This window comes from Panthera pardus, unplaced genomic scaffold (genome assembly GCF_024362965.1).
Source record: "Panthera pardus isolate Hobbes unplaced genomic scaffold, ASM2436296v1 HiC_scaffold_20, whole genome shotgun sequence".
NCBI lineage: Eukaryota > Metazoa > Chordata > Mammalia > Carnivora > Felidae > Panthera > Panthera pardus.
The window spans coordinates 45928253-46069710 of record NW_026526766.1 but is presented as its reverse complement, the minus strand read 5'-3'; the positions used below and the strand labels follow the sequence as shown (position 1 = coordinate 46069710).

The window sequence follows — 141458 nt, the reverse complement described above, 5'->3', positions numbered from 1 at the left end:
TACTCAAGTGCATGCCCATAAGCAGAACCATTTAGTTTAATAGTTTTCATGAGATTTCCCAATCCATTTAAACAATCCTGTACCAAGCAGTTAGTGTGATGAAAATGAACGCGATCTGCGTATGCTAAGAAAACCAAAGCCACGGTGATCAAATGAATTTCCTCTGTAGGGTCACTTCACATACCTATTAGATTGATCACACACAGCATTTGAGATGGAATTACTCTGAGAATTTTTGGTATGGCTGGAGCTAACTTATGGTGAGTGTACTTAAGGGATTACATTTGATTCTTACCATGACTTTTAGTCAAAGTATCTGACAATGAGATGAATAGCTGTTAGAAAGGAAAGGTAAAGAGAAAACTGTCAGCCCACAGAACAACTTGTCACTGATTTGTTTCAGAGGCTTGAATTCATAACTCTTCTTCCTCTTTTTAACTCCACAAAGGTCCTTCTCCTTCCAGACAGTTCCTCTTCCCAAAGCCAAGGACTGATAAGGAATGAGGACAGAATATCAGGTGCCTTGTTGTCTCAAGTGGCTTATTGACATCGCTAAGATTTTTCAGACTGGGTGACACCCATTTAGCTTACTATGCCCCTCATGGCAATAATCTTTAGTACTTTCTCCCTGAGGAGGAGTGAAGTACAGTGGAGTGGGATGATCCCATTATAAGAGCTAATTGTATGTGGCCACAAAATACAACTGAAAGGCAAAGGGGGGCAATGGCTTGTAACAAGGAAGCTAGGAGACCCCACCTGGGGCAATGCTCCCTATGTTATACCGTCAAGGAGGCATGACAAATGGAAGATGGCACAGCCCTAGGGGTTGGAAGGTCCAGATCCGAGTACCACTCACCCTATGATCTTGGGCAAGCTCCTTTTCTGTTGAGGCTCCAGTTGGATCACTGTTGTAAGGGATAAAAGCTCACCCAGAGGGTCGGGAGACACTGATGAGATTTCATTCTGGCAGATATCGGTCACTCTAGGGGTCTATGTCAATGTTAGTTGTGAGTTGATTCTTCAGAGTTCTGGCCTTGCCTCTCACTCTATCCAAAAGCTTGCCCTTGATCTTTGCACCTCTTCCAAAGCCCAGAAGAGGTAAAGATTCGACATTGCCTTGGGTGTGATCCCAGGCAGTCTTATTAATCAACATGACTTCCTGTTTCCCTACAGTGAGAAGAGAGGAGGGAAGCAAGGTCTGAGGAGAGTGGCAGGGGCCACACCAAGCGAGGACCTCAGCAGGGACAACAAGAGCCTGCTCAAGCTGAGTCAGTCCAGTGTTTTTTCCTGTTAAATGATTCACATGCTGAGGCAAATCGGTCTGAGATGTGCACACTCTTCTTTGCCTTTCATGACCTTCCAAATGTGTTGGTGATTTTTGTTTTTATTTTTCCTATTTCACTTCTCTTTCCTTGGAAAAATGACTGTACTGTTTTCATTCTAGGTTGAGGTCCCCCCCAACCCCCACCCCCTGTCATTTCAATGTTTGGGGTGGAGCGGCGGTCATATCAAAAAAACACTGTGCTAATACATGACATTAAAGCCACTTAAATGTCCATTTTAATTGTTATTCATATTCCCTAAGCTTCTTGTGTTTTTTTAACTCAAGTAGGTTAAATTAGAAATAAAATCTCATTGCATATTATATACAATAAAGTCTGAGTCTTTAAAAATCAAGCTCTAAATAGATGAATTTTCCATATGTGTCTTAAAAGGCTTATTGTTGTACACAACCAAGACTTTTTTCAGTTATTTTGAATGGGAATTCCTTCTGGAATACATAACAGAAAAAACATTTTTCTTCTTAACAAAATTAAAACTTTGATTCATTATTTTTTTTTAATTTTTTTTAACCTTTATTTATTTTTGAGACAGAGACAGAGCATGAATGGGGGAGGGGCAGAGAGAGAGGGAGACAGAATCGGAAGCAGGCTCCAGGCTCTGAGCCATCAGCCCAGAGCCCGACATGGGGCTCGAACTCACGTCGTGACCTGAGCTGAAGTCGGACGCTTAACCGACTGAGCCACCCAGGCGCCCCAGAACTTTGATTCATTATTAAAAGCCATAATCCCTAAATCCTTTTAACACTCCTGGCCACCATTTTGTCCTCTCATGTTTAAGTGAGGTCAGTTGTCACCGAGGCCCTTCTTGCATGCTTGGTTCATCTCCATGCATATCTATAGCTGTAATATCCTTTTTAGACAAGTTATCCAGGAAGAGATGGTTTTACTATTTGGTTAAATCTGGACAATGCTGACATTTCCCAGCTTAAGACCCTCTGGTAACTTCTCACTATAGTTAGAATAGTAGCCAAACTCCTTTTCATGACTTATAGAACCCCATATGGCCTATTCTCTGACCTTCTCTCCAACCGATTTCCTCCTCATTCCCACACTGGCTTTCTCTCTGTTCCTCAAAAGGGCCAGTTTGTTTCAGGTGCTTTGCACTTGCCATTGCTACTTCCCTCATCTTCCTCCGACTGCTTCCTCTCCTTTTTAGGTCTAAGGTCAAATGTCACTTCCTCACAGAAGTCATCAATGTCTCCCACACCAAGCATGTCGTAACCACTTTCCTGCATTATTTTCTTCCCAGCAGGTAAAGCACTTTTGGAATGCTTCAGGTCTGTTATACTCCAGGAGAAGGAGGCCTTTATCTGTCTTGTTCACTGCTTTATTACTGTTTCCAGAACAGCTCTCAATACATAGGAGGCACTCAATAAAGACTGTTAAAGGGAAAAATCCTGGCTCATCTCCACACCTCCTTAAAGCTCTTCCGTTATCATAGGGAGCTCTGGTTGCCTTGAGTCTTATTACACATTGGGTAACCCAGTCTAAATGATCAATTACAATGACATCATCAGATGACTCTCACAACATTAAAAAGCTGGTAACGTCCAATTTCATCCCAATTTTGGAAAGAGAGGAAGAGAATGTTGATGACACACCCTAATTTCTTGGGTAGTTCTTTTCAAACTTTTCCAACAAGATATAACTAATAGTTTAGGGGGATTAGAACAGGAGTATAAAATGGCCCCCAAAGACAATATATCTTTCACATGTTGTGGATTTTTTTAATTTTCAAAAAATGTTTACTTATTTATTTTGAGAGAGAGAGAGAGAGAGCACAAGAGCACACACGTGGGGGAGGGGCAGAGAGAGAGGGAGAGAGAGTCCCAGACTAACAGCATGGGACCAAGACCTGGGGCTCTAATCCACAAACCGTCAGATCATGACCTGAGCCGAAATCAAGAGTCAGATGCTTAACCGACTGAGCCACAGAGGTGCCCTTTACATGTTTTTAAAATCCAGATGGGGGCGCCTGGGTGGCTCAGTCGGTTAAGCATCCGACTTCAGCTCAGGTCATGATCTCGCGGTCCGTGAGTTCGAGCCCCGCGTCGGGCTCTGTGCTGACAGCTCAGAGCCTGGAGCCTGTTTCGGATTCTGTGTCTCCCTCTCTCTCTGACCTTCCCCCATTCATGCTCTGTCTCTCTCTGTCTCAAAAATAAATAAACGTTAAGAAAATTTAAAAATGAATAAAAATAAAAAATAAAAAATAAAATCCAGATGAACTTTGCATTCTAATAATCACATATCTGAGTTTGATTTAGCATAAAAGAAATTTCCCCTCAAATTGTTGGAAGAAATATGCCCTCCAAGAAGATGTGTCCTGTTCACCCTGGAAAACCACCAAGGATCCCCAAGTACATATGATCCAAGCTGGTAATCATCTAGAAATAATTCTAGTGGAGCCTTGAAGGGAGAACAGCCCCTACCCATCCTTTGCTACCCTCACCCCATCTTCACCCCAGTGAGGAAGAGCTCTGGAATAAAGACACCTAAGTGAGCCTTAAGTCATAAGGGGTGTGAAGTTTTGAAAAGGAAAAACAAGGCTAAAAGTTATATCTTTCTGCATCACTCTTTTTTCAGACATTTCTTTTAAATCATTTCACTGCTCTCTTTCTTTCCATGCGCTTGGCAAGGTGAGAGGTATAAACTCTCCTTGCTCCCTAGAGGAGAGAACCTACAATGAGCATATAACTCAATTTTCCCAGGACCATCTTGGTTATGACTATGTTGTCCTGGCAGTATTATTCATGCTCCCTCTCCATTTGTATAGTATATGGTCACTCCAACGGATGCCTTCCCCACTCTCCCTCCCACTTAAAAGGACAAGCAGGAACCACTCTGAACAAGTCATAAACAACATGATGTAAATCTTCTTCCAGTCCAATTTCAACCCACCAAGAAAAAGGAGTCCTTATGACTCAGATGAGTTGTCCATTTGATCCATTGAGAAAAATCATAAAAGCATTTGGGGTCCAAACCTTGGTTTTAGCAATGACATTTCCTTTGTCTAATACATTTCTGCAATTAGGAAATCGATAATTACTATGGGTTGCTCATTGAGGATTGGAGGTTCAGGATCCAAGCCATCATGGCACAAATTACAATAATAATATTTATAGGAACAAGACAAAAGAAGCGACCAGGATGGTGAGGGTGAATTGAGTTAATTAGTAAAAGCATTTAAAAATAAAATGTAATAGGGGCGCCTGGGTGGCTAAGTCGGTTGAGCGTCCGACTTCGGCTCAGGTCATGATCTCACGGTCTGTGAGTTCGAGCCCCGCATCGGGCTCTGTGCTGACAGCTCAGAGACTGGAGCCTGTTTCAGATTCTGTGTCTCCCTCTCTCTCTGCCCCTTCCCCCACTCATGCTCTGTCTCTCTCTCTCTCTCTCAAAAGTAAAAAAACATTTAAAAAATTTGAAAAAATAAAATGTAATAAATGTAATATATTCAGTCAGAGATGCCACATGAATTTGAATAATCAGCCCTTTCAATGGCCTGGCATTTGAAGGCATGAAAAAGAAAACCGTTATCCCATGAATGTACCAAAAAAGATTGCTGGGGTAGTAATTATGGTGGCCACTGTGGGAAGCATAATAGACCAATGGTCCCAGCTGCTGCCCTCTGAGATCCATCACCACATTTGTTCTGAGGCCGTGCTTTCTGTGGCTGCTCCCAGCCATGACTAAGCACAGCAGGGCTACTAAGGGCAGGCCCGTTCCTGAAAGACCTCTGATGCGACTCCCAGTTAGCCTTGCCAGAACTTCCTCAGAATTGAAATCTTAAGGTCTTTCTTCCTCATCTTCTCTCCCTCTCTTCTTCACAGGGATCAGTCCTGCCTGGGGGTCGACAGCTCTCCCAGCGACCTCCAGCTCCCTCCCATTTTCTCTCACAAGGTTTTCCTCAACAGATCTTTTCAGGTCTAATCTCATTTTAGCATCTGCCTCTCAGACGACCTGAACTAACAAAGTGATCCAGGCAGGAACTAGTTGAGGGATAGCGAGAATTAAGCCTTTTAATGCATTTAAGATCATTTGATCTAATACCAAGAAGCAGGGTAATGAGAGATCATAAAAGAAGAAGTTGGAGGAGTTTAATACTTAAAAGGGAACTTTCCCAGAATAACTAAGTCATGATAGAAGTGGCTACGACAGTGGGGGTGGAGGTGAGAATACGCAGGGTCAGAAGTTATTCATTTGCATATCTGACGCTACATTAGGTCCAAAGGCCTGTAGGAGATCTTTTTGATGTAGAACTAGGGAAATGTTGACAACATTGTTTCTTGCCATCTAGAAGAAGCCAATCTATGGTGAAAGAGAAGAAAGGCAACAGAGAGGGAAGCAAGAGCTTGAGGGGGATCCTTGAGGGAGATTTTGACCTCTTATTTCAATTTTTGAGGAAGTCCGTCTGCATCCTGATAGCTCTCATGGGGGGTTGATTGTTCAACGTTTCTCATTTCACTTAAACTAGTTCAAGATGGGTTTAGTCACTTGTCACCAACAGAGATGTGACTCACACAACAGAGAAATTTTATTTTGTTTTCTCTGAAAAACACTTGTTGTATAGTATAAAAATATCCAAGGCCACATTACTCATAACAGCAAAAATAAATAAAATGATAACAACTCAGACATCTACCAATGGTAGAAGAAATTGTAGCAAAATCATCCAATGGCATATTATTCAGCAATAACCATGAATAAAACTACAGCTACACGTCAATAATAAGTCTCAAAATAAAATATTGAGAAACTAGTAAGTTCTAGAAGAATTCACACTATAAGATTCCAGTTACATCAAGTTCAAAAACAAGTCAACTAAACCATGTATATTACGTAGGAATACAAACACAAATGGCAAAACTAAAGAAAAGCAGGTAATGGTTTATGCAAAATTTAGGATAGTGGTTACTTCCAGAGGTAAGAGGGGGATGTGACTGGAGAGGACACACAGGGACATCTAAGGACTGAAAAAGCTGTATTTCTTAAACTGAGACATGCATATAGGATGTTTGTTTTCTAATTCTATGCATATATATTTAATTCACTTACATACAATTTTATACATATATTTATATTTTTAAAGTAGGCTTCATGCCCAGCATGGGGCCCAACATGGGGATTGAACTCAGGACCCTGAGACCAAGACCTGAGCTGAGATCAAGAGTCAGACACAACAAACTGAGCCACCCAGGTACCCCTACATATGATAATTTTAAAACAAAAATAATTATTACAATAGCTACTATTATTTTATATAATTAAATAAGACTACAGATGTTTAGCAATAGTGTCTAGCACAGAGTAAGCTCTCAATAAATGATAAGAGCCATAATGAGATGCAGATATTTGTACCACTTAGAAGAAAATACCAAAAAGTATGTCTTCATCTGTGTACACACCGCTGTGTTCCAAGATGCCTGAAAAATCTGTTAGAACCACAGCCCCATCAGAGATTGAAACTTGATGGTTTTCAACTTTTACTCATCTAAGTGATAGTACCAGAAGAGATTCTCAGATTCACAGCCACAGACAAGAACGTACTTGGTTAATATCAGACACTCGGTGGATATCCAAAGTAATGAATATAAAGTGTTTAGTTACCTGATATCACATAATTAGCCCAACAATGAAAGAAAAAATAATATCTGCATCTTAGTAGAGAAAATAAGAAACAATGGATCAAGTGTCGGCTTCAATCTATTCTAACCGGGGTCTCTTCGCAAAATAAGAGAATTGTGGAATTAGTCACGTACCCTGACCATCATTTTATCTAGCCGCTTATTTTACGACTGAAGAAGGAAAAGCTGAGAGAGGTTATTTGAATTCTTCAAGGTCAACAGTGACTTTGTGGTAGAGTCAGGACTAGAACAGAAGTTGGGATGGAAGCTGCAGAAAATGTCCTGCTATCAGTGTTCACAGACCAAAAAGAACAGAAGAGGAGACTAGAAGGAAAAGTGAGCGAGATCAGGTATGGACAGTCCAGCACCCCATCCCTTTCAAAGGAGCATAAGAGCTGGAATCCACTGAAGCTTGCAGAGGATATAGGCTCACCACTTTACTTTTTGAGTAGCACCTCTGAATGAACTCTACCGGAGACAAGTTCCTGGGAAGAAGCCACACTCAGCTAATTCTCATAGCAGAAAATATTTCATAGGCAATTTCAGAGAAATTTCCTTTTTTTAATGTTTATTTATTGGGGGGGGGGCAGGGCAGAGAGAGAGGGAGACAGAATCCCAACCAGGCTCTGCAGCTATCAGTGCAAAGCCTGACGCGGGGCTCGAACTCCCAAACTGTGAGATCACGACGTGAGCCAAAATCAAGAGTCCAACACTGACTTAACCGACTGAGTCACCTAGGCGCCCCTCAGAGAAATTGCTATCGCAACCTCACCCTTATCTCTATCATCTGCATCTAATGCACTTGATGAGCATACGGTACAATACTTGTTATTAACTATTTTATTTTTCTCTTAAATCATGTTTATCCCTAGCCAGTTACCAATCTAAGGCTAAGTTCACAATTATTTCTTCAATAAGTACTCACAGGGATAAAGGATAAAGGCTCTGTACTAGGCACTAGAAATCTAATGCAAAGTGTTTAATCAAACTCCATTTACTGTGTCCAATCACGGGAGACAGTGATTTATTCAGAAGAACATACCAAGCGGAAGTAACTCGATGCGGACAATTCCTCTCAACCTTTTTGTCACAAGACAATTAAATAAGAGCTCATAAAGAAACTTTGCTTGCTTCAAAATCTTATCATCTTCAGCCCAGCTGATAGGGAAAGTAGGTCTTATGGCTGAACTCTTGAACCAGGAAAGGATCAGTCCAAAGTTTCTGTCAGGTGACGTGACCTGCAAAACTATTTCCATTCCTTGGCTTATCTTTACGACCGAAAAATGATTGCCTCTTATTTGCTTTATATGCTGGAAAATGTAGTTGAATTGCTGAAGCTGTCCCAAGCTAGAAGTTTCCTTCTGGGAAAAAAGAAAAGTCATCCCCTAAATGCAAGGTTTAATTAATGAAAAAGTAGCCTAGATCATCAAACTATGCCTTTTTCTTTTTTTTTTTTTTTTTGGTCTGATGTTTAGTGGTTTGGGAGTTTGTTTTTTTAACAAGCAAAAGACCTGTAAAAAGGAACCAGACCCTTCTCTAATTTTTATACTCTAATCTGTTGCCACTTCACAGTGTTTGTAGTAGCTCATAACAAGAAAGTATGACCTCATCAGTTATTCACTCACTGCCATTCAGCAATTTAATGAGTTTCATTGGAAATTCCCATTTTAGAGGAAATTTCTCAATTGTAAAATAACTCTTTTTTGTTATTTACAAATGAAAAAGTTGAATTATAATCAAAGCATAGTGGATGATTTCTCTAAAGGAGTAATTCAGGGCGCAAAGCCAAGTTTAAGCCTCTCTGTTCATTAAAGAAAGCTAGATCTAAGATCCTAAACCAGGACTGTGACCAAACTGTGTGAGCATCTAGTTGGCTCTACGCACTGGTATAGTTTAACCAGCTTATAACTTCAGAGACTGACAGCAAAAGGAGAAGTTAACAACTAGCTATTGAATGACCAAGCAATGTGCATAGACAGTGTTCAAACAATTAGCGTAATACTCTCTTCCCAAGTGATATATTGCCTGAAACACTGGGTTAAATGGGGCACCCTCTGTATCTAACGGCAGTCAGTGGACAAAAGCTGTTGATCAAATGTCAACCTCCATAGTCCACTGGGGGAGGCAATAATTTATTCAAAATGTAGCATCAGAATAAAGTTACCTTTCAAAAACTAATCCTTTTATAAGGAAAATAGAGAGAGAAACAGACAGAAGGCACAAACAAGTAGATAACCATGAATAAGTCTATCAGACAAGGTCACAGCATTTTTTTTTTTTAGAGAGAGAAAGAAAGAGAAGAAGAGGGGAAGGAGCAGAGAGGGAGGGAGAGAGAGAATGCCAAGCAGGCTCTGCACTGTCAGCACAGAGCCAGACACAGGGCTTGAACCCACAAACTGAGATCATGCCCTGAGCTGAAACCGAGAGTTGGACACAACAAACTGAGCCACCAAGGTGCCCCAATTGTTTTCATCTCAGAAATTATTCCAGTTTAAATAAAATAATTTGAAAAAATATTTTCATCGTCAGAAAAACTAGGTTTGGGGGTTGTGTGTTGGTTTATTGCTTGTTTTAGGTAACTTTCCTATCAAGGGCCAGTTTGTGCCTCAGATTTTGACCCAGCAATAGATTAAAGTCCCTTATCAGAGATATGGAATGCTGTATCCAATGACACATATCCTTTCTCTGTCCTTTAAAGCACATATCGTCCCTCCAAAGGAACTTCACCATGAAACTACATGACACAATCAATAAGGACCTCCGACAGAGACCAACCCCTCGCCCGTCCTACCCCCCGCTGCCTGAAGACCGTATCATTGCCCCAGTCAGTCATCCTACGAGAACAAGTAAATTGCATGTGTAGCTCCAGCACTGGATGAAGGAAGCAAGGACAGCAGAAAGCAGCCTTTGGTCATCCTCCCAAGGCCCCTGATGTGGAAGGAACAATCGCCTGGTACACAAAAACGATCATTGTAATCCCCAGTACGAGGGCTTGGGGTGTGGGAAAGGAAGGGCGGCCCGGAATTTGAAAGCTAGAATAGCAAGGTAAGAGATCTGAGAGCTTCAAGAGGAGTCTGTGTTGTTTGTTTTTAGTCTAGACTGAGAGCGCAAGGACTTAGGAAATATGCGTTAAGTTAGAAGACACCCTGGGGTTGTTTTCTTTCTCCACTTGGAGCCCTGAGTAATTGTGCACAGGCCAGTGCCTGCGCCCAAGCTGACTAACAGCTACAGCAATTCCCTCCCTTTCTCTCCACATCCAATCAGGAATCAAGAATGACTGCCACTCACTTCTTAGGACCTCCTCCACCTTTCCCACACTACGTGTGTCTGCAATATATCAGAAATCTCCATATTTCTCACCTGATTGGAGACCCTGATCCATAAACCAGCCTGCTTTTTAAAGAGCAGGTTTAACCAGAGGACTGCCCAGTTTAAAAATTCTTCAGTGGCTCCAAGTAGCCAAAATCCGAACTGTCCTCCTATACAGGCCCTGTCAAAACAATTACCTTGGTTCATATCCTGTCTTTGCTATTTGCCAATCTGGGAAATTTTCTTAAACTCTTTGATCCTCAGTTTCATCATCTATAAAATAGGGTAACAATAGTCATTCTTCATAGGTTTGTTGTGAAGATCAATGAGACACTCCTTTTAAAAACCTTTGCGCTGCTGAACTTGGGGCGCCTGAGTGGCTCAGTCCGTTAAGCCTCTGACCTCGGCTCAGGTCATGATCTCACAGTTGGTGAGTTCAAGCCCCACGTAGGGCTCTGTGCTGACAGCTCAGAGCCTGGAGCCTGCTTTGGATTCTGTGTCTCTCTCGCTCTCTGCCCCTCTCCCACTCACTCTGTCTCTCAAAAATAAATGTTAAAATAAATTTTTTTAAAGACCTTAGCACTGCCTAGTGTTCAGTCACTTGACTATCATTGCTATTATTATTTTACCAACTTACTATTCACTACAAAAGCCCTCCCCACGTTGGCCCTTCCTCCTCTCCAGCTATCTATCTTGTTACTGGCCGATCTGTAATCCCAGGTTTTGTATCTGAAGGACCCACTTTGTGCCAGCCCCCAAAGCCAAGGGATTTACATATGTTCTTTAATCATTCACAACTCCACGAGATAAGTACTGGCATCCTCATTTTACAGAGAAGGAAACTGAGACTCAAAAAAGTTAAGCAGGGCCCCTGGGCAGCTTAGTCAGTTAAGGGTCCAACTCAGTTTCGGCTCAGGTCATGATCTCATAGTTCGTGAGTTCCAGCCCCCCACCCCCACACCCCCCCACCCCCCCACCCCCGCTGTCAGCACAGAGCCTGCTTGGGATTCTCTGTCTCCCTCGCTCTCTGCCCCTCCCCTGCTTACTCTCAAAATAAATAAATAAACTTTAAAAACAAGTTAAGCAACTTGGCCAAAGTAACCCAGCTACTAAGTGGTGGAGTCCATAGATGAAATCAAAGTCCATCACACTCCAAATCTGTTTTTTTAATGACTACTTTCTGCTGCATTTATCCCACCTTATTTCCCCTAAAGTTGCTGAAACAATTTTCTGGCCCTGCATGCTTTTCCAGAACCTCACCACTTCTCCATCAAAAGGTGGAATCTATGTCATCTCTCCTTGAACCGGGGCAGCACCCTTTGGTTGCCTCTGCTGAGTCTGGCACAAGTTAAGCTATGTGATTTTCAAGTCTAGGTCATAAAAGGAAATGAAGCCAGGGCACCGGGCGGTTCAGTCTGCTAAGCCTCCGACTTCAGTTGAGGTTGTGATCTTATGGTTCATGGGTTTGAGCCTCATGTTGGGCTCTGTGCTGACAGATCAGAGCCTGGAGCCTGCTTCAGATTCTGTGTCTCCCTCTCTCTCTGTCCCTCCCGACTCATACTCTATCTCTCTCTCTTTCTCAAAAATAAATAAAAAACATTAAAAAAAAAAAAAAGGAAATGAAGTTTCTGTCTGGCAATCTCTTTTAGAGCATGCACCTTTGGAGGCCTAAGCTGCCATTCAGAAGTTCAACTACCTGAAGCTGCCATGCTTGAGAGACCATGAGAAGAGATCACATAAAGATAGAAATGCTTGGGGAGCCCCAGCCATCAGCCATCTTTCGAGCACCTCCAGCAGTCACTGCACAGAATGGAAAGGAGTCGTCTTCCCCAAGCCCTGCCCCAATTGCAGATTTGTGAATTAAATCAGTGATCATGATGATTGAAGCCACTAAGTTTTGGAGTGTTTTGTCACACACTAATAGAAAACCAGATCACCCACGCAAACCTCCGACACTATTTAATCACTTTCATTTCCCCTGACAAACACACCTCTCATGGCCCTCTTCACGGGAGCAATTGCTTCTGCCTACAAATCACTACCAGCCCAGGATGCCTCAGCCAGCGCACACACACCCTCATTTAAAGAGTTACTTGGCTTTCAAGAGTCATTGTAGGTATTGTCATTTTAGTCATCTTTCCCAAATTTGGAAGTGAGTGGTTAAGGACCCCAACTGCTAGTCAAAATGTCTAGACTTAAACTTTTTTTGTTCACCGCTTCCAACCTGCAGGACTTAATGTCTCCAAAACCCCTGTGCCTACAAAAGGGAATAATAACAAAACCCTATTTTGGTATTATAGCGATTCATTTGTAGCTCCCAGCAAAGTTCCTGCTATTTAATAAGAGTTCAATATACAGGGCGCCTGGGTGGCTCAGTCAGTTAAGCGTCTGACTTCAGCTCAGGTCATGATCTCACGGTTCATGGGTTCAAGCCCCCCGTCAGGCTCCACACTGTGGAGCTTGGGATTCTCCTTCTCCCTCTCTCTCTGTCCCTTCCCCACTCGTGTTTTCTCTCTCTCTCAAAACTAAATAAACTTAAACAAAAAAGTTCAATACATGTTGCTGTAATTAGAGCACTAATTATATTGCATTGCAATTATCTATGTTTTTGTTTGTTTCCTCTTCTGAACAAGAACAGTGTGCCCTCAATGCCTGGCACCTAAGATATGCAAAAAACATTTTTGTTAAATATATAAACAAATGAATGAACAAAGAAACAAACAAAGGAAGGTGAACAGGTATGTGTGCTCTAGCCTCCTTTCAACTCCTCAGATCTAGTGTGTAAGAGGGTAAAATGACAGAGATCTCCACTCCTGTGGGAAGCAGTTCCAGCCATTACTTCTGAGACTTCCACACACCCAAAGCCAAGGGAGCATCCTCACTTGGCCAGGACAACCTTTTTGCTTCTGACACTCCAAACCAGATGCCAGGACTATAAGGAAAACCAGTGCCAAAATGTGAGATGGCCTCCAAATGCAGATTCTCTTTCCTCGTCTAACTATTTTATAGCCTGCCATCAAGACGCCTGACCTTGCCAAGTAAAACCCAGTTAATCTTTTACAATGTCAGTCTCCTTTACGGACTCCACGATATGGCAACGCCATATGGTGGCGATGCTGTAAAAGGGACTCTGCTCTTTCCTGAAAGCAGGTTTATGCTGCACTTAGCAAATAATGCGCCTCTTGCCTCATGCGTGATATTTCCCCACTGATTTCTGCTCAATCTAAAGAAATTGAGAGAAATTATTAAACAGCAGCATAACTTTCATTAATAAGGTGAGAAACCTACACTTAATTTTCACTTAATTTTCATTTTCACCGTAGAATTTACATATATGTATATACATGAAATTCTCATTATAACAGCTAACAAGCTACGGATACGTTGGCTGAGCTCCAATAACTGCCGTTGCAAGTCTATGCCTTCCCCAAGTACCAATGTCATTCTAGTACGCCTTAATTTCAAGATCCAGAAAACCCCAATGCACCAGTGGGACACCTCCAGCCTCGGCATAAAAGTAAAAGTTTAAATATTTATTAAATGAGTAAAATTCCGGGTGTTGGCTGTCTATAGTCATAAATTGCTTTAAAAGCAAATATGGACTTTGTCTTACTGTTGTTATTATTGTAGATTCTATGCTTTTTGTAAGTTAAATCATTTCTGCATTCTTCTCTGAAAGGAGTTGTCTGAAGGCTGCAGAATGCTGAGAGTTAGAAAGATTTCTGAGGCGTGGCACCACATTCTCTGATTGGGCAGCTGCTCTCGAACGATGTGGGCCTTTTGCTGTTGACTCACCAGAGGGCAGCAGCTTTGCAGCTTGATGTCAGCACACAAGAATGTCAGACACTTCTCTTTGCCAGCCACCCCCCCACCCAGCCCCCAGGAGTAGCCCAGAATTAAGCAAAGCTGTTTGGGTTAGCTTCTGACTAGCCTCCTGGTTGGGTTTCTCGCTGCCCTGGTTACTATGCTCGAGCAAAGAAAATCCCCACCAGATCTCTGCGGGGGAACAAGAAACGTTTCCAGCTATGTGTCTCTGGGGATACCAATATAATTGCCCGAGGAAGGTTTGGATATTTGGGGGAATGGGTATATTTGGGGGCCTGGGTATGGTTTTCTGGGTGCCCCTTTCCAACACACACACACACACACACACACACACACACACACACACACACACATCTTCCCTAGAAAGAAAACAATACAGAAAGAATCTTGCAAACAAGCACTAGCAAAATTTCTAGATTCTAAATGGATTATGCGTTGCTTGTACTCCTGGTATTTGATCTGTTTCAATCTCCCCCACATTTCTGACTTTCCCAACTGAAGCCTCAGATCTAGTTCTAGCCTAGCTGGGATATCCCCGAGGTCCTTTCTACCCTACCAGTCTATGTTCGCATGAAATTAGACAACAAAGAGCTTTCGGAAAGGATCAGTTTCTTGATGATGCCCATGGGACCCAGCAGAGCTGTCTGCCCCACAGTAACTAGTCCCAGCTCCTGAGTACCTAGTTTTATATGTGACCTAGTTTTACATCTCCTGTCCCACCATCTCCCCACTTAACAGAGAAAAGAGTCTTGGTTCTAAGTTAATTAACATGTTCATATTTGGTGTTTTTAGATGGCTCTTGTGGTTTTAGGCAACTGAAAGCAGTAAGCAGACAGTACATTGCATACTTAAAGTAATTGTGGCCAAGGTCAATTAAACCAGTATAGTTAAGCCAAGGTGAAATTGATGGGTCACAGCAACTAAGTCTGTCCTAATTCAACTTGAAAAAGCGTGGGGATCCCAGAGCTTAAGGCTATTTGATACCGGGGATCCCAGGGCTTAAGGCTGTTTGATTCCCTTGATGCACTGATATTTGAGGCAAAATCATTCTCTGTGATCTCACCCTCATTCCACTTCTTTAACCTGAAGGATGGCACCAGCCTCAACTCCCCATTCCATTTAAATGTCCTCCAGGATTCTCCAGTTTGCTTATTGCAGTGAACTAAATTGTGGCCCCTAAAAAGACATGTCCATGCCTAATGCCTAGAACCTGGGAATATGACCTTATTTGGAAAAAGTTAAAGATCTGGAGATGAGATCATTCTGGATGATACAAGTGGGCCCTGAATCCAATGGAAAATATCCTTATAAGAAACACCCAGAGGAGAGACATGGAGGGGGCCTGGGGAAGAGGACAAAGCCATATAAAGATGGAGGGAGAAGTGGAGTGATACAGTCACAAGCTAAGAAACTCCTGAAGCCACCAAAAGCCAGAAGAGGTGAGGAATGGGTCCTCCTCTAGAGCCTCTGTGGGAAGCACAGCTCTTGCCAATGTTTTGATTTTGGATTTCCTACCTCCAGAATTGTGAAGACCTTTCTGTTGGGTACTTAGTTATAGCAGCCATAGAAAACAAATACAGTTATAAACTCAAATACCTTATAGGAATCATACAAGCAATGAAATGAGCAAGCAGTCCAGATACAGAAATCGTGGTTTTAGCATCTCATATAATTTTTCATTAACTAAAATTGATCATCTCAAGGCAGGGAAACAACAGGAAGTACAAGTGGTCTTTAGCAAAAGTGAGAACAAATGTCCTAGCCAAAAGTAGTATCTATAACCCAGACCCACCTAATTGTTACCATATGAAAACATGAGCCCAGCATGGCCACATCTTCCCATTTTTATTGGATTTTTATTTTAAATCTTTTGTATTTTTTTTTTTTTTTTGAGAGAGAGAGTGATCCAGAGCATGAGCAGGGAAAGGGAAGAGGAAGAGGGAGAGAGAGATTTTTTTTTAAGTTCATTTACTTATTTTGAGAGAGAGAGAGAGAGAGAGCATGAGCAGAGGAGGGGCAGAGAGAGAGGGAGAGAGAGTCCCAAGCAGGCTCTGAGCTGTTAGCGCAGAGTCCGATATAGGCCTCAATCTCACAAACTGTGAGATTTTTATGACCTGAGCTGAGACCAAGAGTTGGGTATTCAACTGATTGAGCTACTCAGGCACCCATAAATCTCCTACATTTTAAGTGTTGGTTCACAAACCAAATAGGCAAACTGCACTCTGCAGGCCCAACCAAGTATGTTTGAGGACTGAAGTATGACCACAAGTGGCCAGTTGCAGGGAGCACTTTGACTCTTACAACAGTATTTAAAGTATGTGCTACCAATAGTTCATGATAAAACTAAGACCAGGGCCTTGTTTTTCTCCTACTCAACCTGGTCTGCCAACCCACACCACTTACATTCAAAATCTTTCCCATCGTTGGTGTAGGCAGAGAGAAATATTCTGTTGAACCCTAAGATAGTATATCTCCTTCCTCCTTTTAGGCCTTCTAGGCCTTGTGTCTTAGTTTCTGTATGGTAACTTAATTTGGACTCTGACCACTTAGAATCTAGAAGTCGTGTGTGCGTGTGCATGTGTGTGTGTGTGCATGTGTGTTTGCATGTGTGTCTTGAAGAGGATTACAGATAGGTATCCTGCAGTAGGAGTGATTACTTTAGAAGGAAAAATAAAATAAAATTATTCACTAGGGACAAGTAAAATTCAAAGGCCATTTTTCTCTGCTTATTTTATCCCATAATATTAAAATATATTTTTACTAAAAGGATTGGTATTTAGGTCAGATAAAACTGAAGATATAAAACTCAGACATAACTTGATATTGACACAGCCTCTGTATTTACTTTATTAAATGTTGCTATTTCTTTGATCATTTGTTGAATCTCTAGAGCTACCCATTTCCCAATTCAGACAGTAGGTGTCCTACAGAGCACTATAAAGTAAGCCATGGTTCAACTAGATTGAATTTTTCAGTCTGTCCATAAAGGTGATTAGGAAGATAGTCATGAGCTTTGAAAGTACCACAAAAATGAATGCGAGACAAAGATTGATATTGTAGGGGCACTTGGGTGACTTAGTAGGTGAAGCATCAACTCTTGATATCGACTCAGGTAGTGATCTCACTGTCGTGAGATCGTGGGTTCGTGCCCCGTTGGGCTCTGTGCTAAGTGAAGCCTGTTTGAGAGTATCTCTCTCTGCCCCTCCCCCATTCATGTTTTCTCTCTCTCAAAATAAATAAATAAACTTAAGAAAATATTTATATTATAACTCTTGGTTGAGTCTGTAATTAGGAAAGAAAGTTGTATATAATCAATATTCATAATTGATCCCTATGTTCTTATGGAAATATTCTAAAAATAAATAGGACAGACTTTTGAAGGGTCCCTTTAAAAAATTTAAAAGATTTTCAGAAATAGAAAGAGAAATGAGTTTCCCTACTGGTGGAGAATTTTCCTTAGTCAAATTAAAGTGAAGGATGCAAAGAATTCTAACAACTCAATAAGAAGACAACCCAATTTTAAAATGGGAAGAAGATTTAAATAGGCATTTCACCAAAGAAGATGTATAAACGGTTTATAAGCACATTAAAATGTGTTGAGCATCACGAGTCATTAGTGAAAGGCACATCAAACCCATAATAAGGTACCACCTCGACCCACTAGGATCAAATCTGTCACCAAGACAATGAAAAGTGTTGGTAAGGATAAGGAGAGGCAGGAACCCTTCTTAATTCCTTGTTGATAAGGATATACAGAGATGTAGCTACTTTGGGAAACAGTTTGACAGTTTCATGTAGAGTTAAATATTAATTTCCATACAACATAGCAATTCTCGTCCTAGATGTGTCCTAAGGAGAAATGAAAAAATGCTTCTACATGAAGACTTGAACATGATGCTCCTAACAGCATTATTAATAATAGTCAAAAAGTGGAAACAGCTGAAATGTCCATTAACTGGTGAATGTATACACAAAATGTTGTATGTCCATGCAATAGCATGTTATTCAACCATAAAAAAGAATGAAATGCTGAAATATATATATATGAATACATATATATGAAACACTATACTAAGTAAAAAAAACAGACACAAAACACCAAGTATTATATGATTTTATTTATATGAATTGTCCAAAAAAGATAGTCATAAAAATAGACAGTTGACTAGTGGTTGCCTGTGCCTGGGGTGAGGACAGGAATAACGGGAATGGGGTATCTTATTGGGATGATGAAAATGTTCTAAAAATATTGTAGTTATGATTACACAGCTCAGTAAGTTTATTAGAAGTTTATTAGAAGTCACCAGATTGTGCACTTAAAATGGGTGAATTTATGGTATGTGAGTTAAATTTCAATAAATCTGTTTTAAAAAGTTAGAGAATCATTAAAAGACTAAAACCTGACATCTAAAAATTTTCTCTTTTATCCTACAACGAATCTGTCAACAAATTTGTCAATAATTCCTACCAAACACCTCTTCTTTTTTTATCATTTTTGTATTAGTTTATTTATTTATTTTGAGAGAGAGAGAGAAAGTGCAAGCCAGGGAGGGGGCAGAGAGAGAGGGAGAGGGAGAATCCCAAGCAAGCTCCACACTGTCAGGACAGAGCCCAATGCGGGGCTCAAACCCACCAGTCATGAGATCAGGACCTGAGGCGAAATCAAAAGTCAGACGCTTAACTGACTGAGCCACCCAGAGCCCCATTTTTATCATTTTACGTATTTCTTTTTTTAAGTTTATTTATTTATTTTGAAAGAGAGAGAGCGTGCGTGTGAGCAGGGGAAGGGCAGGGGGGGGGGGTGGGGAGAGAGAGAGAGAGAGAGAGAGAGAGAGAGAGAGAGAGAATCCCAAGTAGGCTCCACACAGTCAGCACAGAGCCCAACTCAGGGCTTGAGCCCATGAACATAATCACGACCTGAGCTGAAATCAAGAGTCCGACACTTAACCGACTGAGCCACCCAGGCATCCCTCATTCTACATAGTTCAAAATATAACATGTACAAAATAGAACACAAAGAAAAAATTTTCTCCCACTATTTTCCCTCAGCCCCCAAATGCCCTTTCTTGGAAGCAATCATTGTTATTTGTTTCTTGTGTGTCTTTCTAGAAATATTTTACGCATCTCTAGAAATATATATGTATGTGTATTCTACCCCCAACACAGACACATACACACACACAGACCGACACACACACAGACCCACACACACACAGACACACACACACACACAGACACACACACACACACACACACACACACACACACACTCTTTCCCACAGCTTGCAGCATATTATACATAGTGTTCTACACATTTCTTTTTTTTTTACTTAATAATCAATAATCTAAATTTCAGAATCTAAACATATGAATCTAAATATTACTCAAATCTTTTCCGTCTTTACTGTCCCACTTTGCTTGGACCCACTGTATTTTACTTATTTTGAGATGCCATCAGTTATAAAACACACTGGTATTTGGGGACCATTAAGAGAGAAAAAAATGCTGCCAATTAAATTATGACATAAAATTGATTGTAAGATACATCTCAGTTTCGGGGAAAAAAACCCATAATGTTAACAAGTGCATATATATATACACAAACATGTAAATAATAAAATATATTACAACATTGTTTAGCATCAGACATTGACCCTGGCCCCTTCTCAATTCATACTCTCCTGTCAGAATAATTTTTCTAAGCTCTAAGTTTAATCTTTTCATTTATTTCTCTGCTAAAAATCATTTATGGCTTCCCATTGCTACAGGATGAAGTCCAAATAACTCAGTGTTACAAATGTCAGTGTTACAAGACCCTTCCCTTTCCTGGCTTCATTTCTTTGCACGCTCTAGACAGGCCCAACTATTGACTCTTCCTCAAAAATGTAGCATTCTTTCAAAACTTTGTGCTCTTGTACATGTTGTCCTCTCTCGCCTGGAATACACTTGACCCTAACTGGGAGGACCTAGCTAAATACCATTTGTCCTCCAAGACTCATCTCCGGGAAAATCGCCATGAACTTCCCCAGTTCAATTAAATGTCCTTTTTGTACTGCCACCCTCGCTGTGCTTAATTCCATCCAGAGCACTCCCTGCCCAGTATCAGGATTTTTTGCTCCCTTGTCTGTCTTCACCACTCTTATTTTTCTCGCATCACCAGGGATTGCCACAGTGCCTAGTCCATGGTGAGCATTCAATAAATATTTATTGAATGAATGTGTACTTTAGCCCCTGGAAGTAATCAACACATCTGCAATAAGGGAGGTGTGGTCAGCTTATTATAGGGGAAAGTGCACACTGTATCTGAAGTCAGAGGATGCCGGTTACAGGCTCTGAACACTTCCTTTTTTTAATGTGTATTTATTTTTTTAAATGTTTTAGTTATTTATTTTGAGAGAGACAGCATGCAAGCAGGGAAGGAGCAGAAGAGAAGAAGAGAGAGAGGGAATCCCAAGCAGGCTCCACATTGCCAGTGCGGAGCCCGACATGGGGCTCAATCCCACAAACTGTGAGAATCTGAGCTGAAGTCAAGAGTCAGATGCTTCACCAACTGCAGGCTCTGACACTTCTTTTTTTTTTTATTTTTTTTTTAATGTTTATTTATTTTTGAGAGAGAGAGAGACAGCGTAAGCAGGAGAGGGACAGAGAGAGAGGGAGACACAGAATCCGAAGCAGGCTCCAGGCTCTGGGCTGTCAGCACAGAGCCTGATGCGGGGCTCGAACTCATGAACTGTGAGATCATGATCTGAGCCGAAGTCGGACACTTAACCAACTGAGCCACTCAGGCACGCCTCTGACACTACTAACTCTCTGATCTTAGTTTGATGAGACTTGGTCTCATCATCTAAAAATATGAACAGTAACTACCAGCCTAGAAGGGAAGTGACTGGCATGGAGTGGGTGCTCTAAAGACAGCAGCTTTTATTAGAGTGACGGGAACATCCTATGCCGCTGAACAGATTTTGTTTACCCTGAAAGCAGACACACCACGGACATGTGTTGTACTACCAAACGGACTTTGTTTTCCCGCTTTTATTTTGTATCAGTTGAAAAAGAAAGTAACGCCTTTTGACAGACTTGAAAAGAGGACATATAACCATGTTTCAGAAATCAAGAGGACAAAAAGACACACAGCCAATTCTTGCTCCCAACTTTACCCCAGCTCCAGTAGGTAATCACCTGTAACCGGTTTTTGTTTGTTTTTATTGTGAGAGAGATCGCATGAGCAGGAGGAGATAGGCAGAGAGAGAGAGAGAGGATCTTTAAAAAAAAAAAAAAAAGTTTATTTATTTATTTTGAGAGAGAGAGAGAGAGAGAGAGAGAGAGAGAGCAGGGGAGGGGCACAGAGGGAATCCCAAACAGGCTCTGCACTGTGCAGAGCCAGATGTGGGGCTTGATTTCATGAACAGTGAGATTAGGACCCAAGCTAAAATCAAGAGTCAGAGGCTTAACCAAGCCACCCAGGTGCCTCAAGAGAGAAAGAGAGAGAGAGAGAAATCTAGACAGAGAATCTTAAGCAGGCTCCAAGCTCATCCCAGAGCCTGATTCAGGACTTGATCCCACAATCCTGGGATCATGACCTGAGCTGAAATCTCAACCGACTGAGCCACCCAGGCATTCCCACCTTTAACAGTTTTTTTTTTAAATCCTTCTCATGTTTATTCATGAGACAAATACAAGCACATATAAATAAATACATATTATTCCCCCCTTTTTCTTACACAACGTGTGCCATGTTATATATATACGCTATTCTATATGTTGCTCTTTCCACTTAATATCTAAAGGAATTCTGTGACCTTCTAAGTTTGCCCTGCAAAATTCCAATCAAGTAGACAGGTCATGGAAAGGGGTATCTTATTTATCGCTTTTGCATCCTGGCTCTAAACTATAAGCAAAAGTTAAAGGCTTGACTCACAGCTTCAACCACAAAGTAACTATATGACTAAAACAAGGAGCCATCTGCCTGCCTGTCGCGCCAAGCCACAGGAAAGAAACCCCAGCCCGGCTGAAAAGGTACAAAGAACGCTGCAAACAGCCCTGGCAGGCAGGCTAGTCGGTCTTTAGCACCTACTATTGCCTACCTGGTTTTCATCACATAAATGATAAGAGCCTTCACCCTTAAAGGAAATGATTATTTTCAGAATTGTAAATAGCTTCCATTTGGGGGCTGTGACTCAGAACAAGATCTGCATTTTTTTTTTCCGAGAGCTGGTAGCCTCTAGCCTACCAGCCTAGCTGGTAGGACAAGGGGATGTTTCAGGCACAAATACCTCTTATTCTTTCAGTTCTGTTGATCACATAAATGATAAAGGTACACGTACAAGAAAATTAAAACATTTGGCAAAATGAGGGTATTAGAATAATAGACCTTTCTTTCACTGGCAAGTTTAGTTATGGCTCAGATTGCCCACGTCCCCTCTGCCTTCTGATTTCTTTCTCAGGCATCCATCACCTGAGTTGGTGACCCAAAGTCCCAAACTCTCCTCCAAATGGCCCCAGTTTAATCACTATGCCCCCCACTCCAAGTCTCTGACTGCCCACTGCCCTTCCAGAAGTGCTCCACATGAGCAAACAGACTAGTTAGAAGTCAGCACACACACCAGATTCTCTGTCTCATACACAGCAAACCACGTCACTCTGACCCCATTTGTCATGTATACGAACTGCAGGGAATTTAGCAGGAAGATTAAAGATGAGCTTGGAAGAGGACAGAAACTTCCTGATGTCTCAAAGGGATTGTGTCTGACCCATAAGCCCAGCAAGTGGGAACCCAGGTCACCTGTCTACACCGTTCAGACCGCAAACACTGCAAATCCAGCAGGCAAAGAAAAATAAGTGCAGGAAGCTATGGGAGTCAGCAGCAAAGGCATCGAATCCAACACAGTGACACGGAAGGATGGAGGGTTATTAGGGCAATAAGGTGAAGCCTCTTAGCAGCTGATTTCTCCAGAAACCGTAAGATACTGGCACAATATACTTACTATTAGTGTTTGAGCCAGAACAGTAGGAAAGTCTGAAGAATGAGCTGGGAATGGCCAGGTGGAGAAGGGCAGAGGGAACAAAACACACAAAAGCACTAAGGCTCTAAGTCTGGAAATAACAAGGCATTTGAATACCTCCAGATAGTTCCACGTGAATGCAGACAGAATACCCGGAAGCCAAGGCCAGCATCATGGTGAGAGACGAATTGAGGCTAGAGAAACGGCCAGCTGGTGAAGGATTCTGTGAGGCCATGCTCAGGATCTTGGATTTTAACTTGAAGGCACTACTGGGAGCCACTATAGGATTTTAATCAGAGAATAACAAGATCAGATTTAAGTTGTGGGAAGGTCAATCATAGCATATAGATCACGGATTTGAGTGCTGTGTCCACAGCACCTACTATTCGACTGTCCAAGCTAAGCTGTAACCTCAATGAAAGCAGGGAGTATACGTGCTGTCTCGTTATATCTCTGGTACCTGATACAATGCCTAGCACACTGCTGGTCATGAATGAATGAATGGACGGTGGGATCCAGTCTCATTCGTCTTTGTGTCCCTAATGCTTATGTAGTGATTAGCACCATGGAGGTATTTGATAAAGATCTGTTGAATAAATAAATAAATACTAACTTCTGCCTCATTCTCTCCCAACGCTCCCCTAAAACAAAAAAAAATTGTATAATTTACCCAAATTCCCTATATTGTTTGCCTCTTGTATGCTGTTCCCTCTGGAATTCCCTATGCCTCTTTCCTTTCTGTCCTCTGAGTTGCACTTATGCCTCAATACTCGGCTCACATTTTACCCACTTGGGGGTCAGCCCCTAACCACTATGCTGACCCACACAGGATTCCTTCTGACCTACTTACTCCTTGGTTCTGGTTATATACTTTCTCATTTGTATAGTTTTTGTTGCATTCATCACATTTGTAGTATAATTTACTTATGTGTGGCTTTAGATTTTGAGTGTCTAGAGGACTGTTTCATTTTGCTTCCTTAACACCCTTCCCAGCTTAGGTCTTGACCACAAGAGACATTCAAGCAATGTCTTTCTGAAATGTAATTGTATATTATTTGAAGCTCTTCATTTTTCATCACTTCTGAAATTGATTCGCTTCAGGGTTTACCGTCCAGTGTGTTAAGCAACTCTTCCTTTTCATATCCTAAAGTCACCTCAGGCTACCTTTAGCAAGGGCTTTGGGAGTTGGTGAATAATTCTGTGTCCACAGAACCTATCACCCTTGTGATTTCCTCTCTGTCCTCTCTCCTTTCATGTCTGAAGATTGAAGAGTCCAAAGTCAGATGAGGTAGCCCCTTAATTATCGTTTTTTAAAAAACATTTGCCCTTCGGACACCATCTTTATCCAAACTATCCTGTAGGAAACTTACAGAAGCCAAAACCACAGTATTCTAGGAGCAAACACATTGCACAAATGAAAGGTAATGCATTTTGTCTCATTTGCCACATTTTTTCCCAGTGCATGATCATGATTGTAGGTTTTTGAAGGAAAAGCTATAGATCAAATCAGAGTCGTGGCAATAATCTCTGTCTCCTTTTCGTAAACAAGAGCTCAACTCCCAGTGCAGCCCCACCTCACCCCCACCACACGTCTCTTTCCCTGATTACCATTATGGCCACCAACCACTATATACAAGGATTTCTTCCAACCCTGGTTACCAAGCATTGTGTTCAGCAAGATGGAGTGTGCAACTTACTCCTTCCAACTAGAATAGATGAAAAAGGGTGCCTGGGTGACTCAGTAGGTTAAACGTCTGACTCTTGATTTCTTCTCAGGTCACGATCTCACGGTTTGTGGGTTTGGGCCCCGCATCAGGTCCCACACTGAGAACACGGAACCTGCTTGGGATTCTCTCTCCTCCCCTCTCTCTCTCTGCCCCTCCCCAATTGCTCTGTCTTTCAAAATAAATAAATAAACTTAATTTTTAAAAAATTAGAATAGATGAAAAAAACTAGAAACAACTGTCAGTTTTCTCTAAAATTAATCATTTTCCATTTTGCCATTTCCATTTCTAGTTCCTGCTCTCAAGGTTTAATAATCATTATTATTATATTATTTAATAATCATAATACTTGTAGAATGCCAGATTTATGTCAGGCACTATTCTAAGTGATTGGTATTGTATACATATAGTTATTTAATCCTCATGAAATCCAGATGAAATTCATACCATTATTATCTCTATTTTACAAATGAAGAAACCAAGGCACAGAGAAATTGGGTAATTTGTCGATAACACATATTCCAAATCTAGTATGTGGCAGAGTGGAGATTTTAACCTATGCACTCTGACTCTTGGCCTAGAGCTGGGGTTTGGTGGAGAGAAAGGGGTAGGGAAAGCAGACAGTTTTATCTGAGCCTTTGCACTATTAGCAGTGACTTTGGGTGAATATGCAAACTTGCTGAGCCTCAGTTTTGATACCTGTAATGTGAAGATAGAAATAGACATTTCAGGGGCACCTGGGTGGCTCAGTCAGTTAAGCGTCTGACTTCAGCTCAGGTCACGATCTCACACTCTGTGAGCTCAAGCCCCACGTCAGGCCCTGTGCTGACAGCTCAGAGCCTGGAGCCTGCTTTGGATTCTGTGTCTCCCTCTCTCTCTGCCCTCTGCTCATGCTCTGTCTCTCTCACTCTCAAAAATGAATAAATGTTTAAAAAAAATTAAAAAAAAAAAGAAATAGACATTTCAACAGTTTGTTGAGAGTAGTAAATATAAACACGCATGTAAAATACCTGGTTGACCGAAAGTACTTCACAAATGTCACGTCTCTTTCTCCTTCACCCAATTAGTTCTCTATTTTTACATTGTCACAACCATTTGAGAGCAACCACCAGAAACCACATGGTTTACTACCCAGTCCTGTCCTATACCAGCTGTGTGAACTGAAGCCCCCATTTCCTCTACTGTAAACTGGCAATCATAAAACCCATTGTAAGATTAAGTGAGATCATGTTTGAAAGGCTATTAGCACAAGGCCTGGCATATGGTAAGTGCTCAATAAATGACAGAAGCTATAATGATGGTGATGATAAAGAAGAGGAGGGGATTATGAAGGACTAAGGCAATGATGTTTTCAGCTCCATTCTCCCTTCCCCCCTAAAAAAAGCCTGCCATCTGCCCTCCAGGGCTATAAGAAAAAGAAAAGCGTGCCACCGTTACTTCCTGGAAGGGGGAAAATTACTTGAAGCCCCAGTGACTACACTCAAACACAGTAGTCTCAACCTTCTAGTGCATAAAATCATCTGGGACATTTATTAAAATTGCAGAAAGCACAAGTGCTGGTCAACAGAAAAATGATGTGGGCCAGAGAACCGGAGATCTACACTTTGAACCAGCTCTCAGGTGATTGCTTTGGTAGCCCTGGGATCACACTAAAATCACTGCCTTGGGATTAAATCAGCACATTTACTGCCTTGAACCAAGATTATTTCTAAGAATCTAAACGGGACTTTCTTTTTTTTTTTTTTTTAATTTTTTTTAACGTTTGTTCATTTTTGAGAGACAGAGAGAACAGAGCGTGAGCCGGGGAGGGGCAGAGAGAGAGGGAGACAGAATCTAAAGCAGGCTCTGGGCTCTGAGCTGTCAGCACAGAGCCCAATGCGGGGCTCGAACTCACTGAGCATGAGATCATGACCTGAGCCGATGTCGGACACACAACCGACTGAGCCACCCAGGCGCCTAAACGGGACTTTCAGTGAGATTTAAGATTGATTGTTGTTTGAAGGGGATTATTTATTAGGAAATATTCATTACTACTGACCAATTCAAAGTATTGTTCAACTATCAGACAGTTTAATTCTTGAGAATAAAATAAATAAATAGACACTCCTTTGACAAATATATGTGTACTCAAGTACATGTGAGTATTGATCTCAGGACTTTGAAGTATCCATAAAAGAACTGCCAGTCTATTTTCATTATCTCATACAACCTAGTCTTAAATTTCAGCCTGCTAGCCTATAGATGGTTTCACCCAAATTTACCTACTGTTACAGAAAGGATAATGAATTTGTGCATTGCGTAATCCTAAAAGGGCTTTATTGTTTTATTCAAACTTTATTCCTCATACACTCATCAAGAATGTTTCCATGCGGGGACACCTGGGTGGCTCGGTTGGTTAAGTGTCCAACTGCAGCTCAGGTCATGATCTCATGATTCGTGGCTTCCAGCCCTGCGTCAGGCTCTGCACTGACAGCTTGGAGCCTTCTTTGGATTCTCTGTCTCTCTTTCTCTCTCTGCCCCTCCCCCGAGCATGCATGCATGCACACTCTCTCTCTCAAATAAACATTTTTTTTAAATTTTTTTTTAAACGTTTATTTATTTTTGAGACAGAGAGAGACACAGCATGAGCAGGGGAGGGGCAGAGAGAGAGGGAGACACAGAATCGGAAGCAGGCTCCAGGCTCTGAGCCATCAGCCCAGAGCCCGATGCGGGGCTTGAACTCACGGACCGCGAGATCGTGACCTGAGCCGAAGTCGGCCACTTAACCGACTGAGCCACCCAGGCGCCCCTCTCAAATAAACATTTAAAAAAGTATATAAAAAAAGAATATTTCAATGCACTTCATTAAGTTCACACAATGAACAGCTTCATTATTGGTAAAGAAAATGTATGCATGGATAGTGCCACTTGTTAGATTAAGAAGTTGAGGGGGAAAAGTTTCCATTTCCACAGGCCAAAAAAAGTCAACATAATGAATTCATTGTCATCAAATGATTCTGTGCCTGAATCACTAGACTTTGTCTGCCATCAATTAAATTTAGTCAATCTCTGTTGGTTTAGAAAAAAGAACTCTTAAAGATAAAAAAATAAAATTTTCATATTTCACTTATGGCCATGAAATATTATTATTATGGCTTCCACAGTATTATTAAGAAGTTAAATCTAAAGTCCTTCCAGGGACAAATTTAAGCTCACAACCCAGTAAGGCAGATAAATTCATCTTTACTGATCTTAAAAAAATTTGACACATTTGATACTTTTCATTATTTCTGGCCAAGCCTTAAGTAAACCAAAAAATACAGGAAATCTGAGAGGTGGTTCTTAATATAAACCAAGGAACTTCACTCAGAGATAATGAACGCCTCACCTTTTATAAGGTTTTTCTAGTATTTTTCAAACATTTGTTACACAAAGAATTAAATCAGGTGTATATCACCAATTCCAGATCTCCTTTTCAACATCACTTTGATCAACTATTTTTAATCCAAACACTTCTTGTAATGTTTGGGAGTAAAATGTTTTAATTTAGCTGTTTACAAATGTTTGAAATTAATCATTGGCTCAATTTCATACCAATTTAAAGAAAAAAATTTTAAGAAGCTTAGTTTATGATTTTAAAAATTTTAGGGGCACCTGGGTGGCTCAGTCAGTTAAGCGTCCCACTTTGGCTCAGGTCATGATCTCACGGTTGGTGGGTTTGAGCCCTGCATCTGGCTCTGTGCTGACAGCTCAGAGCCTGGAACCTGCTTCTGATTCTGTGTCTCCTTCTCTCTCTGCCCTCCCCACTCGTGCTGTCTCTCTCTCTCTCTCTCTCTCTCTCTCTCTCTCTCATAAATAAGTAAACTTAAAAATTTTTTTTTTAATTTCATAGCCCATTAACATTTGTTTCAAAAACTAGTTGGGGTCTTATTACATCTGTAATGTCTTAGCCCTACAGTTGAATGTTTTTAATATTATATTTTAAAATTAGAGGTTAAAAGCATCTATTTCAACTTGCTATTTATCCTATCCCTTTTAAGGGAAAAGTTATTTGTCTAAAAAAAAGTTGGAGGGTGTTTTTAAAGACTAATGGACCATCACAAATTAGAATCATGTGATATCTTTGCTCGGTTGACAATGTAAGAAGCAGGTGTCTATCGGGTTTCTCTTTGGTTTGACAAGCAGGTGTGCGGTATGCTGCTGTTGCTGATCCAGTCAGACACCCAAGTTCAGACAATGGCAATCCAAAGTTCCTAGTCATTTTTGTTTATCCTAGCTAAGGAACGCCTGTGAACTCCATCCAGTCTGGGGAGTCTGCTTGCTCAGGGACAATTTTACTGGGTACATTCAGTGGTGTTTCAAAGTTTACAAGGATGAATATATATATATATATATATATATATATATATATATATATATGGTTGACTGATTTTCTTTTTATAGAGCCTGACCTCATCTCTTGAAGCCTCCTGGAAGGCAGTATCAGTGTAATCTATGTCTATTCAAAGTAGATGTTGAGGGGAAAGTAATTCTCCAGTTTAGTGTATTTAAATTAACCTACTACTCTTACTCATGTATAGACATTCTAAAACCATGTTTTGCACTCAACCACAGTTTGCACTGAACTTAATCCCACGGTAAGCTATAAAAGAACACACATAAAATATAAAGAATGCTGCTTCTTGGCCTAGGGTCCTTGGGCCCTCTGATCCTACGTGAAAATTCTGTGTGTGTGTAATTGTGCATTTTCCTGAGTAGAAGAACCACAGTTTTCCAGAAATTCTCAATAGGGCACATGATTCCAAAAACTCTCTGACATGGAGAGAATAATAAATGATTGCTTGTCCTTGCTTTACTACCAAGTATAATAAAACATAGCAACATTGGATTCTTATGCCCCTTCATAATCGCATCAATAAAAGGCTGATTCTTAGGCCTTTCTCCTCTCCTCAGGGTTACCCTGAGCCTCACTCCAGTAAGAATTTCTCAGGAGGCCAGGCCCTTTTGAGGGCTCTCTGGAGGGTCAGTTCCAGGGACAGAGCACTGGTGGAACACCGGATGACTTTAGATGGCACAGGCATGGCAATTAGATACATTCAGATGGCTACCAAATGTCTCCCTTGACGTTCTCTTTTAGTTCTTCCTGTGATGGCAAAGAAATAGTCCAGTTGGTGTTAGGATTATTTTTACCACCTCTAGAACACTCCCTAGTCTCTCTTTTCAACAGAGAGAGCAAGCCTCAGGCTCAGTCTTCAAAGGCATATATATCTGGCAAGAATTTAATAACATCTCTTTACTCATGGCATTTCTTTTTATAATTACCTTCTCTTTAAGGCAAATAATATTGGTTTTCAATTTATAGCTAGTGAGAAAATTTATTTTTTAAAGGAATGTATCTAATTTGAAAAAGGGGAGACAAAATCATAAAAATAAATGATAGAAATTTGGAAAACACTAGACCCAACAGCTGCTAATCAAGTCATGCTTTTAATTTTTGACATTGTCTTTTTGTTTTTTAATGTTTGTATTTTTTTACTGTTTCTATTTTATTTTTGAGAGATGGAGGGACATAGTGCAAGCAGGCAGGGGCAGAGAGGGAGACACAGAATCCAAAGCAGGCTCCAGGCTCTGAGCTGTCAGCACAGAGCCTGACACCGGGCTTGAACGCATGAACCGTGAGATAATGATCTGAGCTAAAGGCGACACTTAACCGACTGAGCCACCCGGGCACCCCAAGACCGACTGTCTTTTGGAAAACTCAAACTAGTTAGGACAAATGTTATAGCCAACCATAGAAATTTCTATTAACCATCTCTGAAAAATAAGTGCAAATGGTGAGGGATGTCTTTAATATTAATCAGTTAGGATGTTTTCCAATGCTTGTAATAGAAAACACAACTAAGGTGCACCTGTGTGGCTCAGCTGGTTAGGCATCTGACTTCAGTTCAGGTCATGATCTCGTGGTCCATGAGGTCAAGCCCTGCATCCGGCTCAGCGCTGACCGTCAGAGCCTGGAGCCTGGTTCGGATTCTGTGTCTCCTTCTCGTTCTGCCCTTCCCCCACTCATGCTCTGTCTCTCTCTCTCAAAAATAAATAAACATTTAGAAAGAAAGAAAGAAAGAAAGAAAGAAAGAAAGAAAGAAAGAAAGAAAGAAAGAAAGAAAGAAAGAGAGGAAGGAAGGAAGGAAGGAAGGAAGGAAGGAAGGAAGGAAGGAAGGAAACACAACTAAAAGTTACCTTAACCAGTAAGGACTGTCTCCTAATAGTTTCAGAGCAGATTCAGTCAGTGACTCAGAGACATCATCAAAACCCAGGTTCTCTGCCATTCTTAGCACGTGGTTTTGTCTTCAGATTTATTCCCTCATGATCTCAAGACAGCTTCCAAGACACCAACTCCTCATCTACCAATGACCAGATTCAGGAAAGTGTGAACCACTGTCTTCTGGCCCTTTCAAGAGCAAAGGAAACTTACTCAAAAGTTTCCCAAGTTTTCCTTCACATTTCATTAGCAAGGTTGTACCTCATGCCTATATCTAAATAACATCGCCAAAAAAAAGAAACTACCAATTGGGCCTTAGCCCAACCCCCATTTGCCCACCAGAGGGACTACTGAAGATACCAGGCCTAATAACAACAATATTGGGGTTCTCTTGCCAAGGAAGTATGAAGGGAATGGCTGTTGGGTAGGCAATCTACATTGTTTGCCATGAGCTTGCATTATTAATACAAGATTTTAACAAGTCTGAGGGGTGCAAAAAGGTTAAAAATACAAGGTTAAAAGTAGAAGATGGTAGTTTTTTTCAGGATCCATATGGAGTAAACTCTCAAAAAAATAATAATCTTAGGGGGGGTTAAAAAACATTGATTAACCGATAATCCTTTTCCCCTATCCCAACCCCTCAGATATTGTGAGCAGGAAAATGATACGCAAGGGCAATCCCACCGCAGTAAAAAAGTGGTTATTGTTGTTCTTTTTAAGAATTTGATCTATTTTTTAAGGCTGCACAATAGTTATCACGGGGAAAAGATAAGATCATTATTGGACTTTGTTAGACCCTTTCATTTTTAAAAGAAATTCACTTACACGTGGAATCTGTCAACGGGCATCTTTATGTCACCCATGCATAGAACGTATAAATATTTAATCTGCCCTGACAGGTAATTTTAGTGATAGTAAATGAAGTAGGATATAAACCTCCAATTCACCGCTCTCAGGTTATTTGTGTTATAAATGCTTTCTAAGCATAATTCTTGGCTTTATTTCCCACCCTAGAATGAATGGAATTAAAGAAATGGCTGAATTAGGATCTGGACGGAGCCATGAGAAGACAGGAAACGCCATTCGACAAATATTGAGATATTGCTTGAGCATGTAAGGGATATCAGGTTCTTTGCACTTATTCTGACTCAATAATAACTCTTCAAGACAGACAATTTTGTCCAATTTTAAAGATGTAAAATTGAGGACCAAAGAAAGGGAGTCATTTGCTAGAGTTTACAGAGCTAGTAAAGAGTGGAACAAAGATTTGAACGCAAGGTCTTTCTGAATTCAAATCCCATATTATTTCCATTGAAATATTCTGCATTTGTACAGCCCAATACCAAAGGACAAATTCAAGAGGTTATAAAGTGGGTTCAAAACAACAAGTTAAAAGATGTAGAGAAATAGAAAACCAAAAGTCAAGAACAAATCTAGACAACAAATAGACATTTAACACCTACGGTATGCCAACTGGACTAGAAAAGAGACTGGAAAACTTCTCTAGACATGGTGGGGGAAGGGAGGGAGTCAAGAATCAATAATGACTCTAAGATACTCTGAGATCTAAAGGGAGGGGCTTTTTATATGTTCCTTGGTGTGGGGCCAGAACAGGGAGTAGGTGTGGCTGGGACTTGGGGATAAACAGGCAAACAGGCACACCTGGGGAATAAGGAATGTACTTTGCAGGGTGGGGTTGGGGGAAACCTACTTTATGGTAAGGTTGCCTTTTCACCGCTAGGTAAAATTTCCCTTACTTTACACTTCTATGGATCTGGGGGCAAAGTCTAGCTACCTAACTCTAAATTAACTGACAGACTTTTTCTCCTTGATCACGGACGGCCCCAATATTTCCATGGTTTATACATTGGTAGAAGTTATTTTTATCATAAATTTTAGTAATTACAGTTTATCAGGAATTATTAAAGCTATGATAGTATTACCATATTTGAGATCCCTCCGGGAAAATGATTTTAGCATTTCTTTTGCTCACATAACAAAAAGTGGGGCATTGTTGCCTGAGTTGTCATTTGAGTGTCAGTATTATCCAGATATCTGTCACTTAGATTAAATATCATTATCACAGTTGTCGGTCAAAATAATACCACATAGTTTCAGCCATATGACTCATTTGTAGAAAAGAATGCAATTTCTTTTAGTGTATCAATTTTAACCTGCCAATCTTCATAATGGCCTGCATATTTTTCATTAGCCTCTTTCATACTTATCAGTGCTACCAAGAAGACTTGGCAGATATCTGTATTTATCCAAACCTAAGGAAAAACAATGCTAGTGCTAGGACATATTTTCAACTTGGGCTTACCAAAAGCCGATCTAGTTTCAACCCAAAGCGGGATATACCCCGTGCCCTGAAAAGCAAGTTGGGAAAATCCCAGGGGGCCAGACCATGCAACAGAATTTCCCAGCAGCAAACCAATGCCACACTCCTACTCGCCCCCTTTCACTCTCTGAAAGTGCAGAAAATGTAGACTACTCCACATGCTCTTGGTCAAAGGTCAGAAGGTACTTTGAACAGTCTAATCCTGCCGATCTGTGGGAAGTGTACATAAATTCATCTTACTAAATATAATTTAGAAAGCATCTCATTTCTCGAACACCATTAAACTCATTTTTCTAAATGAATTTTTCAGTATTTAAACATACTTTGGAATTAGCATGCAAAAGTTACTGGTGGTAGATTGTATTGCTTCTTTTACAAAGATAATATGAAGACTGTCTGCCTGATCAAAAGCTCTGAGCCTGGAGTCAGAAAGTCTTGGGTTCAAGTCCTGGCTCAACCATCTGGTCAAGTTACAAAACCTCCCTTGATCTTTGCATCTAACACATAAAGATAATACATTTTATTTCAACAAGTTGTTGGTTTGACCCCAGTGAGATGGTACAAATAAGTGGTTATAATAGTGGATGGCCCTTAAGGACTATAAAGAAATGGTAACAAATTTAAAAAGCAGTAGACTCAGTCAAGAGTCAGAAAGGAAATGTAGGGGCGCCTGGGTGGCTTGGGTCGGTAAGCATCCAACTCTTGGCTGCGGCTCAGGTCATGATCTCATGGTTCATGGGTTTGAGCCCCATGTCTGGCTCTGTACTGGCAGTGCAAAGCCTGCTTGGGATTCTCTCTTCCCCTTCTCTCTCTCTGCCCCTACACCACTCATGCCCTTTCTCTCTTTCTCTCAAAATAAGTAAACTTAGAAAAAAATTTTTGTTAAAGAAAGGAAATACATTTAAGATATAGAGTGATTATTTGACTATTGAGAGAAAATTGAAGGTTTGGGTATTTTAAAAATTCCATGTAAAATATAGAGCACCCACTCTCCAAATACCAAATGATCGCCACATCTTAATCTGCAGCTTTGACCTCTACTCCAAGCTTTAGACTCTGATATCCAACTTCCCACAGGTCCTTCAAGACTACTGTTATTTCCTAACTTAGCAGAGGGTACCCATAATTCACTCAGTCACATAATTCAGAAACCTGGCTGTTATCCTAAAATCCTCCCTCTCATGTTCCACCCCAAACATCTAGATCAAGGTCAATAGAGCTGTGGTTCTTGAACCTGGCAGAGTTTCAGAACTAGGGTGTTTTGTAAAAATACCAAGTCTACCCCAGAGATTCTGGTTCAGAAGGCCCGAGGTATGTCGTGGGAATCTGCATTCAAAAATAAATAAACAGGGGCGCCTAGGTGGCTCAGTCAATAGAGCATATGGCTCTTGATCTCAAGGTTGTGAGTTCAAGCCCCACATCAGGGGTAGAGTTTACTTGAATGAATGAATGAATGAATGAATGAATGAATGAACAGACAAACAAAGAGACAAGACTTCACAGAGAATCTGATGTTCATGGAGATTTAGGAGCCACTGCTATAGTGTACCTACTAACCAGGTCTCATTTCTGTACCTTCCTCACATCCTTACTATAGCTGTTTTACTACAGACCCTCATGTCTCTCCTGAATACTGAAATTACTCTATTAGTGGTCATCTTGCATCCAGTACCCCTGGCCCTTGCCACATTCAATCTATCCTTCTCAGTGCTGCAAGATTTATTTATCTGCACCTAAGCTTTAGAGAAGAACAAACCCTTGCATTACTAATTAACAGGCCTGTAATCTTGAGCAAGTAATGCATCTCTCTAAGACTCCATTTTCTCATCAGAAAAATGAGGATGATACTAATACCTATTAAAGGAGATTAGGGGCTCCTGGGTGGCTCAGTCAGTTAAGTGTCCAACTCTTGCTTTCAGCTCAGGTCATGATCTCACAGTTTGTGGGTTTGAGCCCTATATCAGGCTCTGCGCTGACAGCACGGAGCCTGCTTGGGATTCTCTCCGTCCCTCTTTCTCTGCCCCTCCCTGGCTTATTCTCTCCCTCTCTCTCTCTCTCTCTCTCTCTCAAAAAATACATAAACATAATTTAAATTTTTTTTTAAATGAAGAAGATTAAATAAATTAAATATGTAAAGTTCTTAGTACAGGGACTGGCATATAGCAAGCTGTTGCAATTATTATCATCATCGTTGTTCTGACATAAATCTAATTATGTAATTTCTGTTTCATGTCCCTCTCCTGCTTACAAGCCTCTTCTTCAGTGAACAAATCCCACACTTAGAACTTCTGGATTCCAATTCCCTTTCTCCAACCTGGACTTTTAATTATAAGCAGTCAGGAAGCATCCTATGATATTGCACGTCTTTCCAGATTTCCTCCCGTGGCTCACTCCCATGCCCGGATTATGTGGTTCAGCCAAATGGGAAGATCTAGTCTGTGATTTGGATCTTCCCCTGCTCAGGTCTGACTCCTCCAACTACCAGCTAACCAGAGTGAAGTATCCTGATTCTAAATGAAGTTAATGAGCACAATACTCTATATGTTTTGTACAGCACCATATTTACCACAGATACATGGTATACATAATTATGCACTCTTCTCCAAACATGAAGTCTTGAGTGATTCCTGCCTTAGCCAATAGCTAAAGTTTAAGCTCAGGTAGAAGTAAAGATGGATGTAAAAAAGGTAGAAGCTCAGGTAAAGGGGACCAGGGGAGAGATGTCATTTTCTGGGGGTGGGTGGGTCTTGTGGTCAGATCAGCAAGAGTGCCGTTATTCTTTATTGAAGGTGAAACATCTCAATTTCAGAAAGGTACATTGTGGTTGAAGCTGTACCCCCAGCCTGTGACTGGGGGGTATCTAAAGGGCAAAGGGAAGAGAGTGAAGCCCTCGGGAAGAGAGATTAGTACAACACACACAAAAGGTAATGACAATGGTAATGATAGCTGACTTTTATGGAGTATCCATTATGGATTTGATGCTATGTTAATTCTTTCACACACATTTTCTCCAACTGTCACAATAACCGTACAAGAGGTTGAGTGCCAGATGGAAAAACTGAGTGTCAGAGGAGGTGAGAGACTTGTCCAAGATTACACAACTAGGAAAAAAAAAAGCCCACCCCCAACCCCACCCCACCTCCCACAGGAGCCCAGTCATAAAAACACTTGAAGGAGACATTTTAGTTCACTGAGCACAGGCATGTGCCAGGGGCCCTTGTGAATCAATTTGCATGCTGTGCTCAGAAGGGCAATTAGTGCCTGTTTCTTTCATCCCTAGGATTCCCCCCGCTTTTCTTTATTTCAAGTTTTTATTTAAACTCTAGTTAGTTAACATATATGGTAAACTTGGTTTCAGGTGTAGAATTTAGTGACTCATCGCTCACATATAACACCCAGTGCTCGTCACAAGTGCCCCTCTTAATGCCCATCACCCTTTTAGCCCATCCTTTGCCCATCTCCTTCCATCAACCCTCAGTTTGTTCTCTGCAGTTAAAAGTCTTTTATGGTTTGCTTCCCTCTCTTTCTCTTTTTTTTCTTCTTCCCCTATGTTCATGTGTTTCGTTTTATTTTTTTCCTTAAGCTCAACATAGGAGTTTGGTTCAAGCCAGACGGGGCCAAGCCTGGTGGTGGCAGGTGAGGCTGGAGCAGAGAATGACTTCACTATTTCAAGCCCCAACTCTTGGTTGGCAAGACAGTCTCAGATACTGGCTTCCACAACACTGTCCTTTTAAATCACCCAAGAGGTCACTCATAAATCCACTAGATTCTGCCCATTATGTACAAGTAAATAATCTCCCTGAGAATCAGTTCTGGAGAATTAATCCAGGACATTCAAACATGGCCTTAGTTATAACCTCCCCCCCCCCCGCCCCCGCAAAAGAAAGAAAAAAAGAAAACAAAAGAAAAAAACCCAACAATACAAGGACGAATAAGTAATTTTCGGCATAAATCTACAAAGCGGCCATTAAAACCTACATGAAAAAATGTTCATGACAACTTTGAAACAGACTTAGGGTACAAGCTAACGTTTAAAAAGGAGTCAAATCGTATCTACCATATGGACATAATTACGTCTTTGTTCAAAGCATAGGAAACAAAACAACAACAAAAAGAATGAACCACAGTCAAAAGGGAGGGGTTGATCCTAGGCAGTGGGAGCATTTTTATTTTTCTGCTTGTTGACATTTTATATTTTTAATGAGCATAGGTTAACTCTCAACTAAATTAAATTCTCAATTAAAAAAACCACTGTATTTAAAAGTATATATATATATATATATATATATATATATATATATATATATATAAAGAACTAACCTCCTGGAAGGTCCTAGTGCATTTTGGAATTGTTTCTGAGTCTGGCTTGGCCCACCCTCCTATTTTTGTCGTCATGTAGCCATGATCCCATGACCCAATAGCCCGGTGGCCTGTGGTAATCAAAGCTATTAAGTAACTTCCCTGAAGTTTTGAGGGTTTTGCCATTTTCTCCTGTACCTTATAAAGAGCCGTCAACAGGGTTTTGGCTTCATGAACTATCAGAAATTCAGTCTTCCTCTCAGCAGTCCATTTTCACAGAGTGATGTGGTGAAAACACAGGACCACACAAGCAAGGACTGGTTTCAATTGTCAAACATTCCCTGTTGTGTTTGGTTTCTTTCTTCTCCCTGATGGGCTCCACTAGAACTCATCTGTAAACTGCTGCTCGTGAAAGATTCCACAATCCAAATAGGGCCACCCCCCACCACAGTGTATTCAGAACAGAAGTAGCCAGGTCACAAGCTTGCATCAACCAGTGATACCTAAGAATCCTTACCTAAGAGGAAACAGATGCCAGCTCAGTCACAGTGAACACAAAAATATCAAAGGACTCTTGTTACAATGTTCCAGTGGTCGGTACATACTTTTCAAGTTCTGTTCTAAAATATCTTGGCAGCCATTTTACTCCAGGGATCCAGACAGGGGAAAGTCTGTTCTTGCATCATTACCAACAGCTTGGGGAAAGCCCAGCCCCTTCACACACAAACAGGGCTGGCTGCATTTGGCTGCACAAAGCCAGCCAAACTGGGACTCCTTAATATCTCATACCTTCTGTGATTATTCACTCAACACTACCTCTGAGATTTAGTGAAGAGCACAAAATACTACCACACTTTCAGACTGTAAGTGTGAAGTGCACCTAGTTTTGTTTTTTTTTTTTTTTTCTACCTCCTGTCAGCCCTGCTTTGGTGAACAGGCAGATTCAGTCAAATTCATTTCTGTAAAACAGTGCTGCTCCATATGACTGTACTGAAACCACATTAAAGGTCTCAACTGAGGGCTATCTGGATTACTAGAAAGACACTTCAAGAAACATAAAATCTCAAAACAGTGTGATGAGTGCAATATGAAGCCAGATGAACCCAAGAAGATGAAGAAGGAAAAAGCTGTAACGGTAGAGGAGGGACAGGGACATCTAAGGGGAATATAGATCGATGGATGATAAAGAAGTCAAGAGAAGAGAAAAAATAACAAACCTGGAACAAATTTCTATTCTCAAAAAAAAAAGAAGCACCTCAATTTAAAAAAAAATGTTTTTTAATATTTATTTATTATTGAGAGACAGAGAGAGACAGAGCAGGAGCAGGGGAGGGGCACAGAGAGGAGGAGACACAGAATCCGAAGCAGGCTCCAGGCTCTGAGCTGTCAGCACAGAGCCCCACGCGGGGCTCAAACCCACCAATCGCCAGATCACGACCTGAGCTGAAGTCGGACGCTTAACCGACTCAGCCACCCAGGCGCCCCAGAAGCACCTCAATTTTACCTCACTTTGGGTCTGCATCTGGGAGTATAAGTGGCACTGAGGGGCCCCAAACCTTCCAACAGGACTAAATTCACTTCTCCACAAATCGTTTCCTCACCCTCTCTCAGCCTTCCTCTCTCTTCCACCTTCCAGTGAAATTAAATGATCTCGCACATTTTACGTTTCACATTGACTTCTTTTTAATTTTGACAAAATGAATCAGAACTGAGGAAAATAAAGTTAAAATACGAAACAAGACCAATCAGAAAAATATTTTCCAGAGATTGACAACTGCCTTGATGGACACCGCCTTCCCTAAGGTTTCCCTAGCTCTTGTTGGGAGCCAAACAAACTCAATAAAAATGGACACCGTGATCAACAGTCTTCATCCTATCAGACTATGAGGAAACCCAAAAGAAGGGTATTCACGGCTCCTCTTCCCTTAAGGAAATGAGAATCTCAAAATTCTACATACATAAGCCCCAGCTAAGATTTTAAAGGCTCTCAGAGAGCTGTTTTACAGTGAGAAAATGTATATTCTTGTGATAATGAAGAAAATGTGGAAGGAGGATCGGTGGTTTAAAAAAAAAAACAACAAAAAACCTTCAGATACCCTAAGAATTTTTTACTCAAAATGTAGTCCATGGGAGCTTGCTCATGTAAAATCTTGGACATTACCCCAGATCTACTGAATCAGAATTTGCATTTTAATAAGAGCTACAGCGTAGACATGTGTTCATTAAAGTTTGAGAGGTACTTACCTAAAACCCTTCACCCCCTGACACCCTCTGTTCAAACTGAATACAATATGGTTTAAAATGTTGCATGGGGTAAAAAGAAATCTAACTGCCTCAAATGGTATAGAGGCAAGATCAGCTTTCTTTTTGTATCAAAAAAAAAAAAAAAAAGGTGAAGCATTTCAAAAAGTAAAACAAAATTAAACAAGTACAGGAAGAAGGAAAATGGGGGTTTCAGTTACTGATAAGCTTGATGTGAAGCAAGAGACTGTGGTTTCAAAAAAATTGAAAAGCAAGCAAATAACAAAAGCAAGAGGCTGCATTAATAGAAGCGTGGTATCTAGATCAGGAAGATGACCACCCTACTGTGCCTCACACTTATCAAATCTTATCTTAAGTACATTCATCTCAAGCCATCATAATGAAGGATAATACAAACAAGAACATGTTCAGGAGAGAGGGTCCAGAGTAATGAAATTGAAGTCATGACACGGGATGGTGGTGGGGATTTTTTCGGAGGAACTGGAGTTGTTAAACCCAGTTACAAAAAGGTTTGGTAAGGGGCACCTGGGTGGCTCAGTCAGTTGGGCGTCCCACTTCGGCTCAGGGCATGATCTCACAGCTTGTGAGTTCAAACCCTGCGTCGGGCTCTGTGCTGACAGCTCAGAGCCTGGAATACATAAAACATTTAAAACATTAAAAAAAAAAAAAGATTTGGGGAAAAGGGTTATAAGAGAATGCCATGAGGAAAGCACATGCTTGGTCTGTGGACAAGCAATCAAGAACCATTGGTTAAGATATTTGAGGACCATTCAAACCCCATGAATCCATTATTTATGGCCCTCAATGAAACTTTCAAAGTATCTTCTGCAAAAACCAACAAGGTAGAGGAACAGGTGCCATTCTCCTTGAATTACAGGAGAGGAAAACCTGATGAACGACGGATCTTGATCTAGAATGAGGTTTTCTGAGCTTTGTCCAATATGTTTTCATACATATGGTTTCTTATGAAATTCCTACCTTGGTCATCATTACAGAAGAAAAGGGGCTAAAAGTGACCCCAAAAAATCATTTTTATTTTTTTTCTCCTATCCTATGGTCCACTCTGGTTGTCACTCAGCCTCATGGAGTACTGACTGCCTGAAACATAGTTAAGTGGAACTGCAGAAGTAAAATTTTATTTTCATTTAACTTAAGTTAATTGAAATAATAAATATAATGATCTATATTAAACTAAGATTCAATTCAGTTATTGGAAAACCTTAAGTATATTTGAAACATTTTAGATATATGTCTACTTTTTCAACCGCATATGTTATAAAATTTAAACATTATTTCCAGTGACAATTTAACATCTTAATTAACATATGCTCTAAGTGGAAAATACGCTGCCAATATCAAATTATTTCACGAAAAAAATGAAAACTATTTCAGCATTTTGTATATTAATTACACATTAAAATATTTTAGATATATTGAGTTAAATAATATATATTATTAATTTCCTATTTCTTTTTATTTTTGTAATATGTTTATTAAAAATGACAAATGTAGGGGCGCCTGGGTGGCTCAATCGGTTAAGTGTCCAACTTTGGCTCAGGTCATGATCTCACAGTTCGTGGGTTCAAGCCCCACATCGGGCTCTGGGCTGACAACTCAGAGCCTAGAGCCTGCTAAGGATTCTGTGTCTCTCTCTCTCTCTCTCTGCCCCTCCCCCATTCATGCTCTGTCTCTCTCTGTCTCAAAAAAATAAACGTTTAAAATAGTTTTTTTAAAGGATAAATGTGGCTCAGTTTATATTTCTATTAGACATCCCTGTTCTACATTACTCTGAAAGAGCATATTATTTGTATTTCTTTGTTCATGTTCAAAAAAGAACTCAAACCCCTCCAAGCTGAGGTTGCCAGTAGTTGACTTTTCTATCAAGCATACCTTAAGAAGGAAATATAGGGGCACCCGGGCGGCTCAGTCAGTTAAGTGTCTGACTTTGGCTCAGGTCATGATCTCACGGCCCATGGGTTCTAGCCCCACATCTGGCTCTGTGCTGACAGCTCAGAGCCTCGAGCCTGTTTTGGATTCTGTGTCTTCCTCTCTCTCTGCCCCTCCCCTGCTCACACTTGCCTCTCTCTCTCAAAAATAAATAAGCATTAAACAAAAATAATTTTTAAAAAAGGAGGAAAGATAAAGAAGGAAATATAGGGGCACCTGGGTGGCTCAGTCGGTTAAGTGTCTGACTCTTAATCTTGGCTCAGGTCATAATCTTGAGGTCCACACGTGTCCAGCTCTGCACTGATGGTGTGGAGTTTGTTTGGTCTTCTCTCTCTCCCTCTTGCTCGGCCCTTATCCCACTCATGCGCGCTCTCTCTCTCTCTCTCTCTCTCTCAAAATAAATACATAGATTTTTTAAAAAGAAGAAAAGATAAAAACTGCCAAGAAGAGCAAGATCCCCGGCACTGCTCTCTCCTCGTGTCCCCTCCAGATTTAAGCAGAGCCTCATTCTTAGAAACAGTTTCCCTGCTGGAAGACACTCCCAAACAAGGAAATGGGACATTTCTGGAACATGTTAAATACAGGAAGAAATTCCTTCTCTTTTCTGCTTTTGTTTCAGACGAGTGGCCATCCGTCAGGTGGTTGCCCTATTTTGCTATTGCCCTAGTTGCCTGTGGTGGGACTGGTCACAGGGAAGACCGTTACCCTGTTCCTTCCGTCCTTCACAGGAAAAGAGGTACATACCAAACTGCATACACTCGAAAGCCTGTGTCAGAAATGAAATTACAGATAGCCTGGCCCTTCCCATCTCTCTCAAATTAACGAAGAGCTCAAAATTTGCATTCATGGTTTAAGAAATGAGAGTAGAATACATCATTTCTTCCCTCTTCTTCGCCTGGCTAGCTCCTGCTAGTCAATTGAGGCTTCTCTCTTTCAGGAAACCTTCACAAATCCAACTGTTAAGTCAAAATGTCCTTTTCTCTATTTCAGTCATTTCCTGTGCCTCCTCCTTTCATATTCTTCACCACTCTCTAGGTTAAAGGTCCCCTAGAACCTGCTGAGGTATGTTTCCCCATCATTGCCTGACATTCTCAAGGTAAAGGCCAACCTGCAAAGGACATCTTGACTCTGGAGTCTAATAGTTTGCGGGCCTGGAAAGAAGCAAGGAGCTAGCCTAGGGTCTACTACAGTGCTTAGCTAACCTCACCCATTCACATGCCACCTTCATGTCTTCTGCCACACCTGAGATCCTCCAGAACTCTTTTAATGTTTGTCTTTAAATCAACACACACTTGTAATGTGAATAAATGCATTTAAAGAAGAATTAGGAGTGCCTGGGTGGCTCAGTCCATGAAGCATCCAACTCTTGATTTTGGCTCAGGTCATGATCCCAGGGTCATGGGATTGAACCCCACGTCAGGCTCCATGCTAATTGTGGAGCCTGCTTGGGGTTCTCTCTCTCTCTTTCTCTCTTTCTCTCTCTCTCTCTGCCCCTCTCCTCTGCTTGTGCTCTCTCTCTCTCTCTAAAATAAAAACTAAAAATTTTAAAATGAAGAAGAATTAAAGACATTACAGAAACTTAATATCGTTGCATCAATGGAAATGAATGTTCTTCCTATGCATTAAAAATACGTAACAATCAAGGAGCACCTGAGTGGCTCAGTCAGTTCACCTTCTGGCTTCGGCTCAGATCATGGTCTCGTGTTCGTGGGTTCAAGCCCCACATCGGGCTCTGTGCTGCCAGCTTGGAGCCCGGAGCCTCCTTTGAATTCTGTGTCTCCCTCTCTCTCTGCCCCTCCCCTGCTCACGCTCTGTCTCTGTCTCTAATAAAATAAAACGTTAAAAAAATATTTTTAAATATATAACAATCAAAATAAAAGATTTACCCATGTAGCATCTAAAATCCTCTCTTTTACCACCAACAGTGTGCCCATGAAATGGAGGAACAATGGTCTAGAATGTCAGTGGCAGACCAGATGAAAGTCTAATGTGCGGACTGGAGCCTATGAAAGTTCATGGCGAACTGATCCATATGGTTTAGGAGACCAGATAACGCTTTCTCTGAGCCACGGCCCACAGAGAGTGCAGATCCTCTCTCTGAACTCAGAGCTGAGGATGGTGGGGGAGGTGGGGGGTGGGAAATAGGGAAGCACAGATATCCAGTAAAGCCCAAGAAAAGCAAAAACGATCCCCCAAACTCATTCCCCACCCCACTCCACTGCCAGCTTCCAGCTTCCGGCTTCCAGCAGTGGTATCTGCCTGAGCAACATATTAAGAGTCTTGGGATGGATGAAGACTTTACTGGGGAGGCAAAAGGAAACAAGTATATGAAGTCTGAGGTTTAGACTTCGAGTGTGCTGTGTATCCCAAAGTGACCAGGTAGGTTTCTCAAGTGCTTTACACAAACCTCCCTCCCCAACCTCTTTCATCAAAGATCACATCTGGTGATAATTTCAAAATCCCCTTTAAACCAGGTTCTGCAGACAAAATCAATTCGGCTTGACTTTTTCTTCTAAGTCTTCTTTCTTCTTTGGGACTACTGTTTTTATCAGTATCATATAGTTGCTCTTTGGCCAAGCATATGAGATGAAACAAAACTCCTCCTTTTGGAAATAGGATCTTAAAATTCCAAAACCTCAAATTTTATTAAAATTCCCTAGTTGTGTGTAATGACTTTAGATCTAGACCACAGTTTAGTTTTACATACATTGTCTTATTTCAGTCAACTCTCAAGTTGAAACAGAAAGAATGTGTTTTTTAAAAAGCTAAATTAAATAAAAAAATTTAAAAAATTTTTTTAATGCTTATTTATTTTTGAGGGGCAGGGGGCAAAGAGAGAGAGGGAGACAAAGAATCCAAAGCAGGCTCCAGGCTCTGAGCTATCAACACAGATCTCACGATCTGTGAGATCATGACCAGAGCTGAAGGTGGACAGTTTAACTGACTGAGCCACCCAGGTGCCCCAAACATAAATTTTATATAATATATCTATAGGCAGTTAAGATGGTAAAGAGAGCTTCTGGTAGCTGAATGGGTAAGCGACAGTTTCCTTTATACCAAACAAAACTAAGGGGCTGCAAACAGGTTATTTTAGAGGCAGATTTCCAAGAAATGCCAATCACTCTCAGTTAACAGAAAGTTACACCCATATATTCTTAGAAATCTCTCGGTTCTCTCCTCACTACAGAGTGCTATGGTTATTTTCCTCTTTGAGGTGGTGTATATTAAATACACGTGGCTTGATCTGAAAATGTTAGGGGATTTTTGCAGTTTCCCAGCTTAGATGCACAGATACTATTAGAAATATTAAAAAAAAAAAAATAAGAAATATTTAGCAGAAAAAAGTAAAGGCTTGACACATGTCCCAGATAATCTTTTGAATAGTTAAAATATTGTCCTAAAAATTAATAGTTCCTTAGAAGGAAACAATTATTTTCTTGGTAGAAAAAAATAAGTTAATAATAGTTATCTATTTTCAACGGTATAGTGGTTCTAACTCTTTTGCTGGAAACATTTGACAAATACTGCTTTTCTGGAACCCTTTTATAAAGTACAAAGGCAGTGTTAGCCTCACAGAAATTAATAAACAGAGAAAAGATGGGGCGCCTGGGTGGCTCAGTTGGTTAAGCGTCCGACTTCAGCTCAGGTCATGATCTCACAGTTTGTGAGTTCCAGCCCCACGTCGGGCTCTGTGCTGACAGCTCAGAGCCTGGAGCCTGCTTCGGATTCTGTGTCTCCCTCTCTCTCTGCCCCTCCCCCACTTGTGCCCTGTCTGTCTCTGTCTCTCAAATATGAATAAATGTAAAAAATTGTTTTTTAAATAATAAATAAAATAAAATAAACAGAGAAAAGAATTATTTTAATAAGTGGCAGAGGCCAATGGATATAAAATAACGTGTATTGTGTAAAAAAAAAAAAAAAGGAAAGGGGGGCGCCTGGGTGGCTCAGTCGGTTAAGCGGCTGACTTCGGCTCAGGTCATGATCTCGTGGTCCGTGAGTTCGAGCCCCGCGTTGGGCTCTGTGCTGACAGCTCAGAGCCTGGATCCTGTTTCGGATTCTGTGACTCCCTCTCTCTGACCCTCCCCCATTCATGCTCTCTCTCTGTCTCAAAAATAAATAAACGTTAAAAAAAATTTTTTTTTTAAAAAAAAAAAAGGAAAGGTATATAACCATATTAATTTTTAAGGTTAATTGTACCATATTAACATGAACTTTCACATTCATGTTTTCTATCACAAAGATTTTAATATTCACTATCTCCTTTTAGTTTCTATAAAATAGGATTGCAATATTATGTTCAATTTAGCTATGAAAATATAGAAATCTAGAGAGGTTAAATAACATTCGTAGAGTTACAAAGCACAGTAGTAAGTTAAGCTGGGACAACCTGGGACTTTTATCCTCTGGCCAAGTGAAATTATCAAACTGTGGTTTGTCTTCATTCTGTATATTGACCTTACAAGTTAGGCTGTCTTGTGCGCCTGTCATTTTCCTTCTTTGGAACCTAATAATTCACTTGACCACAGTTCAAACGAAACCCCACTCATACACTATTATCTAATAACATTTATTTAGGCTCTGTGCTGGGCAATCCCTTGAGAGAGATACCATTATTCCCATTTTACTGATGACAAAACTAAGTCTTAAAGAACTTACATCACGTGTGCAGGGTCACACAGGCCAACGTGGTTAGAGAGGAGACAGCACCTGGCTCCAGCAAGCTGCCCAGCCGGCGTCTTTGCCCCTTCCCCAGACTCAGGTGGGGCTGCAGAATTCCGGGTCACTGTGCAGCTGACAGAACTGTTTGTGGACAGGCTAAGAAACGGACTACAAGCTAAAAAATTACTTGGGTGGATCACATTAATTGCTATATGACAAAAAAAAATTATCCAAAAGAGTTCATCAGCCAATTAAGTGCTTATAATATCATACAAAGAAAATTGTTAGTAAATTGTTCCCAAACTTGGAGACAACCACTCTTAAAGGACCCAGAGGTGGGTTTCCTGGGTGGCTCAGTCGCTTAAGCGTCTGACTTCGGCTCAGGTCATGATCTCACGGTTTGTGAGTTTGAGCCCCACGTCCGGCTTTGGGCTGACAGCTCAGAGCCTGGAGCCTGCTTTGGATTCTGTGTCTCCCTCTCTCTCTGCCCCTCCCCTGCTCATGCTCTGTCTGTCTCTCTCTCTCTCAATAACAAATAAACGTTAAAAAAAATTTTTTTAGAGGACCCAAAGGTATCCACAGTGATAGGTATGGTGCTGATCTTCTAAAGACTTATGATTCAACCCCAATTCTGTTTCAGACGGAAATGTATTTCCAACCTGCCTGTGTTCCTCAGGACTCTGCTCTATGCCTCCCTCTGAGTGCCGACAACAGCCTCACTTCTCCTACTGATGCACAGAGTCAAGCCGAGCCCTCTCTCTAACCCTGCTCTTGTTTGGGATCACACGTTCCCTGGACTGTTTGGGGCTACAAACAATATCAAATTGCATCTGAGAATACAAAAGTATGTAAGTAATACTGACTAGAAATAACTACTCTCTTTTGCAACCCCTAGCCCATGATCAGTGTTCAGTAAATATTTGTGGCATTGAACCCAATAATATCAAAAATAATCCAGAAGGAAGATTAGCCCAGAGTATGTAGGAATATGTAAGATTCACCATGGGTAATTGAACATTGAGTGTACTTCTTCTTCAAATCATAGAAATGGAAGAGGAATTAAAGATAATTACATCCCATGAGCAACACAGGCCCAGAGATACACCCAAGGTCACAATGATGATTAGTGGCAAGTAGACCATGAAGTGATGCACTTTCTGCAACGTTGTCACTTGGAAATGTCATTTTAAAACTAAACTCAGTCACACTCTCAAATATGTGGTTCTCTCAAAACAGATCTCTAGATACATGTTTATTTAGGCCTTCACAAGCATATGCTTTTTAAATGCTGGATATTCCTAAATCTGGCCTCTGAGTCAAGAGACCTGAGTTTTAGTCTCAGTTTTTGACTAACCACTTGATAGTGAGTCACTTTAGCATACTGAAAATTAGTCTCCTGAACTGTAAATTAAGAGGCCAAATATATCTATTAGGTTGCAAATGACCAAAAATATATACATGCATATAATTTATATGTACATATATATGTACATTTATACATATATATTATATATATATGTATCAAACTGACTTCAGCAAAAAATGCAAACTGACTTATCTCTTGTAACTGAAGAATTTAGAAATGCACCTGTTTCAGGTGTGGCTTAATCCAGCGGCTTGAATAATGTCACCAGGATCTAATTTTCTCCCATCTCTCTCTTATGTTCCTATAAACTGGCTCTGCTTTCAGGCCCCGTGTGTCACAAGATGGCTGTCAGCTACTCTAGGCCTATGTGCTCCCAACTCAAGTCCTTTGGGTCAGGCAAAGTCAACAACTACACTGGACAAAATACCTTTTAGGTCACTTACACGTGCATTGATTTCTGGTTCTGTGAGCTTCTGTTAATGTCTATCTTAGGGTATAAGAATAAGTTAACTGTTTGGAGGAAACTCAGGCTCCTACTGCCATTTGCCATGACAAATAACAGGCACTTTATCATGTGCCCCACGCTTTAGTTCTGCCCGACTGTAGCTTCTTCCCTGTACTCTATCGTCACAGGTCCCTCTGCCCTTGTACACAGTCTTCCCTCTGTCTTAGATGCCTTGATTCTTCCTTATCTCTCCGAAAAATGTTTATACCCACTGCACCAAACTTTTCCCTGGGAAATCTTCCCTGATTACAGCCCTCCCCTCAAGTGAAACTGACCACTCGATTGTACTTAAACCTTCTCACTTACCTTGAAGGGCATGCATATCATATTGTATAGTGTTCACATGTTTGCATATCTTCTCCAAGGATTATTGGCATTTGAAAGGCAGGAACATCCTTATTCAACTTTACATCCTCAGGGCCACATGCAATGCCTGAAACATAGCAATCATTTGATAAACATTAATGATTCAATCAATGAATCAATGAACTTTAGTTCCTCCAAACTAGAACATTACTGACTCCCATTTTGTACCTAAAACATACAATTATGCTCTAAAACTCCACCTTTCAGATTCTTTGAATGAACCATACTTTCTCAAATCCAAGTTTGTGCATACTGTCGTATCTGCCTAGAATATCCTTCTCCCACTCCCTGCCTGATTCCTCAGTGTCACCTAATCAAATTTTCTTTTCCTTCAGCTCACAGTTCCTCAGGAATACCTCCCATGATCTCTTGAATTCAATTACGCCCCCGTGCATCCTGAACTTTTCCTTCCCTGACCCTTTTCACACCTACAGTTATTTCTTCAATGTTTGCCTTCCTTGAATGACTATAAGGTCCATGAGGGCCGGGACCCTACTGTCTTCACAGCTGTGAACAGGAAAACAGGACTGTGGAGTAGTCTGATTCAGTTTGGGAAGAATGAAGAAAAGGAGAATAGAAACAGATTCTGGACACTTGCCCATCTCCACTGACTCCTTTTACCTTCTTCATCTGGACCCCAACATACAGCCGGCTTTTGGACTTGTGTTTTATAGCTGAATATGGAACATTAAAGCCTGTTTCTTCTTATTTAAGATTTGTAAGACATTTTAGGCTCCTTTCTCGGTAGATCATTGTAGTCTTTCAAAAAACAATCCAATCAATAAGTATTATGGAACTCCTGTGGCCAGCACAGAGAACTCTGTGGCCAGAGATGCTTTAGCCTGCCTTCGTATCTCACGTCTCTACATCCTTCCTAGACACATGGCTGCTTGTGTGTGTGTTCATCCTTTTCAGTTTCTTTTTATTTTTGTTTTAAAATTTTTGAACTTTATTTTTGAGAGAGAGAGAGACAGAGAGAGTGAGTGGGGAAGGGGCAGAGAGCGCGGGAGAGAGAGAATCTCAAGCAGGTTCCACACTGTCAGCACAGAGCCCGGTGTGGGCCCAAACTCACAAACGGTGAGATTGTGACCTGGAGCCGAAACCAAGCATCAGACACATAACCAACTGAGCTACCCAGGCGCCCCTTTTTCAGTTTCTTTTTAAATCGGCACTCTGTGGTCGCAGGAACACACTTCGGTGCTGCGTTAGGTGAGAAAGTTGAGATACTTGCTTACATGACTCAACCCAGCTCATGTTTTCTCTGAAGCTTCACTTATTCCCTCCCTCATTCTGACCACACCATTTTGGCAACACCACTAAGTACTGAAGATGGCAATGATTAAGTCCAGTCTCCTAAATAAAAGATGCACTATACATCTGTCTGTTTATAGTAAGAAAAATCCATGCTACGATCTGTCTGAACATAACAGCCTGTACCATTCCACAAGGAACACTCATGCTAAATTTTCCCTGACTTACAAAAAAAAATGAGGATTCAAAAATTCTGTGCATCCTTGGAAACTGGGGTTTTTCTTCCAAAGCTGATTCTAGAGAAGGAGACTCTAACAAAAATCCTCACCTCCCAAATCCCTGTGCTCTGAGGGGAATGCCCCACGCAGTTTGGAGTGACGTGATAAAGGATAAGCATAGAGTTTGGCAAATTCTCAAGAAGCCAGAAGAGCAGCATTACCAAGGCAGAAAATGTAAGTTGAATGAGAATTTTAAACACATTAATGTTTACCTAGTAAATGTCAACTCTTTGTCACCCAGATGGTGCTGTAAAGGAAGTCAGGGGAGATTCAAATGGATAAAATCAGAATTGCTGGAGAGAAGTCAACATGAGCGATCTGAGAAAGAAGGCACTGGGAGGTCACCAGCCTTCCAGGGGAGGATTCAAAGCCTCAGACAAAATCAGTGACAGTTCAAAGAACTTCTGTCTCTAGGCGATTCTTCAAGGCAGTTTCTACCTGAAGGCCAAAAATGGCCCTTATTCCGGAATGAAGAGGCAGGGGTATGAGCCCACCCAGCATAGAATACATACATCACATAATGTTGTAAGCTAAGAGAGAAAAGGGAACATATAACCGAGTTTTCTTCTCTCGAGACGAAATCACATTTTACTAAAAATAATCTGGGCACTTCTTCCTCGTTTACCAAGCGTGTCGTATCGCGCTGCACGATAGAGATAGGTGCACCCCATTACTCTAAGGCATGTGGTTTCTGCAGAAGAACAGTCTCCATGTCCCAGGCCGTGAAAGGAAAACAAAATCACCATCTGTAGGAAAGTGATGATAGAACAAAGCTAATGAACCTGCTTGGAAATTACCCTTTAAAAAGTCTATTCCACCACAGAAGCTGCCTTTCCCCTTCCAAGAATGTCCAACATCTAAAAACTCGAGTACAGTCTCAGTTCAATTTCAAAGGGAGGTAGGAAATACTCAGAAAGGAATGCCTTTCTCTTGGTTAGAATCAAAGCTGCCTGTCTCCGTGAAAGATTTTAGACAGTTTCAAACTGCAATTCTCAGAGTCTAGCACCACTTTCCGGTGGATGTCTTCTGTCAACTCATCCAGGGGAACCTGGCAATCTTGGCTTAAGGCATGCCAGTCAGCTCAGCTCTGCAAATGAGCCAGGAGCTGGAGGCGTTCTTAAGCCTGGAGCAAGGAACTTGGTGGGTGGTCTAGAAGGGAATCCAGGCTTTGTAACAGAAAGATACAGAGATGGAGCTTCTGGCCATGAGAAGTTGCTGAGGGAGACCAACTCCAGGGAAAGATGCCAGTCCACATCAAGACTACATAATCACCGAAGAGAATCAGCCCAGGTGCCAGCCCAACGCTATAAATAAAGAATCTTGGCTTTATCAACGGGAAGCTCTTATTATCCTAGGGAATATGTTACACATACACAGATGAGCACACAGAGAAATACATCAAAGGTGTGGGTAACAATAAAACTTAACACACATCTAGCAATTACAGTTTTTAAAGTGCTTTTCCACAAATGACTTCACTGAATCTTCTCAGCTCCAGGGATGGAAGAAAGGCAGATATTTTATTATCCTGATCGCTGTGGCCACCTTTCGGCTTTATCATGAGGCTAGAGATGAGATGTTAAGTGAAACTATCTTGCATGTGGCCATTCATCACATCATGAGACCACCCCAGGGATAAGAGGCCTGATCCCTCCACCCTGCACACAGGAGACAGACCATGCTCACATCCTTCATGACCCCAGTTCCCACACAGCGAGCCCACCCACACATGACCGGGCCAGATCCCACCTCAGACCTTCAGACATCTTTGTCACCAAATGACTCACTCCGTCTTTGGAATATCTGTGGTCAATTAATTTCAATCAAGGTTTCCACTCCTATAATCCTCCTATGCCAGAAGAAGGCCAGTTTACCTCCCCTGTTCTTAACCCCTTAATTTCTGTACTTCCTCTCTCTGGCTTCTCTCTTCAAACCACTATGCCTTCGGGAATCTCCTTACTTTATGTAAAAGGAAAAAAAAAAAACTTAAAAGCAAAGCATCTCCCCACATTATGCTATGTGTTTCACCTCCCATAGAACTAAGGGTAGGAGTGACAAGCTATGAGCTCTTTGATCTACTTTAGAACCACCAGAGTTCCACTCTGGTATCCATGCCATCTGATTATACTACCATGTACAATTCTACGTTTCTATCATCTGCTGACCTTCTGGTTACATTCTTTAGGGCAGGACACTCCTCTTTCCTCCTCAACCCCACTCCTGGCCACATCTAGAAAACTTCAGTATCTCTGCGGGCAATCCACCCAACACCTTCAATCAACTGTTCCTTGACCTCAAATACACAATAACACATCTCGCTTTCACTCAGCTTAGACTCCCCCACGCTGCCAGGGAAACATCCTGAACTTTGTCATCACCAAGAATGGCTCCACACCCAAAATCTTAACTGCAAACATTGCATTCTCTGACCCAGATGCCTTTCAGGATCCTCCCTTGCACACACCTAGTCCTCAAACTCACTGAGTCCTTCAGTTCCTGAGTCTTAATTTCCCCCACAGTCTCTCAGCCTTCCTCTAAAGAAACTACAAACAGTTGGGCATATGAACTACTCACCACCATTGTCCTCAAATCTATGCATGTATCTCCCTGTATTGAATTTATCAGGCCAACTCCCAACATAGGGTCAATGTCATCCTGGTACCTCAAAGCAGAACACTCCTGAAGAATATGAAGAATATGTTATAACTACTCAGATTATTGTCATGACAAACATATGGCATCTGATTTTAGAACTTCAGTACATCTCCTCAATCCTTTCACTTGATCAACTGTCCTTCCTACTTTCCTTGGCCATTATTTTAAACCTAAGTATCCCTATTGAGGACCCCATCAGAGCCTGCCTCCCTACTCTAAGCAAACAACATAATCGTTTTCTTCACCGATAGAAAAAGGATGTACAGAAATGTAAGAGGAAAATTGTGGTATCGTGAGAGCAAACTCGCTTTGAAGAATCTTCTACCCTATGAGGCTATTAAAGAGAAAATTTCTCAACCCTCACCCTAGGCTCTCTTGTCTCCTCATTTTCAGAAGTATATATCATCTACTACTATGGCTCCAATTATCTCTCTTATGCAAAGGACTCTGAAGTCTCTATTAATCAGTCCAGACCTCTGTCCTAGATATCATTAAAACTTCATGGGGTGCCTGGGTGGTTCAGTCGGTTAAGCGTCTGACTTTGGCTCAGGTCACGATCCCGCAGTTCATGGGTTCGAGCCCCACATTGGGCTCTGTGCTGGCAGCTCAGAGCCTGGAGCCTGCTTCGGATTCTGTGTCTCCCTCTCTCTCTGCCCCTCCCCCACTCATGGGTCTCTCTGTCTCAGAAATAAACATAAAAAAAATTAAAAATAAATAAACATTTTTTAATTTTTTTAATTAAATAATAAAATAAAACTTCAACTCAAAATTTCCACTTATATACCTATCAACAAAGCACCTCAGATCCTCATGTCCAAAATTGACATTTGACATCTTTCTCTGTATGTCCATCTCTCTGTGTGGTTCTCTCTCTCTCTCTCTCTGTCACACACACACACACACACACACACACACACACACACACACATCATTTCTCTTATCTCCTCCTGAATAAAAGGCATCACCACCCAGTTGCCTGAGATAGAAACCTGGTAGTCATCCTGCCTCCTCCCTCTGCCTCACCCAATTCATCAACAATTTCTACTAATATTATCTCCTGCCTTCCCTCAAATCCAATTACTTCCCCCTGTTCAAATAATGAATGACAACCTAGTTCAAATAAGGAAACTAGAGCTGGAAGAGAGGTTAAGACATTGCACTATGTCACACAATTAGTATGACAAAGCCACCTCAGACTCCCATCTGCTTCCAAAACCCTTGCTTGAAACTAGAGAATACTGTCTCACTTGGGGGAACTCTCAGAGCCAAAGATATCTCCAAGAAATACATATTAGACTATTTCAACCACAAGATGGTCCAGATCCCAAGTGAAGAAGGCACTGGGGGGTAATCAGCTTTGCAGGGAAGCACTTAGAGCCTCAAACAAAACCAACAGTTCAGAGAACTTCTGTGTTCAGATTTTCCTTGGGGTAGTTTCTACAGGAAGACCAAAAAATGGGCCTATGACCAGAAGGAAGAGATAGGGGTACAAACTGATGCTGAATAAAAAAAGCCGTTGATGTGACCATGGATGAGCATGTGTCATGAATGAGAATAATCCTTTGTTTTTTAAGTGTTACTGAGATTTTGAGGTTCTTGTTACCACAGCATAACCTGGCTTATCTTGACTGATTCAATATCTTTCTGTTTTCATTCATGCTTGTGTGGTACTCTCACTATCAAATCCAAAAAGAAACAAATTATTTGAAAGGGCTGCAAAGAATGGTTCTCTCCGGGAATTTTTTTCTAATAATTCTTTTTGCTTTCCTGTTAAGTTCATGTTTCTCCCTGGTTTCTCTCTTTATATTTCTGATGTCAGTGAAGGTGACCATCGGAGAGACTGAGAAGGGGAGAAAATGAAATGAACGGCAATTTTTGGGCAGCCCTCCCAGATAAAATTACATAAGAATACACCTTGAGTCCTATGGAAGGTAGGTAAATAGGATTGATTCATTAAACTACACCACCTTTCTAGGGCTCTATTCTTTATGTCTTCTTGAGTGTGGTCAGCCAAAATATTCTATGAACTAGAAGCTGCCACGACTTTTGTTCAGTGGTGCAGTGTTCTAAATTACTTTCGGTTAAAAACATGGGCTTTGGAGTCCAGCAGAAATAAGTTCACATCTTGGTTCTCTGCCACTTCCCATCTGTGTGACCTTAAGCGGGTCAAAAATGAAGGCAATGACAGTATCCACCCCAGAGGGCCACTGTGAGGTTTAAACCAGCAGTGAATATACAGTGTTTATTACAGTGCATGGCAAGGTTGAATAGATGCTGTTGAGTCCTACTAGCAGTAGGAATACTATTATTTTTATCGTTACTGTCATTTTCACTATTATGACAGATATATGAGGACATGTATTTGTGTACCTAATCCACAGCAGCTTGGTCTGAAAGGCGAGGGAATGTGAAAACTCTTTTGGAAGATGTGAAAAACAGATTGCAACGTGCGTGCAAACTGAAGAAAACAAGGCTCTTCTGGACAACTTGGGAGTTAATTTCTGGAAAGGAATCAAGAGACGATCTCCAGAAAATCAATTTTTTAAATTTAATATTTATTTTTGTCTCAACAATTCATGTGCATTTGGAGGCAAATCTTACCACCATGAGGCTTATAACAAAAACCAACAGCCACTTGTGTGGGGTGGGGTAGAAGTGAACTCACAATATGTGTTATTAAATGGTAAGGCCATATGTCGAGTGACTCCAAGTTCAGGGGACCCTAAGCAACTAGGTGGATGGCGAGCCCATTAACTAAGATGGGAAAGACTGGTGGAAGAGGAGGATTTCCAGCAGCAAAGCAGAGGAGTTTGGGTGGAAGCTAAGAATCAAGAGTTCTAATCTGGGCCTACAAATTATCACAGTGGAGATGTCCAGCAGACAATTTGATATATAGCCTAGAGGTCAGGGCATGGGTCAAGGGAGAGTTATGGATCTAGAGGCCACTGTCATGTAGATGTTAAATATTTAGTATTTAAATGATAGCAAGTTAGGAGAAGAGAGCTAAAAATGGGATGCTGAAGCTGTTCAATATGTAGAGCTCAGGCTGAGGAAGAACAGCCAGGAAAGGTGACTGAGAAGCAGTGGTAAGACTAGTGAAGAGCCAGGGGGGAGCCATGGTTCTGCAGTAAACAGTGGTTCAAGGAGGGTGGCACGCTCAACTGTGTGCATGAGACTCAGTACTCATTATATAAACCCAGCCACCCTCATTTCCCTGCCCCTACCCTGCTTGGCAATAGTCATAGTTCCCTTCAACTTTCTCACAGCTGCACTTTGGCTCTTATTATTCTCTTGCATTGGAATGCCTCCTCATCTGCCAAGATTCTATCCTCATGACCCAGCAAGAATGCCATGACCTTGGTAATGCATATCTTGACTCCACTAATAAAATAGGACCTCTTCCCCCAGTATATCCCATAGCGTGTTGTATACCATATTTTATTTTGCCTTGTGCTATATTTACATGTAGTCTCTCTTCATCCTTCCTGTACCCCAGTTGGACTATAGTGGAGGCCCCCAAACCCTCATAACATAGCAGAATGTTTGGTATGCACAAGGTGCTCAATGAAGATTTTCCTTTTTTTAAGTTTATTTATTTACTTTAAGAGAGAGATTCGGGGGGTGGGAGGGCCAGAGAAAGAGGGAGAGAGAGAATCCCAAGCAGCCTCATCATGGGCCTCACAGGGCTCCATCCCATGAATTGTGAGATCATGACCTGAGTCTAAACCAAGAGTTGGATGCTTAACCAACTGAGCCATCCAGGTGACTCATTGCAGTGAAGATTTGCAATGAGTCAAATCCAAAAATACCTAACTCACGTCTGGAGAAGTATCTGCAAAGGACAAAATCTTTTATGACTTTAGATTTCTGTTTTCCAGCACATGCATCATTTGCACTCAAGCCCAGGAATTATTTACACATTTTCCTGTTCCTCTATAGGAAAATGGTGGGAGTGATCATTCTTGGGAAACAAACTTTTTTTTTAATATCTTTCTTTTTTTTCAGACTATATGACTGAAAAACAGGGTAATGAAAGCAAAGCTCTTGCCACAGGCCTTGGTTATGTATCTCCTGAGCTAATGGCTATTTTAAAACCCATTTCGGTTTCTTCCAGATCTCAGGTCTGAAAATAGAATAACAAATCACAAAAGTCTCATGGATGAAGCAACCTTTGTGATCCCTGAGCCTCACACTAAAAACTAGAAAGATTATACTAATCCAAGCCTTGGGTTAAAAGTCAGGCAGAAGTTCTTGAATGTTCTTGCTTCAAACATCAACATGTACTTGTATTCTCTCACACTGGGGAGGAAGAGTGTGGTAGAAAGAAATCCTCTGGAAGGTAGCTCTGGTCAAGAGTTGAAGGAAGAAGAGAGAGAGAAAAAAAACAGGTTATCAATGGTAAACACAGAATCAAAGCTTTATGAACCAAACAGAATTTCCACAGGCCTAACTATTAATGAGAATTATCTGCTCAGCTGCTATGTACAACATGCTGTAAAAATGGCTGGGGTTTACGGCAAGAATGTTAAATATTATGATTTCCTTTATCCCCTCTTCTCTTGTGTACTAGGTTGTACCTCAACTGTCTTCCAAACTAACCGCTCTTTCGTGGTCAATGACAATTCAGAAACACAGATCCTTAAACTTTAGCTGAAAATTCCAGGTCTTTACAGATCTTTGAAGATACACAAATAGCCTAGTGATTAAGGATATACATCCTTTTTAAATTCTATTCCAGACCCACGACATATGAACTATGTGGTCATCCAAATTGGTTGTCTGTGTTAAGATTCCTACCTCTTGTGCTTTCAGACTCACGTGTTCAGAATTGGAAAAATTTCTGAGAGTACAAGGTGACACTTATTGCCAATGCCCAGTAGTAGACTGCGTAAGCATAAATAATCAAACTCAACTCCCTTTGCTTGCTAACATTTTCTCACAAGACTAAAAAGTTCAGTAACCTCCTTTTCTTAATGGTGGCGCCACTTCAACCACACTCTGGAAGGTATTGGTTTCCTTAAGTACAATGTGGAACCATCAGAATAAAAGGGCAGCATGAGGGAAAACGACAGTATGGGGCTTTGTGGCCTATCAATTTAGTTGCTCATAAGAGAATCTGGGAGGGGGAAACCCCCAAAAGATTAGTCACTTCATTTTGTGTTGCAGAGCTCAATTCAGGTTAACAAAGCATTTGCCAACAAAGGAGATGGGAGAATGGCAGTATTCACTTGCTCTGGACTGAATAAACAAATGTGGGATTTGTGGGCTGACTAATGTCCTGGGATAAACCAGGCAGTCAGCCAAATTCTAGGAGTTTTGATGAAAAGACAGCAAGCCCACACTTTTCTTCTTGGAAAGTGCTCCATGGGAGTATTGATGTCCACCAGGCAGCCTGAGCCCTCAGCTCGCCTTAAAAGTTTTGCCCATGTTCAGCCACAGGGAATTCTCAATGCCTCCGTAATCAAAGACCTAGATCAAGTGATAGAAGCTGCATTCCTTCTTCTTGGAAAGTGTTAAATATGCCCTTCATCTCCTTTTAGAAATGTGTTATCACTGTCCCTTTTAAAATACTACATTACCCGGAAATTATACAGGTAGGCCACTAAAAGGTGACTCTGGTTCTATCTGGTTCCACTCATTCATTCATTTCATTCATTGGGCACTTTCCATATGCTCTGGATGCCATCTAAGTCTCTGAGGATAAAGTAATGACTGAATCAGACCACAGTAAATGCCCTCGGGAAGCCCCCAGACAACCTTGAAATCTTTAAGAGCAATGGAAAAGTAATAAAGCCTTATAATTTTATTTTTGGTTGGAGGAAAGTGTTAAAATTTGCAATTATTTTTATTGGGAAAGGCAATAAATCCTTCAATTAAAGACATACAACATAAATTTGTAGGGATGTCAGAAATTAGAATAAGGGCTTGCCCTTTATTTCTACCATGTTATTAGGACCATATAACCATGGTCTAGACTAAAGTTGATTTTATTACAAACTGCAGCTCCTGAAATGTCAAGGATTAAGTTTCACGGGCTCTTAAAGAAAGAAAAACTTCCCGGCAGCAGCTGATACAGACTCCTTTAAATCTATAAATCTGGCTTATCTACCCAGATCAGAAACATATATGGTACCCGCATGGAATGATTCAGTGTGAGCATAATATACACTAGGGGGAGAGAGTTCACTGTGGTAACTGACAGAGAGCATCTTAAGAGTCTCCACAAAAGTCTCCAAACTTCCTTGAAATTTCAAGTCTTCAGTGGTATTTACCTGCATCAGAACTTTCATACTTCTGTTATGAAGACTAATCTTCAGACTTATTAATGCTCCAGAGTGACAGCAGGAGGCTGCCAAATGACAAATGTAGAGAATTTGTTTTAGGAGGCATTATGAGTAACTGCATTTAGGAGAAAACTAGATTAGCAAAGATTTTAGGCAGATTCTTTCACACACACACACACACACACACACACACACACACACACACACACACACCCTGGCAAGGAATCTTGACGAAGTCATCAAACCGATACCAAGTTTAACCTACTTACATTAGTCTTATAAACACAATTCGGCAAAAATGACGGTATTGCAAAATCAAGGTTTGGAAAAGGAGGGTAACTCCTTCTTACCTACTATGAAGGCAGGAGGGAGAGTTGAAAGGGCAAGCTATAGACAAACTGGGAAAGAGCTATTGCAGGCTTAAAAACTGGGAAGGAACACCGGAGACTGGGGTTGGATGATAAGCAGGCAGCAGAAACCACCCACAAAAACTCTGACCAGTGGCTCAGTGTGAGCCTTGAAGGAACAAGAGGACGCCTAACAGCCCACAAACCAGAGGAAGGCCTGCACGGGAAGTGGAGAGGGAAGGTGCAGAGCTATGGACTCCCGCACAGGATGAAGCCAGTCCATGTGAGGTTCAAGAAAACCAAGAAGGCAATACAAGCATCAGAGTGCTTCCTGATGTCATTAACTCAGGACCACATCCTGATTTCACACAACATGGGACCATAGGAAAGCCATACAAACTGGGGTCATTTTTGAAAACATGTCACAGACAATCAGCATCCTCTTGGAGTACTTTGCTGGCTGGATCCCACTGAGGTGAGCGATTTGACGGGAAGCGTCCAGTTTCCCAGAAAAATGAGACAAACAGCTTGACTTGACAAGTAGCATGAAGTAGCATAAAGAGCTTCCCCAGACAGTGCCAGAGAATTTGGTGCCAAAAGCCTGAGGTGGTTATTAGAAAATGGTTACCGCCCCTGATTGGCTGACTACAGCCTCTTCATCACCAGAAAAAAGCCACGGCAGAATCCAGCCAAAGCAATCACTGCTCCCTTGGGAAGCATTCGCTGTTCACCGTGAGCTCTTGCTAACATCCCTGCTGTTTGCAAAGTGGCGAGACAGGGCAGTGACAGCAATTCCTGTCGTCAGTTAAGGAGAGATTGCCCAGTGGGATTTTAACTTTTAATTGGATTTCAGCCACGCTGTTTCCTTTGGTTACTTATCAGCTGGGAATCCTTTGGCGCCAAGTTCAAGTGCAGTTCCCTTCCACAGTCTTCAGAGCAGTATGGAGGAAGAAAAATTGCCAAGGGGTCAGAACACCCCAGCTCTATCCCTAATCAGCTGCAAGGCCTTTGGCTCAGTCAAGTTGCTTCTTCCCTGTGCCCCCTATTCCTTTAGTTATAAAATAGGAAACATAAAACCCACCTCACAGGGGTGCCTGGGTGGCTCGGTCGGTTAAGCATCCGACTTCGGCTCAGGTCACGATCTCGCAGTCCGTGAGTTCGAGCCCCGCATCGGGCTCTGTGTTGACAGCTCAGAGCCTCGAGCCTGTTTTGGATTCTGTGTCTCCCTCTCTCTCTTCCCCTCCCCTGTTCATGCTCTGTCTCTCTCTGTCTCAAAAATAAATAAACGTTAAAAAAATTTAAAAAATAAAATTAAATTAAAAAATATGAAAAATAAAACCCACCTCACATGCTTATAAAGTCGGAGAGAACAGATGAGCAAAAGGTTACAGAAGGTATAGCATATAAACTTACATATGTGTGTGTGTGTGTGTGTACATACAACTTTTTAAAAAATATTTTTATTTATTTTTGAGAGAGAGAGAGAGAGCACGAGGTGGGGAGGGGCAGAGAGACAGGGAGACACAGAATCTGAAGCAGGCTCCAGGCTCTGAGCTGTCAGCACACGGCTGACATGGGGCCTGAACTCGTGAACTGTGAGATCATGACCTGAGCTGGAGCCAGACGCTTAACTGACTGAGCCACCCAGGCATCCCTGTATGTACAACTTTTTTAATGTTTTCCAATTGCATGAAAGAGAAGTGTAGATTGACCAAGCACCTGAGTAAATTAAGTGATACAGTAAAACCTTGGATTGCAAGTAACTTGTTCTGTGAGTGTTCCACAAGACGAACAAACATGTCTAATAAATTTTAACTTGATAAATGAGTGATATCTTGCAATACGAGTAGTATGTGACGCCGACAGTCACATGATCACAACTGAGCCAATGGTTCTTCTCTCTCTCTCTCTCTCTCTCTCTCTCTCTCTCTCTCTCTCTCTCTCTCTCCACTGAGGGATTGTGGGTGATTGTCAATGCAATGTCACATTTCCGTGAAATCCTCAAAAAGAGGCAAAAGCAAGTGTCATTGGATAGGTTCCTTGTTAAAGTTGCACGAAAAGAGAAAGATTCCATTGAGCCAATAGATGGCAGTGATTCCGTTAATGATAGTGAAAGTCGTCCTACGTAATAACCCTCTTCTCTCTTGTCTCCCTCACACCAGCCACGAAGGTTTTCAAAGGTAAGTGCAGGTTAATTTGCTTATTTTTCTTTACATTTTGTATTTTCTTTATTATTTTATATTACATTACAGTGATCATTTTTATATGAATATTTTTGGGTTGTGAAGGAATCACCTGAGTTTCCATCATTTCTTATGGGGAAATTCGCTATGATATACAAGTGCTTTGGATTGCAAGCATGTCCCCAGAACAAATTCTGCTCACAAACCAAAGTGTTACTGTACAGACAATCTAGGTATTTTAGAACAAACATGCCACCCTTGGTTTTAGGGGAAAAGACAGTTGTCTAAATTGTTCAGACCATTTTTCTTCTCTAAGTCTTTGTCATGAAGTCTGCGGAAGACTGACTTTTGTGATTGCAAAGAGGTCAGAAACCAAGTATTATGAGGGAAAAGCAGGAAGAGCAACTGATTATTAAATGTTTACTACATGCTGGCCAATCTGTGAGGTCCTTTACAGATATTATTTCACTTCGTCTTCATTACAATCCCGTGAAATACGTATTATTTAATAACATTATACAGCCTAAGCTTATGAGCAAATGTATCATCTGAACTGACTGATACTGAAATTAAAATCTGTCTCACTCTGGGGCTTCATCTGAATTAGAGCCATTCTAGCTCCCCATGAAGGAAACTATGTTTCTCTTTTGTCTCTGCTTGAGGCTTTGGCATTTTTTTAATTTTAATGTTTGATTTATTTTTGAGAGAGAGACAGAGACAGAATGCAAGCAGGGGAGGGGCAGAGAGGTGGGGAGACACAGACTTTGAAGCAGGCTCCAGGCTCTGAGCTGTCAGCCCAGAGCCCGACGTGGGGCTCGAACCCATGAACCATGAGATCTTGACCTGAGCCGAGGTTGGACGCTCAACCTACTGAGCCACTCAGGCGCCCTGAGGCTTTGGCATTTTGCCTTGCTATTAAATGTTGGACCATGTGCTCCAGCTGGTCTGTGGGTCAGTCCCTATGTGGCCCTTCATGAAAGAGCAGACAGTTACTGGAGGGTGACATGGGGGAGCGGTGTGAAAGAAAAGCTCCAAAAGGAGGAGACAAAGAAGCTCCGTGAGTAAAGCACCTATGGGACCCAGTTCTGAAGGGCAGCATTTCTTGGGTAAATGCCCAAGGAATTTTCTTACATTCTCTTACAGGAATTCTCTTACATTCTCTTACATTTTCTTACAGGAAGAAATTTTCTTACATTCTCTGGTCATTCCACTTAGATAAAAACTACCCTTCGGATGTAGCAATGAGCTGTTTTGTAAATTTATCCAATTAGGATTAATGTCTAAAAAGTTGTTTCCTGTCTCCACCCACTCCCTCAGGTGGTTGTTTTGGGGTTAGATACGTTCCAAATAGGCATATAATTTTTGTCATAAAAAGAAGTATTGACTCAGGAAAGTGTCTAATATGCTTCACCAGAATGCTCTAACCCTAGAAGAACTTCACAGCATATTAGCTTAGTTATTAGAAAGTATTTAGAAACACCAATTGGGATGATTTTAACAATAGCATTTTAAAAGTGGAGTAATAGTGATATCTGAAGAGCTGATATTTGTTGAGCCTTCACACAATGAAAAGCACAGTATTACACCTCTTACCCACATTATTTCTTTTGGCTTTTGCAATATCCCTATGAGACAAGCACTGTTAGGATTCTCATTTTCAAATAAGATTAAGTTTGTCATCAATATTTCTCATTGTCAAAATGCTCACCAAAGTGACAAAGGAGGGTAGAGTTGAGGCTAAAGCCATGGAACATTTTCACATATCCACCCCTTCTAGCCTCCCCACTTTTCCAGTGTTCTCCCAAATATCTTATTCTGTCACCCAAGGCAGTCCAAAAATCCATTCATTTGTCCTACTGCTTTGCTGAAATGGATTGCTGACTCAGTATATTTCATGAAATTATCCCCAAAAGAGCCAAAACAAAACAAAACAAAACAAACACAGAAAAACCTTAAAAGGGGCAAGTAAAGACAATTAACTGAAAAGGACTTGGGAATGAACCATTACTCCAAGAAAAGGGTATATGCAATTTATGACATTGATTGTGAAACCTAATAATCCAATGGAGAATCCTAATGACCAGACTTGCCCCATAAGCAGTCTCTTTCAAGCAATTCAATAAAATTATTCCACTGGAGTTATACAAAAGACAAGTAAAAAAAGAGATTTTGTTGAGAAATGCAGGATCAGGAGAGTTAGGCCAATATGATGAGCCAATATGGTATGTGTCCTTTGGCCAACTCCCTCACCCCTTAGGGCCTGACCCAGCTGAGAGATTTCCTACCAGCATCAACCTTAGAGGTACACAACCTGGGGCAGTGAGGTTAGTACAGAAAGACATTTACAGGATGATAGTGACAAATTAATTGTTGATGAAATCCAGCTCTAAACTATACCCAGTAATCTACGTCATCCTTGGGTTTCCAACATAATATTTGTTCATCTAGCATCTAAGCACAGAAAAGCTGTATCTCAAAATCTCCTTAAAGGGAAAATATTTAGGAGGAAGTTCTATAGCAGGACCCTGTTTCTTTTCCACTGTTGTTGTTACTAATTGGCTATGTTTTATAATATACTTTCTTTGATGAAGACAGTATGAATCATAAAATGATATAAGGAATTTTGTATGATTTAACCTGAGCTATAAGAATCATAATAAATAATAATTATGATACATTTTAGCATCTGTAATGCCGTGGGTACAGCTGTTCTAGATGCTCTGCTCACTTCATAGTTGCACTTGGCTAATCCATCACACGTGGTAAGTGCTTCAGCTCAGCAGTTCTTGGAAGCATGGAGTTGCAACAGTGGTGAAAGACTGTCTCTCTGATGCCAGAGTCAAAGTTAAACCTCAGAAATAACTGCTTCTTTCTCACCAATTCACCAGCAGCCAAATTTTTCCCTCTAAAACTTGTGACAATGAAATACTTATAGCAGCATATAAATGAATGCAAACATTCAGTGTCTCCTTTATATATGGTTGCTGCAACCAAAGACATATACATAACTGTAGAGCTTGTGCAAAACTTTAGCACAGAAAAAAAAATAAGGAAAAGAGAAGAAAAGGGAAGAGAAGAGGGAAAGGAGGGGATGGGAGCTTGGGCAAAAAAAAAAGGAGATAAAAAGACTCTTTTCTCACCCAGTTCGTTTTATGTGTACTTGTGTGATAAATTTACCTACATTACTTACATTTTATCTGTATGATAACTCTGGAGGTAATCTGAATCACCTTCATTTCTCAGAAGAAGAAACTGATGCTCAAAATAGTGACATAGGCCACACCACTGAAAAGTGTCAATTCCAGGATTTGATCCTAGGTTGCTATGATTTTAAAAATACCCACTCTGTTTCATTGTATCTCATTACCCCTCTTCCCAAGGGAAGCCTCCTTTAATGCAGCTTTCCATTCTTTAGGTGCTGATAACATATCTGAAGCCAATAAGACAGAAGTCTTTTCCTTGATCGCTACATCTGAACAAGAATGAGGTTTATTCTTCTTCTCATCAAAAGAGAGACTGGATGTAGGAGAAAGAAGAGGCAGATGTTAATCCTGTGATTTGGCTTTGACCCAAACATAGCAGGTATTTCCTAATCCCCCTTCCTACACAGACACCTTTATCACCATGGACAGTGTATGGAGTGGAGAAATACATCGAACATGATATACCTGTACTTGATCAATAGAATACAATAGCTCTACCTTTTCATTGAGTACAGATGTCTACATGAAACCTAAGCACCACATCTTCCTACATTTTCCCTCCTCTTGAAGCAACTATCTGTACAGAGTCAAGTCTCCAAGACAACGTTGGGAGTTCCTTGAAGGGCAGGCAGTCTAGGGGTTTAAAAGTACATGGGCTTTCATATCATATCTGGGTTCAAATCCTGGATCCATCATTGATGTGGCCTTGGAAGCACCAATTTATTTTACTTCTCTGATCTTTCTGTGGTTCCTCAGTCTCTTAAATGGGGATAATATCTTATGGAGTTACTATTAAAATTAAACAAAATGATGTGCATAAAATTCCTAGCATGGTGCTTAAGACATAATAAGAGTCAGTACATTTTTCTTGAATTATTGCTCTGATCCAGCTCAATAAAACTCTACTTTGAGGTAGCTCTAAGGGAATCATTCTGATGGCTCCTATTTGCTACAGGGAAATTTGTCTGGAAGAAAAGAAGCTGTTCAAAGAAGCTGAGAACTTTCTCAAGAAACCTGAGCTATTGAAGTTGTCCCAAACTTGTTTCCTAAGTTCTAAGGCCAGGGAAAACAAAATTTCAGTATATTAAATATGTAATATTTAATCTAGTCTATAAATTCATGTTAGGTCCAATTTGTGATACTGTAGTATAGCACTGGATTATTGCATGTATATATAAAATATTGTTAAATGAATGTGCATGGTGATTTATGAAGATTTTAAAGAGCTTGGACCACAATTTTGAGGAATTTACATCATGATAGAACTTTATACTGTTGTATCTTCACTTTTATCACATATTGTTAAGTCTATACGGCTTATTTAACACCAAGATCTTGGTGAAGAATATAACCTCCAAGAATGACTTCAGACTTTAAACGAACTACTTTTTGACCTACACTGTGACAAAGAGGCTGTGTATTTTACTACATCCTCCATCAAAACCACAGCTACCCCCAGAACCCAACAATTACTGCTCCCCAAACCTATTCCACTTATTAAGGATTGACAGGTGAAAAAAAATGATTGACTAATGTAATGAAGCTAAGTTATCTGTACATTTGCTGAGACAGTACAAGCTAGAGAGGTTATAGCAGTGACTCTGGGTGAGACCACCAGAAGGTTTAAATCCCACCCCACCACTAATTTAGCAGTGTGGAGCTGAATGAATTCAACTCTCTAAGCCTCCATTTCTACACCTACAAAATCTAACCAAATTCAAAATGGTGATGAGGCCATTCAATTAGATTAGATATTTTGATCAGTGTTTCATCTAATATATAAGAAACGCTCCATACAATAGCTACCCAATGCCAGAATACAGACCATTCATTTTCACTTTATAAATCTACCCATGTTTCCTTTCTCCCTTTTTAAAAATCTACATATTTTTCCTTTCACTCTTAGCCCTACAGTGTTACTTGGGTTTGTAAAACCCACTTAAATCTTTTGTGGAAGGAGATCAGGTATTAAGAAAAAAACATGCACAGGTAAATAAATAATATTGAAAATAGTATTTAAGTATAAAAATAATATTACAAATATTAATAATATTTTTTTCTATTTCTTTCATCAAAGAACAACTCTCTGAGTATTGAGTTTGTGAAATGTATGTGCAGTGGGGATCATCTGGCACTTTCTACCTTGAATACAGAGTGCTCTTCTCAGGAGAGGACCAGGAGGGTTGTGTGAGGACACTAACGAAATATACTCAGGCACCTTTGGCCTCCAAACCTCTTTTCCCAGACAAGATAAAAAATGTGGGCGCAACATTTCCACTCTAACTGACTCATTTGGCAGAAAAAGATGTCCGGATGCCAGGAGGAATCGGAAGGGGGAAAAAAAAACTGGCGGAGGAAAAAGGTGCCGGAAGGAGGGGGAGGTAGACGAACCGTGTCACATTTCATCAAGCTATAAAAACACCCATCTTGAGAATTAAAAAGGAGGATGCATTGACCTTCACAGATAAAAACAGGGCCCTGGAAATAGGCTGATTCTTAAAGTATACCTCACACCAAAAAGTGTTAACCATCAAAGTGTTTTTGTAACAAATCACTATGCTGCAATTCAGTTATCTACAGGATAATAACAAAGACTATGTGAACCGACATGGGAAAGCCACTGGTAAAACCTCCAAAGCATTCATGTTCAAATATACTAACAAATCCAGAGCTGCGCTTTGATTAGACTGCTGTGAAAAATGATCACAGTACAGTTACACATATGTCCAGAATCATCATATTGTATATATTAATTGTGTGCAGTTTTTGTATACCTATATTTCAAGAAACCTTGAGGGAAAAAAGAAAAATAATCAGAGTAATTGTTTGGTAATTTAATTATGTGAAATAGCTAGCATAGTATGATCTTTTTCTAAGCATCTTATAATTCTAGCTAATTTGTTCCATAATAATTGATCCAGATGAATCGATCTTACAATTGAGGCAAGATGTAAATTGATCTGGACCAATTTTCTTACAGCTCCTGTCATTTATGTAGATGTCCAATTAAAATATTTAATCAACATAGTCCATGCACCTTAGGGTTTTCATCTTTTTAGGTCTGGCCATTCGGAAATGGAGTCTATGCCCAGAATACATAAACGTGACAAGGGACAGCATACTCTTCCAGCTATTTGAGTCTCAAATACACTGTCTGACACTTTTACAGGGAAGATGAGTAATGGAATGCTAAATGAGGTTTAAGTACCTAGAAAGTTTATGTCAAAGAAGAATAAAAAGGCAGGTTTATGGGGTATATCATACCTTTTAGGTAGTTGAAAAATGATTACTCACTACCAAGGAAGTACACGGCACACTGCCAACATTGCAGGGCAGGAAACAAACATGGTTTGTCCTCAGAGCCATCATATATGGTTCAGAGCCACCAAAATTCAGGCATACAAATAAAAACAAGTGCATGTCGTGAGCTTTATGATGAAAATATTAGTTATGAAAACATAAGGAAATTTTTCATAATCATTATTGCTGTTTCAACCTTCTTCTCTCTGTAAAGGGAGGGAGCTGTCTTTGGTCCTGTAGGTCTCTTCCAGCATTAATACTTTGAGATAATATGTTTATAAAAATATTTATTTCACTATTTTTTAGCAGAGACCTAGGAGAACTTTGTCTTTAATAAGTTAGGCTCTTATGCCAAAGAGCGCAAAGGCTTTTGAACAAATGCCTCGGTTCAGTAGGACAAAGATATTCTTGCTGATTAGCAACTGGAGAAACAGAATACCAAAAACTAAAGAAAAGAAAATGTGTTTTAATCAGTTTTCTCTCACTTGATCCTGCATTCTTAGAATGGGTACAATTACACTAACATGCTTTTTGGGGGGTTATTATTTTGTTTAATTAATAAATATATTTGATTACAAAGTTTTTCAATCTGCCACCATCACACTCTAACTTACATGAAATAATCAAATGTGAAATCTCAGTCAACTAAAGAAAAGAACAAAAACTAAAACATTATGGCACATGTTAGTTACAGCTGCCCTAAGTATGATGAAATTTCACTTCTACTCTTACCTCTTTCTTGCTCTTTTGCCTCACATTTCTGTTATCTGCATGCCTGCAAGAGAGCAAAGATTAAATAAGATAAAATTAAATGACACATGTAAAGCCTTCAATAAATAATAGCTTTGTGACCATTGCCTATGATTATTATCATTACTTATGCATTTTATTTTTTCCACCATTCTTCACTCTCAAAGGTGGCCCTACTTTTGTAAAGCTTCCCAAAGTATATGTGTTGTGAGAGCACTTGAGAATATTTGGGGATGCATACAGACAATACATATATAATTTAATAATCAGATATTTACATTAAAGTATATTTGAAAATTATATAGCCAGCACATCAACCTGGTGATTTTAAAGATACTATTTTTTAATGTTCATTTATTTTTTTTTTTTTTTGAGAGAGAGAACGTGTGTAAGAGCAGGGGAAGGGCAGAAAGAGGGATAGTGAGAACCCCAAGCCAACTCCACACAGTCAGTGCAGAGCCCGACATGGATCTTGATCCCATGAACCATGAGATCATGACCTGAGCCAAAATCAAAGAGCCGGATGCTTAACCGACTGAGCCACCCAGCGCCCTAAATGATATTATTATTAAATAAATTTAATTAAGCTGAAATAGTAGTATATTTACAGAGTCATAACAGCATAGGTGGTATGTGATATAGCAAAAATTATGAAGATGGTATGTGAACAGCTGAAGTTCGGGAAGCAATTAACTAAAGCACCAAATATTTGCTTTCACAGTCTAAGGAGTAGAGAAGTAGTGTCACATTTTGAAAGAGGCAAATGTTTTACCTCCTAAATTATAAGTTACTTAAGGGGAAATTCAGTCTCCACCTAGGTGAGTAGTAATATGTGCTCAACAACTGAATGCTGCATAGATTTGAAGATCATTGAAACTGTATGTATGTGTATGTGTGTGTGCATATAATGGCAAAGTGGCTATTGGACACAGTGGAGTTGGGGTACAACAGGGAGGGTGGGGTTTACTCTGAACTCACAATGACAGATGAGTTGGTCTTCATTTTATGTGTTGAAATCTATAAATACATTTCTATGCTATATTTCCAAAGAACATTTGTGCTCTTTCTGCTTTTTAAAGACAGAAATACTACGTGGCAATGAGAAAGAATGAAATATGGCCTTTTGTAGCAACGTGGATGGAACTGGAGAGTGTGATGCTAAGTGAAATAAGCCATACAGAGAAAGACAGATACCATATGGTTTCACTCTTATGTGGATCCTGAGAAACTTAACAGAAACCCATGGGGGAGGGGAAGGAAAAAAAAAAAAAAAAGAAAAAAAGAGGTTAGAGTGGGAGAGAGCCAAAGCATAAGAGACTGTTAAAAACTGAGAACAAACTGGGGCGCCTGGGTGGCTCAGTCGGTTGAGCATCCGACTTGGGTCCAGGACATGATCTCACAGCTTGTGAGTTCAAGCCCCATGTCGGGCTCTGTGCTGACAGCTCAGAGCCTGGAGCCTGCTTTGGATTCTGTGTCTCCCTCTGTCTCTGCCCCTAACCCACTCGCATCTTGTCTCTGTCTCTCTCAAAAATAAATAAACATTAAAAAAATTAAAAACAAAAAAAAAAAACAAAAAACTGAGAACAAACTGAGGGTTGATGGGGGGTGGGAGGGAGGGGAGGGTGGGTGATGGGTATTGAGGAGGGCACCTTTTGGGATGAGCACTGGGTGTTGTATGGAAACCAATTTGACAATAAATTTCATATATTAAAAAAAAATTAAAAAATAAAGACAGAAATAAAGATTTAGATTACTGAGCTCTGTCAATAGTAGAATTTCCCACTGACTATTATAATTATTCATTTATAAGTTCTAAAAGGCAGGAAATGTCTGGCTCACTATTGTATTTCTAGAGCCCAAGACAGTGCCTGACACATTATAGGTTTTCACTAAATATTTGTTGAATGAATGAATTTATAAATGAATGCTTTAGTCTCCAGAAGCAGAAGAAGGAGTTTGGGGGAGGAAATAAGAAAGAGAACTTTTGAGACCCAAAGTCAAGCCATTTATTTCATAGCCTCTTCTGCGTACCAAGCCCAGCAATGAGACAGCCAAGCGGTGATCTCACCTGCAGAACCTGCTGGGCCAGTCCAGTGAGCAAGTGAGGTGAGTCCTTACCACTCATGTGTCAAACACAGTCAACCTGGCTAATAGATTCTCAGAAGTACACTGTGATTGCTCTCTCTATCCAAATTGGCCCTGGTGCACTGCATCTAATTATCCACCATGGAATTTGGCCAGTACAATGAGATTATGGTATATTGAGAAATTTGAACTTTAACCACACATAAATAAAAGCACAGGGATCAGGGCCACTCCTTATTACTTCTGTGTGATTCTCAAAACAAAAAAAAAAAATTTTTTTTCGAAAACAAAAAAAGTTGCTTACGAGTCTGTGAGTTTTCAACTAGAGGGAAATACAAGTCACATTGATTCAACTTTTAATGTAAACCTGTCTTTCAAATGCTTTTAAAATAATTTAAATTTATTGGATAATAATATCTGGAATCTAAATAAAACTCAGTACCCTGTGTTAATCTTCAAAAAAAAAACTTGTTAGATGCAGAGAAAGATACAAAATAAGTAAAATACAGTCCCCGGTGCTGACTTTTTCAGTCAGATTTCAACTGAAGTAGTTCAAAGCCCTAAGAAAATGTTCTCCTTTATCTCTCAGCTATAGATGCAGGAAGGTTAATTCTTTCCAATTTACAGTAGAAGGTCACCATGCACATTATCACATGTCCATGCAGTCTTAATTTTCCTTTTTAAGCAAATTTTCCCGGCAAAGAAAAATGGTCTCAGGGTTATATGCTATGTGGTATTCTCAAGCTTTCTGGGTACAGCTGGGCAAAGTCCTCTCCATAAGCAAACCAGAGGCTGATCAGAGTTTTCTTCACTTTAAAAAATGGCTTACAGTAGGATCCCAACAGCTAGACAATTTCCACAGCACATTACACTTTTGCCCACAAGTCTTCACGATCATGCCTACTGAAGAGGGTCAGGTACACGTGTAACATTTATTCTCCTCACCACTCAGAACTGACCTGTTGCCTTTAATCTTCTCTCATTTCCTTTCCTCCAAATATATCCCTTTTTTCTTGCACTGAAGGACACCACTTTGCAACATGCCTTCTTATCTCTGTCTTATGTCTTATACCATCAACGTCTCTGGTACATTTGTTATCTGTTTTCATGGGAATTTCTGCCTTGACAGAGAGCTGTTTAATGGGAGAGAGGGAGTGGTATAAAACCACACGAGCGACTAGAAAAGTCACAGAGAGCAAAGCTGATTTTATTGGCAGTGAGAAATGATAGATAGAATGCTGGGTGGAAATCAGAAAACCTAGGTTTTGGTTCTGGCACCAATGATTACTTTGTGGCCTTGGAATTCAGGGAACTTCTTGAGAATTTCAGTTTCCTCATCTACGCAATTGGCATGCTCATTTGGAACGCCTGGGTGGCTCATTCGGTTAAGCATCTGACTCTTGATCTCAGCTCAGGTCTTGATCTCAGGCTCATGAGTTCAAGCTCCACGTTGGACCCCATGCTGGGTGTAGAGCCTACTTAAATATACACACACACACACACACACACACACACACACACACACACACACACACACATATAATAATTAGCCTGCTCTTCACGGCCCTGTCTACCTAACAGAATTGACAATACAATTTAAGCAGACTGCAGGAGCTTTATGCTGCATTAATTTACAAACTGTATGTCTCTGTAGCACATGAGATGTGGTGGTTGAGGATGTTAGACACCCAGATGCAAAGGAGGCACTCATGCACACCAACTGTCCCTAGCCTCATGTCTACTCTTGCTTGGACTGGACTAACTTAGGAAAATTTTGCAGTTCATTCCTTAGGGTACAAGAAATTCATACATATGAACAATCCTACCACCTTTAGATCTAGTCCAGAGAGTTAGCTTCATAAAGCTTCTCCCAAGCCTGCTTTATGGACCTGGTGCTGACCATGATCTCCTTTCAACCTGTAAGTACTGTCCACACCCCCAGCTGCAGTCTGGCTCTTGTGAGCATCTGGACTAGACAAGAACTGAGTAGGGCGATGGCTCTGGTATTAGACTGGCTTCGGTTCAGACACTGGCTCTATAATGAAGTAGCTTTGACACTTTAAACTTGTTATTTAATTTCTCTGAGACTCCATTTCCTAACTTGTATGGAGAAGACACTAATAGCTACATTGTAAAGAGATGGAACAAATAAAAAACAATAAAGCTTTATTAGAGCCCAAGAGCTAAAAGTAATAGACATCACAAATATGGATAATTAGAATTGTCCAGATATTTAAGTTGTAGTCTTTTAAAAATAAAAGATTTTTGGGGCACCTGGGTGGCTCAGTCAGTTGAGCATCTGACTTCAGCTCAGGTCATGATCTCACTGTTCATGAGTTGGAGCCCCACAACAGGATCTGTGCTAACAGCTCAGAGCCTGGAGCCTGCTTCAGATTCTGTGTCTCCCTCTCTCTCTCAAAAGGTGGTTGAGGGCCCCCACTCACACTCTGTCTCTCTCTCTCTCTCAAAAATAAATAAACATTAATAAAAAAAAATCTTTTAATAAAAGATTTTAAAGATTGCGATTAAAATAAGACACATTTGTGCCTTCTTTGAGCTCAGAGCTCTTGAATAGATTATCAAATCTGCACTGGTACAGTAATTAAGCCTAACAAGTACTTAATTACTTTTTAATAATTAAATAAGTAAATAATTGAATGAATGAGTTGAGTGAGTGAGTGAATGAATAAATGAATGAATGAATTCTACTGAAGTTGTTTGGAGAAATGTTCAATTTCACATCTCTCCTCTAGGTGGCGAACTGAAACATCCTACGGTGTATTGCGTTTCCTGTGTCTTCCACAATTGACATGAAAACTGTACTAAAAAAAAATCTATGATTTAATGTCTGTCATGATATAGAAGTAAGAAACCATTAGTGTATTTTTTCCCAAAGTTATCTCTTTATTGTTACATCTTTATGCTTCTTGTCAAGAAAAAATTGTTTATAGAAAGTCATTAAGAAATATGATTGTGTAAGTACTCTAAAGAAACTGAATTGTGCAAGAGACTTTTCAAAGCACTTCTGCAAGCTTGCTGTGAGTTCTTTCCATTTCGTGGTGCACTCTTAGGAAAACACTGTTTTGTCCAAAGTTTTTTATTTTCCTAGAGTGTTCATTCTCCTCTAAATATGGGGAAGAATAAAAATAATTCTCCTAACAATGACTTTTTTTAAACTAAGTGTCAAATATGTATTTTTTTCTTCTAGATTCACTGTGACAGTGACAGATAAAATTAAATAAGAGCTGAATGCATTATCCTGTAAATTGAGTAGAGAAGAACAATCACATGAGATAAATTAGTCCAAATACATTGCTTTAATTTTCCTTCAAGTCAGGATATGAGTTCCCTGAAAGATTTAAATAATGTCCCCCAATCCCACTTCCCTTTGTGATGACATAGTCTATATTTTCTTATACAGGAAATATGACTCGAAAATATCTTAGAGTGCCATGAAAGCTGAAGGACAAAGCTAAAATCCACCTAAGAGCACACCAAACAGGATCAACAAGAATTGAAGATGCCTGTCCTATTTCAAAAGCAAGGGGAGGAGGTGAGTAAAAAGAACAATGACATGTTATAGCCCAAGAGCTAAAATTAAATGCATGTAAACAATTCTTGTTGGAACTAGAAGCCAATGTAGATTAGCCAAACCAGGTAAAGAGTTCTTTCTTGCCAAAACATGCCAGGAGAAGAGTCACCTAGCATTGAGACATGGCTACTGACAGAAATGAGGTTAATACTGGCCGATCACAGGGGATTCTGAACTTGCATGGCAGCTCTTAAAAGGTGGTATATACCTAAAGCCCATATTTCTTTTTTATCCTATCCAAAAAGCTGAAAGCCACTTCGTTCAGATACCGGAATCTGAGTGAGAATTGTAGCTTATGTGTAAATATTTCTCCAACACACATTTCTTAAGCAACAACTCTGAGCCAGGCCCTTGAATAATACAGAGATGAATAAGGCATGGTCCCTGCCCTCAGACATGTACACACATAATTATATGAGATTAATCAAGGGAGAGGGAGAGAAAAAAAAGGAGCTAAGGCCAAACTAAGGCCAACTAAGGTATGTTGATGTGAGAGTATGGAAGGTCCCATTCCACAGTTAGGTTAGTGGCAACTTGTCTGACCAGAATCCAAACATAGCAGTAGTTTTTGCTGAATTTCTAGTTAAACCCATCCTTCTGGGACTTTGATGCAGCTAAAGCTATGGAAACAGACCTGGAAATAGGGAGATATAAGCACCTAAAAAAACCTTTCCAAAGGCATCACAGGCTTGTTTCATAAGATCATTCCCAAAGGTATGCAAGAAGCCAGAGGAGTTACAGAAGAAAACACCATCCATTTAATCAGCATATTATTCCTAACTTTGTCATGAGCATCAACCCTAAACCTTTCTAAGTAAACTAAGTATAATCATTAATAGAGGAGTATAAATAAATCATAGAATATCGCATATAGTAATTTTAAGAGAATGATGTGGCTCTAGAATAGAAACGTCTCCATGTGTACAAAAATGAAAGAAAACAGCCAGGAGGAGACAATTTGGGCTATAAACTTGCCTTGCGACTTGATATAATTTAGTCTTTTTCTGAAGGTTAAGTAAAAGCAGAAAATGACGCAAATATCTTAATAAAGTATGAAATATGATGTATTCTTTACTTATCACTATTATGTTATGCCTCCAGAATCATGATGGTTTAAAATGAATTTTGTATTTAAAATGTTTTTGAAAAAAAAAATAATTAAAAAAAATAAAAAATAAAATAAAATGTTTTTGGTGTTTGGATTGTTATTTTACCTACAAAAAACACATTTTGTCTTGAAATGCAGTGTGTGAAGATTTTTAATACGGTCCCTAAATATTACTAGGTTGTTTTCGCCCCTTTCTCTATAGCCACTTTTGCAAGCTAACACATATTTAAAGTCTTTAGTCCAAATAGCCCGTGCACACTTCAATTTCAATTCAAAGAGAGAAAAGTAAATTTTGACCTAACTTGTATTATTAATTTGATCCTATCCCCATATCAGCCCAAGGCAGATCTGTTATCGTTTGTCTTTCTTCTTCATTACAAGAAAAGAAAAAGAAAAGGAGAAAAGTTGGAAAGCGGCTCGGTACAAGAAAGAAAGGACTGACCACCCTTTCCGATAGCAGGAACTGAAAGTTGTCTGTTACCTGTAACCCTTCGGTTTATGGTAAGACAATAACCCAGGCCCTGTGGCTTCTGCTTTACTGTGATTGTTCCATCTTTTCCCTTAGTGAAAAATTCTCTTTGAGTAAGTTCTCTTCAATGACTCAAGCCCTCTAGATATGGTAATAGTTTCCTCCCTAGGGAAATTTTTGAATACAAAAGCCAGAGTCTTCCTTCTTTGAGCCAAACTCCCCTCTAGAAATGAGGCAGAACATCACAGAAAGAAAGCTCCTGTGGCCTGCTGAGGATGCGGGGCACAGCCCCACAGCTCCAATCAGCCAGTGGCCTTTCACAAGAAGACAAACACACAGAGAAGCACCGCCACGTTGGTGCCAGCGTTACACAAGCACAGCAGGTGCATCCACGCCCTTCTGGTGCCACAGCCTGAGCTGGACACACCCAGCCTCTCCCACTCACGGGGCCACCCGGGCTTGTCTGAATTCAAATCAGGAGAAGCTCATTGCCATGGGGATATAGGTGAGATCTAGGTTTGATGCCAATCAACATATGCATGATTGCCCAACAAGGAAAATAAAGAAGTAAAGCAAACATAGGCACCCATATCTATACAATTCTTTTAAAAAGGACTTGAAGTACAAAAGCTAAAAGCAAGAGAGAATGGTATTAGCTCAGTAAGTATGAAATAGCACCAACACTCTCTAAAACAATTTTCTAATCCCAGCAGAACAATCTTCAATGATGAACCAGCAAAACACAGTTTCCACTGCCTTCAATAGCACTTTTTGGTTTACTGTAAATACATTAGTTAGACTAAACGACCAGCCAAAAAACCTACAAGAAATTAAAATAATAGTGTTGTAATGATGATAATAATAATTACAGTTACCATTTACTAAACACTTATTAGGTGCCAGTTTGCTATATTTTAGCTACATAGCTTAATCTTTGTAACAGTCTTATGAAGTAGATTTTATTATCCCTATACAGATAATGAAACTCTATCACATCTAAAATAAATATCTTTTCCCAAAATACCCAGCTAAAGTGAAAGTGCCATAATCAAACTCCAGTTGAATTTTTTTCACCATACCAGGGGTCAGCAGACTATGACCCTTGTGTCATATCCGTCTTGCTGCTTGCTTTGGTAAATAAAGTTGCATGGAATTCAGACATTCTCTTCCATTTATGTATCATCTGTGGCTGTTTTGGTGTTGTAACAGCAGAGTTAAGTAGTTGTGACAGAGACCATATGGCTCACAAAAGCTAAACAATTTACTATCAGGCCCTTTAGAGAAAAACTTGGCCAACCTCTGCTATTCGGTGTGCCATTAAGAATTTTTAAAATGTTGAGGCGCCTCGGTGGCTCAGTCGGTTAAGCGTCCAACTTCAGCTCAGGTCATGATCTCACTGTTTGTGAGTTCAGGCCCCACAGTGGGCTCTGTGCTGACAGCTCAGAGCCTGGAGCCTGCTTCAGATCTGTGTCTCCCTCTCTCTCTGCCCCTCCCCTGCTCGCACTCTGTCTATCTCTCTGTCTCAAAAATAAATAAACATCAAAAAAATTTTTTTGAAAAAGAATTTTTAAAATGTTGACAATAAAAAATATTTCCTGAGAATTATGAAATTCTAAGAAGCAGGTGTTCACTGCAATTAATGATTAATTTCTTGGTGAACAGCTACCCCAAGACATTCCGCGTCTGCATACAGCTTTCTTCCACTCCCTAAAAACTCAGTTAGGGAAAGAGTATTGGAAAACAAGAATCTAAATTTCACTGACTAATTCATTCATGTCCTCCCAGTCCTGCCTCCAGCTTCTCCTCAGCTCACCTTCTCACAGGACATCCCATCCAACTACGTACCTAAAAGAAAAGGAGAGAGAAGAACACAATGAAAAAGTGTTGTTATAGCTTCATGGAACTTCTATTTCATTTTCAGACCCTGCTCACATGCCACAGGGGACATTTGAAGGAAACATGACAAATATCAGGGTTTACTTGGTTTAGGTTTGTCAGATTGATATAAGCCTGAGCGGATGAATAATATAATTTTAACATGGAAGACACATCAGATAGTAACTAATTGAGATGATTCAGTTTATCAACTAAAAACAAACAGCAACAAAAGCAACAAAAAACAAGAACCCAGCAAAGCTGAGTGACTGATTTCTCGAAGGTTAAAGAGGTAGCAACAGAGAAGAGGCTTCTTATCCATTCTACCATACATTCAACAGGATCCAGTTTAAGGCCACAACTGTAGCTTATTCACCTGGTTCCATATATACATTAAGTTCATGTCCTTTATCAAGGCCACACCTTTAATGGAAAGGTGAATCAAGCCGATTCAGGTTCAAACACTGTTTTGGTCACTTACTACTTATATAAACTTAGGAAAGTCAGTAAACCAGTTTAAGCCTCAGTTTTATAGAAGTAAAATACGGTTCATTGTTGCTGAGTGTAAAGAAGAGAAAATGGGACAGCCAGTGCCTGACAAAGTATCGAGCACATTGTAGGCACTTTCTCAATACATGGCAAATGCTAGTATTGTTCTCAAACGACAAGTAAAACTGCATCGTCTCAGTCTTTTATTGGACCAAGGTCAGTAGGTATTAACTGGACAAAAAAGTACCCCACGGTCAGTAGGTATTAGTTGTACAAAAAAGCACCTCACGGCTCAGGTATCGATGATAACCTGCTGGCCATATACTATAGAGGTATTTTCACTCTGAGGGAAATTCAGAATTTTCACCTGAGAAAGCTAAATGTTAATTTTCTAATCAAGTCTTGTACCAGTTGCACATAATTGTTATTATATGTTATGATTTATGGACAGCCCTGTTTTTAATTATGAGGTTTTTATTGGAGAGACAGGTTTCGGGGTGAGTCTGCCATCTGACTTGCCAGCACTTGTTGAAAGTTTTCATAGTGTGACTCATTTGTGTGTGTGTGTGTGTGTGTGTGTGTGTGTGTGTGTGTGTTTAGGAGTGTTATTATTAAATGTTGCTGGCATATAGTAAGAAATTTGTGATTCAGATTTGTCCATATATACCTCCCCACCACCTACTCTATCCCTTCACATGCCCCACCCCTCCCCCATTTATCAAGGCTAGTTTTGGATTATTTTCAAGGTTTCATACAGATAACCTTACCTGGAATGGGCCTTGCCTAATTCTCTTTAGCTATTTGTGCATGTGAAATAGAAGCAAAGACTGCTCAAAAGTGAAAATCTTTTCAGGTAGTGTGGTGGATGGAAAATCTGGAGAGAATCAGTAAGACAGTATAAAGCATGAATGTTATTTCTTTATGCTCTATGTTTTTAATTCTGTAGGTACCTGCAGGAAAAACCATCTTCACATCAAAGTCAGTGAGAGGTACTGATAGATCAGTGCTATAAATTGCCTCCAAAGGAAAAGACAGAGAACATGAGTATACAAAGCCTATAAAAGAATCAAGACATTGCCACAAGTAGAAATGGAATGTATAGCACTGAATCAACTCCATGGGGATTCAATAACACCAACAGCCGAACCTTTGTTAGGTAACTCCTACATATGCACTAGGTAGCCTACATATGGAGCTTGGCACAGAGCATCGTGGAAAGATATAAATGATAACATTTTGCAGATGCAGGACTTTTATTTTGTGTTGCTACTGATTTTAAGTTTCCAACTCCTCTGTTAATTAAAAGTATGAAAGGGGTGCCTGGGTAGCTAAGTGGGTTAAGCATGTGACTCTTGGTTTCAGCTCAAGTCATGATCTCACAGTTCATGGGTTCGAGCCCCGCGTCAGGCTCTGCAATTATAGTGCAGAGCCTGCTGAGGATCCTCTCTCTCCCTTTCTCCCTCTGTTCCTCCCCTACTCGCTCTCTATCCCTCTCTCTCTCTCAAAATAAATAAATAAACATTTAAAATTTTTTGAAGTATGAAAGAGTAGGAGGAATGAAGGGAAAGAGAGAAGGAAGGGAAGAAAATAGGAAAATGAGAGAAAGAAAAAGTGTCTCCAATGTTAGATATCACAGTTCATCAGAACTGCAAACACTTGGGGTCCATGCACAGCAGTGATAACTTGGTTCCACTTCCACTGAATCACTTCTGGAAATGAGTCCTGAAGACTCGTGTTATATACTGCTGAATAACAGATTAACCCACTCCCCAAAAATGAGTAGCTTAAAACGCCTATGGTCAGGGCTCTGGAGATGACTTAACTGGGCCTTCTGCTTCACAATCTCCCACAAGACTGCAGGCAAGGTGTCCATGAAGGCTGGATCTCATCCAAAGGCTCACTTATGGAAGGATCTGCTTCCCAACTAACACATGGGATTGTTGGCACGATTCATTTCCTTGAGGGATGTTGAACTGAGGGCTTCAGTTCCCTGCTGTCCTTGGGTCTTCTCTCCTAGGGCAGGAGAGCCTCCCTCCTATGGCAGCTCACTTCATCAAAATCAGTGAGAGAGAGAGAGAGAGACAGACAGAGAGAGACAGAGACTTCTAGCAAGACAGAAGTCACAATCTTTTGCAAACTAAGCAAGGAAGTGACACCCCTCTAAGTTGCCATATTATATTAGTTAGAGAGCAATTTCACAAGTGGAGGGGATTACACAAGACACGAATGCTAGAAGGGAAGATAATCAGGGGCTATCTTAGAGGCTGCCTGCCACAGCTTGGCAATCTACTCCCCTTTCCTTTGTTTATGAATTTTTTTCTGTCTCATCTCTATTCAGATTACCACAAAACTCCAAAACAGTCAGGTCTAAAAGGATAAAAGTTTATTTTGATTCTAAATTTGCATTCCTTGGAAGAGTTGGTAGTACAGAAGCAGTAGGTTGATGAGGAGAAAGCACGAGTACCAGGCCCAGTTCCGGAAATATACTGGCTATAAGATTTTATCCATGAATCTGATTTTCTGACTTGTTCATCTTTGAAATGGGCACAATTACGTTTTCTCTGCTCATCTCGCATAATGATTACGAGGACCAAGAAATATCTTGTGTGTGAGTGTTTTCCAAAACACGGTAACGTAGGGCAAGAGGTACTTCCCATGACTATAGGTGGTATATGGACTGGAGGTGGAACTTTTTTAAAGTATTTGTTTTTAGAGTGCATTAGAAAAATATAACTCGCACAGCGAATCCATGATTTTATAGCTAATGTTGTTTAAATGGGACTTCAATAAAGTTGGAAAAAAGGCGAGTCAATTTGAAGAAAACTATTAAGAAAATAATGATAGATGGTCTAAGAATGGGGCAAACATTATGAAGGTGATATACAAATAACTGCATAAAATGTAAAATGCTCCACAAATGCATCCAATCTTGTGCATTGACTCATGCTCCATGATTCTGGTTTAAGAAGGAAACTAGATACATTCTTTACTGCCAGCAGAGTAAGCCTAAATACAATGGTGAAAGAGATGACCACATGAAAATCCAATCCCAAGTGCTTTGCCTACAAAGAATCCTTCCCATGTTATTAATAAAACACTTATATCATTTGTTCCCTGATGCATTTTCTTTCCTAGCAATGTATTAATAATAATTCGAGTTTATTAGGAGCTTACTGTATGCTAACATCTATATATATACATTGTATACATATAATGTGTATACATATAATGTGTATATATATAATTCCAATTAATACTTCTCCTATGAGGAAGGTTGTGTTATAGCTTATATTTAAGGAAACTGAAGCCTAAAGAGGTTAAATAACTTGGCCAAAATCACTCAGCTGGAAAGTTAACAGAGCTAGAATTTAAACTCAGTTTTACCTAACTCCAAAGCCCATGTTAATGTTACTCCGCCAGTAAAGTTTAAAAGGACTGAACTTCTCACTATGCCCATACTTCACCCTTTTCTACTTCTTACACTTTTACATTTGTGCATTGCAATATTTTTTTCTGGAGCATGGGAAAATACGTCCACACCAGAGCATTCAAAACAAGGTCAGAGAATGAGTCACCTTGTGCCAAACACCCAGACACTAAACACACACTAAACAGAATAAGAGAACCAACCACCTACTGGCCCAAACTCTCACCCCACTCATTCCCAGGGGCAGAGGAGCAAACAAAAAGATAAGGAAGGGCTCCTTCCCAGGCAGAGATGTGTCACTCACCACTTCCAGTATGACCTCCCAGCCAAGGACAATGCTATACACAAAGAAGAAGCGCATGGACTCTAAACACCCAGTGAGCTGTTTAACTGCACAGTCTGTCCTCAAAAGAAGACAATACCTCACTTTTGCTTTTTTCCAAATGACATGTAAGTTTTGGCTGAAACCATGTATTCCAGGTGATGAGGGTAACTGAAATGTTTAATTCTCTTTCAAGAAGAGCTTTGAGCTTTATATCTTTAGATCTAGAAAAATAGACTTAAAAAATCTATTTTGAGAAAACTGATTGCTAGGATTATAGCTCACTAAGCAGTAAGTATGATTCAATAGAATTGAAGAGAGTGAAATGGTCCCATATAGGAAATATTACTTTCTATACTCAGACTATCTACTATCCATGTTGTAACAAAAAGCAACTTTTTGCTCATTTGAATCATGGAATATTAACATTACAATGCATTTATATTGATTATGTTTTTCCTAACTCTTTAATTTGTTTTGAAACTTTCATTTCAACACTGCCTAGGTTTGTAACCACATTAAATACAACTTGAGACTAGGGTGTCAACACTAAAATCCTAAAGCTGCCATCATAATGATACTAAATTTTGGCTTATGATAATCTTTCTAAACTTTCATTTCAACTATGCCTTGGTTTATAACCATATCTAGCTTTTCAGCATTGAATTATGAGTATGCATTTAGTATGGGAATGGCAAAATTAAAAATCTAAATGTAATGTGCCTTATTTTGGTACCAAAGCCTAGTTCTTGAAACTTTTATTTTAACTCTGCAAAGGTTTCTCTGAGATGAACAATCACTTTGCAATCAGTTTATGATTGTTAAGGAAATGGTTTTATCATTGATTCATTCATATAACAAAAATTATTTTAGAAGTCTCATTGTAATGTGGGTATTGATTTCTTATAAGCCAAACCTTGTATGTTTGATGATGTAGTATAAAAACATGAAGCACTCTTTTAAGCGGTATGTCTATAATGTGATTAACTTTACAACAGAAATGGCCACCCATGCTACAATGTAAGAGCCATGAAGACAGGTGTCTTTTACTGTTTTGTCACTGATGTATCTTAAGGGTCTAGAAGAATGCCTGGCACATAACAGGTGTTCAATAAATATTTGCTGAGTGGCTAGCAGATGAATGGAATAATCAACACAACAGGAATGATAGTTATAGTGCATTAAAATACATCAATTAAGTTCAAATCCACAAGTTTACAATAATTCAAAAATCATCAGTCACCTTTGGAAGATGCTGAAGCTCAAATCATTATTTTTAAAACTTATAAGTAAATTTGAAAATAAAGTACTCAGCCTGTCTTTCGTATATGTACCTGAGGGCAAACAGGTAGATAACAAAGAAAGCTTTCTCTTTACAGAAATTTTTCAGCTAGTAAATGAAAAAGGGATGGTAGAATTAGAATGCCACCATTTTGCAAGCCCTAAGGAAATAATATATTATAGAAATAATTATCAATGGCTGCTATAATCATAGACAAAGAAGCAGATTATATGCCTTTGGGTAGAAGTTTATAATACTTATAAAGTATTTTTGCCAAAATATCAAACCTGAATCACATCCAGACTCTAGAGCTAAATAATAAATTACAAAAAATACAGGTGACAGAGAAAAATGTTAAATGCCACCATGAAGAAGCATTCTGCAAAGTTCAGACTACAGAAAACTACAGAACTAGCAATCCAATTCCTGCAACAAATAAATTGAAAAGAATAAAAGGAATAAAGAAGTGAATCTACAGATTAAAAGAGACACAAGTTGGGGTGCCCGACTGGCTCAGTCAGTAAGTTAGAGCATGAGACTTTTGATCTCTAGGTTGTGAGTTTGACCCCATGTTGGGTGTAGAGATTATTTAAAAATAAAATCTTGGGGTTCCTGGGTGGCTCAGTCAGTTAAGCATCCAACCCTTAATTTCACCTCAGGTCATGATGTCACTATTCAAGAGATCATGAGATCAAGCCCTGCATCAGGGTCTGCACTGACAGCACAGAGCCTGCTTGGGATTCTCTCTCTCTCTCTCTCTCTCTGCCCTTCCCACCCCCTCTCAAAATAAATAAATAAACATTTTAAAAAATAAAATAATTAAGAAATAAATAAAAAATAAACAGAGATAAAAGAGACTGGTATCAATATCAACAAATTTCAATGTGTTGATATTATTTTCATCCTTATTCAAATAAATAAATTATTAACAAAAATGATATGTGTAAAAACTGGGAAAGATTCCATTATGGACTGAATTGTGTCTCTCCAAAATTCACATGTTAAATCTTTAACCCCCACTATCTCAGACTGTGACTATACTGGAAGATAGGGCATTTAAAGAAGTGATTAAGTTAAAATGAGACTTTTGGGGTAGGTTCTAATCCAATCTGACTGGTGTCTTTATAAGAAGAGGGAATTTGGATACACAAGAGATTACCAGGAGCTTACATGCACACAGGATGACTATGTGAAAAGGCAGCAGGAATGTGACCACCTGCAAGGCAAGGAGACAGGCCTCAGGAGAAACCAAAACTGTGAGAAAATAAATTTCTATTGTTTAAGCCAACTAGTCTGTGGTACTTTTCTATGGGAGCCTTGGAAAATTCATACAGATGCTAAAATATCCACTGTTCAATAAAAGTTAAGAAATATATATGGGAATATAGAAAGAGATACGCTATGAATCCTGAAACATACATCTCAACTGATGAAATGGAGAGAATCAAGCCTCCTGATGGGAGGTGGGTCATATATAGTTTGAAAAAGTCCCCAAAATGATTTTGAATTCCCTTCTCTCTCCACTTAGAAACCATGGATCCAACCATATGCAAAGTTATGTCATTATCTCTCTTGGTCATTCAACCGATTCTATTCACACCTTCATAGTGAGTTCATATACAGTTTCACCAACTAGAATATAAACATTATCACTAGACATTTGCATTATTTATTATATTGAAACTGATTCTATTTATTCATTCCCTTCTATTTACCTCCGAAATCCTATGTCAGTTTACCATTTACTTCCTCTCTTTTCTCACTTATAAACTATCCACCCTATTAAATGGCATAGCTGTGACAATTCTAAGTTTCAGCTGCCCACTATGTTCCCATCCACTTCATCTCTTAAATGTGTTTAAAGCATTAACAATAGGTTGTGTTTCATCCTAGAGACAGCTGGGTTTCAGGGAGAGGTAAAATGTTTCATTATCTCACCCTATTGTCCAAGACAAATGTGCTATTGTATTACGTGTGAAATGTCATCTTTGAAGTCTATTAAGGGTGTGCTGTGAGGTGAACCATCTGGAAAACACAATGTAGACTGGAAAATAATTATAATCCAGTTAATTGCATTTTTCCCCAGTTAAGCCTACCATGACAGCTGCTAAAAACACTATGTAGTGTTATGGATAGAGGCACTGAAGCCACACAGGTCAGACCCTACCTCCAAAAATGCTTAGCTAGTATGCAAGTTACTTTCTCTGAATCTTTGGTCTTGTCTGTAAAATTGAGAAACTAATGCATTTTGCATAGGAGTGTTACAAGAGTTAAATGAAATAATGCTTGTAAAGCACTTGGAACAGGGTAGACATTGAGGTGTGATCTCTCTTCTTTTAAATATAGAGGATATTTAATGTTCTTTACATAGAGAATATTAGATAATCCAGTAGTATTTGGAAACCAGATCGAGCAGTTCATTGTAAAGATGTTTCGTAAAGAAGCTCATTGAGTTTCCATGTGGCTTTCTTTGAATTTCAGGAGAGAAAAAGGGTTTGAAAGATAATGTGTGAAGCTTTCTCAGCAATTCTCAGTCTGGAGTGGGTTAGGACCACCCACACACGCTTACTAGGAAAGCGCTGTCCGTGGTGCTAGCAATCGTATGTAACGCTGGCAACATTTCCCCCGCCCAAATTCTTTTCCTGTCAACTTACGTGGTGAATCTCTCACATTAGCTGCCTCGCTGAAGATTCTTACTCATTCCGCTAACTGGCTTTTTCCCTATCTTGCCACTCTTTATCTATGTCCCCTACAACTAAAAACAATTTTCTCCAATCTCTTTATCAACTCCAAATAATTTTTATTTTTCAGACACTTTGGCCATGCTTACCACTTAAGAAGGTGGCTCAAAAATTGGTTCATGCTATCTTTTTCTACCTTTTTTGTTGAGTTTCAGAGAAACCCAAAGCTCAAAGCTAGAACACAAGAAACAATTAATGATGCATTCTCTAAAGGCTCTTCATCTGGCAACGCCTCTAAGAAATCTCCTGCATCTCCATCTTGAGTCAAGTTCCCCCCTTCTAACTCCCAAAATATCCTATAGGTACATCCACAGTAAATTTATCACATTAAATTGAAACTCTCTATTAGTTTTGAGTGCCACCAGGGAGACTTTCTTAAAATCTAGCACCCATATCTTACTCAGTTGTGGACTCCTAGAATATAGGACATCCTGGAGCTAAATTTTGTTGAACTAATTTAATTACTGGACCCATTAGAAGAAATATCTGAACAACACTCCTTTAAAAGCAACCTGCCTTGGGGCGCCTGGGTGGCGCAGTCGGTTAAGCGTCCGACTTCAGCCAGGTCACGATCTCGCGGTCCGTGAGTTCGAGCCCCGCGTCAGGCTCTGGGCTGATGGCTCGGAGCCTGGAGCCTGTTTCCGATTCTGTGTCTCCCTCTCTCTCTGCCCCTCCCCCGTTCATGCTCTCTCTCTGTCCCAAAAATAAATAAAAAACGTTGAAAAAAAAATTTTAAAAAAAATTAAAAAAAAAATAAAAGCAACCTGCCTTGTTACCTTTCGCTGTGCACTAAATTTCAGGGTAGCCAGGCTATTCTGATGAAGATACTATGATGAAGATATTCTGATAAAGACATTTGCTACCGCATCCACCTATATGAGTCTGATGACTCAGCCCCTCAGAGTGACTACCAAAAAACTCTGACTTCCCACTGTCCATATTTCCTCTTCCCTCTCCCATTCTACCTACATATCTGCAATCCCCAGTACACTGTGGGTGGGGACTGGCCCCAAAGACTGGAGAAAAAAAAAGCTCATCTATTCTTTTCATCCAGAAATAGACTTCTATTCCTCTGGCCAGACCAAGGAATGGAGCCACCATCAACAAATAAAAGGAATTTTCTTTTTCAGGTAAGTGTGGAGGTTCAAATAAGAGGAAAAGATAGGAAAATTAAGAAACTGAAAACTAAGAAATGGAGGTTGGATAAGAGAGAGAAAAAATAGTTATTAATGCTGCCTTCCTTCCCTTCCCTATCCAGGTGGATTTCGACTCTGTCTCAATCAGTAGATCTCCATCCCTAACCACCACTTCCATGGGCTCCCCTAACTTTAAAGAGCTCTTCTTTAGTCTACAACGGACTGGGGGGAAGGGAGTCCAAGCTAAGGCATGCTAGAAGAAACATGTGAAACAAACTCATTTGTGAGTAAGCAAGCAATTGCCTTCCCTTAAAAACTGCCTTCCTCTGCACTATGAACCAATAAATGATCTTGTAAATGAGAACTGTTCCATGTTAAGAGAAGCTCAGTGTAATGTGGTTCCTCACCAAAACTTTCAGACAACATATACATAACTTGTGGTTCTCTTCCTATTTCAATCAAACATCAGCTGTAATTTCTTAAATCTTCAGAGCAATGCATATGTTAATTCAAACTCACCTAGGAAGATTGGGAAGAAAAGAAAAGCAACTGGCCTTTAAATCTTCAGAAGAGGATTTAATGACAGGTTCAGCCTGTTTAATGACAGGCCCAGCACCACACCCCTGTTTTATTATGTTTCATTATTACTGCATAAATTTCCTTTATTACTCAGGATAAATAAAAATCAAATACTTGCGAAGTGGGTTTAAATAGGTAAGCATGCAAACAAAAATAATACTGTTCAAATATCATGAAACTGGAATTTCAGATTCTTAAAATATATATTTATATTTTTTAAATGTCTCACGTGCACCAGTTTGCCATTGTCAATCTCAAACTAGGTTTGTTTTTTGGAGCTGTGTGTGTATCTATTATTCAAAGATGAAAAGAATAAAAATCACATTCAAAACAGGATTCTCAGGATTTTTCACTGTAACTGATTTTTGACCGATTCAAATAGGAAGACACACCCAAAAGAAAATTGCTAAGGTTGATGCAAGATGAAAAGCTAGTGAAGTTCAAGTACTGCCTGGGGGTGAATTTAACCTGCATGACAGGTGCAAAGCTGTCACTTTCAGAAATCTTGGGAGAGACAGAGTTATTTTAAATGCCTTTCTCTCAGCCAGCCATTCAATTATACAAGGAAGGACTAACGTCCCCAAAGTGAAAGCAGCTGGCACGGGACTGAGGAATAGAAATCCTCTGCTCCGCCTGCTGGAGGAAGGGGATTAGGAGCTGAGTGCATGGATTCAACTTTTCCAAACCTTAGTTAAGGCCTTGCAGGACACTCGGCGAGCAGGACAACAGGCTCTGCGCGCTTGGTGTCTGGCGCATGCGTCCCAGCAGAGTCTGGGCTGGCTTCCCAGCACCGCCCCCCTCCCGCGCCCCGCCCCTATCTCGTCGGCTGTAACGTCATCCGAGGGCCGGGCCTCGCAGCCTGCAAAGTGGGGACTTGCCCGGCCCGGCCAGACGGACAGGGGGCGGAGCCTAAGGGGGTGGGGAATACCCTGTCCGGCCGCCCAGCTGGAAACGGACTCATTCCCTTGCAGGCTCTCTACCTAGCCGGACCATTGCGACCAAGCGAGGCGCTTTTTCCCGGGAGCGAGCTGGGAAAAGCCCGGTTTAGCCACGAGTGGCTCGGCCATTGCACGGGCCGCCTAAGCCACAGGAGGACGGTGAAAGAGAGCTGAAGCTAACCTGAGCTCTCCCACGTAGGGGTGAGCGCGCCAGGGCGAGGTGGGGAAGAAGGGAGGAGTGTGGCGAAGCTCACAGCCAGTGGTGGATTATCCGGGCCAGTCTGCGTCTGTGGACTGCGAAATGCGCGAGGAGGACAAGGGCATGCTCCGTGGTGGCGGCGACGGCGCGGGCCTGGCCAACGCCTCCGCGCAGGGGCAAGTGGACACTGTGCAGCAGCTCTTGGAAGCCGGTGCGGATCCCAACGGAGTCAACCGCTTCGGGAGGCGCCCAATCCAGGTAGCTGGGGCCCTGGGGCCTCGCCGGCAGGGGGCGCAGGAGTGCAGGGGAGCGGCCTCCGTGGGACGCGACTGGGACTGAGATCTTCACCGACGTCCCTTTTTCTCTCTTCCTGGAGGTGTGGAGCCTAGGTGTAAAACAGGTTCTCCCGCCCCAAAGATCCTAAAGAACGGGATTGGAAAAAAACATTACTTCAGTTTGGTTTTCTTTTTAGTGGTGGAAAAAATGTCAATAATCTCTCTTCCGTCTCATGATCACAGATACAACGGATAGATTCAATTGGGAAGAAAAGGAGAGGTTATTTGGGGAGAAAAACTTTTGTCTTGTCTGTCTTTAAACAAATATCTATCAACTTTCAATGATAATTAAATTACAAGTTACACAGTCCGGATTAAATTTGAGGAATCATGCAGAATCACATTACATGAAAAAATTCACCGTGAACTTCTAGGTTGTGATATAAAATTCTTTGTATTTTTTCCTCATAGAGGCAAACTGAATACAAAGAGATGAGCCAGGATTCCTCGATCAAAGTATTTAATTCCTTTTATGTTAGAAGAGTCTCTTGATTATTACATAAGAAAAAAAATGCTTTTATGGATTTTTGCTTAATTATCATACAAAATGATTGGATTACAAAAGCATGCTTATAGCAACTGTTAGGTCCTTTTTAAATGGCAGAGGTTCTACATGAATAATTAGCCTCTTCATTGATAAAGTTCTTTTGTTCAATATGTTTATTAATCTCGCTTTAATGAGTACATATGTATTTTTTCATTCCTTTAAAATCCAATATCTTGTGCTTTATTGTTGACTATAATGGTCACAATTAGTATTCATCTCAATGTCACATTCTAGAACCAAACTATTATTAAGGAGTCTTGTGAACTGTATAGATTTTTAAAGAAAATACGTGTCCATTCCTTTTGCATTCTTGGAAAAGTGTTCTAAGAAGCAGCAAAAATCTGATAAAGTAGTTCTTAGACTTCAAATAATATTAATAATTGTAAAAAGATTTTAATTATAGTTTTAATTCACCATTTCCTGAGATAACAAAAAACCTTTTTTCCCTCTATGTATGAAATACCTTACATTAATAGTGATAATGATAACATATCATGGTTTTTAAGGGAGGAAATGGATGCCTCTAATATTCATGAAACAAAAAAGTAGTATGCTATCTTTCAGTTACATGGTACATTTTAAAATACATGAACTGGCAAGAACAAGTAACTCCGTTTTGGATATTTAAGTATCAAAAACTTTTATTGTTAATTACAAGAAAGTAAATGCTTGCATAATGTACATATACACAAATGGCTGCTACAGGATTACTGCTCTAAAACATCTTTTTTCTAAGTTATGCATTGTTCTGATTTGACTAACATCCAAGCTCTTTTTTATATAGCAAATTATTTACCATCTAACATTATAAAATCCTATTACATTATAAAATCCTGTACAATGTAAATACAGTGTTTATTTTACATGCTTATGTTACATTAAATATATTACCCTTTAAACTTTATCCCTTACCTGTAACATTAACTTAAAAATATTAAAACTGGTAAATCATTTGTTAAAAAAAACTTGTTTTCATCATCTTATTTTCTTTTTCCCCTCTATCTCCAATTTGACCCAAATTATCAGACCATATTCAGTTTATGACAACAGACATGCAGGCCAGTGAAAAGTAAAAACTCTGACAAGGGATTTACTATGAGAACTAAACAACCTATTTCTCCTCTAAAGCATGACTCTAACTCTTAAAAATATCAGCTGACTGCCTAATAAATATTTGTAGAGGTGGATTATGGCTGAGGTAGGAAAGACATCAAGGGAAATAATTTAAGACTTTAAAGGCTTTTAAACTCAACTCTGCCCATAAATCATTTAACAAACTAGATTCCCATGTTCCAACGAAAATCAAAATTTTTTCTTTTTCTGCACAACGAGGATTAGTGCTTTATTATCAGCTCTTTCTTGTGTCCCCTTGTTTGGAGAATGAAATGGAACTCAAGCAGGGCTGAGTAAAGTGTAAAACGGGACAGGGGGGTGGGGGGCGGTGAGTGCATCAGCCAATGAAGCGTAGCCAGACGATCTCGAGGCTCCTAGCCCCTTTGCGTTAGTGAGAAACTTCATGAATAGGTATTTCTTTGAAATGGTTCTACCTCTGGTGGCCACGCCTGCGTGTCGCTGCTCCCGCTGCCGCCCTGACCACTCTGCTCTCTCCGGCAGGTCATGATGATGGGCAGCGCCCGCGTGGCCGAGCTGCTGCTGCTCCACGGCGCGGACCCCAACTGCGCGGATCCCGCCACCCTCACCCGACCTGTGCACGACGCCGCCCGGGAGGGGTTCCTGGACACGCTGGTGGTGCTGCACCGAGCCGGGGCGCGGCTGGATGTGCGCGATGCCTGGGGCCGCCTGCCCGTGGACCTGGCTGAGGAGCGGGGCCACCGCGACATAGTCCGGTACCTGCGCGCAGCCGCGGGAGATTGATGGCGGGTCCAGCCAGCCGCCCACCAGGACATTTCTTTTCTCCCCTGTGCCCCACGCCCAACTTAGTTCAAGGAAGGCTACGAACGTGGAGCGGCGCAAAGCCTGAAAGCCTTCCAGGAGCCTTGACTCACCGTGGGGGAGGAGAAGCAGACCGTGAATAAAATTTTTTTTTTCCTTTTTCTTTTTCTCTGGATCCGGTCCTCACGCTCACCGTGAAGCAAGCGGACTTCCCAGAGAGATTTAGGAGCTGAACGTGAAGGCCCCTGGTGTTGTTGACTTTTCAGGCTTTTCTGGCAAAAAAGTGGCCTGTAGGGTCTCTAATGATCCGAGGTGCCTGCGAAACTTCACAAGAAAGACGCTGGTGGCAAGAGGGGCAGGCGGCGGCCACTGGCATGTGAGTGGGGGGGCGGGTGATCCGTTCGCCCCTCTGACCTTAAGGGAGCGCCCCGGAAGCCCCTACTGTAAGGCGTTGGGCCCCCGGAGGCTGGAGGGGAAACCGGAAGGCCGAGGAGACGGAGGACGACGAGGAGGACCGCAGACCTGGGCGCCACCAGGTGCCCAAGGCTTTCCACGCTGTGTGTTGCGCTACAAAGCACTCACCTGCGAAGCGCTGCTTCCCGGAAGCCCCGCAGACGCGCCGAGCTCCACCGCCAGGGACCGGAGGACACGAGAGCGCGGGGAATTTTTCCACAGGTTCGAAAATCCCTGAGCCAAGATGACTCAGAACGGCTCTCGGAAGAGGGCTGTAGCCTGCCGTGTGTTCCTCAGAGGAGGGGAGACTCTTCGGGAGTTCCAGAAGTCAGCGATCCGGATGAAGTGGTGGATTGCAGGGAGGGCAACCGCCTCCATTAACCATTTGCTTCATCTGTGTACGACGGGATACACCCCCCCCCCCGGAAGTCGGAAAAGATTTGGAGATGTTTTGAACTTTCGGGGTGTTCTTAACTTACCGGGGAGGCTTTAAGGAAGAAAGTAACTCCTTGGTAAAGAAGTGAAGAACTGCAGCTTTTAAATGAAGCCTTGGCACGCTGCCAAAGCCTAGACCCATTTATCCATAACCTATTTATTTCTTTAAGTTTTCTGACCGGTTCCTTTACTAGAGTGTCTCAGGGGGTCAAACTATGAAATATTCCAAATGTCTTTTAGAAAACCGATGCACCCACCCAGTAAATTATCACGGGGTATTTCCCAGAGGGCTGCTGAAAGAGTAAACTGGGTATCAAACTGTTGAAAATGTATGATGATGGCTCACGGAATGTCTTAATATCCGCTGAACAAACTAAAGGGGCACTGCTTTGGGGATTTAATTTCCAGTGCTGCTTGATTCATTACAGCATTGGAACAACTGATACTTCAATACTTTAATAAAGAAAAAAAAAGCAATAGATTGGACTCCACGTCTGGCTAATTTGTTTTAAAAATGTATGATCATGGATTTACCACTAACTCCTGAGAAATGTTAAAGACTCAAAGACGGTCATTTCTCTCACTCTTTGTAATGATTATTGATAAATGATACCAACAACAATTCATTTAAAAAAAAAAAAACCTGCTACCCATACTAGGAAAAGATTTATACATGGTGTGTGTGTATGAGAGAAAAAGAGACAGGAAAAAAAACTAACTTGGGAGACCAAAGGAAGGGGTTTCTTTGAACTGACTAAAAAATCTTTACTTCCCCATCAATTCTTTATGCCTCAAATGAATATATTACTGGGGAAAGGTAGTTGAGAATCAGAGCATTTCTTACTGGAAATGATATGTAAGCACTTATCGACACATAACTTAGGCCAGACATGCTTTAAAATACATTTGTGAATTTAATACTTAAACCTGAGAGATAGGTACCGTTTCCCAGATGAGAACAAGACAGAGAAATATTGATTATTTTTATAATAGGGTATAATTTTTCCAATGTTCAAGACATTGCCACTCTACCAAAAGAAAAGTAGAATTAGTGATCTGAAAAAGAACAGAAATCATCAAAAGAAGCACTTCTATGGACTGGCTTCTGAAGAAAACGCAAAAGTCAGTGCCATCTAAAATACAAAAGGTCTGGGGCTCCCAGCTGGCTCAGTTGGTTAAAGCATGTGACTCTTAATCTAGAGGTCCTGAATTCGAGCCCCACACTGTAGGGATTACTTAAGTGCAGAGATTACTTAAGTAATTAAATAAATATCTTAAAAATACAAGAGATCTGCTTTCATGTATATGTCAGCAGCTAATCATAACCAAATTCTGACATACAGTACTTACTAAGTTTTCATTACTAACAACCTATTGAGTTCTTTTGTGAAAACCTGAACAATTTTTGGCTTGGTATAATTTCATAGTGTCCAATTACTAAGCTACAAGTAGATATGGACATGGAGATCATAGATGACAGAACGTATGTAAGAAAATAAAATTTTTGTTTAAAATTTGTTCAATGTTTATTGTTGAGAGAGGGAGACAGAGTGCAAGCTGGGGAGGGGCAAAGAGAGAGGGAGACACAGAATCTGGAGCAGGCTCCAGGCTCTGAGCTGTCAGCACAGAGCCTAACGCAGGGCTGGAACTCACAAACTGTGAGATCATGAACTGAGCCGAAAAACAGGTGCTTAACCAACTGAGCTACCCAGGCACCCCTAAAATTTTAATTTTAAAAATTAGTTGGAGCAAGAACAGTTTTTCACAAAACTTTCCATGATCTTTTCCTGTTCTATTTATAATGCCAGGGAAGCAGGAGAGGATGAAGGAAAGAGAAGTTAGGGTCTGACTGGAAAATAGAAGACCAGGGTCCCAGTATTGGTTCTTCAACTACATGATGTACTGAGTCATATAACTTTGATGAGCCTCAATTTCCCTCATCTTTAAAAGGTGAGAATTGGACCAGATTACTCCTAAGTTCCCTACCATCACTAAAGTTTTACCCTTTATGAATTTGTCTCACACCTGACTGTAGTGGTGTCTTATATTTTATTAGTAATAATTGTGCCATAGTATGAATCCAGGAAGGATTATGTAGAATAGAGAGGAACAACATGTTTTAAAATCCTGGAGCCCTGGGAAGGAAAAAAATCTTTATAAGCACCACCTCCACCAGTTAGTTGAAAAATGACACGACAAATTTGTGAGAAGTAGGAACAGAAAGGATGCTTTGCAAAATCAATAGTTTAGCATTAAGGTCTTTCTCACTTCATTTTACTTCTCATTTTTCCTGTTGCTGTTTGCATTTCTCTTATGCCACCTGGAGTCACTAGAGGGATTGGTTTCTTAAAGTGAGATAAGCAAGTAGACCCAATAGATTTATTGGCATATAAGAAGGGATTCTGACCTAGAATGGGTTGGTGTAGGATTTAGAACCAAGAGAAAAAGTTGGGCTGGAGTACCTAGCTGGCTTAGTGGGTAGAGTATGCAAGTCTTTATTTGAGGGTCTTGATCTTGGTGTTATGAGTTCAAGCCCAACTCTCTGTTGGACTGTAGAGCTTAGTTTAGAAGAAAAAAAGAGAAAGAGAGAAGGTTGGGGATATCAAAGTGCAAAGGGAAGAAAATGCTAAAATACATAGTCAACAGGAGATAAGTAACTCTGTAAACAGCTGTCATGGATTTTACAGACCCATTTCTAAGTGTCTGTACTTTCTCATTTGTTTCTACTGGAATCCTTAAATTTTGTCTAGGTGGTAGCAGAAACCATCTGGTTAGGGAAGACCTTCTGTATCACCTAAATATGTACATGTCAGCCTCAGAGTTCGTGTCAGTACTCTGTCAGGAGGACAGAGAAGAGGAAAGCAACAAAAGAAAAACGAGGAGCAGCTTGGTGGTGTTTTGTGGAAGGAGGGTCAACAACTCAACAGAATTCATCAAATCAAACCAAAACAAACTTATATGGTCTACATATTTATGGGATTTGTGAAATATTCTGAGGCCTAAAATAATTCGAATCTGCTCATTCCCTACTACCCTGATTTTCTATAAAACTTTCTCAAGTTCAGCTACTACAAATGGGATAGCTCCTTTCTTGCCTCTTGAATCCCCCACTCAGAAGATTTTAATATCACTCCTTGCATAAGGAAAAAAATTACTTTTAGATATGGTAACTTTTATATATCACTTATGTTTATAATTTATAATTATATAATTATGTATAATATAGGTATAATGTATACTATATGTAGTTATCTAATTTATATATTTATAATCCCATTACTAATTTTACCACAAATTTCCTTCAAAACCAGTGCAGCTAATGAAATACTATGTAACTAGCATGGATTACATATTAGGCACAGTAATATAAATCAACATGTACATCAAAACTGAGCAACCAACTCTGATTTACTAATTTGAAGTTTGAAATAAATTTAAACCAAAGATTTTACTGGGGAAAAAAAAAAACATTAGAGATGTGTGAAGATAATGTGCTATCTCACAGCCATCTACATTACAGTGAAAGTTTACAAAGGAACTCCAAACACCTATGAATCCCCTTCCCACTCAGAGGCCCCCCTCCCCCACCCACACCCCTCCATGAGACCTTCAGTACCTGTGGGTATGAGTTGCTGAGCTTTACCACCTTTCCTAGGGCACAGAAGAACCCTTTATCCCTGTACCCCCTCCCAACATGTCACCTAGAGTTATAAATACTAACCTTGCCTAAAATATTTTGTCATCTACTACTCTCGATTGTCTGGATCGCCTTTGATAGAGTTATCACATAAGGATCTATTCAATATTGCAGGAGCCTTTTATCTGCTTAAATCTCACCATAAACAAAAGAACTTACTATCATCCTTTCTAGGGAAAAATTGAATGATACTTCATTTTACATTCACCTTAGGTATTTATTATATCTTTACAATGATAGTGCTATCCCCAGCAGTCATTTGCGACCAACATATAAGGATGCAGTTCTCTATCTTGGCTCCATATTAGAATCACCTATATAGAGAGATGTTCTAGAATTTAGGTTTATTGACCAACATCCAGTCTCAAGAATTAGAATCCCTAGGTTTGAGGCTCCAAGTGTCTCTGGTGGTTACTTTAAAATTCTTGTTCATGATAAACTTTCAAACAGTACAGATAATAAACAAAATTAAGTGAAAATCTCCTAAAACCTCGCTACCCCTCCCCATTCTCACTACCCAGGGGTAACCATGATTTTTAAAAATTTTTAACTGACCTTCCAGAAATATAGGTACATATAATTGTAAACACCTCTCACCAATAATCACACTTGGAAAACGTAAATGGGATCATACTATTCTACAACTTGTTTTCTCTGATTAGTAATAGATCTTTGACAACTTTCCTTATCAGGACACAGAGATACACTTCATTTTTTTTATGGCTGTATAATAGTGTGGTTTAAAATGTTTTTTAGGGGCGCCTGGGTGGCGCAGTCGGTTAAGCGTCCGACTTCAGCCAGGTCACGATCTCGCGGTCCGGTCCGTGAGTTCGAGCCCCGCGTCAGGCTCTGGGCTGATGGCTCGGAGCCTGGAGCCTGTTTCAGATTCTGTGTCTCCCTCTCTCTCTGCCCCTCCCCCGTTCATGCTCTGTCTCTCTCTGTCCCAAAAATAAATAAAAAACGTTGAAAAAAAAAATTAAAAAAAAAATAAATAAAATGTTTTTTAATGTTTATTCACTTTTGAGAGAGAGAGAGAGACAGAGAGTGAGCATGGGAGGGGCAGAGAGAGAGGGAAACACAGAATCTGAGCTGTCAGCACACAGCCCGTTGTGGGGCTCAAACCCACAAATAGTGAGACCATGACTTGAGCTGAAGTCCCAGACTGAGCCACCCAGGCATCCTGCGAATAGTATTGTGTTTTATGGATTAAACACAGTTTTAAAAAGAAACCTATTGATAAACAAATTATCTCCTTTTTCCTTTCTTGATTTTTTTTGTGCTAGTACATATGATGCTATAAAGAATCTTTTTTGCATCCTTAAGTGAATTATCTGCAGAAACTTATAGAGAGAAATTCATAGGGTTAAGAATACATCTCTCTTTCTCTCTCACACACACGCACACAAAGTGTGTGTGCATACATGTGTCGTATGTAAAACCTTTCCATACTTATATATACATATATATATTATGTGTATGTATATCTTAAATATTAAGTGAGTGTGTATATATGCACACATAGAATTATGTATTTTTTCATACTTGTATGAGTTATAGGAGTGGGACTGCATATCTTTATATATGTATATAAACATGTCTGTATATATAAAAATACAAATAATATCATGAATACAAATATATGCATCCATGCATAACATACACCTCTTTACATACATGTATATTGCATATAGCATATATATATTTCCATACTTATATTTATGTATGTGTGTATCTTTGCATACGTACATGAGTTATGGGAGAGGAACTGCTAAGCCAAAGGGATACATATGCATGTTCAATTTTTATAAATACTATAAAGTTGCCTTCCATGGGGCGCCTGGGTGGCTCAGTTGGTTAAGCGTCCGACTTCAGGTCAGGTCATGATCTCACGGTCCATGAGTTCGAGCCCCGCATCGGGCTCTGTGCTGACAGCTCAGAGCCTGGAGCCTGCTTTAGATTCTGTGTCTCCCTCTCTCTCTGACCTTCCCCCGTTCATGCTGCGTCTCTCTCTGTCTCAAAAATAAATAAACATTTAAAAAAAAATAAAGTTGCCTTCCAAAACAATACACCAAGTTACAATAGTGTGTGTGATTGTTTCCTGACAACTTTACCAACACTACCATTCCTTTTTTTATTTTTGCCACATCCATAGATACTGGTCATTGTTTCTGTTATCCTTCTTCACTAATGAGTAAAACTGAGTATCTTTCCATATATTTTTCTGCCCATTTGACCATTTGTATATGCTCTACTATAAACTACCCATTGTATTCTTTGCTCATATTTCTACAAGTTTATCTTTTCATATATGTATTTACTTACATATTCTAAAAGTTACTCTTTTGTCATATATGTTCAGATGATAGTTTTTAAATCTTGCTTATGGTGACTTTGGTCTTATACCTTTGGGGTTTTCAGTTTGAACATGTGCTATATTAGAGAAGTTTCTCATGGAATTCTCATCATCAAGAGTTACCAGAGGGAAGAAACTAGTATCCTGGGACATCATGGGAGGAGACGGGCAGGTGGTACAACATAAGTTAAGTAAAATGCTCTCTTCTATCTCTGCCCGTGGGATGAACTTTCTGATCCAAAATAGAAAATCCTCTGCCTCCGTTCGAAAACTCAGAGAGATCTGAGAGATCAGTTTTTTAGGCCAAAGGAAGAGAGCAATGAAAAGAAATCACATTCAGTGATTCTGCACAAATGACCCACTGATAGCTCACTCCCTACTGACACCAGCCTTTAGTACAACAGAAAGAGCACAAGGCTTGTAGTCTAACGACCTCCTTGATGATTACAGCCCTTACACTTGCTGGCCATAGACTGTCCAAGATTTGAGCCTCTCTGGGCCTGTTTTCTCACCTGTAAAGTAGAAGTAGAAATCCCAAATTCAAAGGGCCACTGTGAGGATATAATAAGTAATACATGTGAAAGTGCGTACACATAATACTACCCAGTTCTTAAGGATGCATTTTTTAAACATCACATAGCCAAAAGCCATTTGGGATTCCAAAAGTCTTTGTAATGCCACAAATTAGTTGTTTTGCTAAAGATTCAGCTTCATAATTATATTTTGCTTAGTCTACTATTAAAATTGCATAGAATTCCCCCTGCATACCACAACGTACAAAACACAGGTGTTCGGCAGCAGGGGAAAACCAAGATGGAATTGAAGTTTAAATGTTAAAATTTATATTCATTGGACACAGAGCTTACTATATAATGACCTTAATGTTCTTACTCAAATGGCATTCCTCTGAAGTGGGCAACTTCCCTTATCCCCAGACCAAGTTTGGGTGGAGATGAAATGGCTATAGGTTAAGCTATACAGACCGCATCAATACAGACAGATTCCTGAATTTAAACTTGTCTGGAAAACTGAGGCTCAGTGAACCCCTCAGACATAATGGGATAATGTGATAGCTAATTAGGTGTCAACTTGGCTAGGCTAGAGTACCTAGATGTCTTTTCAAACACCAGTCAAGCTGTTGCTGCAAAGGCATTTTTTAGGTATGATTAACATTTAAATCCAAAGACTTTGTGGGGGGGGGGGAGGAGCAGATTATCCTCCACAATGCATGTGGGCCTCACCAAGGCCGTAAGTGAAAAGACAGGCTTTCGGAAGAAAAAGGAACTCTGTCTTCAGGCTGTCTTTTGACTCAAAGCTGCCTCCTCTGTTCTTCCCTGCGTCTCCAACCTCATCTACGTGTCTTGCAGATTTCAGACTTGCCAGCCCCCATAATCAAGTAAGCCAGTTCCTTAAAATAAATCACGCACAGAAACACATGCACACATGTCCTATCGGTTCCATTTCTCTGAAGAACCCTAATAATTTCAAGAGATGTGCCATACAGGTCTTCTTGACCTCACCCACTATGGTTTACTGTCACAGCTAATCCCCCCTTCCTGGAAACCCTTCACTCTACCACTTGTCCAGGGTTCTTCTAGAATACCATACTGGATATTACACTGTTCTCTAATGGTGTGCAAAGTCGCTTCCCTAAGACGGACTGAACTTCAAATTCAATATCCCTCTGCTACATGATTTTTGTATTGTTGTTATTATTACTATCATTAGCATCATTGGTGACAGCTTAGGGAGAATCTCCCAGGGAGGTGGTGTTTGAGTTTCGACTGGCTTTGAGGATTTGATGATCAAACTATATTCAATATACCCAAGGACAAATGGAAAGTATTACTCTTAATAATTACATTCATAGTAAAAGTAATGTATACATGAAAAAAAAAATACCTTCCTGGAATTGGGCAGCATTTTCCCTCCAGGATGCTTTCTCTACCCACCCTCTAATGTGCCCCTCCTCTATTGGCCATAAAATGAAATCCACTCATTATAATCCATCTCACCCATGAAGTGTCGGGGGGGGGGGGGGGGGGGGTCATGGGTGTAAGTGTAAGACAGAACAGAATCTGGCTCCCATGGAGTTTACCTACCACTGTAAGAGACAAACCACAAACAAGTAAACAATCACATAGGATAATTTCTGTATGCTAAATGCTATGCAGGGAGGAAAGAAAGAGAAAAAAAAAAAAAACAACCACCACATCAACATGGTGATAAGATGGGGCCTGAAAGAGGAAGAGTATGTGAGCAGGGAAACTTGAGAAGAGATCTGAAGGAGAAAGAGCTAGCCTCGTGAAGACCGAGAAAGAGAATTCAGTCTAGTCGGAGAAGTAGCACGTAGCCCCAGCACGGAACACAGTGCTCAGTAAATTGAGTGAATCCTACAGGTTCCGGGAGAGGTGCGTTTGTGAAGACCTAGACATTTAGAGTAGCTACTTAAGACTGGTACCTAAGTCTCGCTTCTTCTAACCGGCCTGGTCGGCGGCTCGGTCTCGGGATGAGGGGAGGGATGGAGAACGGGAAGACATCTGCCGCCAGACCCGGCCTCTCGGTACACTGCTTGGGCAAGGCAAGCCTCGCTTTCTCCACGTAGTGAGGGGCTTGGCACCTGATCTGTAAGGCTCTGTCAGCTCTCACGCTGTGGGTCCTCTTCGGCAGCTAAGCCACCACCCCGGGCACATAGAAGAAACCACCGCGCGGCGGGCCACCTTTAGGGTTCCGCGAAGGCTGGGCCTAGTCCCACATCCTCTGTTACACGCACGGCCGGCCAGGCCGCGCCTCCAGCCCGAGAGGCTGTAGATCGATCGCTACTGACTACAGGCCCTGGAGGTTGGGGAACCGGGTCAGCGCCACCCGCCTGAAAGCTGCGTCCTGGGCTGGACTTCCCGCCTTTGGGGAGCCAGCGAGCCGGCGTCCGAGCTCCATCCAGCCCCGGAGCGGGGACCTGCCCTGCTGCGCTCTGGAACTGGGCTCCGTGTCCTTAGGCCGCCTCCGTATCCTCGACTCACCCCTCCTTTATGCTGCCGCTTCCTTTCCTTCCCCCGCTTTTCCTGTGCTGAGGGGACCACTGAGGGGAAGGGGGAGGGAGGGTGGCCGGCAATAAAAGATCAGTGGTGTGGAAGAAACCGGAGGGCAGGGGAAGGAAGCCGGGAGCGCGGGAGAGCGGACAGCGACCGCGCTGAGTCGGGCAGCGAAAGCCGAGGGTGTCAGAGCGCCGGGAGGGAGGAGAGGGAGGAGGGCTCTCCGCCGGGAATCACTGACCGCGAGGAAACCGGGAAAAGCGGGGAGCAGCCCCTGGGGGGGAGGGGAGTGCCGCGGGCGGAGGAAAGAGGAAGAAGCGTTCAGATGTTGCGCCGCTTCTCGAAGGTTAAAACCGAAAATAAAAACTGCCGGGCTTCTCCGCCCAGTCCCGCGCTCTCCGCGACGCTGGAGCACAGAGGGGAAGAGGTACCCCGACCCAGCAAGGAAGCCGGGGTTGGGGTTCGGCTCCACCTACCTGCTGGGGCGCCAGGCCCGCCGCTCCGGCGGCGCCAGCGCCACTCAGTGTCCACATGTCGCGTCGGCTGCAGGCAGCGGTTTCCTTTAATTTCGCTCGTTTCCCAAATCTAGAAGTGGAGCGTAGCGCCATTTCTTTCAAAACTGACATCCAGCCTCCTGAGTGGCTGATCGAGCGCTGAGATGACCTTGCTTTTCCTTTCTTTTTCCTCTTTTAAATAATCCGGTTTGGAGGAGTGGAAGATCTCTAGCGAGGAGCGCGAAGAATAAAAGAAGTGGGGGGGGGGGGCAGGGGAACTGGGGCGCGAGCGAGCAGGACTGGAAGCTGCCGCATGGCAACGCGGCGGTTCCTGCTTACGGCCGTGTCAGGTGACAAATGTTGCGAGGGGGCGGGGGCCTGGAGATGCGTTCTGGCGACAGGCCCTTGAGCTGTCACTGCGTGGGGCGCCCGCGCGGATCGGGCGGGAAAGAAGTCGTGGGGGAAGGGAGGAGAACCTTGGGTGCTAGCGGCCCGCGCGCGCGCAGCACTCCGAGCTTCTCCGCCGGCCTTTCCCGCGCGCGCCGGGCGCAGAACGGTTCTGAGACCTGGGGAGGTCGGGGGCGCGCGAGCGCGCGCAGGGAACGCGGGGGCGCGCCTGCGGGGCGGGGATGGGCGGGGGGCGGTGCGTGGGTCTCAGTCTGAGATCGGGGGGCGGGCGCGGCGCTACCTACCTCTGGTGCCAAAGGGCGGCGCAGCGGCCTCGGAGCACAGCGGTGGTGGCGGCTGCTGAAGTATGGTGCGCGCGTTTTTGATCACAGTGCGGATTCGGCGCGCTGGTGGCCCTCCACGAGTGAGGGCTTTTGTTGTGCGGATCGCGCGGCCAGCGGGTGAGTGGGCAGCTCCGGGTGTGCGGGCCGCTGCGGCCCTGGTGCTAAAGCTAGTGAGGAGCCGTCGCAGAGCGCAGCAGCCGCATCCTAGAAGAGCAGGTAAGAAAGGCCTCGAAAAGTCCCGGGCGCAGTCGGCCTTTGGAAGACTTTGTTTGGTATGATTTAATACAGATAAACCATCTTCTAGACCAGGATAGGAGGAGGAGGTTTCTAGGGGTGGAACCTCTTTCCCGGTTCGGGTTGCAGTTGCTTAGAGGTGTGGTGCTCCCAATGTATTGAGCCCGGAGCTCCTTTCACACACCTCCTCAATCCGGTGAAACTCTGGGGGGAACCGGGAGATCCCAAACCCACCTTAGAAGTCAGTCACTCCTGAATTTCCTGGGTGAGAGCCAGTAAACACTCGGGCGCGCACACACATGCAAACACACACACACGCACACACACACTCTGTGAAGGTGTATTTCTAGGGCACTTTATTTCGCCCTGGAGGAAAGTATTACCAAAGGTCTTAGTTTTAAGGGGGCCACCTGTTGTCTCCTCTGCCAGGTCAACTCTCTCTCCTTACAGTAGTGGGGGATGTTAGAGGTTGGGGGCTGGCACGTGGTTTGACTTCCCGAAATAGTAACACTGATCGAAGAAGCAAACATTTGCTTTTGCAGTCTATAGAGAGAGTTGGGCTTTCGTAGTGAGGCGCAGACTTCTTATTTGAAATCTTGACAGATTCAAACTGCTCCGAATGATGCTTACCATCAAATGTTTAGCAAAAAATAGACCTACACTGGTGAGTCTGAGAAATCACTATTAATCATACTTTAATCCTCTCAGGCCACAATGAGCACTTGTTTAAAAATGAGGCCTACTTCTTGAAAAACAAAATCCTGGGTAGTTTTGTCTTCACAACAGACAAATCTTTACACGGTGTAATTTCCTATGACCCGAATAATTGAAAAATACACATTGCTACAATATGCAGAATCCTAATTAGAACTTGGATAATAAATCTAAAAGCAATTTAATGAGACTTAATTTTTGTGACCTTACACAAGTAAGGCATCCATTTCCACCAATAGACGTTTTAAAAAAACAAATGCGGGGGGAGGGGGAATTTTTTTCTCCCCAACGTTAATAGGCCTTTAACACGTAAATGTAAAACTGTTAAACTATAGGTGTTTAGTTAGGTACCTCCATTTCTAATGCCAAAAATTTACAAGCAGGGGCGCATGGCTGGCTCAGTCGGTAGAGCAAGCACGTCTTGATCTCCGAATTGTAAGTCCGAGCCCCACTTTGGGTGTAGAGATTACTTAAAAATAAAATCTTAAAAAAAACTTACAATGTATAGGGTAAATACACATTTTCTTTTTCATATAATTATGAAAGTTCAGTATTTTTAAAGAATTAGTAAGAGCTTGTAAAAGATTTCATGGCATGTTGCTGGACTTAACTTTCCTTCATTTTAAACAACATTAACAAGACCCTGTTTGTTTTATGGTGCTTTATTCTGGCCAGCAAATGTTTAGCCATCATATATTTTTGAATATCAGAGTGGTTACTATTACTCTCTACTTAAAGCTATTTTATTTAAAGTATTAGGTTGCTTCTGGAAATCTATAGTAACAAAGTAGAAAGTTTTAATCTGTGTAAATATTATAATTATGTGTTTTCTATTTTAGGAATACACAATGTAATAGTGCAATTAACTTTAAGTTAAAGACATATTTTATATATTTTATGAAATGTTAAAAATACAAAAATGGTAGTTCTTTGAAAGTAGCCATTTACTCCTTGTTATTTAGGTATAAATCAATTTTCAGGAATAATATGTAAAGTTATTTAAAAATGTATTGACTATTTGAAAAGCCCAATTTTTAGTAAATATCTGAAGGCAGAACACATGACTTAGGTAGAATAGACTATTTCTTAAATATACGTGCAATTCTCCAACTTCATTTTTTAAGTTATACACATATATAAACTTATGGAAGTATTAATTATAAATGACATATAATTATATAGTTCACATAAATATATATTATGCCTATGGTTATATTGATTTAAGAACGTATATAGAATGGATGGTAATTATGTTGGGACCCATACAATTTCTTACGAGCCACAATGCTTAAAAAAATTCTTGTATGAATTACTTAATATTATTAATATAAGTATAGAAGGTGTTATTTTTTGTTTTTAAAGTTTCTGCAACTATGTTCATTATGACTTTTTATTTTTATATGACTGGAAAATGTATATAATAAAATTCCACATTACTAGTTTCTTATTCACACATGCCTGATGAATTACATTAATTGATTTGTTGTTATTTCTACCTTGGTGTGTTTACAAAATAGTCATATTTATATAACAGTAAGTGTTTATTTGTTTACTGCTATTTGGGAACCCTTAGGATTTTTTATCCCCTTTGACAGAATAGCATTCTCTCAAGGTAAGCTCTATACAGTTAGCATAAACCATAATTCGCAATGCGTACATGATCCCCAGGTTGTATTATGTAAAGAAACAATAACACTTAACCAAACTCAATATTTATTTACTTCTTTGGGGTCTCTTGAATTTTAAAAAGTCCATTGTCATCCTCAGGTAGCAAGGACATAACCTTGTCTACGTCCATAATATTTTATATGTCTGTTAATACATGTTAATTCATCGCTAGTAACTACCATGGTAGGGTTAATCTAAACCATTTTCCCAACATGTGAGTGACCCCTGTTAGTAAAATGATCCAAATCATCTCAAAAATACTTTCTTAGCTGAACATTTGATCCAGTATTTTTATTCTTCACAATTTTTCTTCCTTTTTGAGAAGCATAACAATCTCACTCATCCCCTCCACACTAAAACACCTTGGGCCAGAGAATCCTTCTGTCTGCTGCAAAATCTAACCTGATTAAAAAAAAAGTTGTGGTGCTTTATTTCTACAGTTTAAATTATGTAAACAATGGATATTCTTTCACTTTATAAATATAAAATTATAGTTATTTGCTAACTTTTTAAAAAAGCTACAATTCTCTAAATTCTCATTGTCACATAATGATAGCTATTAATGCACTTCTTAAACCCCTCACTGGCAAGGATATTTTTACTGGAGGTATGAAGAACTTTTAAAATATCCATACATTTTTGGGGGCACCTGGTTGGCTCAGTCCACAGAGCATGTGACTTGCAAGTTCAAGCCCCATGTTGGGCATAGAGCTGACTTGAAAAAAATTTTTTTAATCAGAAAAAACATCCATACATTTGTATTCTCTGTGTGGGCATCATCCAGTGAAAGAAAGATTCTGACAAAGGTTAATACAGACAAATAGTAGCAAGAAATTGAAAATTGCCTTACGTTCTAGCAACAAGATGTTAAATTGTGGTACAAAACTATGCTCTGGAATAATGGTCTGGAATATTCTGCACTCTGGAATACTAGACAATCATCGTGTCTTTGAAGAATATTTAGTGGAGTGTGAAATGATTACATTATAAAGTTAGGTGATTTTTCAAGATTCAAAACAGTAAACAATTCTTATTCTCACTTTTCCTCCTTTCCTCTCTCTGGACACACACATACACTCTGTTTTTGTACAAAAATTTTTATAGTGTTTTCCTCAGGATGAGGGGATTGGGATTGGTGATCTTTAATTTCTTCGTTATACTTTTGAGTTTTACAAGAAGTTATGACCATCACCAGTAAATATATATAAATATATATATATAGTCATTTTCAAACCCTGAAATGATCGTGCATTAAGGATGAACTGAGAGCTTGCTTAGCCTTAGGTTGTTGGTGGGGGGGGGGGGGTTGGGGCTGGGCAGTGAGGAAACTGAGTTGTGCAAGGGTCATAAATAACAAGGTTCTGGTAAGGTCTGGAGAAAGCACGAGACAGTTGTGACTTCAGACCAATGCTCGCTGTGCCTATTCACAACCTAGTTCGTTTTTACATAGACTATAAACGCATAGCTATGTCTATTTCCAAAGAGCTTGGGTGTTAGGCCTTTGGTCACATAACTTGCCCCCTTCTAGGAATCCCTCTCGCTAGTCCTCTCAGGACGATTTCAAACTGGGGCTCACCGCCTCCCACAGCCTGGCTGGGGTTGCAAAGGGCCTCCCCAGGACCACAGAGAGTAGTCTACCGTAGGAAGCGAGACTCAAAGCTGCACCGACCTAGCCTCCCCCACCTCCTAGCTGCGACCACCCTCCTCGACCCCATCTCCCCACCCTCTCAATTTCTAGAGACGCTGCGGATCCCAGAGATTTAACTGGCAGCTGGGGTAGGACCCCGTAGCAAGAGTTTAGAGGCATAGCCCACTGATCACCCCACTCCGCGAATGCACCCCTTCTGTTGTTAACCGCCCCGGGCCTCGCCCCACACCCCAACTGTTTCCTCGGGTAAGATGTGATCTGCGTTAACAGTGACTGACGCCTAGAGCGGGATTGGGGCCCAACTAAGTGGAGGACGAAGTGGGGGCCTCTCGGATTCAGGAGGGGTGCAAGGAATGATGAGGACGTCTCTTGGTCATCTCCCCAGCTTGGAACTGGCCAGGCCTTTTTTCTGGAGGGGTGGAGCGGAATGGATCAGGTTCATGCGAGGAAAGTGTCCAAAACTCGGCAGCCAATCCCTTCCGCGCCAGTTGGCCGCCAGCGAGTGTTGAAAGGCCTCCTTCTCTTTGTTCCTCTTTCTGGGGTACAAGACGGAATGGAGGATGGAATAAGAAGTTTTTCCAGTGATGAAGAATTTGCCTCAAATTGTTCTCTCAATTGTTTTCTTCCCATACTGCAGCTTTCCTTGTGTTTGAACACTTGCCTTACGTTAAAACATTCATTTATTAGAATGAAAAAAAAAATCACTAAGCGTTAAAATAAGATCAATTTCTATGACAGTAAGCCAACCAATGGAGATAACCTTGGGAATAAATGAAGGCTTTGTTCAGTAGGGGAAGGAAGGTCTCTTTGTAAGGCTCTCCCCCATCCTAGAAAATGCCCAACTTGGGACCTGCACTGGTTTACCATATCCTGAGCCATGCTATGTCGGTGTGTATTCAGCAAAACCACGTATATTGACAACTGTTGAACTTGCTAAGTGTCAGCATTTATATTTTAAAGAAGGGAAAATTGAAGACAATCTCTGCTTGTCAGTGCAGTTATTTATTTCAGGAGCCCTAGAATAATGGCTGCAACTGGGCAGACCTACATAATCATAAAGAAGTAATAGAAGGGAAACAACGAAACCGTCAACTACAAGACTTCAAGTTCCAGTGCCTCAGAGGTCCTTTGAAAAATAATAAGTTGATTTTTATTTTTTATATTGTAAGTAACATAATGGCTTTGTTCATGATAATATAAAAATTCTATCACAAATGACTTTTTAATTCTTCTTCAACAAGATCTCACTTTTTCCCTTCACCTCAAAAAAAAAAAAAAAAAAACTCAATTTATTTAAATGGTTTCAAAGCCAGTAGGAAGAAAGGTTTTGTAGAGGTTCAGAACTATATGAGCAAAGATATGTAATCTCTTAAACAAACTGAAACTAATAAAATTGTGCAATCAGAGTGGTATAAACAAATATGCCTTTACTTTCTTAATTTAAGCATGAGAGTAATGAGAAGTCGAAGAACTGAGGCAAAGGTTATCAGCAACATCATTACCTGGAATGCTGTTTAAAAATACACATTTCTGGCCTTCCTCACAGAAAATCTAATTCAGCATACTTGCTGCAGGTGCCAAGAATCTGCATTTTATTTTATTTTATTCCAAGAATCTGCATTTTAAATAAGCACTTGGAGGGGATTCTGTTACACGTGGATTTCTGCAACATCATTTGGCACATATGGCCAATGTTGCTTTTTAACTAATCTTATGTTTGCTTTTTTATTTTTAAATCAAGGCCCAGGCTTTTAAGTAAGATTTAGATTTTAGAATCAGTCATGCTTTGGGCCCCAGGAGAGTCTGAATAATCAGTGGAGAAGCTATTTTACTAAGCAAAGGAAAACTCTTTATTATTATGTGATCCTTCATCTAAATTGAAAAAGATGATCTCTTAGATCCCAGATTTTTACTATCAGAACATATTTTAGGGGGGAAGGATATAACATGATATACTTGTGTGTTAAAGCTCGTAGCACCAAACAGAAATTTTCCACAGAAAACATTTGTGATATCTTTTTGAAACACTATACAAACTTAACTCCTGCTTACATAGGATGAATGGTTCTAGATAGATAGATAGATAGATAGACAGACAGATCGATAAGAGGTTTCTTTCATTTCATTTTATTATCCAAACCAGAAACGAGCCTGGTAAACATGACCATCTAAAATTACGTAAGAGAGGAAAAACAAAACAAAGAAGTGTTTTACAGGTTTAAATTATATTTATTAATAAAGGCAAAATTGCAATAAAATGTAGCCATAAGAGAATAAAGCATTTATGGACAAAACGATGGGACTTTGTATCTTTCTAAAGGCACACTGACACACAATATATATACATATATATATATATATATACACATATATATATATAATATAAGCTAAAAAAATAATTAGCCATTATAAGAAAAACTAAAATATTATGCCTTCCAAATTACAATTTTTCTGCCTTTAAAGTACAATTTGTCTAATGTTATACCTACTTTGCAGATGTATTAAGGAAGCTTATGTTTTGCTTTCTTTTCTTTTCTTTTTTTATGAGTGCCACCATTTTCTTGCTCTGAATCTCCGAGGCTGCCAGATCATCTGACTCAGCAACTGTACAGTTTTTTCACCCAATTTAAAGAAACAGCAGCCATCCAAAGAACAATGAGTCCTCCCAGTTGCAAATCTTTCTCACCTGTAGAATAAGTACCAAATTTTAACTTTGAAACAATTGTTAAATGTCCATACAACATGGGGCACTTGGAACTCATTCAGTTTACATGCTGAATAATTGAAGTTGAATATATTTTGTGTAATATATGATTTTTAAAAGAAGCTTATTGAAACTTTGTTCCAAGAGCACAGGGTCAAGTTTGCTTTCTCTTTTCCTTCAAAATAATTACAAGGACCTTAACAGTAATAGTGCACATCAACTCACAGCATCTCATTTAATTGTCACATTGTCTGTTTTAGAGATTTTATTTTCTCATTTTATAGACTGGAGACTGAGGTTCAGATAAGATGTTGCATGGTCTGCCAAAATTCACCAGTAATTCATATATAATTGAACTAGTGTGCTTCTTGCCTCAAGTGCCCTGACGAACCACTTTATAATTTCCAGATATATATATATATATATATATATATATATATATATATATATATATATATATCTCCATATATCACCTATCTTTATATCTATCTATATCTATTTCTATTTCTATTTCTATTTCTATGTCTATATCTATATCTGTATTGTTTCAGTTCTATCTCTTCTAGTTCATTGTTGCTTCATAAGTTACTTAACTCCCTTGGATCTCTGTTTTACTCAGCATCAGCCACATGTGTTCCAGTTAATATACATTGATCAGGTGAATGGAAAAGTTCTGAAAAACAAGTCAGTATAATAATAACTGAAGTGTCCTTATGGGCTCAAAAAGCCATTGCAGCTCATAATAAAACAGGGAGATTAATTTCTTTCAGAATTTGTTTCTTGCCCAGAGTAAAATTAATCCAAACCCCTGTTGTAAATTAAGTGTAAATTACTTATTCCCACTTTGATTCAAGAGCCATAAGTGGGAAACCTATGCACAAGCATAAGAATCACTTAAAGCACAAAGTAGAAAAGTAACTTTCTTGGAATACATTACTTGTGATTAGATTGTTTCCTTTACTTACTAGCTATGTGGTATTAGGACTAAGCATTTGAAACATTTTCTAGTCTGTAAGCATGAGACAGTAGCCTATTATATTCATCTAATAAAAACTCCATAAAATAGTCTATGTAAAGATATACTGTAAATTTTAATTTGGCATACATTTTTCAGTTGTTGTTAAAGTGCCAAATTAAACTATGCCCTTAAAAGCACATTAGTTTACTTTTGCAGTTAAATGCCTACTTAATTTGACCTTAATTATTCGGACTAGCTGAAAATTCCTGAACTCCATGTTAAAATACATACATATCATAATAAAAATGTATTTATCAATTCAAATCCCTGCCACCTTCCAAGTGTGATGTCAAATCAGTGTAAATTTGCCTACTTTTTTAACCCACGTTTATACAGAAGCCCTGTATGATGTCCTTTACAGAATGACTCTGAACTCTAGTATTCATAATCATTATGTCAATATTAAATATTCATTAACCTCTATTTTCTAAGATGAAAAATCAAATGACTTTTAGAAAGCTGGAAAAAAGTTACTGACTTGCCTTCAATTGATCAAAAAACTCAGTAACCCAGAATAATAATTTCTGGAGGGAACACTGAAATAGTGGACTCTTAATTCCTCCAGAATGGTTGCCATGGTCTGAATATCTGAATCAATAGTTTTGGCACAGAATTTTGTAAAAAAAATTTTAGTGTAAAAAGTTGTGTGTGGGGACGCCTGGGTGGCTCAGTCTGTTGGGTGTCTGACTTCAGCTCAGGTCACGATCTCACAGTCCATGAGTTCAAGCCCCGCATCAGGCTCTGTGCTGACAGCTCAGAGCCTGGAGCCTGCTTCAGATTCTGTGTCTCCCTCTCTCTCTGCCCCTCCCCTGCTCATACTTTGTCTCTCTCTGTCTCAAAAATAAATAAAAACATTTAAAAAAAAAATAAAAAAATAAATAAAAAGTTGTGTGTGTATGAGAGAGAGAGAATGCAACGAAAGAGGACTAGAAACATTAAAGTCATCCTAAAAATCTTCAGAATCTCTGCCTTGGAAGGTGGCTTGCGATTTATTAGGATATTTACGTTTATTAGGATATCAAAAAAATAAAATGTATTATTTACATTTATTTACAAAAATATGAAATATATTATGTAAACTTCCTTAAGGCAAAATTGACTTAGGTGTATAAAATTGTTGCAGAGTAAGCATAAACTGTATTGTTATCATTGCATTTTTAAAAATGATGTATGGCAGTTATCATCTTAACCATAAGAAAAAATATATAAAGCTATACCTTCAACCCAGAGACTCAAAAGAAAACATGAATGGAGATGTTATATCTGTGAATAAAAGGTGCTAAACATGAATAAGAAGCATTTCCTCATTTATTCAGAGTTGATACATATTATTATGAAGTTGATTCCTTCCAGAGAAGTTTAATCACATATTAGGTGAAGAATGTGACTTGAGGAAAAGCAGTCCAAAACAAGAACTATTTTTAAAGGTCTTTTATAATATCAGATGATAATTTGGTTTCAGAAGTCCAGGAAAAGCCAAAAAAAAAAAAAATTGAACATAACAGTAAGACCACAGAGCCCCAAGAAGGCAGGCTACTCTTAAAGGGTAATTGTTGGGAGGAGGGCAATCATTTCTCCATTTGAAGAGGAAAGCTTCAACTTAGATGATGACCCTGAAATTAGAGTATCCTATGTCACTGTTAACCCAATCAACCATGAACATTCAACCCCTACCCCCAAGAGTAAAAACTTAATTATTTCTCTGTGAGTTTCAATAGTTTCTTTGCATTCTAATAGCACATACATGCATCAGCAGCATAAGCAAAAATGGAATATTTCCCTTTTTTTTTTTTTTTTTTTTTTTTTTTGCCATCAACAACAGACATTTATTTTCTCACAGTTCTGGAGGCTGGAAGTTCAAGATCAAGATGCCAGCCAGCAGCATTGGTTTCCTGTGAGGACTCTCTCCTAGTCTTGCAGACAGGCACCTTCTTGCTGCCTCTTCACATGGTCTTTTCCTCTGACCCTGGCATCTCTCTTATAAGGACATGGGTGATACAGGATCAAGGAGCCACTCTAATTGCCTTAGATTAACTAAATTACTGTTTTGAAAGCCCTATCTCCCAAGTAATTTACATGGATTAGGGTCTACCCATATGACCTCATTTTACCTTAATTTCTCCATAGAGGCCCTATCTCCAAATTCATTAGATTCTATAATAACTTCCTTTAATTTTAGATAGCATGTCTCATCAAAATATACTGATAACTGCCATCTTCAGGGATTCCAGTTGCTTTATAGTTATACATAAATAACCTGGATTTCAGGTGCCCACACCTCCACTACCCCTGCCTTTGGGTGAATAAGAAAAACTTGATTCAAAACCAGTTCTACCACCCATTAAGATCCAAAGGTTGTGCTGTGATCCTGGGATTGTCCATGGCTAATGTGCTTGTGGACTCCTCCCCACTGATGATCACACTCATGGGTGCTGCCTCTATTTCACCCCCCTTAACCAGACCGTTAATTCAGCTCCTTCGGGGATCTTCACAAAACCCCATAATGAGCTTCCTCACTTTATTTAAGAGTTGGGGCTGGTGGGGCGCCTGCGTGGCTCAGTCAGTTAAGTGTCTGACTTGGCTCAGGTCATGATCTCGAGGTTCTGGAGTTTGAACCCCCCATTGGGCTCTGTGCTGACAGTGCAGAGCCTGCTTGGGATTCTCTCTCTCTCTCTCTCTCTCTCTCTCTCTCTCTCTCTCTCTCTTTCTCTTTGTGTCTCTCTGCCCTTCCCCTGTTTGTGCACTCATGCGTGCTCTGTCTCTCTCAAAAGAAATAAACTTAAAAAAAAAAAAAAAAGAGTTGGGGCTGGAGCCAGAGCCATGGAGAGGCATTCTTCTCACACCCCTCTTCTCAGCACCACCACCACTTTCCCTGACTTTCTTTTCTTTCCTCTTCCCTCTTATGATTATGACAAATGCCTCTCCTTATCACATGCAGAGCAGTTTACTAATAACTTCTCTAGCTTGATGATACCCTTGGGTCTCACCCTCTGCCCCAAATGGTTTATTAAAGTATTTCTTCACCCAAATATATTCAGAGCTCTCTCTAAGAGGAATGTTGGTGAATATGATTTTCTCTCCCTCATTATGTATGCAGAAATCAGCTCCTACTTCTGATCCAGCCCCCGTGTTCATCCTATATATCCATAACCTTGTGTTGGAGCATCCCCCTGAATGCCTTCCTGTAATGGGGTAGGACACCAGGAAGGCTGCCTGCCTGGTGCAGCTCCAGCTGGACAGGGATCAGCAACATGGTTGTGCAAAGTGATGCCACGCGCACTACAAGTCTTTATTTTAGTGAGATGCAACACTCCTCCCGTGCAAAAGCTCAGCAGTTTCCCCATGTGCAATTCTCGTTACCCGCCCCGCAAATTTGTGGCTGTAGGCAGACTCTTCAAACCTGACTCTTCCAGACTTCTGAGTTTTCTCAGCTCACAGTGTTCCTGCAGCAAGGAATTCTCTCTTGCCACAGAGAAAAAAAATTCTCTGAATATTTGTGTCTCATGCAGTTCAGCAGATCACAAATGATAAACAGGCACACTCTCTTTGTTTAAATTTTTTTTTTAACATTTATTCATTTTTGAAAGGCAGAGAGAGAGTATGAACGGGGGAGGGGCAGAGAGAGAGGGAGACACAGAAACAGAAGCGGGCTCCAGGCTCTGAGCCGTCAGCACAGAGCCCGACACGGGATTTGAACTCACGGACTGAGAGATCATGACCTGAGCCGAAGTCGGCCGCTCAACCGACTGAGCCACCCAGGCGCCTCATCTTTGAATTTGGCTTCAGAAGTGTGCCCATCAATCCAAGTGATCCTGGCTGCCAGAGACCTCAGAATTCATCAGCCTAGGACCCAATTCCTCCTGTTAAGGCTCTTGATGTTTTCCTTCTTTCATGTCCCTTCTGTCATGTTCCTTAGTCCCCAGTCCTCTTCAATTACACACTCCCATTAGGACTCAAATACCAGATGGTATCCCATTATTTGACAATAACTCCCCAAATGAGAGTAAAGATACTGTCAGTGTGAGGGCACTCAAACTGTCCAATATTTTCAACTCCTGTAAGCTTTCTGCAGTGCAGGAACACCTCTTATGGAATGGACATGTGCACACAGTGAGTCCTGCAAGGATGTCACCATCCTTGTCAGAAGCCACCAAGTCCTAAGTTTCTGTTACTTTAGTCTTTGAAATAAGAGATCATAACATCAGTTTTTCCCACTCTAAGCCACTGAGTCAGCCATTTTTGGTAGTTCTCAGAACTTCTTGCCAAGAAAATACATCTACTCCCTGGCCAAGCATCCCCCTGGGTCTATTTGCAAAAGGTGTTCTATTGGGTACAATATTTGAGTACCACTGCATTTCCATTATACCTGCCTCATTATCTTACAGGAATCTGTCTGTCCTTTGTTTGGAAATGTGCTGATTGTGGAGCCTGGTAAACCTCAGGCTGAAAACAGGAGTTTATGAGCTGTCCTCCAGTTCCTGTCTGCCCTCTCCTGTGGCCACAACCCCAAAAGATCAGTCACTGAAACATGTTTTGGTGTTAACTCTGAAATTCTGCTTTTTAAGAGCATACCATAATGAAACCTTGGAAATAGCACGCAGAGTTTCACCTCGTCATACCCCTGAAGATCACATGCTCTCATTCAACTTAAAGGGACACTAATCATATTCAGCATTCAAGCAGAGAGGCTTGTAGTTGGAGATGACACTATCATTTGTACAGGATGTAAAAATGAAGGACCATGAATTTTATATCATTAACTGAAGAGCAGTAGTGTTAAACCTCTATAGTTATCTTCAGTGAATACATTTCAGAGACATCTTCACAAATGGGCCTTGTGTGCGACTGCACCAGCCTATAGATCCTAGAACAAAGGCAAGGCTCTACGCTGTTCTCTTCAAGGTGCACGGGCTAGCTCATCATTAAGTTAAAAGCTTAACTTAAATCTGAATTGCTTCCTCTGAGTAGAAATAAGACATGTGGGGATTCCAGGCTCCTGGGAGGATAGTGTGCCTGGAAGAGGGGTGTCTAGAGCCTCATGCCATGTTTCTGAACCACTGAGACAGAGGACAGGGAGGAAGCCCTGCAGCCCTGGGATGTAGGTAAGGTCTCCATACAACCTCCAGAACTCTGCACTCTAGCCTATCAGCACCCCCACCAGGACCTGGCGCCATCTTGTTCCTGATTTCATCCCCATGTCCTCCGTACGTTCTACATTTACCAGTCCCATATGTTATCCCTACACACCAAACTTGGCCCAATGTGTTGGCCCACAGAGGTAAATCACTCAACAACTCACTCTGCAATGCTACCCAGCTGACTGGTCTGCAACCCCAGGTCAGCATGGAAAGCAGCACTTCTAAGGATTTACACAGAAGATCATAAAGAACCATTTGAGTGACTTACTAGCAAAAAAAAAAAAAAAAAAAAAAAAAAAAAAAAAAAAAAAAAAAAAGGTAGGGTAAAGGATATGGATGGGGAAGGAATAGGCATGAACTGGAAGGAAAATTCAGCCCTGTGGTCACAAGCAACATGATGCCAGGGTCAAAGGCATCAATCAGAGAGAGTCATGATGATCCATCTTTCCTTCCATATGAGTGGGTGAGAAGACAGGGTAGGGCATTAGGGATAGAAGGACTGGGCAAGGAGTAAGTGATGCCCAAGGTTTAATAGTTTGGGAGTTCTGCTAATTATGCCAACATGCAAACTTATCACCTGAAAAATAGTAAAGCTACTTTTGAAGCGTAGAGTCACAGAATCTCCCTGGTATGCAATTTAGGGTTCCTGGGGGGAAAGGTTAGGAGTCACTAGTGGAAATAAAGCAAGGCATTAGCCAATGGTGTAGCATGATGTGCACACACATTCAGCTGAAAAGGCCCTGTCTCCAGAGGTGGGGAAAGAGTGACAATACCAGTAGGAATTTTAGATACCAATGTGCCCGGGTTGGGGAAGAACCTGGGGCAAACAGGCCTTTTAAGATAGGTTTTACTTGGGAACCTCGTCTGACTTTGTTATAAGCTTCTGTAGGTATAAGGGGCTCAACTCAGGATAGTGGGGGCTTCCACTAAATTCCTATATGCCTCACAGCTCAATTGGCTCTTCGTTTCATGCTTCATTTTCTTAGTTTGGTATATATGCTTTTCTTTTCACTACTTTCTTGAGGTCGATTTTGCATACAATAGACTATGTATATTTAAAGTATACAATTTGATGTGTTCACAGAAGTTTGCAATATACATACATACACACACATGCACACAAAGTCAAGATACCAAGCGTTCCTATCATTTCCAAAGTTTCCATTTTCCACCCGAAGTTCATGTTTAGCAATGAAGAGGGCAACATGTGTTTGAAAGGAGAAAATCTGTCCCATCAGGAAGAAAAAGAAGAAGGTTGGGAATAGAGGTTTAGAGGAGGTAAACTTTATAATCCCTCAGTTTTGCCTGTAGTTTCCCCATTGTACCTGGTATTTGAACTGCACACCAGGAGTGGTGGGGGGTGGCAATGAATGCAGAGAAAACTTTGAACACTGACATACTTCATTGTTACTTTCCATGATTTAATGAAGGTTTTTGTGTAAATTCTTTTGTTTTACACAGCCAACTTTATTACAAAGAAGCTTTGTTTTCCAGACTTTACAATTCAAAGACAAAATTAATCACACCTTTTGGAAGGGAGTTTGCTTGTTCAAACTGCAGATACCAGCCAGAATGTATAGTAATGAACAAAAAAATACCCCAGAGGAAATTGACTTTGATGGCCTAAATGATTAACATGATAGTAAATGCCATGTCTATTCTCCAAAAAAGTAAGTTCTATTTATTGAGCCTACTGTGTGCTTAGATCTTTATATATCTGACATTCTTTATTCTTTATAAAAACCCTATAAGGTAAGCTTTATTTTCCCCACCTTGAGAGGTGGGGAAATGTAGACTCAGAAAGTTTCCATAATTTCTTCAATCCCACAGAGCTAGTTAAATGAGGGATCAGGTCTATCAGGCTTTCCAGACTGGGATTGTCCCATTACCATGCTGCATTTGTGTCTCCTCCAAGATTAGGAAGGATATGGTTGACAATCTCACCAACCACACCTGTCCAAGTCAGAGTAAACAGCTGTAAACATAGAAAGATTATGGAGAGACAATTGATTCAAAACCCGCAGCGAATATTTATTAACTGTGTAACCATGGCAATATATCACCCCTCCATTTTCTTATCTATAAGTCAGGGGGGTAGCTTTTTGAAAAGCAATTTTGCAGTATGTGTCAAGAGCCTTATACTTTGTGAAAAACTGCAATACTATTTATTATAGCAATTGGAAACACCTTAAATATCTGACAACAGGGCATCATTAAGTAAACTGTAACATTGTTTCAGTGGAATGAGGTGCAGCTGTTAAAAGTAGTGTTTATAAAGTGATTTTTTGGGGAGAATTTATAGAAATGTTTTAATGATAAGTGAGAGAAAAATCTTATTTCAGAATTCTGTTATATCCACGAGAACTAAGCAAGGAAAAAGAAAGGAAGTATTTCAAAATGTTAACAGTCATTGCTTCTCTGCAGTGTCATTTTCCATTTTCTTTATGCATCTCATTCCTTAAAAATTTTTTTACACATGTGAACTATAATCCGGAAAAAAGCGTTCAAAAATAATAGAGTTAAGTGACTCTGAAAGGACCTTAAGATCCAAATTTCTGTCATTATGCGTGGTTTTAACCAACAGTACGTCACTGAGAAACACAGTACTTCCGGAAAGTGGAGATCCTGACACCTTGGTCAGGATCTGCCACCTGCTTCTCAATTCTCAAAGAAAAAAGAGCAATGCTGAGTTGTCCCCCATGATCTGTACAAATCAGCCAACCAGGAGACGCACCAGGGAGAGGGTGGACTTCTCAGACAGAACTGCTGACACAGTTAGCAGTTTGAAGTCCATTTCCTTGTGCGTGTTCTTCCTGAAGCACTCTGGGCTTCTGTTTTGATCTATGAAGGAAGGATAATGCTGTCCACCCCACAGGACAGCTGTGGGATTAGACATGACATATGTAAAGCTGCTTAATGTTTGTCACATAGTTGGGGTTCAATAAATGGTAGCCATTATGATTTTCTTGGCAATTTTGAATGAATTTCCTATTCTTTATTTATGTCTGTTTATCCCTCCTCTAATTATATACCTTATTACTTATTTTGTTCCTTAGGATGAGGCTAATTCTCAGTATCTCTACAGGTAAAAAAATTGTACACGTGCACACAAATACATACTCTAGATAGATATAGATAGATAGATAGATGTGCACACACACACACACACACACACACACACACACACTGTGCTAACATTTTAGTTTTTTCAACTGGCCAAATAGCTACAAATAGATAAATACAAGTAATTCACCTCAGAAACTTCTCCATATACAAAAGCAGACATTTACAGTTGAATTTGGGAATGATGGTTTTCATGAGCTGCAAAGATTCCTCATTTCATAAGAACCCACTCTATAAATACATTATAGTAAGCTCCTTACATAGATTTAAAATCATATTTGTTTTGCACAAAATTTAGAAATGATATCTGCTATATAACAAATAATGCACTTCTAAATTTTTCTCAAAATGATCTTGGGAAGATGATAGCGACTGCAGATTCTGTGCCCAGTTAATACTTTGGAAACTAAAATTGGAAAATTGTGACTTACCTATAATAATGCATCAAGTGTATAAGTGAAGGCATTTTGAGTTTCATGTTCCTTGCCAAAGTCCTGTCTGAACAAGAAGAGAAAATTTACAGTAATTCCGAGTGAACAGAGATGTCATAGCGTCCCTAAAAGAGCACCTTACCTATAGCAGGCACTCGGCAATTGTGCTATATTGAATTTGATTAGAGAATATTGAGAGGGAGAAGGAAACATCCTCCACCTTGAATTTTCCATAGAGCCAATCCTGGATCCCTTTCCCAGCAAACTTGTTCAGAGGTCTGCTCTGTTTTCTCAGGGGTCTCCCTTTCATGTTAAAGGTATTTTCTTCTTGTGGGAAAGTAAATAAAGGGAAACCTTGTCTTTAATTTTCTTTGCCATTTTTCACCTAAGGAAATCCTTCTTTCCCATTTAAAATACACAGATTGGACACTGAACCCTCAGAATTCTTACCCAGGGGCACTTTAATGGAGGAGCATGTTTCTTGGATCAACAATAATCTTTTGAGGCACAGTCATTAATATACTTGCTTTGTAGATGGGGATATTTAAGCAGAATAAAGTATGACTTGTTCAAGGTGATTGGTGGCAGAAATAGGCTCTCTTTTCCTTACAGTATTAACTTCTAAATGAAAAGGGGCACATGAAATTATCCTCCCATTGTCTTTGTCTTTGAATAATCCTCTATTGCACCCAGCATTCAATCCTAGAGCCCATCTATTCAGGCTTAACCCACCTATGTCCAGAAGCTCTATTACACAGCATAGCTTCCTCTGATAAGCTATTTCCTAAGAAACTCTCCTTAATTATGGGATCCTCTCCACTCCCTGAAACATCTTTTCCCTGGTAACACAGGTCTGGGATGTCAGTTATCAGAATTCATTTTCCTTCTCCTATACTATTAATGCAGACTCCCCTCAAGAGCCCATCCCATTTCAAAACCACCTCCCTCCTTCAGAGAAGCAAGCATGTTGACTAGGACTCTCTCTTGACTAGGACCCTTCTTTTTTTGGACTCACAGCTTAAAGCCAAGCAGCTGAAATACAGTCTGTATTCAGTTACTCTTTGTCAAAGATATGAATGATGGTTTTCAGAAAGGTAACTCTTATTTGCCTACTAAAGTTATTATGTTTAATTAATTAGAATGGCTACAGTATGCACATAGTACAAAATTCAAACATTACAAGTTGCAGAACGTGAAAAAGAAAGTCTCGTGTCCATCACAGTTCCTCATTTCCTCTCCCAACAGTTAACAGACTTTTCTATATCTTTCCAGAGATATTCTATGTATATTTTATTTTTAACCTCAAACTATATTTTGAACAATTGTTTAATAACAGTGCTAATATTGAATATGGTAAAGATATATATGCTTTTAAAAATAGCTTTTATGTGTATCTCACTTGATATCATAACCTCATGAAGTATAACAAATAGAGCAAGATAGATCTCATTTTAAAAATATGGACATTAAAGCTAAAAATAGTCTCAAAGGAGTTCATAGTCCAACAGCAGTTCACTAGATACATCAGGACTGTCATTCGGTTCCATTTCAGAATGATTTCTCCAACGCCTTTTATTTTCCCAATAAAATGTTTTCATATGATACGTTTGCACACAATTCATATCAATCTTGCCAATCCTGCAGTGCCTTGTCAGAATCAGAACCTAATTTCAGAATACTACCTTCTTAATTATCTTTCTATTTCCTTCTGCTGATGTGTTAAATTAATAGTCACATCTAGAATTACTATTCTTTGATTTGTAGGTTTACTGGGGTAGCACCATTGCAAGACTTTCTTTAATTTAAATAAAATAGTCAGATGCTCCTGCAACGTCATAGTCTCTTATTCTAGCTGGGTTCTCCAGGCTGATGAAATGCTTCTCTAAGTCCTACTCAGCCCAACCCTTTCTCCTAGTAACAGATATTCTAAATCTTCACCACTCTCACTTCCTTTTTTTAAATATAAATTTTTATTTAAATTCCAGTTAACATACAGTGTTTTATTAGTTTCAGATGTACAATTTAGTGATTCATCACTTACATACAAGTGCCCTCCTTAATCCCCATCACCTATTTAACCCATTCCCTCCCCCCCCCCCAGGTCTCCTCTGGTAACCATCAGTTTGTTCTCTATAGTTAAGAGTCTGTTTCTTGGTTTTTCTCTTTCTTTTTTCCCCCCATGATCATTTGTTTTGTTTCTTAAATTCTACACATGAGTGAGATAACAATGGTATTTGTATTTCTCCGATTGACTTATTCTGCTTAGAATAATACTCTTAGTTCCATCCACATTGTTGCCAATGGCAAGGTTTTATTCTTTTTGATGGCTGAGTAATATTCCATTATATATATTCCAGTATAAATTCCGTTATATATGTGTGTGTGTGTGTGTGTGTGTGTGTGTGTACCCACACACACACACACACACACACACACACACACACACACCACATCTTCTTTATCCATTCATCGGTCGATGGACATTTGGGCTCTTTCCATAATTGGCTATAGTAGATAATACTGTCATAAACATCAGGGTGCATGTATCCCTTCGAATTAGTATTTTTTGTATTCTTTGGGTAAACACCTAGTAGTACAATTGCTGGATCATAGAGTAGTTCTATTTTTAACTTTTTGAGGAACCTCCATACTGTTCTCCAGAGTGGCTCCACCAGTTTGCATCCCCACCAGCAGTGTAAGAGGGTTTCCCTTTCTCTGCATCCTCACCAACACCTGTTTTTTCTTAATTTTAGCCATTCTGACAGGTGTGAGTTGTAGTTTGGATTTGTAGTTCCTTGTTGATGATTGATGTTGAGCATCTTTTCATGTGTCTTTGGCCATCCGTATATCTTCTTTGGAAAAAAAATGTCCATTCATGTGTTCTGTGCATTTTTAAGTGAATTATTTGGTTTTGAGGTGTTGAGTTTTGTAAGTTCTTTATATATTTTGGATACTAAGCCTTTATCAGATATGGCATTCACTCTCACTTCCTAATCCACCATCTTATCCTCACTGCAAACAAGCCAGCCACTTTGTTCATGAAAGGAAGTGCTTCAACTTCCTCCCTGCCTTAACCTGTTCTTCTTTCTCAAATCTAGCTGTGCCTCCTGCGTCCAAATTCATGACTGCTCTCTGTGCCTTGTATTCTATTTCTTCCTGACTTTTTAAGGACCTCTGGTTCTCAGAAATACCTTATCTTGCCTGGGTCCTCGACTTCCCTTTTTTCTCTTCTGGCTGTCCTTCTCTTCACCTGGCACCTTTCCTTGTGTGTGCTCAAGCCTCCCAGCCCTGCCTCCCTTCACCCTACATTGCTGTGAACTGTGACCACTAAGCTGGGAAAGAATAGTCACTCCGGGTTTTCCAGCTGACAATCTGCGCAGCCCTTCCCACCTCCTCTGAAGGCTCTTCTTCGGGGAGTTTATTTCTCCAGCTTCTCACCATACATCCCAGTGAATTATTTTCAGTGTTCTTGAACTTCTATGCCTTTTCACACGCTCTCACCTTTGCTTGGAACATCTTGCTCCTCCTTTTACGTCTTTAAGCTCTTGCGCCATTCTCCAAAGCCAGGGTCAGCTTTCAGCATCCGTGCAGCCTGGGCCTGAGCCACCAGAAGTTTCGTTCCTTTTTCACTTTCCTGTGTCATCCTCTGCTTCCTTTTGCTTCCACACACATTACATGCAATGCCACATTTAATACCTACAGCAGCTCTTTGAGGCATCTGTATCTCACTTATACAGATGAGAAAACAGACCCAGATGCATTAAGTAACTTTGTTCAAAGTTATAGGAGCATTAAATGAAAAGTACAGGTTTGAACCCAGGCAGTCCTACTCTAGAACCATTATGTTTAAACCCCCCCCCCACCTCCATGCTCCACCATTAGCCTCTTAAGTTTGTCAAATGAATGAACAAGTCTTTTTCTTTTTGTTTTTTTTTTTTTTTTTTAACATTTATTCATTTTTGAGAGACAGAGAAAGACAGAGCATGAGTTGGGGAGGGGCAGAGAGAGGGAGACACAGAATTTGAAGTAGGCTTCAGGCTCTGAGCTGTCAGCACAGAGCCTGATGCGGGGCTTGAACCCATGAACCCGTGAGATCATGACCAGAGCCAAAGTTGGACCTTTAACCGACTGAGCCACCCAGGCACCCCATGAGTCTTTTTCTTAAAAAATTGATCAAAATTAAACAAGTTTAAATTTCATAGCATAGATTTTCAAAACTGCCAAGGCAACACAGACCTAAATAAGGCCATGATATTCTCAAGGAAGAAGAAAAGTAAGTTTGGGAATGATAATAACAATATGTAGCAGCACCTGGATGGCTCAGTGGGCTAAATGTCTGATTCTTGATTTCGGCTCAGGTCATGATCTCACTGTTGGTGAGTTCAAGCCCCACATGGGGCTCTTCACTGTCAGCATGGAGCCTGCTTGGGATTCTCTCTCTCCCTCTCTCTCTCTGCCCCTCTGCTGCTCCCTCACTCTCAAAATAAATAATCTTTAAAAAAAGATAATATGTAATAAGTTTAGGATTAAAAAAGCTCTTTGGTGTGTATCATCTCATTTTATCAACTTATGAAATATATTACAATTCCATTTTACACGTGGACTGAGGCTGGAACAACCAGCACCAGGTTACATTTTATGTCTTCTGAAGTACTGGCCTTCAGGTATTTACTGATATGGAAGAGTAAATTGGGAGTATGTAGGCTCTTTAAAAGAAAAACTAGGAGAGTTTTACACTATTATTAACTACTTACTTATGCAAGATTTCTAATGGAGTAGGGGATCAATTTCTAGAACAAAAGGGCCACACCCAGGGATGCCATAATCTTTTGGGAGCTCCACTGCAAGTGTCAGAGTTAGGATATACCTGTCTAAAAAAAGTCAACCTCCATGTCTGTTTACAATTCATCAGTGGATGTTTTAATATGGTTCCTTTACCCATTTCCTTAAACAACAGTCCAGTATATTGCATAAGAGTTTAATGAGTTCTTTTTAAAACTTTTTTTAATGTTTATTTAGTTTTGAGAGAAAGAGAGAGAGAGAGAGAGAGAGAGAGAGAGAGACAGACATAGCTCGGGTGGGGGAGGACCAGAGAGAGAGGGAGATACAGAATCTGAAACAGGCTCCAGGCTCTGAGCTGTCAGCACAGAACCCGATGTGGGGCTTGAACTTAAGAATGGCGAGATCATGACCTGAGCCAAAGTTAGACACTTAACCAACTGAGCCACCCAGGAGTCCTTTAATGAGTTTGATGTAGGAATCCATAGGTGAGTTTCAGAAGAATTTCTGAATTCCCTGAAAGTTATATTCAGAAATACATGTGCAAATGAACTCACTAGTTTATATTTTTAAGTTTATTTATTTATTTTGAGACACACAGAGAGAGCATGAGTGGGGTAGGGGGCAGAGAGAGAGGGAGAATTTTAAGCAGGCTCCACAGAGTCAGCGCAGAACCCAATGTGGGGCTAGAACTCACAAGACTGTAAGATCATGACCTGAGCCAACATCAAGAATCAGACGCTTAAGTGACTGAGCCACCCAGTCACCCCATGAACACACTAGTTTAAAAAAGTATTGCATACTTTTTTATTTTATTTTATTTTATTTTATTTTATTTTATTTTATTTTCCTTTTATTTATTTTTGAGAGAGAGAGCAAGTAGGGAAAAGGCAGAAAGAGAGGGGGACACAGAATCCAAAGCAGGCTCCACGCTCTGAGCTGTCAGCACAGAGCCCGATGCGGGGCTCGAAGCCACAAACCATGAGATCATGACCTGAGCTGAAGTCAGACACTTAACCAACTGAGCCACCCAGGCGCCCCGCATACTTTATTTTTTGAGGAGAGGGTCTATAGCCTTCAACAGATTCTCAAAGGCCTACTTCCCCTGTGCCAAGATTAAGAAGCATTTTTTTTTTGGTGATGGAAGCTAATTTTGATACTGGTGTAACAGCCAGATACATTATAAGGGAAATCTGTTCCTCATTCCCATTACCACGACTACTATTTTCCCCTTCCCTATCATACAATACCTTCAGTCACATTAAAAGAATTTTATGTCCTTTTTTTGTTTTGTTTTTTAGAACTTTATGTTCTTAGCCACAGTTTGAATTTTCCACACCAATATTACTGAGATAATTGATAGGTGCCTAGAAGAAAATATAGAAAGCACAGTAATGCATTTTTATAACAGATTTTAACATTCCATAAGTGTTTTAACTGGCATCATTTTATTTTTTTAAGTAATCTCTAAGCCCAATGTGGGACTCAAACTCATGACCCAGAGATCAATACTCACATACTCTACTGTCTGAACCAGCCAGATGCTCCTTAATTGGCGTTCATATTTTGCCTGAGCTAACAGAAACTGAAAGTATTCTGGGAGCTTCAGGAAAAGTCACCTACGGATTGAAACATAAGTAGAACTGGATTCAAGTAGAGCTGGATTATCTATTAGGGATATTAAGCATGTGCTTTAAGGCATCATCAAAGCCTGAGCAATCTTTTAAAAATAATATATATTGCAAAATATATTAGCCACAGGAAAAAGTAACAACCACAGGTAAAATGAGAACCTCACTGGATTTTCTTTTGCTTGCTATATTCTCAGTTGTTTAACTGTTTATTAAATTTGTGGGTGGTGGAGGGTATCCATTATCTTTTCAGTGAGTAAGGTCTGCTTGGCCTTCCCTTTTATATAATATTGATAATTCTATCCAAAGCATTTTAGTCTCTGTGCCTCACAACAAGATTGTAAAAGAATCCTCAAAATGGAAAATTTAAGAGCTAAGGTATTATTAGCTTAAGATGTGCTGCACTGTTCTAAATGCTTATATGTTCAGCAATTCATTTAAAACTCACAACAGCCTTATGAAGTAGGGACTACTCTTAGCCTCCCATTTATAACTAGGATAATTGTAAGGTTTTTTTTTTTCTAGTAGGAAGGAGGGGCGGGGGCGGGAGAGGAGCGGCCCCAGGACATTGCGTGACCCTGGTCTCTGAATCACTAAGCAACTCTGCTTCTAGAGCTCTGAGCACTTTTTAAGGTCTAGGAGTAATTATTTATTTAGAACAGAGTCTAGCAGCCCAATGACTCCCTTGCCAGTTTCCTATCTGCTTGTTGGCAGAAATCTCCAACATCCCTATTAAATAGACCTCATCTTCTCGGAGCCAACCCTTATTCAAGGCACTAGTACCGGGCATTGCACAAGTCTTGGAAAAAAGGATTTGCTGTCGACATCCATTTTACACGTGTTATGTAGTGAGGACAGGCTGCTGGCCGGGCGGCCGACTCTCCGAAATGAATGTTTGAGCTAGGATTTCTGGCATAATGGGCCCAGCACGCAAAAACCAGGTGTTGAGTGGTGAAGGGGGAAGAGTCATCTAAAACTAGGAAGCCTCCCGCAGCCTGGGGAGGGGGCCGGATACAGTTAAACCGGGTCCGACTAGGCTAGGGTCATGATCTCACAGTTCGTGGGTTCGAGCCTCCTTCGGATTCTGTATCTCCCTCTTTCTCTGCCCCTCCCCCCCTCAAAAATAAACAAACATTTTTTTAAACTTAAAAAAAATTAAAGTAGGTAAGCCACGCAGTGCTACCAGTGACACCAATGCTGGGCAGGGCTCCTACTGCCAGAAGAGTTAGATGTTTCTTCTGATTAAAAGAGGAAGCAGTACTTTGCCTAAGACATCAAACACCCTGGTTCGAACTTGGCAGTTAGGAATCCTGTGCGGCTTTCAAATGCGAGGTAGTAGTACAGGGGAGGAAGGGAAACAGGGGAGAAGCACCGCTTTAATCGCGGGAACTCGCTCGGAGACCGCGTGCCTCCGCTGGGGGCGGGGGGAGTGCAGCACCGAGAGGAGGGCGGGCGGGGGACGCGGGGGCGGGGGGTAGCAGGGGAGGAGCCCCGGGCTCCCTCTCCCCCAGGGCCGCGTCCCGCTCCTAGCGCCCGTCCCCCCGGCCAGCAGCAGACCCCTTGACAGCAGAGGCCCCGCGCGGGGCGACTCCACCGGGTGTCACATTCGCAGCGAGTTAAGGGCGGACGGCGCTCCCCGGGAGAGAGACTCCTGCAGGAGGAGGGGAAGGGCAGAGTCTGGGGGCCGCTTCCGCCGGCCGGGGAGGAGAGAGGAGGGGCGGGCTGATCACGAGAGGCCGGGGCGGGCCGCTGGCGACCGACAGCCCCAGAAGAAGGGAGGGAACGGGACAGCGAGCGCTGGAGAGCAGCATGGAGCCCTTGGCCGACAGGCTCGCGACCGCGGCTGCACGGGGTCGGGCCGAAGAGGTGCGGGCGCTGCTCGCGGCGGGGGCGCAGCCCAATGCGCCGAACCGCCTCGGTCGGAGCCCGATTCAGGTGGGTGAGCCGGCCTGCCAGCCGCGGGAGAAGGGGGTGGCGGGCGCCTTTGGAGCACAAGGTTTGCAAGAGAGTTGGTACCGGTGAGCGTTGCGATTCTCGGGTAAGGGGAGACTTCCTGGTGAGTTCTCTGGTGGAGTTTGGAGCGGGAGCCCCCCCTCGTCCAAGTCCTGGGGGCTTAGGAAGCCGCGGGAGGAATGAGGAGACCTTTGGGGTGCAGATCTGTATAATGTGGGGAAGATCCGGGCGGGGGGAGCCTATTTGTGTTAATATAGTCCGAGGTATGTTCTCTATCAGATATACAGTTACGAACGGTTGGGGGTAAAAGCAAGATTTTTAAGAAATGTAAAGTTTGTTGGGCCCACTTAGCTCGGAATTCACAGACACCTGAAGGGAGCTGACCATCTTCCTTGCTGGGGGGGGGGGGGGGGGTTGCAGTGGAAACCTTCTGCTGTTTTTGTTGAATAAATATCAGCTGAAATTATTCAGAAGCAACTATATATTGTGTTTATTTTTTATTTTAACCGAATAAAGAAAATATATGCTTGTTGTAAGAATTTAGAAAATACAGACATATATGAAGAAAAACGTTAGTGTGACCTTGCCTGAAATGTTGTCAATTTACTCTTTTGCGGGTATCTCCTATTTTGTTATTTTTAACTTTATTTGTTATAGATTAACTTATTTGGGACAGAGTTTTAAATTCCTCATTGTTCAAAAAGGTTGTTTCTCCCCTTCTCCAGTTTGGGGGGGGGGTGGGGCGGGGGGAAGAGGTATTTGTCGTTTTTGTTTGCCTTCACTAACTTCCTAAATCCAGGCTAAAACAAAACGAAACAAAACAAAAAAACGATTTCTTCCTGGCAGTCACCCACCCTAGTTTTATTTCCAGTGTCGACAGTGATTTCTAATTCTGAAAAATAAATGTATATGAAAGAAAGGTTCGCACAAACTCCAGCGAAACGAGACAAAGGAAAGTAACTGTACTTGCAATTTCACAGATTTCATGAGTCCATCTTCCTTTCTTGACACTATGCTACGTCGAACAAATTTTACACATTTTAAAATACAGATATAAAAATAGGGGCGCCTGGGAGGCTCAGTCGGTTAAGCCTCCTCTCGATTTTGGCTCAGGTCATAATCTCAGAGCTCTTGAGTTGAGCCCTGCATCCGGAGCCTGGACCCTACTTCCAATTCTGTGTCTCCCTCTCTCTCTGCCCCTACCCCGTGCTCTCTCTCTCTCTCTCTCAAAAATAAATAACATTAAAAATCTTTTAATAAAAATAAAATAAAATACAGATATGAAAGTAAAACCAAAATGCCTTAAAACTTGAGATTATTTGGGATTTGTAGTGTGGAGAGATTTTGAGAGTAGAGAGGTTTTGTGATAGAAGAAAAGCATGAGTCCTTTAAAAATAATGCATGCATGATTCCTAATTTGATATCTCGAAAATTTTACCTGAAGACTGAATTGGCCTTGAAGTTCTGGAATATGTTAGAAGAGACTTCATTTGTTTAAATACAAAAAGAAAAAAATAATTGGATAGTTAGTTTTAGCAATTTTTTAAATAGGGAGGCTAAAAACATAGAGAAAAGGGGGCATGATTTTGGTTTAGAACCCTAACCAAACTTGTGTTTAATATAAAACTATTTAGTTTATAGAAAATTTTAACTACTTCATGGAACTCCATGTCTTATCAAATGGATTTAACACTCTACAAATATTCATTTAATTGATTCTTTTTCTTTTTGCTTTGGATTGCTATATTTAAATGTTAGGTTTCCTTTCATACTTTAACATGATGAAAACACTTAAAAGCAATTAAATGATGAAGCACTTCATTGAATAAACAGAATGTTTCATCTGTTATATTTTCACTTGCATCATATACAGACATGGAGGTTGATGTCTTCTAAGAACAGGTTTTAGACATGTGTTTCCTAGCTCTGGCACTTGCACTAGAGCTCCCAAAAGATTCTGGCATACTTGGGTGTGGCCCCGTTGTTCTGGTAGTTGACCCTATAATCTATTAGAAGTCTTGTGTAAATAAGCAGTTAACAGTGTGAGAGCTTTTCCAGTTTTTCTTCTAAAAACAGTGCATTGTTCTAATGCACTGCAAGGTTTTTTTTTTTTTTCTTTTTGTAGCTGTAATTTGATTCACTTACATATTCTCTCTTTTTCCAAATCAGTTTCACTTTCTCTAGGACAAGAATTAACCACCACACTAGAACTTATTATGGTTCCTTGGTCTAGAGAAATTAAATAATTCATGTTTAATAGACAATGTAACTAAAAATAAGTAATTCCTCCTTATAAGTCACTGTTGTCTAGCTAATATAATCAAATAATGGTTACCCTAAAAAATAATTATCTATCACTGCCATCCACCATGCAACACTCAAATTATAAGGTTGCTGTGATTGTGGATACTATTTAAAAATTCCTCTTTGGTGATGACTTTGTTTCAAAGATGATTTATGAAGCAAATGACGGGAGCACCTCCTATTTAATGAACTCTCAGAGTGTAAACTTGGAAAGTTGCTTAGTTTCCTATTTCTGCTATAACAAATTGCCACAAATTTAGTGGCTCAAACTAACATAAATTTATTATCTTCTAATTCTGGATATCTAAATGGATATCTAGATATCTAGATATCTAAAATGGATCCACAGGGCTGCATTCCTTTTGGAAGTTCCAGGGGGAGAATCTGTTTCCTTGCCTTTTGCAACTTCTAATGACCATCAACATTCCTTGGCTCATGGCCCCTGCATCTTTTCTCTGACCTCCATTCCTAGATCTTTTCTCTGTGACCTTCTTTAAAGGAAACTTATGATTACCTTGGGCCCATCCTGGCAATCCAGGTTAATCTCCCTCAAGATTCTTAACTTAATCACATCTGAAAAGTCTCTTGCCATGTCAGGTAATATATTCACAGCTTTCAAGTGGACATCTTTGGGAGGCATTATTTAGCTTATCACAGGAAGGAATTTGGGGGCTGGTTAGGCAAACCTCATTTTATACTTAAAGAAAGTGAATTTCAATATTCCGGGAGGCTTAAGTATAGATTAAAAGTTTTATAAGAATTAAAGGTTAGTTGTTTTCATTTTAGCTTTCTAACGATTATCTGTACTTGGATATACAGCAGAAAAGCATATAAAAATCTCTGGGCCTTATATAACTGTACCAAAACGAGGGGGGAAATACAAGAGATCAGGCTGTTGTTAAGCCAGTTTTGTCCCTCACCATTTTGCTGTTGTCTGTGCATCTGGCAGTGTTGTGTGTGTGGCTGGAAACCCACAGAAGTTTGGAGAATATAATGGAATTCAATGTGTACAGAAGATGGAATGAGTATACTGGAGAACTAGCTAAGAGAGTTGGTAACTGAATGCAAATAGAGAGTAACTAGACACCAGTTGCTTGTACCGGAGTCTGCGCGGGGAGGAGGCTTCACAAAGAGTTTCTCTAAATGAATCTTGCCCCTTCCACCTGTCACCGCCCTGACCACTCTGCTCTCTCCGGCAGGTCATGATGATGGGCAGCGCCCGCGTGGCCGAGCTGCTGCTGCTCCACGGCGCGGACCCCAACTGCGCGGATCCCGCCACCCTCACCCGACCTGTGCACGACGCCGCCCGGGAGGGGTTCCTGGACACGCTGGTGGTGCTGCACCGAGCCGGGGCGCGGCTGGATGTGCGCGATGCCTGGGGCCGCCTGCCCGTGGACCTGGCTGAGGAGCGGGGCCACCGCGACATAGTCCGGTACCTGCGCGCAGCCACGGGGGGCACCGGAAGTGGTAGCCACACCAGTACAGACGGTGCAGAAGGTGTCGCAGGTGAGGTGGAAGATTTGAGTTGGACCCCGAAGAGCTTCAGCATTCCACTGCACTCCTTTTTCAGAAAAGAAAGCTGGCGCCGGGAGAGCAGGATCTTGGGTCCCTTGTCAGCTCTCACACTGCCATCCTGTATAACAACCCCAAGAGTCCAGTCTCGCTGCCTGGCCAGGGCTATGGACAGGCAATAGCCTAGAAGGATTTCTGCACTTTAAAACCCATCCCATAAACCGTGCCCCTATCCTCCGCCCCAAATACTCACCCTCCCCACAGCTCAAGGACTTGACTAAGGAGCATTGATGACTCAGGAGGCTAGAGGTCTAGTAGCCCCAGTTCCTCCAAACTAGCTGGCAACCGCATCCATTCAACTGCTCTGTGTCCACATTAGCATGGGTAGCTGGACCAGCCCTGCTATTTCTACAACCATTTGCACGTGGCATCATCTGACAGAAATCTATCACTCCCAGCTCTATTGCAAAATTCAACTAAATCTGACCCTCAGCTCTGTGAGGTGTTGTTTTCCAGAGCTGTCCAAGGGAGAGTGACCTCTCCAACCCTGGCAGTCTGCGTACGGGGATTTGCTGCACTCTCTGAGAAACAGAGACCCTCTCTTAAGCTTTTCTTTCTCAAGCCTTTTTTTCTTTGTGAGAGAGATCACTGAGAGGGAGATGGCTATATGGTCCACCTTGCCTTCTCCTACAACCACAAGCCTTCTCTCGTGGCCCTGTTTCTCCACCTCCACTCCAGCCTGCCTGAAGTACCAATTTTCCTGATTTTTTTTTCCTGAAGGGAGAACCATTATATATACATGACATTAACACGATTATTTAAGGTAAACCATGACTTTGAAGATACTGAGATCTACTCTATTTTGGCTCAGAATTGGGGCACTAGGCCCTCTGGGCCTTAGGGGGACCTAGGAGGACAGAGAGGAGAGGCTCCCTCTGGGTCCTAGACCGGTGATGCAGCGAGTGATGTGCCTTTGACAAGAAGCAAGAAGATCTCTTTTAGCCTGCCCACCCTCTCCTCCCATTGAAGCTTGTATCCGGACACAGCGTAGGACGAGGGTCCAATCATAGGGCTGCTGAGCGGCACCGAAGAGAAGGATTAGGTGGTTGAATCGAGTCACAAATACATATTGTAACCCTTTATAAGCAAAACTAAGAGATTTGACCAAGCACACAAGTCCCTCCCTCTCTCCCTGCCTCCCTTCTCTTTATCCTACTACACGACCTCCATTTTAGATGGGGCACAAAAATGAACGAGACAAAACAGGAGACTTGCCCTCATAGAGCTTATATTCTGGGAAACAGACTTTAAACAATATATTTTCAGAGTTAGTTTGTAAAACCAATTTACTTGTAAATAGGGAGACAGGATTAGAGTGCTCAGGGAGCCTGATGAGAAGAGATTAGCCACTGGAGGCAGAGACACATTCAAGTCGCAAAGACTGTGGCAGGAATGAATGTGGCGGGTTAGGAGGACAGACAGGCGGGCACTGGAGCGCGCACACAAGGAGATCAGGGAGGAGGGCAAAGGCCAGATAATGTACCAGCTTGTAGGTCAAAGAAAGGATGTTGGGTCGAAACGTGGATTTTGAGAAACTTTAGGATGCCATTAGTGGGTTTGGGAGAGGGAGCCTAGGGAGAAAGAGGACAGGGCTGGAACTGAAGTTTCTAGATTGCCCAGCCGCTCCTAAGCCTCAGATGCCCTCTGCTTACCCGTGTTCACCGAATAGCCTGCAGACGCGCCAAGAGCGAGGCGGTATTTTCACGCCCTGCGCTAGGCGCTGTGCGCTGCACGGCCGCAGCACGCGTTGTATACCGGGATTTTCCTGTTGCAAGCCTGCGAGGCGGAGTGACCGCGCGCTCTCTGCCCTCGCCTGGCGGGCCCGGAGCTGCTGGCGAGCCCGAGCAGCCAGCCGCGCAGTGGACGCGATGCGATATCAGAGGCTGAGGAGTGTACCTGCTGGCAGGGTCTAGCCTTGGTGGACAGACCCTGTGCCGAGGGTTGGTGGATATTGAGAGGAGGTGTACATGCCAGGGAAGCCGTTTGAGAATCTTGTCCATAAATGTCTGAATACTAGGTGGGAGATTACGAGAGAGGAGGGATCGGTCGCGCATTCTTGACTTCTGGTTTCTAATGTCTTTTTCTCTTTCTACCGCCTGCAGACAGCCGGACTTAAAGAATCATTGAGATCTGAAGACCCCTCAATATGGTTTTGATCTTCCGTCACCCAAGAGAAATAACCCCATCCCACCCAGCTCTTCCCTGCTTTCTTAGTTGCCATATATCAAATAGCGCTTTTTAAATCTGCCTTCCCCTTCCCCTAAATTTACATTTGTATTTCCATTTATACATTGTTATAAAAGCTAAAAAGCAACACTGTTTCTGCCTTTTTATTACTGGGTTAGAGTTTTCTGGAGCAAGTTCTTAGGCCCTGAAAACACATCTATGTGGGCACTTCCTCTTTCCAGCCTGGCACCTCAAAGGGCACTGTTGTTTTTACAGACACTTGTGAACTAAAGATACCAAACTTAAACGGGTTACATGGCCTTTCCTGTGTCCAGCAGCCATTAAGTGGCAGTGCCAAAGCTCACTTTTTAAAAAGTGTTCTTTTGTTTACTCATTTATTCAGTCAACATTTACTGAGTACCTATTATGGCATCTTGCCATGGGCATGGGAAATGGAGACAGATACCAATTAATGAACCCACAAACGCATGACTAGAAATTTTTATGCCGATTTTATTGACTAGAAGGTAGTATTGTTTCCAAAAGATAAATGTACACTGCAGTAAGAGTATATAGCATGGATTGTAAGACATCTGAATTTCAGATGATAAAATGTCAAGAACTGGGTCTTAAGATCAATGAAATGGGATAAAAAAGTGATGAACAGAAACTCCAGGGAGACCTCAGATTGACAGACTCACGGCTGGCCTTCCCCTACTTACCTGGCTGCAGGAGTTGAGCCCCTCAAGGTTTGGGGCATTTTGCCCAAATCTTCAAAGCAAGCGTGTGACTGAGCCAGCAAAGTGTGGTCTACAACCACAGAGCCTGGTTCTGCAGTCTGCTGGGGGCCTGACTGAGCTGCCCCCAACCATGCCCAGCGCAGCTTCCTGAAACCCTCCCACAGTGGTTCCAGAGGGCTGTGAAGTAGCTACTGACTGTCACTCAAACCAAAAGCAGCTCCAGCTTCTCTGCCATGGCAGAAGGAGGAATGTGGCTTCAACTTCAGCAGAGGCCAGGAGGCCATGCTGCCTCCTCTGCAGTAGAGGTATCATACCTTCATTACTTATTTTTTTGAGGTGAAATTCATATAAAATTAATAATTTTATGTGTATTTTATTTTAATGTTTATTTGAGAGAAAGAAAAAGGGCATGCACTGAAGAGAGAAAGGAGAGAAGCAGAGAGAGAGAGAGAGGATCCCAAACAGGCTCCATACTGAGTGTGGGGCTCCACATGGGCCTGGATCCCACCACCTCCAGATCAGGACCTGAGCTGACATCAAGAGTTGGATGCTCAACTGACTGAGCCACCAAGGTGCCCCAAAATTAACAAATTTAAACCGTACAATTTGGTGTCATTTAGTCAACTCACAACGTTGTGCAGCCATCACCATTTATCTAGTTCAGAAACGTTTCCATCACCTCCAAAGGAAACCCTGTATCTATTAGGCATACTCATTAAATACTCCCTGTCCCCAGGCCCTGACAACCACTAATCTCCTTTTGTCTATGGATTTACCTATTTTGGACATTTCATGTAAGTGGAAGCATACAATATGTTGCCTTTTGTGCCTGGTTTCTTTCATTTAGCATAAGTGTTTGCAGTTCATGCATGTTGTAGCACATACCAGTACTTCATTCCTTTTTATAGCTGAATAGTATCCCACTGCTTATGCCATCTCATAATGAATGTTTGGGTTGTTTCCACCTTTTAGCTATAGCAAACAGTGCTATATTCACATATAATTATTTGTTCAAATACTTGTTTTCAATTATTTTGGGTATATACCTAGGAGTGGAATTGTTGGATCATATAATTCTATGTTTACCTTTTTGAGGAACTGACAAACTGTTTCCACAATAGCTGCACCATTAAACATTCCCACAACAATATACAAGGGTTCCAATATCTCCATACCCTCAATAACACTTGTTATTTTGGGATTTTTTAGAAGCCATCTAGTGGGTACGAAGTGGTATCTAATTGTAGATTTCATTTGCATTTCCTTAATGACTACAGATGTTGAACACTTTTTCATGTGTTTATTGGCGATTTGCATATTTTCTTAGGAGAAATGTCTATTCAAGTCCTTTGCCCATTTTTAAATTGAGTTTTTAAATTTTTGTTAAGTTCTAGGAGTTCTTTGTATATTATGGATACTAGACCTTTATAAAATATATCATTTATAAATATTTTCTCTCATTGTCTGCTGACACTTTCTTGTGTCTTTTGATGCACAAAAGACTTTAATTTTGATTAAGTGTAATCAACCTTGTTTTTCTTTTGTTGTGCTTTTAGTGCCATGTCTAGGAATCCATGGACAAATTCAAGGTCATAAAGATTTACCTCTATGTTTTCTTCTATGACTTGTACAGCTTTATATCTTGCACCTAGGTCTTTGATCCATTTTTGGTTTTTGTTTGTTTTGTTTTCTTGGAGTCTTTTTTTTTTTTTTTTTTTTTTTTTTTTTTGCATATAAGGTAGGGCTCTAACTTCATTTTTTCATGTGGGTATCCAATTGTCCCAGCATCCTTTGTTAAAGCAGCTGTTCTTTGCTAATTGAATGATCTGGGATCCGTGTCAAAAATCAATTGACTATACAGATATTAGTTTATTTCTAGACTCTCAATTCTATTCCATTGAGATATATGTCTATCTTTATGTCAATTCTACACTATTTTGATTACTGTAACTTTGTGGTTACTATGTTTTGAAATTGGGAAATGTGAGTACTGTTTTTTCTTTTTCAAAATAATTTTAATCTGTTTTAAGCTTGTGTCTGGGGTCCCTCGCAATTCCATATACATTTATGGATCAGCTTTTCCATTTCTACAAAAAAAAAAAAAAAGGCCACTGGGATTTTCATGGGGACTGCATTGTATATGTAGATCATTTTGGGTCCTACTGCCACCCTGAGAATATTAAGTCTTCTAATTCATAAACAAAGGATGTCTTTCCATTAATTTAGTCTTTAATTATAGCATTTAAAAAAAATTTCCAGTGCACAAGTATTGCATGTATTCAGTTAAATTTAGTCCTATTTTATTATTTTTGAATATACAGAAAACTGAATTGTTTTCTTAATTTTTTTGGTCATTACTAGTGTATAGAAATACAAGTGATTTTGGTGTATTAGTCATTTATTGAAGCTTCACTAAATTTATTAGCCCTAATAAAAGTAAATTAAAAATCTCCAGGATTTCCTATATGTGAAATTATATCATCTGCAAAGAGGAATAGTTTTACTTGTTTCTTTCCAATTTGGATGCCTCATTCCTTTTTTTTTTTTTTTTTTTCTGTGCCTAATCGTTCAGGTTAAACTTTTCAGCACAATGTTGCTTATACCATTTTGAATAGAAGAAGCAGAAGCTGGCATTCTTTTCTTGTGCCTGATATCAGCAGGAAATCTTTTGGTCTTTCACCATTGATTATGATTATGATGTTAGTGGTAATTTTTTCATAAGTGCCATTAATCAGATTGAAGAAGTTCTGTTCAATCCTACTTTGTTGAATGTTTTATCATGAAAAAGTGTTGGATTTTGTCAAATTCTTTTTCTGCATCAACAGATTGTATGTTTTCCTTGATTCTATTAATATATTACACTGATCCATTTTTGTATGTGGAACCCCTTGCATTCCTGAGATAAATCTCACTTGATCATGGTGGTTTGCAAGGACTTTCTTGAGGATTTTTTTTCATCTTTGACTTAATTTCTTGTAATGTCTTTGCCTGGTTTTGGCATCAGGATAACGTTGGCCCCATGGAATGAGTTAGGAAGTGTTCACCATTCTAAGAAGAGAGAAGGACTGGTGTTAATTTTTCTTTAAACATTTGATACAATTCACTAGTGAAGCCATCTGCTCCTGGGCTTTTGTCAGGAGGTTTTTGACTACTGATTCAATTTATTTACTTGTTATAAGTCTATTTACATTTTCTTTTTTTCCCTTGAGTCAGTTTTGGTAGGTTATGTGTTTCCAGGGAATCTGTCTATTTTACTTAGGCTTGTCAGCATACATTATTCATAGTTTTATCTTATAATCCCTTTTGTTCCTTTAATGTCGCTAGTAATGTCCCCATTATACTGTGTTCAAGTCATCTTTTTCTTGATCAAGAGTTCAGTTGGTTGCTGTAAACCTGTGACTACTTTCCAGCGTTCCCACAAAGTCAATTCTGACGCTTATCTTCTTGACGTTTCTTTTTAGGGATGGGCTCTTGGAGCTTCCTACCCTGTTATTTGCACCGATGCACTTCTACTTTTTGTTTTCTATTAGAGTAGAATGGCCAACTGCCTCTGAAACGCGAAGTTCCTTCCCCCGTACATCCCGCCTGACTGGGATTCGGTTCCCCACTCCTGGCCTTCCCACCATCTGGGTATCTGTCCTCCACCATTTCTTTGAAGCTCTCTAGCTCTAGCACTAAGCTATGTCCCTCCAAATGTTTTCCACCCTCCCTCCTCCTCACGCTCCCCACCAGCACCACCCAAACCCCCGCTCCTTCTGATTGTAGGAGCTCGCCCTTCATTGTTTAACCCTCCCGCGCGCGCGCACGCGCACCACACACACACACACACACACACACACACACACACACACACACACACACGTGTCACTCTCTTACCCTTAGCCAGCAGGCTCCGCTGTGGTGAGGGCGCCTCAGAGACTGCACTGGCGCCGACTCGAAGGCCACAGAGCCTCTCTCTGGCAAGACGGCGCTTCCCTCCGGGGCTCGGCGGGGCCCCGGGCTCGCGGAGGCTCCACGTGAGCGTCTCCCCCCACGCCGAGCGCGCGCACGCCTGCCCGCCAGCGCCTTCGCGGAGGGATCTGGGAGTGAAGCGCCGGGCCGGGCGCGGGTCGCACAGGTGCTTGGGCCGGACGCGAAACGGCTTTCAGTGGTTAGAAAGAGTAAGGGAGAAAGAGAAAAGGGAGGGTGCGAGAACTGGAGCGGAAGAAGAGAGAGGGAGGGGTATCATCAAGACGGTCCGAGCGCCGCGAGGGGGTAGGACGGCCGCTCAGCTCCGCGACAGGGGTTTTCCCTTGGTAACGGACCAAACGACCGAGTCAAGCAGCCGTGGGCTGTATGGTGGTGAGGGGTAAGGAATAACGATAAAAAATAGAAAAGGCGCCGCTAGACTGCAGCATTTTCAAGCTTGGGTTGGAGCGCAGCCCAGGTCCCGCGAACTGGGAACCGGGAAGGCGGTAGTGGACGCTGCCGCGTCGCGAGACGGAAAGCGGCCGTGAGCCTCCCTGGGCCCCGCGCACCCCCGGGCCGGCCGTCGGGAAGGGCTTGCACCCCACGTCTTCCACCTCCTCTCAGGCCTCGCATACGTGATTTAGGCAACAGCGTTCAAGTAATAAGCAAATAAGCATATATATTTTTAAGTGAATATTATTATGACCTCACTTTTTCCGGAGTTGAGCTGCTTTGAATGGTCTTGAAACGGTTTAGTAGTTTTCTGAATTCTCAAGTGTCTTTTCATCAGATAGCGGACGCAGTAATTCGGTGTTGCCGCAGCCCTATCCGTCGATAAGAGGACTTTTTCGAGAGGCTGCAGCCAAGGAACGAGACTGAGAAAGTCGCTCTTAAACGTTTTCTGTCTACCGACTACTCTCTGAGATTAAGTTCTCTTTAAAGTATTTCTGAACATTTTGAGAATAATCAGCTCCTAACCTTTGTCTCCATTTAGATGGATGATGTAGCTGCCCCACTTCCTACTTGCACTCTTGTTTACTGGAAAAATGGATGGGAGATCTGTGGAGGCGGTAAAGCGAGGAGTTCTAACTCTGTAAGTAAGCTTACCATTCCCTAATTCATTCAATCAATAATCACTGAGCACTTCTTGTACGCCAGGCACTGTGCCAGGCAATAGAAGTAAAGGGCTCATCATCCCGAAAGAAAAAAAAAAATAACAAAACAGGAGGTACTGTAGGTGTTCTTAAATCTTTCCATGTTTTGTTCTAGTTATCTCCTGAGGGAGTCCTTCCTTTCCATGGCAGGGGGAGAACAATATTAACTGACTAAAACCATACCTGTTCCCCAACCAAGCCAGTCTTTCTTGATTCGGTAAAGAGCACCAAAAATATTTTTTTTTAATTTTTTTTAATGTTTATTTATTTTTGAGACAGGGAGAGACAGCATGAACGGGGGAGGGTCAGAGAGAGAGGGAGACACAGAATCTGAAACAGGCTCCAGGCTCTGAGCTGTCAGCACAGAGCCTGAAGCGGGGGCAAGATCATGACCTGAGCCAAAGTTGGACGCTTAATGGACTGAGCCACCCAGGTGCCCCAAAAATATTTTTTAATAAGAGAACAATTCACCATATTAGTCTACCTAGAAGAAGCTAGTGATGGTATTTTTTCTTTATTGGAGGTGAGGAGGGAGAAAGGGAGAGAGAGAAATAGCGTTCCTCTCATTATAAATCATTTAATGGAATGATTTTTGTTGTTGTCAATGACTCACGTGTGAAAACTGTTGCTACAGATGAAATTTGAAGTTAGCAACCTGGGAAGTAAATCTTGAGTCCTTCTACCTACCAGCTTCTAAAGTAACCAAGTCTGATAAATTGCTACATGATTTTAAAGCTGTTTTAACATGTAAAAAAATATATATATATTGGTTGCCATACACTTAAGCTTTAGATAGGAACAGCAAGGCAAAATAGGTTTGGTTTTTACAAATCAAGGAATCTCTATAGATAGGAAGCTGAGAAAATGACTTTGCAGGAAGCTAAACAATAATCAAATAAAATGTTTCCCTAAGGACCCTTGAGATGAGATTGATGAGAGGAGGGAAGAGAGAAATGGGGAATGTCTCTCTTTTTGACAGAAAAAGTCCCTGAAGTAAATAGTTCTTAGAAAGGGACACTTGTCCACTGGGCCCACCGTAGAACCAGAGGTACCATCAGAAAGTGAGTCAGGGTTGTGAGGGGCCAGTCAGCTCCAAAGCAGAGTTAATAATTTCCATGTCTGCCCTATATGAAGTAGATCAATCATGTAGAAACCAAAAGAGAAGGGAATTGATTTCACAGTTTCAGTTAGAAGGTAGTACCGTTACAGGAAACCAACCCCTGAACAAGGCTAAAAAAACCTAAATTTGGGTGACGAGTGTAT

At 40.8% G+C, this 141458-nt stretch overlaps 2 protein-coding genes and 2 long non-coding RNA genes across 10 annotated transcripts; 3 read left to right on the top strand and 1 right to left on the bottom strand.

Annotated features, from left to right (window-relative positions):
• Positions 1-55367: 55367 nt before the first annotated feature.
• Positions 55368-79276, bottom strand: LOC109255838 (uncharacterized). 5 transcript variants are annotated; one of them, XR_008424212.1, is made up of 6 exons: positions 78126-79276; positions 68273-69083; positions 65173-65321; positions 60704-60888; positions 59264-59340; positions 55368-57336 (listed from the first exon to the last, which is right to left on the bottom strand). It is a non-coding gene; the product is annotated as an uncharacterized LOC109255838 (long non-coding RNA). The 5 variants fall into 5 exon arrangements; XR_002075357.2 differs by having other exon boundaries at positions 59284-59340; positions 78126-79275; XR_002075359.2 differs by having other exon boundaries at positions 59284-59340; positions 69041-69083; positions 78126-79271.
• On the top strand, positions 61576-88386 carry LOC109255839 (uncharacterized). 3 transcript variants are annotated; one of them, XR_008424217.1, is made up of 4 exons: positions 61576-61802; positions 74565-74696; positions 76180-76344; positions 87707-88386. It is a non-coding gene; the product is annotated as an uncharacterized LOC109255839 (long non-coding RNA). The 3 variants fall into 3 exon arrangements; XR_008424216.1 differs by lacking the exon at positions 87707-88386 and adding an exon at positions 84367-85674; XR_002075360.2 differs by lacking the exon at positions 87707-88386 and adding an exon at positions 79623-81790.
• Positions 88387-89061: 675 nt separating this feature from the next.
• LOC109255837 (cyclin-dependent kinase 4 inhibitor B) lies at positions 89062-93442 on the top strand. The gene is made up of 2 exons (XM_019430672.2): positions 89062-89558; positions 91797-93442. The coding sequence occupies exons 1-2, from the start codon at positions 89403-89405 to the stop codon at positions 92055-92057; spliced, it is 417 nt and encodes a 138-aa protein (XP_019286217.2). The 5' UTR covers positions 89062-89402; the 3' UTR covers positions 92058-93442.
• Positions 93443-127978: 34536 nt separating this feature from the next.
• On the top strand, positions 127979-134501 carry LOC109255826 (cyclin-dependent kinase 4 inhibitor B-like; the record flags this gene model as incomplete). The annotated part of the gene is made up of 3 exons (XM_019430663.2): positions 127979-128293; positions 131815-132121; positions 134290-134501. Coding segments are annotated over 3 exons (636 nt in total), but the record flags the coding sequence as incomplete, so codon positions are not given.
• Positions 134502-141458: the final 6957 nt, after the last annotated feature.

Excerpts from the sequence above, each read along its gene's own strand:
- LOC109255837 (XM_019430672.2), top strand. The coding sequence starts at position 89,403 with ATGCGCGAGGAGGACAAGGGCATGCTCCGTGGTGGCGGCGACGGCGCG. Across the intron at positions 89,559-91,796 it reads TCGGGAGGCGCCCAATCCAG|GTCATGATGATGGGCAGCGC; the intron begins GTAGCTGGGGCC and ends TCTCTCCGGCAG.